Here is a 144179-nt window from a genome sequence, read left to right on the forward strand (position 1 = left end):
CTGTTTAACCCCAAAGAGAAACACAGAGGTCTCCATAAGATTATAAACTAATTGGCTCATTAGCTCGGGCTTCTTATTAGCTCTTGTAGCTTATATTAACCCATTATTCTTATCTATGTTAGCCACATGGCTCAGTACCTTTTTCAGTGGGGCAGGTCACATCCTGCTTCTTCGGTGTCTGGACAGGACTGCAGAGGAAGCGTCCTTCTTCCCAGAATACTCCTGTTTTCTTTGCTCCGCCTCTACTTCCTGTCTGGTTGTCCCGCCTATACTTCCTTCCTGGCTACTGGCCAATTAGCATTTAATTAAAACATAATTGACAGAATACAATTGTCCCGCACCACTAGGAGACCAAAATACAGAATGCTCACGTCCGTTTATGTAAGGTGGTGTGGTCTTTGCGCAAAACCTGTCACATCTTCCCACATACTTTAGAGATGTATTTGTGTGAGTGTGCATGTCTCATTGGTGTGGATGCTGATGAGGCCAGGAAATCCCCTGGAGCTGGAGTTAGAAGCAGTTGTTAGGCCCCCTGACATGGGTGCTGGGAACTGAACTCGACCTCTGGAAGAGCAGCATGAGCCCTTAACTGTTAAGCCATCTTATCAGCCCTGCCGTAGACTCAGTCACCTTCAGGTGACTTTAGAGTGCCAGAGCAATGTAAATGCTGTGTAAATCATTGTTATATTGGGTCGTTCAGAGCCTGTTCAGTAGAGATGGAATTCCCCCCCCCCCGCATGTTTTAGTTCTACAGTTGGTTTAATGTAAGAACGGGAACCAGCACACATGAAGGCCTGACTGTGCAGATGCTGGGATTCCACAGCAGGAAGAAATGTCCTCTTCTGGACAGCATCAGATGCCACAGTTATACCACAGTTCCCTGTGAGAGTGCTTGTGCACGTGTGTGTGCATGTGTGCACTGAGAATGGAACCCTGGACCAGCCACATGCTAAGCAAACCCCCAACCACTGAGCTAACCAGTTTCCTTGAAGATTTCTCAGGATTTATTCCAGCATTCGTGTGCATATTGTGTGTATGTGCATAGTGTGTATATGCATGTGTGTACATGTTGTATGTATGTCTCTGAGTATGTATGTGTATGTATTTGCACATATAATTGAGTGGGTGCCTGCAGAGGCCTGAAGAGGGCACTGGATCCTCAGGGACATGGGTGCTGGGAAGTGAACCTGAGTCCTCTGCAAGAGCAGCAAGTGCCCTTAACTGCTGAGCCCTCTCTCCAGCCCCTCTCCCTGAAATGTTTTATGTGTGTGGTATATATTACTGACCCCTCCTCTCCCCTGCCTCCACCCACCTACAACACAGACAAAACACTTCTCCTTGGGTGGCGAGATGCGCCAAGTGGTTGACGATATTCAAAGGTTAGGACCAGAAGTAACTTCAGGGGTGTCTATTATTCCTGTATAGTAATAGATACATATTGTAAAAATGTTTAAATATATTTTAAAAGAAACAGCAGAGTTTTAAGAATGGCAATGTGGCCATTTTGAACTACAACTAAGTTTTAAAGTTCTGGCTTCTCGCTTAAAATCTGCGATTACAGAAGCTCAGCATCTATCTCCAGGGGGCCGAAGGTTTCCGGGTCCCAGAACAAGGACTTAGACAGAAACACATGGAGAAAAGCAAGCACGCCGAGGGAGTCTGCTGAGAGGGACCTATATTCCCAAGGGAGGAAGTCGGCAGGACAAAGGAAAGAGCAGAGCTCAGACGTGCATTTCTCTGCTGGCTGAGAACGTTGAACACTTTTCAAGGTAGCTGTGGTTGTTCATATCTCTTCCTTTGAAAACCACCTGCCAGTTTCATTGGCCCATTTATTGACTGGCAGTTCTGTTGTTGAAAATGTGAAATTCTTTATATAGTCTAGACACTAACCTAATGCTCTCTCCCGTATGTGGATCCTAGTTTCTAACTGCTATGTGTATGTGTTTAGGCGGAAGTTAGTGTGGATGGAAGCTGGGAAACTGGGTCCTGAAACAGAAAAAACTAGACTGTGGGAGGAGAAACGTGGAGGTAACGGACCATCTCCGAGGGAACTTCAACTGTAGGAGCTTGTTTGCTGCCGCTTGGAGGTAGCCGCAGCTGCTCTGACTGAGATGGAAATGGCGCGTATTCCCCAGGCTGGCGTTCCGTAACACCTGAGAGCTTTATTTTCCTATGCAGCGCTTTATATAAAACAGGCACCTACTCTGCTATAGTTGATTAGGGAGCCCTCTGCTTTAACAAAACCATACGAGTGTGGGTTCTGCATGCAAGGAGGCAGCTACAGGGATTGTCTTCAAGCCATTCCTGAACCGTGAAGGCGTCGGGGCGTCCCTACGAAAATGAGTAAATCGCAGAGTGGAGGGAGGTGAGTCCTCATTCTCTGATGTCCCCAGGACAGCTCTGCTGTCCAGTGCTGTGTGCCAGGAGCCCATGGAAGACTGACATGAAGGGGGAGGTGTCCTCATGAAGCATAATTTGAAACCACATGATTTTTAATGCTGTATAGTGTTTCATTCTGTCTATAAGTGATGATTTATTGATAACCAAGTCCCTGTTTGGACGTTTGGGTTGTATACGGGTCAGGAGTGGTGTTTAGCTACAAAGATAAAGTTCCTAAAAGACAGAGACTTAAATAAAGGAAGATTTTTCCTTCTCTAATGTGTGTGGAAGGATACAGGGCTGACGGGGGCTGAAGAGATGCTGGGCAGAGTCTCCCCTGAAGTGCTTTCCTGTGTGGTCTCCCTGTTGCTTTTAGGGGCGCGTTCCTTTGCTCATTCCCAACTGCCAAGAATCCTGAAAGCAGGCTTAGCCAAGGGCTTTATCCTCTCCCACTGCAAACCCAAGAATCTGTAGTAAGAGGGGAAAGACTAGAAAGCACTCCCTGGTTTCCCCAAAGCTTCTCCCCTCCTAAGCTTCCTCCAACATCCGGTCATGGGGAGGCGACTGAACCTTTCGAGAGCCAGTGTCCTAAGATTTCTCATGCGAGTGTCCCTTCAGAAATGCGTTCATTTGTGCTCTCACCCGCAGCGACCGATGCAAAGGGACCTGCTAACACATGCATTGCCACAGTGGCTTCTTGATTTTAGGCTTTGCTGATTGAAAAAGCAGACTTTTCATGGTTTTCTTTAATGGTTTAAAAATACTCGATTCTCCACAGTGTGATGTGTGCCCTGAGCCTTGCTAAGAGGCCACTAAAATACAGGTTCCGGGCGGCAGTCACCTGAGAAGGTCTCAGCTGACGCAGGCGCAGGCCCACATGTTGAGTGGGGTAGTTTCTGGGCGCCCATCACCAGCACACTCCCTTTATGTCATAGGCACAGGTCAGAGTCCAGATTTCTCGGATTCTGTGTCCCAGGATGAAGGGGCGTGGTTGATCGGCAGTTATGATTAACTGGACTAGCTTTAATGGATAATATTCAGCTTTAATAAAGGAAAGAAAAGGGAACTTACAAATCCAAGGTTCCAGCGAGGAGCTCAGGAAAACAAAGAGAGGGCGGGCCACACACCCGCAAGATTTTATAAATAAATATTAGCCTAAGGGGGACACGCCTTACAAACAAGGTGATTGGCTGGGCTTTCCCTTCACCAGGACAAAAAGAAATTGGGCCAGGGATAGTGATAGAAATAGAGATGTTTATCAAGAAAGAAAAAGACACCCTGAGAGTGGAAGTCGGCGGGAGACCTGGGGTTACCACAGCTCCAGGATGCTGGCTATGAGCGTCCTGCTTCTTGATAGGAATTTTCACAGTGCCTTCGAGACTGGGGTTGTTCTTTTTGTGTGTTCTTGTTTTGCTACCTGTAACCCAAGCTGGATTGCTCTCTGGTCTCCCTTTTCCCAGGTTCCTTTTACGCTTCTCTTGACGACTGTGGAACCTCTATCGTCACCCCATTCTGTGACCTCAGTTACACAGCAGACTTCGTCAAGACAACCAAGTGTGCCCTGATCTCCCTGCCCATAGAGGATTTCAGGGGGCATGCAGAGAGCTGGTCCCAGGTATAATGCTGTGGTTTAAATGTGTTCCCACCACTTATGGGTTGGAAGCTTCATCCCCCGTACAAGTGTTGAGACTTCTTGGAGATGACAGGTCACGAGGACTCTGGCCCATAACTAGACAGACTGCAGGCATCACAGGGGAGCATGGCTGGGGTAGCCCCTCTTCCCTCTGCAGGCATCACAGGGGAGCATGGCTTGGGTAGCCCCTCTTCCCTCTTCTCAGGCAGATCGCCTGCTCTCACCAGACACAGGCTCACAACCACAAACTCCCCGGCCTCCAGGTCTGCAAGAAAGAAATCTCTATTTCTACAATATAAGTTATTCAGCCTTGAGTATTCTCTTGGAGCAACAGGAAAAGACTGAGACACACTCTATCCAGATTTCTTGCCTGAGACTCCTGACCCCAGGAACACAGCCTAGCCCAGGATCTAGTTCCAAGGGCTGGGGCGAGGAGGGTTGTTTCCTTGCCTTGAGATGTGAAAACACATGAAGAAATGACATTGAGATTTTTTAAAGGAATTAGGGGTGGTCTGAGGAGGGGGGGTTTCTTCAGAATCCAGCTGCTTCTGAGGACAGTGGACTTGGTCATCTTCACCCTGGGGGCAGCACCTAGAGTGGACATTAGCATTGTGCCAGGGACCCCACATGTGTCTCCAAGGCTGCTGGACCCTTGTCGTATGCACATTCATATTCATTCATTCATTCATTCATTCATTCATTCATTCATTCATTCATTATGTGTGGATGTGAACGTGCACACACATGTCAATGTGTGTATGCATGTAAATGTATTCATGTGGGCACACACATCAGCATGTGTGCATGTGAGCATATTTGTGTGAGCACACACATGTGTGTGTATGTACATATTTGTGTGAATACACACATGTCAGCATGTGGGGGTACATGTGAACATATTTGTGTGGGTACACACATGTCAGCATGTGTGTGCATGTGAACATATTCATGTGGATACACAAATCAGTATGTGTGTGTATGTGTGTGTGTGTGAACATGTTCATGTGGGTACCAGGATGCACATGTGAACATGAGGCAAGGCTAGCAGTTGATGCAGGATACTCCCTCTGTTGATTTCAATCTTCAATCTGAAACTGGAGCTCACCACCTCTGAGGGCAGCAGCTCATGGATCCCTGTATCCCCATCCCTAACACTGGGGTCCTAGTCATGGGCCAGGATTTGTGAGAGTGCCAGGATTTCAGACTCCAGTCTCCAACCTCAAGGATATGCATATTCTGTGTGTCTGTGTGTGTGTGCGTGTGTATGTGTGTGCATGTGTATGTATGGTTGTTCACATAGGCATGTGGAGGTCAGAGGATAAAATCTTCTGTCATTCCTCAGGGACAATCTGCTTCTTGTTTGTTTTGTATTGAGACAGACTCTCACTGGCCTGGATCTCACCTGTTAGGATACACTAGCTAGACCAGTGAGCCCGGGTCTGCCTGGATCTCACCTGTTAGGATACACTAGCTAGACCAGTGAGCCCGGGTCTGCCTGGATCTCACCTGTCAGGATACACTAGCTAGACCAGTGAGCCAGGGTCTGCCTGGATCTCACCTGTTAGGATACACTAGCTAGACCCGTGAGCCGGGGGTCTGCCTGGATCTCACCTGTCAGGATACACTTGCTAGACCCGTGAGCCAGGGGTCTGCCATTCCCTAGCGTTGGAATTACAGCGTAAGCCACCACATCCAGTTCTATTTACACAGGCTCTGGGATTGAACTCAGGTCCTCATGCTAATAGGGTATGGAAGTTTGAATAAGAATGACCCCCTAGGTTCATATGTTTGCATCATCAGGGAGTGGCGCCACCTCCTAGGAATTAGGAATAAGGCCTTGTTGAAGTAAGGGTGACCTTGTTGGAGGAAGTGTGTCACTGGGGGTGGCCATTCAATTTCTTTTTTCTTTTTCAAGTGAGCTCCCTGAGCCTACAAAACTTCCACCCCAACCCACAACCCTATACCAGTTATAATCAACCCCTAACTGATGACCTTAACCCTGAAGACAAACTTCACTGGGAGAAGGACTTAGACAAATGGGGAAAGTGATGGGGAACAGCCTTCAGCAAATGACCTTTGAGAGTCTGGACCAGGTTGGGCGTGGCTTTGGGTACCAAAAGGTACACGCCCACCATTCTCTTGCTCTCTCTCCCTGCTCTCACACCTGGATGCTGGATTCTGTTCCTGTTCCCCGTTGTGATCTGTAAGTCCTCTCTTAAATAAAGAACTCCATATTAAACCCTATTGGGAGCTAGTGTGGGATTACTTTATTCACGTTCCCCTTCAGGATGAGGCAACCCCGCTAATCCTGGGCAGAAACAAGGGAGACTCAACCTCAAAACTGGAAGGAGCAACCAATTCTCCAAAAGTTTCCTTGATTTCCACAGTGCTATAGCATGTTTGCCTCCACCTACAACCATATACGTATACACACATGGGCACACATAATAACAATAACAACAACAATAACAATAAAGAAACCACACCCTTGTCCTTTTGTAATGGGCCACATTTTCCTTTGGTTGAAGAAGGATGTGTCATTTATTGGGTTTAGAAGGGACCCAAGCTTCATAGAACGGAAGGGTTTTTAATATCCGTGAGTAAATTAAATACTTGAAAAAAATGGTAAGTCTTGTAAATGTTAAGTTGCCAGATTCATCCCAAATTTAGAGGCCTCCTGCCTCAGCCTCCAGAGCTGCTGGAGTGACGTTTGTGACGCTGCACCTTTTCATTCTTTTACCTGATGGGAAGCAGATGTGGTGGTGAAGAACCAGGCAGATTGAAAGATGAGGTCATCCAGAAACTACTTCAGCAACTACATCCCCACAGGCCCAACCAGGTAGTCAGTGTGCGGGGCTTTCAGCGCAGAAGACAGGAGTGTGTGTGTGTGTGTGTGTGTGTGTGTGTGTGTATGTATGTTTAGCTTATGTTGACTGTACCCTAATGAAAGAGCCAGTAACAATGACCTCCCATCTCCCAGGGCGGAATCAGTAAGGTGTAGATCTTTGTTCACACCTGCAAATGTCACAGAGTCAACCACAGTGAAAGAGACCCCAAAGTCTCTGCAAACATAGCCAGAGAATAGTTTTCATTTTTCCAGTTCACTGGCTCCAACCCTGGCTGTGTCGTGGAAGCACCTACCGGGGAAGATCTCTAGGATGCTGTGTAAAACCCCATGTCCCCTGGTGATTCCAGGCCATCAAAAGCGCCTGGCCCCTAAGGGCTGGCATCCAACAATGTTGATCCTGAGGCCTCGGGAGGGAGAAACCTCAGTTACAAAGCACGAAACAGGAGCCCTGCTTGCCCCTCAGCAAGTAATTAAGCCTAAGCTGCCGTGATACTGATACCCATCCCAGAGGCCAGAGGGAATGAATGGGATTCTAGGCTCGGTTTCTCTCCCAAGAGCAAATGTCTCTTTAAACTCCATTTTCTTCCTCAACCCCAAGTCCATTGTCCAGCAGCATGTATGAGTCAATCTGGCCTGTAAGTGGGTAGGATAAAGATAAAGCCATTTCTTGTTCAGCCCTGCTTGCAAAAGCTCACCCGGCCAACAGCAACAAAAGAGAGAGGCTTTCGTGTGCAGCCATTAGAGAGGGAACAGCTCCTGGCTTCAGGCAGATGGTGCCGAGACCCGCTTTTAAAAGGGAAAATGATATTTTCTTTGTGCTTGCTAACAAGTGAGTAGTTCACGATGTGAAGCCATGAAACTAACCCTTTGAAAATGATATTGTTCTGAGATTAAGGGGTTGGAAAAGGTAGGGGTTTGCCTTCCAAGGACAAGGGCTATGCTAAATACCTAAACCTGATCATTAGACAATGTGAACAAGAGTGGAAGTGTCACTGTACCCCGTAAGTGTGTGCAATCACGAGAGATCAGCTAGTAACAGTCTTACAGGACAAGCACATTTTCAGTTCTCTGGCCAAGCTGAATCCTGTCCACCGTCAGGAGCCTCGTTCTCAATTCTGTCTCTTGTTACATATCATTCATTTAAACCAAGGACCTGCATGCGGACGCCACACCCCACCTGCCGCCCCATCCACCTTTGTAGCATCAGTCCCAGTGACGTGGGAGTCCCCTCTGTGTGCTGTGATTACCATTAATGAATAAAGAAGCTGCTTTGGACCTATAGCAGGGCAGACTTAGGTGGCAGGGGAAGCTAGGCTGAAAGCTGAGAGAAAGGAGGTGGAGTCAGAGAGAAGCCATGGAGCCTCCACCTGAGACAGATGCTGGAAACATTACCCGATAAGCCACAGCCATGTGGCGATACACAGATTAATAGAAATGGGTTAAATTAATATAAAAGTTAGCCACTAAGAAGCTAGAGCTAATGGGCCAAGCAGTGATTTAATTAATACAGTTTCTGTGTGATTATTTTCAGGTCTAAGCTACCAGGCAACCGGGAAACAAGTGGTCTTCCCTCCAACAGCCCAGCCTTCCTCTGCCACTACCAATTTGTTGGCTCCCGAGAAACAGAGGGAAGGTTGCATGCCTCAAAAGGAAACTCTGCCACATGCAAACATACCATCTCTGTGCACCGCTGCCACAGGTATCTCAACACACATGTCCCACGTGGGAGGGTGGAGAACGGAGGAAGACTGGATGATTACACATCAATTACACATCACAGATTACACATCTGTGGCTGAAGCTCACAGAGAATGTTCTCCCTCGTAAGCAGCAGCAAAAGGCTCTACAGCTTCCTTGCAGGTCTCTAACCAGTTGGTAAGCACAGGAGACACACAAACATGATTTCACCAGCCTTCCATTCACCACCAAGGAACACGCCTGTTTCATCATAATCAGGATATGTTGTGAATGCAAACAGATCATTTTGTCCCTGGCCTGCCAGAGTGGTGTGTGTGCCTGTGTGTGTATGTGTGTGTGGTATGTATAGGTGTATGTATATGAAAGTGTGTGTATGTGTGAAGTGTGAATAGGCATATATGTGTGAAGTGTGTGCATGTGTATGGTATGTATAGGTGTATGTATGTGGAGGGTATATGTATGTGGTGTGTATAGGTGCATTTGTGTGGATGGGTACATGTGTGTGTGGTGGGTTTAGGTATATGTGTGTGTGGTGTATGTGTGTATATGTGTGGTGTGTATAGGCGTGTGTGTGTGTGGTGTGTGCATGCATATGTGTGTGGTGGGTTTAGGTGTATGTGGGGTGTGTGTGGTGTGTGTGTATGTGGTGTGTATAGGCCTATTTGTGGGGTGTGGGGTGTGTGTGTGTGTTTGAACTGTTTCCAAGCCCTAAGCCAGGACTGGCCTTGCAATGCTGACTTGGAAGTAAATGGGTTGAACTTCTGCCCGGAGCAACTTGGGCAAGAGTCTTAAGACACTGTGTGGCCTTGGACTTTACCTCAGCCACAAACACAGCGAGATTTTCTACAGACGCGTAAAGGTAAAGAGCTGTGTGATAAGGGATGGACTGCCTCATAAACCATCGAGGCTGAGCAATCCAAGAGTGCAGGGTGATGTCACGGTGAACATGGGGTCCAGCAGGTACCTGGTAGCATTTCCAGGCTCTTCTATCTCAAAGCAAAAAAAAAAAAAAGAGGCAGAGAAACGCGATAGCAGAGAGAGTCATTTATGAAGAAATAAAAACTTCTAGACAGTGGCCAGAGCAGCGAGGAGGCTAGGACTCAACGGCACCATGCCCAGAGGGTGGTGACCTTTATAGGTGACTTGTGTAGTGTCTCCATTCCCTGGTATTTGCACACCATGGGCTGTTCCTGCACGTCCTACCTGCTACCTGCTGGCCTCTTCCGGTACTCTCTCTGCCAGCTGGAAACTTTCATATGTTAATGTCCCAGTCTCTCTTGCAAAATGTTTCTGGATCTCACAGGCCACCCTGCTCTCTTGCCATGTGGGTCCCTCTTCCAAGCCTGTTGCAGCGTATGGGCGGCAAGAACACTGGCTTTCTGGTGGCTAAAGTGGACCTGAAGAATGACACATGGCTACGGAAAGTTCTGGATGGCACAGTAAGAGAGGCAGTGGCTGGGCTATTAGACCACACTGCGGAGACAACACAGCATCTCTCCGAGTACCAGATACTTGGGGTTTGGCAAATCCTAAAATGCTGGCTGCCAAATCCCACTGCCCCGCTCTCTCTCTGCCCTCCCCCTACCCCGTGCATTTTGAAGAAATTACACCCATATGTTTCCAATTTGCCGACATATAAAGATCTTCCAAAAGTGCTTTTTCAAGACTGGTTTGGACAGAAGGAAGCTACAGGATCCTTAATTATTGCTATTTTTCATTTTGAAATAGACCTGTGCACTTATATAATACGTGCTATGCCTGCAAAATCAGAGCCCAGTTTTTTTTTTTGTTGTTGTTGTTTTGTTTTTCGAGACAGGGTTTCCCTGTAGTTTCTAGAGCCTGTCCTGGAACTAGCTCTTGTAGACCAGGCTGGCCTCGAACTCAGAGATCCGCCTGCCTCTGCCTCCCGAGTGCTGGGATTAAAGGCGTGCGCCACCACCGCCCGTCCAGAGCCCAGTTTTATCTCACCGAAATGCTTTGTCCTGGGTTCACCAGACACAGATATCTGACGTCCACAGAGGCCAGCTGGAGAAGGGAAACCGTGAGGTCAGTACCCAACCGAGAAATCCACCTTGGGAACTCCCACCCTTTCCTCTGTTCTGCGCTAGAAACCAGCCAGAGCTGATACCTAAAGGTAGATCTGTGTGGATTGGGGTGTAACTCATGACCTCTTCATGCCCCGTCGCATAGAAACTCTTGGCCACAGAGACTGGATCAAGAATGCTCCCTGTAGTGAGGGGCTGCGGGCGGTTTCCCACCGCCCTGCTCTCGGCCACCGGCTAGCTTAAAACCCGAAATAACAACACACAAATTGTATTCTTTTAAACACTGCCTGGCCCATTATTTTCAGCCTCTTACTCACATCTTGATTAACCCATATCTAATAATCTGTGTAGCACCATGAAGTGGTGCCTTACCGTTTAGTTTCTAGCATACGTCCATCTTGGGCTGGAGCTTCATCGCATCTGGCTTCTCTCTGAGGAGAGGCGCGGTGGTCTGTCTAACTTAGGAGAGGCGTAGCATCTTACTGATCCTTCTACCTCACTTCCTCTTCCTGTTCTGTCTACTCCGCCCACCTAAAGGCTGGCCAATCAAATGGGCCAGGCAGTTTCTTTATTAGCCAATGGGAGTCCTCCATCAGCTCCCTTCTGAGCTAGGGCTTCACGTTTTTGGTTTTTCCTACCCTGCTCTCTCCCTTCTAGGGCAACACACATAGGTTTTTCTTTGGATTCCCCTCCTAGAAGCCTCTGTTACCTTGAGCTCCTCCTGTCAGAAGTGACAGCTTTGCTCTAGGATGACTGGACCCTCATGTCCCTGTTCTAGACCCTGACTAAGTGATGGCTTTGGTCTATGGTAACTGGACTCTATGCCCCTGCTCTCAACACTGACTCTTATTCAGAGGTTCTCTGGCCGGTTTCACTACCCTTGCCTCAGGTCTGATGTGTGGTTTGCAGGCACTAGTCTTTCGATGGTTGAGGCCATGAAGCAGGAGATCGTAAAACCCTACAGTCTGTACAGCTGTCTCTTCTACTCCTGCAGCTGGGTGACTCCAAGGGAAGCCAGGTTCCCAGCCCCTCTTGCTCTGGTACCAACACAGGTCTTTCTTTTTCTCGTCTGTCTCTCAAAATCCAGGTAGACCTTGCTGAGATGGCCCTCCTGGGGAAGCTGTAACCTCTCAGCCCAGCTCAGGTGTAATTCTCCTGAGGGTGGGGGAGGGGGACACGGAGCCATCTGCATCATTAGGGACTCCAAGGCCACCCGTACAACCCACCCTTCCACCAGGCTGCTGGCACCTTGAGATGCCTACATTACCCTTTCTCCAGAGCCCAGCACCACGAAAGGGACACAATCCTATCTAACTGCTGGTCAGCTTCTTCCCCAGCCGAATGTCAATCACCAATCAGCCCTCGTCACCAGGGTGGCCCTGTACAGTCAAGGAACAAACTGACAGTAATTAGCACGTTATCAGACACTGTGAAACCGGACCCACCTGGATATGTTTGCAAAGGCTGTCACAAAGTACCCTGGACAGGGAGGCTTAAACAATGGGTATTTTAGTTTCAGCCCCATAGGTCAGAAGTTGAGATCAAGGTGACAACATAGTTGGACCAGAGGGACAACCTGCTCCAGGCCCCTCCCCTGCATCCTGGTGGTTTGCTGGTGTTCTAACATAGTTGGACCAGAGGGACAACCTGCTCCAGGCCCCTCCCCTGCATCCTGGTGGTTTGCTGGTGTTCTAACATAGTTGGACCAGAGGGACAACCTGCTCCAGGCCCCTCCCCTGCATCCTGGTGGTTTGCTGGTGTTCTAACATAGTTGGACCAGAGGGACAACCTGCTCCAGGCCCCTCCCCCGGATCCTGGTGGTTTGCTGGTGTTCTAACATAGTTGGACCAGAGAGACAACCTGCTCCAGGCCCCTCCCCCGGATCCTGGTGGTTTGCTGGTGTTCTTTGGGTCTTCAAATTATCGCCATTGTCAGTCTTCAAGTTGCCATGGTGGTTTCCCTTACGTCTCTTGAGTTCCTATTTCCTCAGGTCGTATTGGATTCAGGCCTCATCCTAAATGGGTCATCTACAAAGACCCTATTTCCAATTAAAATCTGTAATCAATTGTTTTAACTGTCAGCTTGACACAATCTAGAATCACTAGGAAGTACAGCCTGACTCCAATGAGTCTGGATCAGGGTTGTCTGTGGACATGCCTGTGAGGAACTGTCTTGTATTAACGGATGTGGAAGATTCAACCCACTGTGGGCGGCGCCGTCACCAGGTTTGGATCTTGGTCTGTAGGAGAGCTGAGGAAGTGAGTTCAGGAGCATGCGCACATGCGTGCATTCTTTATCTCAGTATGCACGCGTGCATTCTTTATCTCAGTATGCACGCGTGCATTCTTTATCTCAGTATGCACGCGTGCATTCTTTATCTCAGTATGCACGCGTGCATTCTTTATCTCAGTATGCACGCGTGCATTCTTTATCTCAGTATGCACGCATACGTGCACTCACTCTCTCTGTACTCTCAACTGCAGCTGTTCCCGCTGAAAGGCTTCTGTACCCTGGTAACAGGTTTCTCCACCGACACAGTAAGCCATAGCAAGCCAAATTAAGAGTAAAAGACCAAGTTCGTTGGGCAGAGTACTCGTGGGTGATCTTCCAGCCCCCAGATAGGGGAGGGGGGTGGCAGGAGAGAAATCGCATGGCCCGTCTAGAGGAAGGGGCTTAACTACCCTGTAGGCGTGGGACGATGGCGAGTCCTCAACAAACTGGGTTTGTGCCCAATTATAAGCTTGGGGTGGGGATTGGGGAGCTGGCAACTTCAGGAGAGGAACCACCACTGCTCTTGGTGGTTCTTCTGAGAAGGTGGGGTTTAGCGAGACCGGAGTGGGGCCAAGCTGGAGATTCCAGCCAAACACCTACCACGACCTCCCCACAATCACGGCTGACGACTGGAATTATGAGGTAAAATAAACTCCGTATTTTCTAAGTTGCCCTTGGTTAGGGTGTCTAAACAGAGGAACAGGAATGAAATGAGAAAAGCGCCATTCACAGATGCCAGGGATTGAGCCTGTGACACCACTCTTCTGGTAAAGAAAGAGAAACGCCTAAAACTGGGCTAGAATATCTGTTCAATGTATGCACACATCGGGGTGCTTTGTGAGAGCAGAAGGAACCCCTATTGGCAGTTCCGTTAGTCCACAGACCTAAGCCAGGACTGTCCCAGACCTTGGGCCGCCATCTGTAGCTGCGGTGGCTCCCTCCCCGCCTTTCCCAGGCAAGGATCTATTTCTCCCATTGCTGCAAACCCCTCTTTGTTTGTGTTCTCCAGGCGAGCAGTGTGTTTTACCCACAGTCACCGACCAGCTAGGGATTAGCCGCATCCGGCTGGAGTTAATTCTGTTTCCAGTTACCAAACACAAGTCCAATTGGAGCAATTAATTTGGCCGGATCAAGCCGGGGCCTCTTCACACCTGCTCCCTGTTAATTGGCTCCTTTTCTCCCAGGGACAGCCAGAGCCCCGATGTCCATTTCCTAAGACATGGATCAGGCGAGCCTCTGTGCACACCACATTTATCACACCCAGGCTACTGCCCGAGACAACCTCAGCCCTTCCAGCAGCAGGAAGGCTTCTTCCTGCCTTTAGACATCCCTTCATCTCTTCCCCAAGAGAAGGCCGTGTCCCCAGGGGTTTTTTTTTTTTTTTCTGAGCCTGGACGGGAGTTGGACGCTTTAAGTGTCCTTCTAATTAGCAGAGTCTGCTATGATTTCCCAGGATAATGAGGTAGGAAACAAAAACAGCACTCACACACACTCACACACACACATTCACACATTTCCTGATAGTTTTGGCCTATTTTCTTCCCTTTGGAAGATGACCCAGTGTTAATGAGAAACAAGTCACTTATTGTTGAGATACAAATAGAAAGATAAATGACATCAGTAATTAAGTCACAGGCCCCCTTGGGTATAATGGAGCCATTTGTTGGGCAATATCATTCAGTTAATAAATTCTATTAAGGCTACCTTGCTTCTCCGGGTGCAGCCGCTCCAGCTGTCAGTTCTTATAATTTATATTATACAAAACCAGAAAAGGCCGAATCAATGTGTCACAAAGGCATGGGAGTGTGCACACTGCCCCAGGAAACACAGCCAGCAGACTCTTGTTTGTGTGACATACTCAGGGGCCATCTCCAAGCCTTCCCAGGCCCATATGTTACGAGCTTGGTCATCAGCCTGTCACGTTACTGGAAGGTGATGGGACCTTTAAAAACTAAAGCCTGCTGTAAGGAAGTTAGTTTTCTGAAAGTGTACGCTTGCAGGGCGTGTTGGAAGGCCAGCCTCCCTTCTTGTTTTCTCCCAGTTCCTTGCACCATACTGTTTTGGCTGTCACATGCCCCACACAACAGGGCCAAGTGATCATGAATGAAAACCTCTGAAACCATGAACGAAGTCAACCTGTTCCTTCAATGACTTATCCCAGGCATTTTGTTACAGTAACGGAAAGCCTACTCCCGCATCATCAGAAAGCCAAGTCACACATCATTTCCCTCTTGGCTTGAAAAATGCTTTGAGTGTTCTTCAAATCTGCTCTCTAGGAAGGAAGAGAGCGCGGGTTCAGCTCATCTCATTACACCATCCCAGGTCACAAGCAAGGCCTCTGGTCATATCACCTCTAGTTGGTGATTATCCAGTTTCCTTCTATGCTTCCGCTGATATCAGGGGAATTCTGAACCCGCTTAACCTTTCAAATTCCTTCTCCCTCCCCCCATGCTCATAATATAGACAGATGCTCTCACTTCTCTTGAGTTCCCTCACTCTTTGTGGGATGACTCTCTGGATGCTGTGAATGTTTTATTACCATTGGTTAATAAAGAAGCTGCTTTGGCCTATGGCAGGGCAGAATAGAGCTAAGCCGGAAAACTAAACTGAATGCAGAGAGAAAGAATGTGAAGTCAGGCAAATGCCATGTAGCCACCCAAGAAGCAAGATGTGAGGTAACAAACCATGAGCCTCATGGTAAAATATAAAATAAGAGACATGGGTTAATTTAAGATGTAAGAGCTAGGTAGGAATACACCTGAGCCATTGACTATATGGAACTGTAATGAATATAGTGTTTGTGTGCTCATTTGGGTCTGGGTGGCCAGGAAATGAAAACACAGTCTCCACATACACTTGCCAACGTGTCTCAGGATGCTTTGCCCACTAGTGGTGGGAAATTTGCCCTCAGAGAAAAAGGTGGCAGTCCAGGTCCATTCTTAATGCTTACAGAAGCCGAAACCAGAATCACGACACTTGAAGACAGTGACTGCAGACTCCAGAATCTCAGGACTTCCCACATCCCAGCTCATCCTTTTGTTTGATCCACCTCCTTTCCTGCTCTGACTGGTCAATAGCTCTCCCAGAGCACGGTGGCCTGTCCCTTTTCACTGTGACACTGCAGTATTTCAGCTACACTCAGGGTTCAACGTGCCTTGCCACTCGTAGGAAAAGGACACCCACTCCAGCCCTGCGCACGTCCAAGGTCCAAGGAACAGCAAACCAAGCGGCTGCCTACACCGCTCCTGTTTCTTTAGTTCTCACCTCCAGCTCACATGGTCTTTGGTTTCTTGGGCTTGGTCTGTGGATGAGACTATGAATCAGCAGCAAAGGTCCGGAAGCTCGTGAACCAGGTGCGAAAGAAAGCAGCAAAGACTGAGTTCTCAACACAGACCATCTTCAGAACAGCCCAGGAGGCTTGTTCACACAGACCTGGGGATCTGAAGTGGACCCAGCAATGGACATTACTGGATGTCCCGCCTACTGGAAAAGTTACGTGTAGAAAAAGATCGTCCGGTCAGGTGAGACCCGCGGGGATGGCTCATACAGTGCAGAACATTCCGAATCCTCAATAGTCACACACTAACCCTCACCGGTCTAACCCACCTTCCAGAGGAGAGGTCATGATGGAGAAATAGCAGCCACCCTGCTCAGCTCTGCCTTTATCTCCAGGCAGACACCAGGCCTTAAGAGCATGGCTCACACTTTCCCTGGAACAGCCCAGCATCACTGGCAGTGAATTTATACTTAGGTCAAGAAGTAGTGTTGATGTCTTTTATCAGTTGGGGAGTAATTGTGAAAATGTTTTCTTTGGTTTTGTTCTCAGTGTCTCCCCCAAGTCTCACCTGTCCAAAGATGTTCTTGACAATGCTTAGGGATCCTCTATGGTTTCCATGAGAGATTCGGACACTTGTGGACCAGTTAGAACTAGCTGGAGACCTGATGGCTGTAAAACACGTACACTGATACCTATGGTCACCCATTTCGGCATTTTTCAAATTTATTTTGAATCTGGTTCATAGAGAGGGAATCCAAGAGCCATTGTTGCACCCAGGTCTTAGCTCAGCTTCCACCTGGAAATCCCGAGACAAGGACTTTCACACAGGGTGGATTTCGGAGAGAGGCCCAAAAGACAGGAGTCTGGTACTAAAGGGAACAAAGCAGGGCAGGAAGAAAAGGGGGAGAGGGACCCCTCTCACCAAGGAAGCCATGAGAAATGCACCTCCCTGAACCTCCGGCCTCGGGACAAGAAAAAAGACTCCTTTAGCCTTAATCCCTCAGCCATGCATTGCCTGGTGGGGTGTTTATTCCCTCGTATTTCAGGGTTGTGCACTTGAATGTTCAGCTGTTGTCTCAGAGAGACCCCAGGGAGGAAGGGAGGCGTGTGGTAGAGCTCCAGCAAGGGGCCATCTGGTGCCACCTGCATACAGCTGGCCTCTCCAGCAACGGCGGACATCTGAGGCAGACCAGGCAGTGAGGAATATACAGAGAAGCTTGCTCCAGCAGGGTGCATTATAAAAAAGCCGTTGTATCAATGTATATTATGAACTTCAGGCATGTTAACATCCTTAAACCAATATGTTTAGAATTATAATCAAACATAAAGGCTGAAATCAAGTGCCAGGACTGTCTAAAATCCTTAAGCCTTACAGTATGGCTATACACCTCATTTCTAGAAAGTTCTACTTTTTATTTTAGCATCTAGGAAACACTGCCTAAACAAATTTCATGGCAACCAGTCCAAGGCCACTAGATACAGGAAGGAAGCCAAAGAAAGTTATCTTTGCCACAGTTCTTGAACAATCAGATTAATTGGGATCGACCAGAAGAAGTTGAACACCAAAGACCACTCTCACGACCTTGGGTCTGAAATTCTTGTATGCTGGGCTTAAGCTATCAACTGCTATTTGTATCCATTTGTTCCCTATAAATAAAAACCAAAATTAAGTGAAATTGTCACTATTCTTTCTGTTACATTGGGTTTCTGATGCCCAAAGTCATTGTCCCCTGAGGGGCACACTTTGATGAGAGAAAGGCCATCTTCAGAGAAAGTGCGGACAGTCTTGGGGCCATTTGCTGACTTGGGAAGATGAGTTCCACCATGGCACCCGTATTTTCAGTGTTTTATAAGTGGTCCATTCTGCACATGGACTCAAGGGCACCTGCTGAGAATGAAGGCTGCTGGAAACCACAGCGGTGGTTAGAGTTCTGGTGCTCAGATCACAGATTAACAACCACCAGGTCCGAGCAAGCTCAATTGAACAGCCTCTCCTGGTTTGCACCTACCCAGAGCCTCTGTACACGCTGAAGGAAATCTATTCAAACACTCTCTCATCATTCTTAAACACTGAAAGTCTCAGAAATATACAGAAGTGCAGAAAACACAGTGAGTCTTCAAATGCATCACCCAACGCAAGCATCTGGATGGTCGGTCTTAGAGGCTTAGTTTTTCAGAGTTTGAAGAGGTAAATTCTTTGCTCCTACAGACAGGAAACCCAGGAAGGTTTTCAAGCCTCTCTGAGGGCTTGTGACCCACTGGCTCTTTGGTTCACTGCCCTCACTCAAGCCTCTCTTTATACGAGGGAATGCTATCTTCTATCCCTCTGGCTACCTCTCAGGCTTGCAGCAGATGAAGTGCACTCTATGGTTCAGCCACGGTGACACATAATCCCAGTGTTAAAGGATGGAAATTTCCAATGTGAGAAGCTGCAGAAGCTCAAAGGAATGTTGCCATGAGCAGAGACTCCTCAGCACAGAACCTCCAGCCGTGTAACAAAGCCACCCAGCGTCTGCACGAAAACTGAGGAAAATAAATCTGACAATGGAGTGATTGTTCCTTCCCTTCCAGCAACAGCTATGGCTTACCCCTTGGTGGGCTGTGCTGGCAAGCAACAAGCAGACATTGCCCAGGCCTCCCTACACTGGCCAGCAAGCCCAGAGGGCTTGTTGCTTCCCAAAAGACCATGGTCAGACAACATGACTGTGGTCACTTCATTATTTCACAAGACAGAGAGAGGTGTGCGAGCCACCCACCCACCTTGGCTCATCCGTTCACCGAGGATCCAGAGTCAGTGGTGTGGCTCAGCTTTCTGGCTGTCTTGCCAACCATTGCCTCCTGCACTAGAAAAACAGCAGAGATCGGCCAAGAATCTGCAGTTCCCTAAACCTTAAAATAACGACCAGCCTATGCAGCATGTCCATCCAAGGAATTGTTGGTTCCTACACAAAAAAACCCTCAGGGGGGAGACCGGAGAGTCCAAGAAATGCATGTGGTTATTTTTTGCCACTTACTGGCCCTTGTCCACGCTCTGGAAAGAAAGGAAATCTATTTTAAACACCAGCTATTCAGCGCTCAAGTCACATCGGCCTATAAAGCATGTCTAATTGAAATATTGATTCTAAATTTTACATAACTTTAAGATTCTTGAGTCTTCTTTCCCCTGCTATACACACACACACACACACACACACACACACAGAGAGAGAGAGAGAGAGAGAGAGAGAGAGAGAGAGAGAGAGAGAGAGAGAGAGAGAGATATTCATCCACCATCTAGTTCCTCAGCACAGGTGAACTTAAGCTATAAGACAGGTTAAGGATTTAAGCCTGAATTTTCATGTAACAGCTTCCATCTTTTTTTGAAAAGGAAGGAAGGAAGGAAGGAAGGAAGGAAGGAAGGAAGGAAGGAAGGAAGGAAGGAAGAGGAAATAAATCATGTTGACAAGACACAGCTCTAACTCCAAAGGGAATAAGAAACTATCCTGAGTCAAATATGAGTGGTCATGGCTCGGGAACACAGATTCAGATCATCCGGAATGGCATGCTCTCCATGGCTACATGAACGCCTAGCATCATGGAACAAGAGATGGTCAGAAACCAAAGCATTCTCTACCGTGGTGGGGGACGTCAGGCAGGTGGCTCGCAGGAAAGCAGGGACGTCCTCTGCTGTAGGTTGCAGATGCCATCAGATGGCATGCTTAGCTTTGGGGATGGCAGGAGGTAGTGGTCTGCTGAATTCTCCATTCCAAACTGAGATGGAAGTTCAAAGGCTCCATCACACTGAAGGCCTCTGAGAGAAAGCTGCTCTTTCTGGTCGAGAGGATGGGATTTCTGGCCTGGGTTGGTAACCTCCCATTTCAGCTGGGCAGGTCAATCACCTGGGAAAAGGATCACAGCTTGGGAAGGTGATTCCTGTCCCAGAAAGACAGACCCACCTTGGCCATGCCACAAAGCCAGGAGGAATAAGTATTCCGTTTTTGTTTTTGTTCCTGTTTGTTTTGGTTTTTTTGGAGACAGGGTTTCTCTGTAGCTTCGGTGCCTATTCTGGAACTAGCTCTTGTAGAGAGGCTGGCCTCGAACTCACAGAGATCGCCTGCCTTTACCTCCCGAGTGCTGGGATTAAACGTGTGCACCACCAGGCTATGAGCATACCTTTAATGAGACAATCGTTTTCCTCCTAGAATCTACATTCCACGAGCAGCTGCTTTCCGGGCCACAACCACGCAGCTCCGCACACCTGCCCACATTTCTGAATTACTCACCTTCCCCTTATCTCTTTCTAAGCAAACTTAACCTAACATTCATGCTTTTGGGTTTTCTCTAATGACCCCCCTCCCATCACATGACTGTTTGTTCATGACCTCTGTGTCAGCTTTAACCCAGGAGCATGGTTGTTTTCTATTTCCGTCTCCATCTTCCTCCTCCAGGCAGCTGCTGGGATTTGCAGTTTGCTGCCCTGGGGTGTTCTTTCACGCTCTATTAAAGCTGCTCTCAAGCTTTCTTTGGGGTCCATTATAAAATTACTGCTTTGAACAAGATAACCCTAAATGGGGAGCCCAATCTCCCTGGTAACATTCGGTGGCACTGGTGGGATTCACCACAACTTCTGGTAAGGAAAAGGCTGTTGGGTCAGGTGCAGAGCGAGGAAGCAAAAACCCAAGAGAATTTGTCTCTGGGGTGCAATCCCAGCTCTCGGCCGTTGTAGTGTGAAAGCGGCGGGGCTGCGTCCCACCACCCGGCCACCGGCTAGCTTTACACCCGAAATAATTACACGGAAACTGTATTCTTTTAAAACACTGCCTGGCCCATAGTTTCAGCCTCTTATTGGTTAATTCTCACATCTTCCTTTAACCCATATTTAATAATCTGGGTAGCACCACGAGGTGTGGCTTACCAGGAGAGATCTTAACCTGCGTCCATCTCGGAGAGGAGCAGCATGGAGTCTCCCTATCGCGCCTGCCTGAAGCGTCTCCCCAACTCTGCTTCCTTGTTCCCACAATTCTGTTCTGTCTACTCCGCCTACCTAATTTTCTGTTCTCTTAAAGGGCCAAGGCAGTTTTCTTTATTAGTAATGAAAGTAACACATAGACACTCCTCCATCAGGCCGTCACCAGAGCTCCAGTCAGTCTGCATGGTCCTCAGCATAACCTTCACGGAACCCCAGTGCACACTGGGAATGAGCAGGATTAAGTTCTGAGGAAGGAGACGATGGTAGAGAGTTTGGTCTACAGGGAGAACCAGAAGGCTACCAAGTTAGCATATGACGAAGCCGACTAGCAAAGAGGAAGGCTGGGAAATATCCTAGCCTGGGCCCACTGAGTCCTGCGGGTACAGAACAGAGGTTCTCCAGAGTGTCTGATGGTGACCCACACTCATTACATACTGACACACTGCTGGATGGAGGGCTAAGATGATAGCAAGACAAACAATGCATGAAGCTCTATGTAAAGCTACGTGTAACAGATCATGAAGGAGAAAGCCACGCAATTGACCTCAAAAGCCTGTACTGGGTGACATCAAATCAGAAATCTTCATGTGCATGAGCACGTGGAGGCCGTAGAGGCCGGACACTGACACCCATGGCATCCTCTATTATCCCCTGTCCTATTTCTCTCTATTCTTTTTAAAGATTTAGTTTCTAATGGTGCGTGTGTGTGTGTGTATGAATGTGTGTGTGTGTGTGTGTATGTGTGTGTGCGTGCACACATGCTCAGAGAGGCCAGAGAGGGTACTGAATTCTGTGGAGTTGGAGTCACAGGCACCTGTGAGCCTTCCATCCAGGGGATGGGAACCAAACTCAGATCCTCTGAAAGAACAGAATGCACTCTTAATCACAGAGCCCTCTTCAGCCCCCTCCACTTTCATTTTGAGATGGGGGGGTCCTCTCACCTAACCTGGAGCTCACCAATTAGCTAGTCTAATTAGCCAGCAAGCCTCAGGGATCCTCCCGCCTGTGTTACCAGACTCGGACTGAGACTGCAGGTGCAGACAGCCACATCTGGCTGTGTGTGTGTGTGTGTGTGTGTGTGTGTGTGTCTGTGTGTGTGTGTGTGTGTGAATGTATGTGTGTCTGAATGTGTGTGTCTGTGTATGTGTGTATGCATATCTGTGTGTCTGTCTGAGTGTGTGTATCTCTGTGTGTGTGAGCCTATCAGTGTATTTGTCTGTATGTATGTTTATGTGTATGTCTGAGTGTATGTGTGTATCTATGTGTGTGTCTGAGTGTGTGTTCATGTGTGTGTGTGAATGTGTGTATGTGAATATGTGAGTGTGTGAGTGTATCTCTGTGTGTGTCTGAGTGTGTGTTTATCTGTGTGTGTCTGAGTGTATGTGTGTGTATCTGTGTGTGTCTGAGTGTGTGAGTGTATCTCTGTGTGTCTGAGTATGTGAGTGTATCTCTGTGTGTGTCTGAGTGTGTGAGTGTATCTGTGTGTGTGTTCTGAGTGTATGTGTGTGTATGTTCTGGGGGTCAGGTTTCTGATGGTTGAATTGTCTCCCCAGCTCCTAACCCCACCCTTAGCACAGCAAGGTACCTGAGCAGCTGCATTCTGCTCCATGCTGCTTACTCATGGACATGAACTATCACTCAGTACAAATTTACTCTCCTGGTTCCTTTCTCTGAGACTCAAGGACCTGGAAACCCTCTACAGGTGCCCAATACACCAGTATTCGCATAATTGTTCAATCCACATAGCAATGCTGCTAAGATTGGCTATGGTATTCAACATGGCTCATCTTCACATGAAGATTGCTGTGCTCCTGAGATAGGAGAAGGCGGTGAGACTACAGGGTTAATTAGAGAAGGGCTCACGGCGCAGCAGAAGGTGTGTGCATCGGTGCGCATCACCTGGTCCTGATGCAGGGATCACATGCAAAGCTCAGAACTTCACGGAGGCCTTGCGGAAGCACATTAACCTAGCGCTGGACAGATTACACCGCACAAAGGCCATTGCATGAGAACTTGCTGGACAGTTCACGCATTTACTTCCCACTCTACCGAAGGGAAAGCGATCGTGGTTCCATGGGCACTCGAGATTGTGCCCTCCATTGACAGCCGGGCCTGAAGAATGATGAAAATTAATTGCTGGATGAAGAAGCTACTATGACAGGGTCATCGGGGTCTGACGAGGAGCATGGCTTGCTGCCTTGGCCAGCATTCTGAGAGGAACAGCCTGCAGGCCATTAGCCCCAGAAAAGAGCAAATTCAAACTCTGGAGTGTGCTTTATCCTGAGCGGACATCACTTCTACATCCTAAGGGGCCCGGGGTGTCACTCAGTAATGGAACTCTCCCCTAGGATGTGTGAAGCCCAGGATCCCACCTCTACCATCTCACCTGCAACTCTCCACTCCCCCACCTCACCTCTCCACTGTCCCACATCTCACCTCACCCCTCCACATCCCCCACCTCACCTCTCCACTCCCCTCCCTCACGTCTCTACCCCTCTCACTTCACCCCTCCACAACCCCCACCTCACCTCTCCACTCCCCTACCTCACTGCTCCTGTGTCCACCACCTCACCCCTCCACATCCCCCACCTCACCTCTCCACTCCCCTCCCTCACGTCTCTACCCCTCTCACTTCACCCCTCCACATCCCCCACCTCACCTCTCCACTCCCCTACCTCACGTCTCTACCCCTCTCACTTCACCCCTCCACAACCCCACCTCACCTCTCCACTGCCCCACCTCACCTCTCCACTCCCCTACCTCACGTCTCTGCCCCTCCCACCTCACCCCTCCACATCCCCCACCTCACCTCTCCACTCCCCCACATTTCTCTACTGCCCCACAACTCACCAATATGTGTGTATGTATGCGTGTGTATGTATATGTATGTATATATGTGTATATGTATATATGTATATTCAAGGGGCTGTGGTGATGGCTCAGAGGATCAGGTGCTTCTGCCCAGGCATGAAGATCTGAGTTCAGCCCCCAGAGCCCCTGTAAAACCCAGGTGCGGTGATGTTCAGCTGTAGCCCAGCTCCGGAACAGATGTGTGGAAACACACGTCAGTGTGTGGAGTCAGATGCTGTGAGCGTGGGCGTCGCTGCAGCCCATCAAGAATGGTGATGGGGTGGGCAGTGACAGAGGGCTCTCCCGCCATCAGCCTCTGGTCTCTGCGTTCACACAAACGGGTGAGCATACCTACACGCAAACACAGTTTTTAAAAATGTATTTCTAACACAGACAGAGGCCTTTGCCCCCAGAGCTCAGCTCAGCTTTAGTTAAAGGACAAAAAGGGTTCGCCATTTCCCTGAAGTGATTATGCACATGACAGGAGGGAGTTGGTTTTGCCTTTAATTCATTTCAAAGGCACAGAAAATTACCCTTCAGAGCCTTTGGCTGGTATGGCTCATCCGAAGGAAAACAAAATCGCAGCAAGCAGGCTCCCCTGCCTTCTTCATCTGTGCTTCACCCAGCACCTACCTCCTCCAGCCGGAACCTCAGCAGACAACTATGCAGTCTGCCGCTGCGCTCGGGTCTCTCCCCGCCGCTCTCCACAAAGCTCCCAAAGGACCTGAAGCAGGAGCTTAATTGTCCAGTGATTGGATACGTTTAGTGCCATGCAGTTTTAGCCCTGTCTCTTTAATTAGCCTGTTTATGAAAACAGGAGAGATAGGAGCACAAGAAAATCACAAGCACAGCTGTAGAGACAGTCACAAAGAAGCTAAGCTCTCCCAGAGGTGGGCAGCAGCGCCAGGAAGCGTGGGACCGCCTGTTCTGTTACAGAAATGCCCTGGCCCCCCAGCAGCCTTGAGACAGTAAACAACCTTGCTAGCTCTCCAGGACTCTCAGACTGTGATTTGATTGGCAACTTGAGGGGATTTAGAATCTCCATGGAAACAAACCCCTGGGAGTATGAATGGGGGTCCCATGTGGGCGGCACCATCCCATGGGTCGCTGTCCTGAATGAAAAGAGAGTGAGCGGAATACCATGTCTCCTTCCTGTAGGTGCAGACTCAATGGTGCCCCAAGTACCTGCTGCTTGGGCCTCCCCATCATGATGGACTACACCCCAACTCTACTCTCCATTAGCTTTTTAAAATTTAATTTAATTTTTAAAATAAACTGATTTTACATATCAATCCCAGTTCCCTCTCCCTCCTGTCCTCTGACTCCCCCACCTTTTCCCCACCCCACTCCTCAGAGAGGGTGAGGCCTCCCATAGGGAGTCAGCAAAGTCTGTCACATCACTTGAGGCAGGACCAACGCCCTCCCCACTATATCTAGGCTGAGCAAGGTATCCCTGCATAGGGAATGGGTTCCAAAAAGCCAGTTCATGCACTAGGGATAAATATTGGTTGTGGTGGCGCATGCCGGTAGGATCTGTTGAAGGAGGTGGAGGCAGGAGGATCACGAGTTTGAGGCCACCCTGGGAGGTGGAGGCAGGAGGATCACGAGTTTGAGGCCACCCTGGCCTCCATGAGCTTTTGTGGTTGTCTCAGCCATAAGAAATGGAACTGATACAGAAATCCAAATCTAGAGGTTGACGGAGTTGGAAATCATCAGGATCTGAGAGGGTTCACACCACCCCAGTCTGCTTCTTGTTCCCCTTCTTCACTGAACTGGAAGAGCAGGATCCAGAGCAGAATCCGATGGCTGCTGTTGCTGCTTCCACAGTCTTTTCTCTTGGTATGAGTCTTATGTAGGCAGGGGAGCCACCAGCCTGTTTCCCAGCAAGCAGGATGCTCCAGAGACACACCCTGAGCATGGGCCTCCCTCCCAGGCTGCTGAGTCAGGCAGAAGCACCATGTCCTGCTGATACGAAGAGGCCTCCCTCAGTCACCTCTGACATCTGGGTGCACTGTAATACAGATGTCAGCCACCTTCCAGTCAGGACACTGCAGCCTTGGATTCTTAAGCGCGTCCCCTTGGCCAGAGCTGTTCCCATAGTCCTCTCTTCAACAGAGATGTGTGTCCCTTGAGCTGAATGTAAGAGCTAGACCACCACTGAGAAATGTCTTCAGGTTCAGCGATGGGCAGACTAGTTTGTACTGAGAGAGGGGCCGAAACCAGCAAGATGGTGCATGGCACCGCTGGAGAGTATCTGCCAACAGAAGGACTGGCGTGAGTCCACATCCTCTTGCAAAAGAACAGCCAAGTGTAACAGAAATCCTAGAAAAGAAGGTTCCCGTGAGCCGAGCGCGCTCTTACTTCCTGTTTCTGAGAGATGCGTCTTGCTGCCAAAGCCCTCAGAAGAAAGGAAGATGTTTCCAAAGGCCCCTGATGTGAAGGATTCAGATGGGCTTTAAGCCCACCGCGACGTCCCCAGGAGTCTGTGGGAAGTGGTTTCTTCTTTACCGGTGAATAAAATAACAGTCTAGCTGCCCATCAAGGGCGTCTTAGAAAGCACTGATCTCACCCAATCTTCTGTTTATTTCTGTCACAGCCTTCCCAGAGGTCATCCAAAAAGATTGCCCGCACATGGTAGAGCCAGTAAAGAACAGAAATGCAGTCTCTAGCGTTTTTCCAGAACCCTCTGCCAACCTAGTTCTGTACTGCTCCTCACTCCTGGCTTGGGATTGAGAAAGCCTTCTAGTGCTGGGTGCAACTTTGTTTTCAGGTCACTGTAACACCGCCCATCCCCCGGCCTCAGTTTTCTTTCTATGGACTATGTTGGTTGCACTTGGCCGGTTCATTCCTTCACCACAGACTCCTGACTTAGCCTAAATGATTCTTATTAAGTCCTACCCCAAATCCCCAATCCTGATTCCAGTGTGAACTTGGCTGACAGTTACCTTCCGCCTCTGGTGAAGACAGCCACATGCCTGTGGAGAAAGGACTTGTGTATGTAGGTACGTCCCCGCTACAGGTCGGAAGCTAGAGAGAAGCTCAGAAGTGGTATAGGTGTGGCTGTAATTTTGAAGACAAAATCCCAGAGCCCCATCAGGTGAGGCTCAGCCACCTGTCCACTATATGCTACTAAAAGAGATTAGCCTGGTGAAGAGCCAAGGAAGTGGATTTATCCAGTGTGGTCTGCCCTGGGCACAGGCACAGGGGACAGGGAAGACCCCGAGTCCATCATCAGGGTGCTGGCATGAACCTTACATTTAAGTAGAGAAAGAACCATGGCAGCACAAGTGAACATAATTAAGTAGTTCTGGTTCAGGTGTGGCCTGGTCCATCACTGCCTCATTCTGGTTCTACAGGGGGTGGGGGTGAAGGAGTCTTTTTCTTTCTCATCATTGGTCAAGGGGGAAGAATCTGGTTTCTACAAGATGATCACTTCTGCTCCAGAGTAAGGCCATTGTGAAGAACTGTCTTCACCGGGGGAGGGGGAGTGCAGCAGGAGAGGGATGTCTGTCCTCTGACGTTTTGTCCATCCTGGATCCAAAGCCAAGTCACCTTCAGCCTGGATGAGCAGAGGACACAGATGAGACCAACCGAGGCTCCTTGAGTGATTAACATTCCAACCTACAGAGTTAATCAGGTGACCCAAGAGAAGGAGACACAGTCAGGGGTAGAGATGCCAGGCTTTTATCCTCCTTTTAATGATCTTGTGCACCCAAGAGAGGAGTCAATGCTTTTCAGCAACTGTGGTCTCTGAACCCATGATTCACAGGTGCCACAACCCAACCACAAAACGCGGTAGTGGGCCGAAAAAAAAAGTACAGCTAGCGAATCCTGGGCAAGCATTCTGTTCTAATTGCCACTCCCGGGAGAGCGTTCAGTCCTAATTACCGGCACTACAGGTTGGGTGAAGCAAAGCATCCATCTGTCTTGGGGGCTCCCAAGTCATTGTTGTAGCTTGAATTGTTGCCTGTTTCGTTCATTCTTTCATTCACCGAGTAACTGGATCCCACCAGCTGCAGTCCCGTGTACTGGGTTTGGGGGTTAAAGGTGGGAAACACAGTTCCCACACAGCATGTAGCAGAGGGCAGTGCTTTTAATCCAGGGCCAAAACACCCTTCCCCAAGTGGTTAGTAATTCGAACTCAGAGGCCCACGAACAGGAGTGCAGAGACACACCAACAGCCTTTATTAACCTCCACTGATTTGCTCTGACACTGTTTTCATCTTTTAGACAAACACATAATAGAATACATATAAATACATATACATAGAAATAGAACAATACAAATACATATAAATGGAACTTTGGAGTTGGGTTTCTCCACTCTCGGAGATTCATCCGGTAACGCACATGTGACAGTGGTTTGTCCCTCCTTACTGCTAATCGCAGAATGCTCCATGGTTTACTTGCTATTAACTCACGGAAGGGCATTTAGGTTGTCTCCTGTTATTGATCATTTTAAGCAGAGTCACTGTAGCCGCCCACACACAGATTCTTATGTGAACACAGTAAGTTCCCTGGGATGGCGAGGTCAGCAGTAAGTGTGTGGTAAGCCTCGCAAGGAGCTTCCAGGAGCTTCTGCCGAAAGGGTGTGTGATTTTTGTCACCCCACTGGCAATACACCAGGATTCCAATCGCATTGTTGGCAGCTTTTATTCCACCATTCTAAGAGATCTTAATGACGCTGCATCAGGACTTCAATGCATTTCATGCTTTCACGTTGCCGCATAGCCCAGGCTGTCCCAGCCTGAGTGCTGGGAGGTTAGGTCATATTACCGTTCTGTGACTATGCACGGACGCTCAATCTTGGACATCTCCATTCCACCACTGAGCCCATCGGTGAGAGTCTTATTTCTGTTAAATTAGCTCTTATGTCTAAAATCTGCTTCTGGGTCTTCCTCGTGTCTTTCTTTCTTTTCTTTCCTAAGCCTTCTCATCCTTTCATTCATTTTGAGGACGTGTACTTCCGTATATTGCGATATCGTTACAATCACGGTTTTAAATTTTGTGTCATCCCAGCAATGACACCTTTTCCTGAACACAGTGAATCTTTGCTTCCTTGTGAAACTTACAAACCAGGTCCTCTGCACTGCTTTCAGTGACCTTATCTTCCAAGCTCCCACAGAACATCCCACTGGGCTCTCAACATGCAATGGCTTTTCTATCCCAAATTTCCAAAGTCCTTCCACAACCCTCCCAGAAACTAGGCCAGGCCGGTCACATCCACACCCGGCTACCCTGGGACCAATTCCTGTCTTAGTTAGGGTTGTTATGGCTGTGGTGAGACACTGTGACCAAAAGCAAATTGGGCAATAAAGGGTTTGCTTGGTTTACACTGCCACATCTGTTCATCATTGGAGGAGGTCAGGACAGGAACTCACGCAGGGCAGGAACCATAGGCTCTTCAGTCTTCAGGCAGCGGGCTCTTGCTTAGATTCTGTATGAGTTTCATGGCCGCGTTTAGGGGAGAGCAAGAAATACGCTGTGCATCTTGTGAGATACCACGCCCAAGGTGTTGCATCTCCTGCATTTGGAACCATGATTCCAGTATAGACCCAGCAGCTGCCAAACAGGTCCATGGTGCAAAAAAACATCCTTGGTTGAGAGTGGGGAGCAGACATATCCACATTCGGTTGAGAACCAGTAATGTACATGCTTCAGGGGAGAGCACTAGGCTGGTTTGGACTCGGGAAAGGTTTCCGGCAAGCGTGGGAAAGTGTTTTGGCAAGTGGAAAGGCGTGCTTGTGAGTCAGACGAGAGGGTTGTGGGCACATATACCATTGGGTAGTCATTTAAAATTGTGATTTCAGGGGCCAGGAGCATGGTTCTGGGGGTAAAAGCACTGGCCACCAAGTTTGATGACCTGGTCTGAACCCCGGGGCCCCACATGGTGGAGAGAGAATTGACTTCCATGTGTTATCCTCTGACCTCCACCCATTCAGGGTTGCACGAGCTTTCAAACATGTGCACAGAGGCATGCATCCACATGTCCATGCTTGCACATACACACACACACACACTCATACATACAAACACACACAAATAAACTTGATATGAACCTTTAAATTATGATTTTATAGATCAAAACTTCAATGAGAAGTTGAAAGCAAAACACAGAAATGAAGAATTCAGAGGAATAAGCTAACCAAGGGCGGATCAATAATATCCTTCATTATTGAAAACCAAAAGAACAATAACCAGTGTGTGTGGAACAGCACTCCGTGCCTCCATAAACATTCAAACACGTCTGAACTAAGTGGAGCACAGAAACAAACCCAATGAGATGAGGTCAAGGGGCTCAGAAAGAAAGGCAGCGCAGCATAGGAGGGTAAACACAGCAGGCGGTGGTGTGAGTCCCCACACTCAGACTCAGGCAGGCCAATCATGAAAAGTCCGGGCCTCTGCCAGGGATGCAACCTCAGGCCCAGAACTCCTCACGGGCCACAGAAGGAAACCTGGTGTGTGCGGGGTGGGGGGCACACACACAAACCACTATAGAGTTGTTTACAATACATATGAATGGCAAGGAACAAACTGAATGATAAAGATTTCATTTAATTTATCTTAAGGATAAACTGGTGCCATTGTAAGTGATACCACTTTCCTGAGAATCAAATTGGCAAAAGGAATGAGACAGGGACCTGCACTCAGGCATCTTAACTGAGTGTCTATCGTTGCCCAAGCGCTAAGCTCTGGGGTGAGCTATGGACAGAATTATGCGCCTTTTTGTTTCTGAACATGCTCACCTGATCTTTAGATTGTATTTCTCTGCTCTACTCACACTAAGACACACTTGAAATTTCACAACAGCCTGTACCGCAGCTCTGGCCCCCAGTACCTCACCACACAGCTGTGCTGGCTATATTTGGAGACAGGACTCTAGAGGCTATGAGGTCCTTGCTGTCCACCCTGATCCAATTTGGTGTCCTATGAGAAGAGGGATCTTGGGCACAGAAAAAGCGATCTGGGAATGTATGCACAGGGAAAAGATCATGAGAGGACACAGGAAAATGGGCACGGAAAATGGGCCTCAGAGGAAGTGAAAACTGCCTAGCGCCTTCATCTTTGACCACAAGAAAATAAGCTTCAACTGTCTAAACCCCCAGACCCTGGTGACTCGTCATAGGTGCCCAAGCACACCCAAACCGTGTACTGTGTTTCTCACGACAATGAGAAAATGCCTGACTAGAACACTTAAAGGAGGCAGGTGGCTCCGTGGCTCCGTGGCTCCGTGGCAGTGGGAGCTCGGGGCTGGCTCCGCTTTTCTCATCACATCTTGGTAGACCAAGAAGCACCCAGTCAGGTCTGAAGCAGGGTTGAGTCATAACTCTGCAGGTTCATCCCTCTGCCTCCTGCTCTTCCAGCTAGGTCCCACCCCTAAAGGTCAGCAACATCCCCAAACAGTGCCACCTACTGAGAAAAAAGTATGCAAACATATGAGTCTAGGGGGGACCTTCACTTCCAAATCTTAATATTCCGCCCCTGGGCCCTGTAAGCACATGGCCTTCTCATAATGCAAAATAGCTCCAGTCTGACTTTAAAAGCCCTCATATTCTTCAAAGCTTCAACAATGTTCAGAAGCCAAAGTCCAAAGTCTTATCTGAGACTTAGGGGGAAAAAGAATCAGTCTAGACAGGAAGTCATTGAATAGAATTCTTAAAAGCTGTGATAGGGATCCTGAGGTGTAGCTCTTCACAGTCGATGGCTTCTGCAGGGGTGGGGAAGGACTGGGTTTTCTTTAAGGGCTGCCACTGGGACTTTGACCAGGCTCCAGTGAGTGTATGGGCAACACAAATTAGACTTGAGATATCTTTCTCTTTTTTCTTTTTCTTTCCATCTTTTTTCCTTTGGGGGGTCACAAGGGTGGAGGGGTTGGGCTTGGGAGACTGGGACATGAGTCTAATGGGGTGAATTACATGCAACTCCCAAAGAATCAATAAAAATATTATGTTGGAAAAAAGAAACTCTTAATTGTTCTCTCTCTCTCTCTCTCTCTCTCTCTCTCTGTGTGTGTGTGTGTGAGAGAGAGAGAGACAGAGAGAGAGAGAGAGAGAGAGAGAGAGAGAGAGAGAGAGAGAGAGAGAGAGAGAGAGAGAGAGAGAGAGAGAGAGAGGTTATATCTTTCCAACAGCAAATGGCACAAAGGAAACATTCCCATTCAACAGAGCGACCAGGAACACAGCAGCCAAGAGAGCAGACTGCGGACTCTGAAGACTTAGGACCAGGGAAGCCCCGGACTTCTCCATCTGGTACTCGGGGTGCATGTGGCGTCATCTGGGTTCCTTCAGGCCTGGAAGGGAATCTCCACCTCCCCAGCCCTGCCACGTATCACACGTGGTCATTCTCTTAGGCTGGCTCCTCTGGATGCCTGCAGCTTTCTTCAGTGGACGCTCCCTGGCCCTGTAATTCCAGCATCTTGAGGTCTCTACGACAACTTACCTTCCTGGCCTCAGCGGCTCTCTGGAACCTCGATGCAAGTCTTCCTGACCGCCTCACTCTTGCATCTTTTAGGCCTACAAAGCCAGCACCATGAGGATAACACCACGGTTTGTGGCCAGCTCTGTGCATATCTGCCCCCCGGAACCGACCATAGCTGCAGTGGTCTCTGTGTGCTTTCTGGGCTGAATGTAAAGCATGTCCCCAGATTTGAATAGGGTGCCCACGGGGCTGTCTTTGTTTGGAAACTCTTTTCAGAGGAGTTGGTCTTCATTCAAAGCACCATTCCTGTCCTTGCAGTACAAAGTGCAGAGATTCTCTTTAATGGCACTCATGTCTTTAACAATCACAGCTTCCTCGTCTGCCCTGCCCACAGCTTTAATATTATTCATGACCCCTTTCCTGGTTCTGTCCTTCTGTCTTGACTTTTCACTTAATATTAATTACAAATGCTTGGCCGATAGCTCAGGCTTGTTACCAGCTAACTCTTCCACTTAATCAACCCATATTTCTTATCTATGCTTCACCCTGTGGCTTAGCGGCTTGCTACCTCATTTTCTGCACATCCTGATTCTCAGCAGCTGGCTGGGGTCTCTCCTGAGTCCACCCTCCCTCCTCCCAGAGTTTTCTGTGTCTGGCTGTCTCACCCATCCTTCCTGCTGGGCGCCAGTCTGTTAGCTTTTTATTAACCAGTGAGAGTAACACTGTTCTCAGTGTACAGACGGATTATTATTCCACAGCAGCCATTCTCAATCCAGTCAGGTCGGTCTTCAAAGTCACCATCTACAGGTGCTCAGTGAAGGTAGAGAGCAGATATAAAAACGTTAACTCGGGGTGACCTGCAAACAGAACGCAGAGGGAGGAGAAGTGACTCTGGGAATAACACTCAGGAAGGGCAGAGGATAAACAACACTTCAAGCCCATCAACGCACCCTTTAGAAACTGTATTCGCTGCAGCATGGGTCAGACTGAAGACGACACCAGGAGGCAGCCTGCGGTCGAAGCAACGCCCTTACCCAGCTAGTCTCCTCAGCAGTGGGGTTTAGATCTGGTTGGTTTGTGGGTAAACTGTCCACAGTTAGCACAAGTCACAAGTGCCACTAATTGATACCCATCCCCCACCCTGAGGCAGCAGGAGGTAAGTCCATCTAAAGGATCAAAACTAGAACACGGCTGTCGTGCACTGTCTCCTCCAAATGGAAACCACTCTCCTGGGTGCGGGGTGGGGAGTGGTATTGTTATCCCATATTTGGGTATAGACAGGGTCATCATCTGGCTAGGTCGCTAGGTAACTGCATCCGCTCATCAGCCGAGGGGCATTTGGGTTGTCTCTCCTTGCGGCTGTTAATGAACGTGCTGCAGGACCTTCTGCGGACAGGCTTCTGGGTGGGTGTTTCCGATTCTTCCGGGATTGAAGCTGTTGGGTGGCACACTCACGTGTGGCACACTCACGTGTGGCAATTTTCGGGACCCTCCAGACCACTCTGAGCAGCTGTGGTATCATTCTGCACGCCCACCAGCAGTGTACTTAGGCTTCTGGCTTCTCTACCCTGGTAGTGTGCTTTCTAAAGCCACTGAAGAGCAGAGGACCGTGGGAAAATATGAGGGATGCTGAGCATGCACCCCCTTCCCGGAGAGCGCAGGAATCAGAAGGACCAGCTTCCCGTCCAGAGGCGACACAGCTGGATCAAAGCTTGCACTTCAGGTAAGGGCTGTGTCCTCTTCTGTGATTCCAGCCTCTCTCCCAGAAACAAAGGCAGAAGCATATGCCCATCTTTAAGTCCAGCTACACATAACATTTAGCCAGTGAGAGATGGCACACATGAGACCGGTCCTGTGAGATTAGTTATCCTGTGACTCCGTAGCCTTCTTGGTTTGTGTAAGTCCATCCTATGACATTCACACAACACCGAAACGCCTAGAAAAGCATCCTGCAGAACACATTCTATCAGCTGACATTGTACAAAACACATTTAAAAAAAAACAGTTCAAACCTAAGGACTTAGGGCGTGACAGTAAGCCATGGGTATTAGCGGCCTCATTTGCTAGCCTATTGGAGCAATGAAGGGACCCATTTGATTCCAAAGGGGGAGGTTTCTTTTGTTCTCTTTCTAGACCTGAGAAAGTAGGGAAATGCAGGAGCAGCCTGGGTGGCCATGACCAAAGCCTTCACCAAATCCCTGGAGCCAGGAAGTCTTTGCCAGTCTGCAGAGAAAAGAAAAACAAAATGGACCGTAAACACAACCTTCTCTCAGAAGTCTAAGCAAGCATGCCCGCTCCTTAGAGTGCAGCCCGGGGAGAGCTGTCTACGTGACAGAAGACAAGGATCTACGATATGCCAAGGCTGGCTCTACTTTGCCCCACCCCCAACATGTATGTACGTGTGTGCGCGCGCATGTTACATGTCTTAAGCTACTTCCCCCCACTCCCAACTAACTACACAGAAGCAGCATGTACAGTGTGTAGGTGCATGTGTGAGTGTGTGTGTGTGTGTGTGTGTGTGTGTTTTACAGGCCTTCATTGGAGCCTTACCGTTTCTTCAGAACAGACTGGAAGTCGGGGCCTACATGGCAGCGTACTGCATCAGCAGGGTTCACACAGTGAGCAATAGCTTGGGAAGGAGTAGTGTTTAATCATCGGGGGTGGAATGGGCCCGCAGGCTTCAGGCAGTGTAAGGTTTTCTATGGCTTGAGGTGCGGTCATCTTGTCTCCTCCCACTGTGACCTGTTACCTTGGAGCTCCAGAGCTGTGTGACGGATGATCTGCCACATGAGCAAGTGTCCGTACCTCTGTTCCTTCTGGAGGAAAACCATGTTCTCACCCCGACCCAGGTCCTCTGGTCATGTCAGTCAAGCCAGTTTTTACAATTGCTTGGGCATCTCTTGGGTGTCTTTGCACATTTATGTTTCTTTCTTTTCTTTTTGGTTTTTTTTTTTTTTTTTTTGAAGACAGGGTTTCTCTGTGTAGCGTTGGCTATTCTGGAACTGGCTCCATAGACCAAGGCTGGCCTGGAACTCACAGAGATCCGCCTGCCTCTGCCTTCCAAGTGCTGGGATTAAAGGTGTGCACCGCCACTGTCCGCTTTTTTGGCTTCTTTGTTTGTTCCACTTATGTTTCCTATCACAGCAGTCACTGGGTCAGACCTAAACGTCAGCTCCTGTGCTCACCCTCTCTCCTCCCTCCCCTTCGGCAGACCCTCCGCTTCACCCCAGCTCTCCTCCCTCCCCTTCGGCAGACCCTCTGCTTCACCCCAGCTCTTCTTTGACTTCCAGTTCAGGCCATGCTGTGGCCAGCTCTCCTTCAAGCTCCCTCCTCCCCACAGCCCTCTCAGGGCCAAGCGTGCCTGTTGCCACCTCCAGGGCACGTCACCACCAGGGAGCAGTTCAGCGTCTCCACAGACAGCTGCTGTGGCTCCCAAACACCCTCTGCCTTACCTCTCTCCATCCACTTCATACCCGCCTGGGCAGCTTCCCCTACAGTTGTACGAGAACTTTCTCTTCCTTTGTATTTCTCTGCCTCCAAAACATCTTCCTTCAGTTTGACACGCGAATCCACCAGGGATCTTGGTTCAGAGTCCTAATCATAACAACAGCCCTTAGAGACCTCCTCCTCCACCCTGGCGGCCTTGCTGTGCCCACTCTTCTTCAGACCTTGGTCTTAGCTAATTGTTATGATTGGGAACATGCCACTGATAACCTCTCTCGCTAAGCAGCTGTCCAGCAGCCACCACTTTCTCAGTACCTGATGTATCTTCCTCCAAGAATGGCATGGACTTGTCCCATGCTGTACCATGAGAACCTATCCATGCTCTCAGAGCTCTGGCTGTTTCCTCCCTTCTTCTCTATGGGAGAAGGCAATGTTATCTGCATTAAGGAAGCAGTGCAGTGTAGACAATTCAAAGAGCATTCACGGAATTTTACAGGCATTCACAATGCAATGTTGGAATGATTGCCAGGTCACAGAGAAAGCTGGATAACACCCTACAAAGGAATGAACCATAACCTTCTTGGTTGTCTTTTTGAAAAGACAGAAATCAACAAAGCAGCATGAATATTTACTGTACCTATGCTTATCAACACATAAAAAGCAAAGTCAAGGAGGTATATTCTCCGGAATGAAGTTATTCTTAGCTGAGCTTACCAATGTCCCAGTAGCTCATTGAGATGATATAGCACTTTGTCTCATTTCTAAATTTCATCTAAGTCTTCTTTGCTGTTTTGGGTTTTTCGGACTCAAAATATGTGTAGCCTCATGTAGGTCTCATGCAGCCAGGTCTCAAGCTTGCTATGCAGCTAAGGATTACTTTGAACTCCAGACTCTGCCACCTCTACCTCCCGTGTTCTCGGTGTGCAGGCCTGTACCACTGTGCCAATTTATGCAGCACTAGGGACTGAATCTTGGACCAAATACAGGCTAAGCAAATGCTCTAAGTCATCTCGCAAGCTGTGGGTAAGTTTTCTCAATGATTTTTCAAGAGAAAATTCTATACTAGTTATCTAAAACACCTCCAGTCCTGTTTGAGAGATAGATCAGACAGACTCAGGAAGGAATTATTTATGATATATATGTCCACATTGAAACTCTGGATTGAATGCCTCTGAGTAGGTAAAGAGTGTGAGATGAAGACATTGATCAGTTGGGGTGGGAGAACCATGAGAGTCTCACACCCCACTGGGCTCAAGATGACCAAAGCTGAGTGTCACTTGGCAGGATTTCACACAGCATGACACAGCAACAAGAGTTCTGGCTGCGCTCCCACACAGATGGCCACCAGCCCCCAGGCCAGTACTGGCTGAGAACACAGACAGCCTGCGTTCCAGGACTGGCTGTTCAGGAATGGATGAGGTGAATTTACACCTTCATCAACATGTCATGGGTTCAGCCCTTCAAGGAACCATCTGGCCAGTTGGTTTGGGGGCCTTCCCTATATCAGCTGGGACCAATGGCATTTTCCTCTGTGCAGCCTCCTGTGTGGACGAGCAGCCCCTATCTACCCATGCGCGTCCTCTCAGTCTCCTGGTTCTTCATCAGCACAGGGCTGTTCCTTCTCACGCTGTACTCTGGAAATAACACACCTGATCACTGTCTTCATCTAAACGGCTTTACTTGCTCAGAAATGTTTAAGCCATAATTTCTGTTAGACTAAATAATCCAAACTGCCATCACCTTAATTTTATTATCGTTTCTGCTTTGCTGAGAACCTCCTGGGACTCCATTAAGCCCAGAAAGAACATAATAAGGGCCCGGGAAAGATGACCTCACAAGCAGACCTACTATCTTTCTAACCACATCAGCACTCTCTAAATCAAAGCTGGTGCTGTTCATGGGTTTGCAACTCAGGGCAGTTTGCTGGGCTGGCCCTCATTGTCTTCACTGTTACCAAACACTTCCCTAAAGGGACATTCAGCATGTGGTCATCGTTTTTCCAGTCAGAAACTGTTAACAAAAGAAGAAAAAAATATCCAGCATCATCTTCCTCAGAAACAGTGTTCATGGACGGCAGCACTCAGCATTTTGAACTTCTGATTTTATTTCTTAAAGATCTTTGATTCTTGAAGATTTATTTGTGTAAGTCCCTGCTCCACAAACACACGAAACCTGAATGGACGACCAGCATCCCAAATTCCCCAGCTCCGAGAAGCCGTACCCTTCATCCCAGTCACCACTGCCATGAACAAATTCACCACCACAACGGTCCTCAAAACCAGCCCTTGAAGCAGTTCAGGCAGGTTGGAGAGGTGAACTACAAGGGCCCCTCCCATACCGCAGGTGCCTGCCAAGCGAAGCCGGCTTAGGCGGCAAAGAACAACCACAGCAGCAGACCCTCCTGGGTGCGCCAAGGTCCTTTGCTCCGGTGGGCCCAGGACTTTGATTGCTGCAAGACTCGCTGTAGTCTACGCAAAGGAAGATGCAGATGGACCCTGGTAGTGACAGTGGAGGTGGCCAGTGGTTAAATTCTGGCTGTTTGGAAGGTGAGACAACAGGTTTTAGTCAAAGAGGTAGAAGGTGGATGTGAAGGGAACACGAAATCCAGGATGACCTCTAAGACTTTGGCTAGAGACAATGGGAGGCAGGAAGCCTCCTGGAGAAGTGGGAAGGAACTTGAACGGTGGACATGGGAGTTTAGGATGCCTGGTAGGATTTAAAGGGATTATGCAGGTAGAGTGTTGGCGAGGTTATGGGAAGCCCAGAGAGAACCCCGAGTAATATGAGGTTGGGTGGGGAATTCAAAGAGTGAGGAGACAAAGGTGGAACCTAGGGCGCCCCAACACAAAGAGAAAGAAATCAGGTCGAATCAGCCAAGAAGCCCACGACGGATCCCAGGGCCAGCAAGCAACTTATCAGAAAGAAGAGGGTAAATCACAGGCCTGCGGAATCCTGCCCATGCTCCCCACAACCTTACCCCACCCACCACACCAGGTTCGAGTCCCCCGATGGATAACCCTCAGCAAGGTAGGCAGGGATGGACTCCAAAGGGCTCCCATTTCCCACATGAGGACATGAAGCTGGGAGACGGTAAGAAACTGCTATGGTCGAGTGGAGGGTGGGGCAGGTCTCCAAGCAAAAGTTCTACGCTCATCTCACTGCTGAGTAGTCTTTCAAAGTGACCAAGCATCCTAGAGAGTTGCCATGGAAACAAGAGCCCTTCTTCTCCCCGGTGCAGAAGACAGGAGAGCAGCTGAGCAGCCTCCACAGATGTAGTAAAGCTTTTGGTTAGTCTCCTAGCACCAAGGGCCAGAACCCACACCACACAAAGAGGGAATGTCTTGTCCTTCTCAAACGCTCCGACACAGGCTTCAAGGGATACTCTGTTTGGCTGGGGGTCACTGAGCAAGCATTTCTACTTTCTGGTAGGCCCCACTACCTCCTGCGAATACCAGACAATCTCATCTCAGCCTTCATCCCTACCCCTGGGGACTCTGCACTTCCCAGCCTCCTCTCCAGTGACAGCCCTCGGCTCTGATACTATCAGGTCCATCTCTCATGCCACGCTCACCTGTTCTGGGAGCTCCCAAAAACACATGGCGACACTACTGCCTCCCCATCCACTGATCAGTGCTCCACCTGTGCTGGCTGTCCCTGTGCCAAGTGAAATGCCAGCTCGGTTAGCACACTTCCTGGGCCCACCCCCCATTTACACGGTGCTCGGTTTGCATCCCAATTATTGTTTTATTCCGGCCTGTGACTAACAGAGCTGTTTCCACTTCCTCCCCTACCTGTGGGTGCCTGGAGGTCGGCGGCACTGCCCAGTGCATCTCTGTATCCTGCACAGTGCTGTGCGCGCTATAGATACACCCCTGGGGCAGTGTGCAGAGAAGACAGCTTCGTGGGAACTTAAGAGTGCCAAGAAGCACGCAAAAAGGAGGCCCGGGCTCCAGGAAGTCCATCTGCTCTCCTCTGAAGACCTGCAATGAAAAAATACTCCAGGGAGGCTCAGCTCCACTCCCACAGTGAGGGAGACTGAGGCCTGAGTCTGGCTGTGGGACAGGAAGGGCCCAGGAGAGGAGGTCACCCACACAGGAGACTGGGCTGCAGGCCAGCAGGGTCTGCCTCCTGAAGGGTACCAAGCCAGAAATGACCTTGGGAACGAGGCAGACAGGCTCCCAACCTTACTTCTCCCCTGAGGCTTTAGATGAGTGTATTCTCTCTGAACCTCATGCCTTATAGGCAGGGCTTGAAGACTGGATACATTGCTATAAAGAGGGCAAAAACACATCACTCATACTGAGCTCCAGCTGGCCACGCGGACCTCAAGTGGGCGGGACCAACACCTAACTCCTAAGTCAGCTAGACCCAGAAGCGGGGAAACACAGCGGAGGGTTTTAAATACTCACGCCTTCTCCGTCATTGAGAATGATGGTCCATGGTCTGGGATCCCCCATGACCTGACCGAGGGCTTTCTGGAACAGCGGCCAACCTGCAGATGTGTTGAGGACGTCTTCCCAAGGGCTTACCTCAAACGCTTCTTGGTCCTCAGCTTCCATCTGTCTCCCACTTCTGTAGGAACACTTCCTGCCCTGGCTTCTCCACAGGACCGAACCAGTCGGAACCCACAGGCCACTGAGAAAGCAGCACTATTACAAAGACTCGAGAAGATGGTGGGAGAAAGCAGAAGAGGAACTTTGGACCCTGGAAAGTTGGGAGTGTTGTGAGGAAAAGCACCACTTAGCCAGTATAGTTCTAGATCTGTTTTTCAAGGGTATACTTTATTAAAAGGCATTATTATTAATTATTATTATTATTATTATTATTATTAGGAGCCTCACATCACGTGCCTCATTGCACTCGCCTCCCAGTCTTTCATATCCCCCCCTTCCTCATGACCTCCCCACACACATAAAGAAAAAAATGTCCATTTTGTGTTGTCCATACATTCACTGAGTGTTGTTAAGAGGCTGCTTGTTCGTTTCTCAGCCGCCCAGACCCGAAATAACCACACAGAAACTAAATTAATTAAATCACTACTTGGCTATTAGTTCTTCTTATTGGCTAGCTCTTTTCCATATTAATTTAACCCATTTCTATTCATCTGTATCACCACGTGGCTGTGGCTCACCAGGTAAAGTTCCAACACCTGTCTTCTCTGGCGGCTCCATGGCTTCTGACTCTGCCCTTCTTTCTCCCAGCATTCAGTTTAGTTCCCATTCCCCCTCCCCCCCCCCCCCGCCTAGCTCTGCTCTACCCTATCACAGGCCCCAAACAGCTTCTTTATTCATTAACCAATAAAAGCAACACATATATAGAAGGACTTCCTATATCGGAGTGTGATCAATTCCTTGAGGCTAGCCCAAGTCAGGATGAGTCTTCCTCCACTACATCCATCCACACCTGAAGCCATCAATTGAGGAGAGCCATGCATTGGCCAGAGCAGGGCGGAGTTAGCGCTCCCATTCTTAACCCACCACCTGCACAGCAGTGCTGTGGGCTGGCATGGGCTGGGCCAGCTCTCCTGTGCCCAGGGACACTAACTTGGCTTCAGGTGGCGGCCCTGATCGTAGACATCGGCTTAGACTTTGGTGGTGGTGACACAGGCCACAGACATCAATCCCCCCCCCCCTTGGTCATATCAAGATCATTGACCCACTCATGTTCTTCCATGGCTGCACAGACCATGAGCCCCTGACATAGGCTCAGATGGTTACACATGCCACTCACAGCAGCATGGCTTTCTAGGCAGTAAAACCCGATGACATCACCAAGGCACTGGGCAGAGGCACAGGCTGTGTACATCCACTTGGATCTCAGGCTTCATCATGGCCTGTGGCAGCAGCATGGACTATTGTCACCAACATGGCCTCTGGTGTCATCATGGAACCATGGAGATCTAATCCAGAACACCAACCTTCTCCCATCTCAGGCCTCTGTTGTTGCTCAGAGCTGTAGATGAGTGAGATAAAATGGTCCCAGACTAGCTCGGAATAAAGTATAATAAAGGGTTCTTTATTTAGGGGTAGACTCACAGATCTATAATCTTCTGCATGAGCAGGAAACAGGAACCAAATCCGGCAGGAGAGAGAGAAAGAGAAAGAGAGGAGAGCACATTTCTAGTACCCAAGGCCACACCCAAACTGGACCAACCAACCAAAGGCCATTGGCTGAAGGAGTTCCCACAGCACAGAGCCAGGGGGATCCCCAGGCCAGGCAGCAGGCTCAGGGGCTGAGTCTGTGGCAGCATAAGCTCCAGGCTGGTGTGCATCATCCTGCCGACCCTTCTGGGCAATGGCAGCATGCAGACCTCAGCCCTCTCCATCACCTGCCACCGCCATCACGTTTCCAGTTCTGCCTCTCTCCCTAGTACACACACTTCTCTATTACATATTTGTTCATTGTGGTAGCACCCACTTGGGGGGCTTCTGCCTGCCCTGGGCAGTTGGATTAAGGCAAGAGTATCAGTTAAGATGACCCTGTCGTAGGTAGACCAGACAGTCAAGATTACAAACCTAAGATGCCCTTTGGAAGGATGTGAATTCACAAGGGAAGGGAGCTTTGGCCCTAAGGCCCAAGCTCGCAGGCTTCTTGTAGTTCAGGTCCCTATCTCTTCAAGTTTAATTAGAATGAGACAGAAGTTTCTGTCCCAGCCGGTCCTGCCTGCAGCCATTCAGTCCCAAAGAAACACACAGAGGCTTATATTAACTATAAACCATTTGATTATTAGCTCAGGCTTATTAAGTAGCTCTTATAACTTAAATTAACCCATAATTCTTGTCTATGTTTAGCCACGTGGCTTGGTACCTTTTCTCAGTAAGGCATTCTCATCTTGCGTCCTCTGCTTCTGGATGATTGCGTGTCTGCCTTTCCTCTTCCCAGAATTCTTAGTCTGGTTGTCCCATCTATACTTCCTTCCTGGCTACTGGCCAATCAGCATTTTATTAAACTAATATGAGTGACAAATCTTTACAGTGTACGTTATCCCACAACAAGTTGATCTCTCAGAATTCTCCAGACTTCCAGATCTAGCCCCTTGGTGTCTTCTCATGCCCACATCAATCCTCCATTCTCCCATTTGGGGCCTTGGGTATCTCTGCTGGTGCCCTTACTTTCAGGGCCCCCTTTCTCACACCCTCTGTAGCTGTCACTGGTGGAACTTGCTCATTTGGTACATTCTGTATCCTAACCCGCTAATTACCAGCTTTCTTGCTTGCTAGGCTCAAGCTTTTCGTGTGTCCTCATTCATAAAAGAAGCAGAGAACTGTAACAGCTCCTCAGACTGCCACCAGCCAGGAAGATTGGACACTTGCCTCGGACAAAAAGCACACATCCTGGAAATCACTGGCATGTGCTCAAATACCAGACATGCATGGGCAGAAGCTGCAACAAGCTGCTGAGGTCCACTGTATCACTCAGGACAGAGGGACAGTGACTTCAGCATTAAGCATCCACAAGGGAAGTAGCACACTGCACAGCTGTCCTACTTAGCCACCTCCTTCCTCCCTAACACTCAAACTGTGCCCAGGGCTTTGGACACATGTGTGACCTGGAATGCCCAACGATGCTAACCATCTTCTCAGGGTAAGTGCCACACCTGGGCTATGAGAACAGAGGGTAAAGCCCTCAGCAACAATGTCCCCCAGACACTGTGAAGCGGACATTGTTAACTTCAGAGGCAATGTCAACATCAACACCGCAAGCAGGCAAGAACCAAGGAATGTCGGAGTCCCCAGCTCGAGATCCCAGCTGTCATGTGGTAAATGGGTTTAAGGTCAAGTCCATGTCAAGCCTCTTCATCCAAAAGCGTGGGTAACAGTGCTCCCTCAAAGGGCTGGAAAGATTGAGTTAGTGGAGAACACATGGCATGCGACACGGACGTCGTCAATTGAGGAAGGCAGTGGCACCAGAGGACACACACATGGAATGTAAGCTGTCTCGCAGATGAGCCGGCCAACAACCGGCAGCTATAGGAAATGCCTAATGAACAGGAAGCAGCCATTTTCCCCAGATAATCTCTACCCATTTCTACTCTAACCCTTTTATTCCTAGTCTCAAATTCTGAACCTCTTAATTGATCTATGGGGTTTTTTGTTTTGCTTTGTTTTTCAAGACAGGGTTTCTCTGTGTAACAGCCCTGGCTGTCCTGGAACTTGCTCTGTAGACCAAGCTGGCCTTGAACTCAGAGATCTGCTTGCCTGTGTCTCCTGAGTGCTGGGATTAAAGGCACATGCCACCACAGTTTAACCTATTGTTTTTTTTTTATTTAAAAGATTTATTTATTAATTATGTATAGTGTTCTGTCTGCATGACAGAAGGGGGCACCAGATCTTATCACAGATGGTTGTGGGCTTCCATGTGGGGGCTGGGAATTGAATCTGGCTCCTCTGGAGGAGCAGACAACGCTCTTAACCTCAGAGCTGTCTCTCTGGCCCTGATCTGTGGCTTCTCAGGAAAATGCTGTCTAACTTTCGCTCCGAAGGGGCTGAAGCAGCAGCTACCTGGGTTCTCGGGTCAGGAGCAGTGACAAACTAGCAGGCAGTGCAGAGACAGGCAGCCTGGCAGAGGGGCCCTGTGGGTCTCGAGGTGTCCCTCCCTCCCTCCTCCTTCTCTTCCTGTTGGAAGACAACCTGATGCTGCAACTCAACCCGGCAGCCACCCAGGTGACGGGAACTTCCCGCTTCCTGCCAATAGCAGCTGTCACCTGCAGTGACAGCAGACCCTAGGCAGGGACCACCTGAGAAGGCACCAGCTCCAGAGAGCCAAGGGTGAGATCCTAGAGACTATTATTCCAGGGAAAAGTCTGTGTGCCTAATGGACACCATCCCTCTGCCTTCTTCAAAAGGGCCTTCTAGGGCTAAGGGACAGTGGAGGAGGCGGAAGCCAGTGGCGAAGAAATGCTAGGAAGCAACACCGAGGCCCAGCTGCTCCCAAACACTTGTCCCTCCTCAGAGACCAGCGCTATGTGGACAGAGAAAAAGCACTAATTCTGCAGACTGTCTGGTATCCCAACTTCAGAGTGCTCCTAACACTATGGACCATCACAGTACAACGGGAGCAGCCAGCTTTGGGGGTACACTTTGCTGGGGCAGGGGAGAGGCAACACACAAGTCAGACTGGTAGTCACATTTATTACTCTGTGCTCTGTTTTCCATATAGTTTTGCAAGACAACCAAGTGTGAATGACAATCAATTTGCTCTCCCAATGCTGCAGAGGTTAAGGTGAGCCCTCCCTGGCGATCACACAGCTGGCAAAACCGAGACTGGTCTGTAGGCGCCAGAGATGACAGGGCAGGTCTCAGTCAGCAGTTCCCACCTCCTACAGCAGAAGGATCATGGGCTAGAGCATCCTAGAAAATAAGCAATCAGCAGCCACAGAGTACTTGGGATTAGGTGTGTGGCCGAGATCTGGAACATCTTCTTACTTCTTTCTCCTCTTCGTTGAATACAGTTTCTCTTCCAGCGGGACTGGGACTATGCCGCCACACTCTGTTACTTCCTGGGTCAGAGGGTGTTTCACAACATTCGGTCTCACCACATCAATGTCTCGAGTCAAGTGATCCAATATGCCATCCACAGCACTGGTTGGGGCATAAAAATCCACCAGAAAATACCTGCAACAAGACAGAAGGGTGAGCTCCTGTATCGGGGGGCTGTCACGCTCTGCTGCTTTGGTCGACAGAGCTCACTGCTGAGACACTACTACTCACGCGCACTCAACAGTGCCAGGGGCACACCCAGTCTCCTTCCAGACTGCATCACATATTACGTCCTGTGGAAGCAATCCTAAACCACCTTTACGGCAGTAAAAAGGCATTGTGACGTCAGCCACAGCAGGGAATAATACAATAATTGTGAAATTATACACTCAGAATTTTCTAACCTATCAACGAGAATGGAATTCTAAATCATCTGATGCTTTTTATGAAAACATTAGGAAGTCTTCTAGTTTTTCAAAGGACTTTACTAGTGACTCCGTCCCTAAGAGGAACAGACGTCAGTCAGACATTAGTCAGTCAGCTGTGTCCCACAGGAAGGAGACAGACCTACCCAGAACTGCTCTGAAGGAACAAGATCTAACAAGGAACACAGTGCAGATGGCATATGTCCTTCAGTAAGACAATGGACATAACATTAATTATTCATGTCAGACTGCTGCTAAATGCCATTAGAGATAGCTATGGTCCAAAACTTTATTAGTACCTGACAGACAACTGTCCCCAGACCATCATTGCTGTCCACACTCACAAGCAGTCGAATGTAGTGGTGCACATCTGTAAGACCAGCATTCGAGATGCAAAGGCAGCGGGATTGCTTCAAGTTCAAAGTCAGCGGCTCTTTATAGTGCATTTAGGCCAGTTAGGGAGCTCAAAGCCTCCAAAGGGCAAGGGCAGGGCCGTGTGATTTGGATGGCATGGCTAGGGACAGTCGGCAGAGTGCTCTGAAGATCTGGCAATGTTCTGGCCACGTGACATATCTCTCTCTCCAGCCATGCCTTCTCCGAACTCTCGAAGCACAATCTTATCTGAGGGTCTGTCCTCAATGTTCCTCTTGCCCAAATTCCACAGGGCTCCGCCCACTTCTCAGGTCTGTCCAAATGTCTTCTTGGAGGCCCTCTGACCACTCCCACAGAGCAGCCTCACCCCACACCCACGCCTTCACCGTCTCCCTCACTGCCTTGCTCCTCCTTTGATCAAGGTGTACTACTGCTAGCTTGGGAGAGATCTGTTTACTGTCCATCCGGGCAGGAAGTGTGCTCCCGCCAGCCCTTGAGTGCAAGGCAGGAAGGTGCTGCATAGGTAAATGAGTCTTGGGGCAGCACACAGATGAATAGAAATGGATTAATTTTACTTAAAAGAAAAATTAGCTAGAAACAAGCCTAAGCCAGGGCTCAGCATTCACAATAATAAGTCTCAAGTAGTGATTTGGTCCAAGAAAGCCTGCTACTAGATACTTTCTGTTGCTGAATAAAACACCATGACGAATGGGAACTTAAGGAAGGGTCTGTTTGGTGTAAAGCTCCCGAGGGCTAGATGCCCATGACGGCAGAAACGCACACACGCACGGTGGCCAGAGCAGGAGGCCAAGAGAGCACTTCTGAGCTGTACAGAAGACGCACAGAGTGAACTGGAAACAGGGTGTAGCTATAAATCCTCAAAGCCCACCCACAGACAAAGGCTTCCTCCAGCAATGCTGCACTTCCTAAAGGGTCCATACCTCTCCAAACAGCAGCGCCAATAGAAACACAGCGTTCAAATACAGGCGCCTATAGGGGACATTTCTCATTTAAACCACCACACCACTAGAATGGCTCCTTGGGGCAGTAACTTGTCTATTTATTCACTAGATAATCACTTGTGATGACTATGGGAACTAAACACCAACCTCCTCACACGTTCCAAGGCTTAATTTCACTTATTTGTAGTCCATACACACACGCGCGCACACACACACACGTACACACCCCACAAAAAAAAAAAAAAAACCTCAAGGGTTTCAACCACCCAATTTATGAATTGCTCATTTGTTCGACACTAAATCATGATTACGTACCCTACACGAGCGAGGAAGCAGGGCCTAAAATGTTAAGTGGAGTGACCTCAAACCACCCCCTCCATGCTGAGCACCAGCCTCTTTTCCTGGCACACCCATTTCATTTGGCTACTCGGCGGCAGGTGGAACGCTTCAATCCAGCGCGCGCCCCAGAGCTTCTTTCTTCCAGTGTCCATTACTCTCTTACTTGGTATTAATCAAAACGTCCCTCCAGACTACCACGAGCAGCTCTGGCTGCTGCGGGCCCTGTGAGACACACCAGCACCAGGGCCTGCCCTATGATGCCTTCCCCCTGTAAGATCTCAGTTCTACCCTTCCTACACACCAGCCTGAGACCACCGCGGCTCTCCCTACAGTGCTGTCAACATCAAGCACTGCTCTGTTCTACGTTCAACTGCCGCACATCTGAAGGCAGAAAGGTCTAATATTCTAGAGAAAGTATGTTTACAGGCACCAAGCATCAATTCAAACCTCTTCCCCTCAATGGTACACTTCACGGGCCTCCTAATCATTGCTTACCAAACCATCCTTAACCACATACCATCAGAGCCTTTAAACATCACTTCATGATTAAGAGCAAAAAGAATCCCCAAGGGTGGAAGGAAGCAGAGCCCGGTGTACCAGATCCCTCCTAGCTCAGATCTTGAAAACAAGGGTCTGAGGATCTCAATTTCCAAAGTAACCTCACCTCTCTTCAACACCTTCTGAGGAAAGGATGGCGGGCAGGAGAAACCCCGCGTGTGTCAGGTGAGGAAATGGAAGGAGACCGAGGTTGAGCACTGGTCTGGGTCCAGCACCGTTTTCCAGAGTATGGTTTCCTACACATCACCTCCTTCCAGGCCCACCCTCTAACATGAAGAAGAACAGACTCTGGAAGCTTCTATCTACAGCCTCAGTTCACCCTGCTGTGTGTGGCCAGTGAGGACTCAGACAGATCAGGTCTTCTGTAAGTGATAGCCAGGAAAATGGAGCCCAGTGCCTTCAACTGGGGAAATAACAAGCAGGAAGAGAACTGGTCTACCTGGTGCAGTCCCTGGATAGACCTCATTTCTCACAACATATTACTGGCACTCTGGAGGCTTCTCAAGGATAAAACAAAGGCTTGGAGGTCTTCAGACTGGGCCAGGGTTTGGCTTCTAAGAGCCCTCACTGCTACCAAACCCTGTGGCCTTTGCCCTTTGATCCTCCTCCTCCAGTTTTCCAGTCCTTTGGCAACCAAACCCAAACCCAAAAAAAGAGCTCTGGCCAAACTGCAAGTGGGTTTGTGCCCACAACCACAGCGTGTGACTGTCATTTCAGGCTTATCACTCTATGGATCTGTGCCTGGGGCTGATGTGGGCAAAGACTGTTTCTGCTCCCCTGGCTCCCCATAATACCATGGAAATTTCCATGAACAGGAAACACCCTACAGAGGAGGGGTAAGTAGCTCAGAGATGGGCAGATATACTGTATCCACCTCTCCTTGAAAGCCGAACCTCTTCCGTCTCCTCAGAAGCCAAGCTACCCTAAACCTAAGCTACCAGGGCATACTCTACCTGTGTGCCTCAGTATCCCAGTTTATCTGCATGGCTGCTCACACACACAAAAAAGTTGTTGCTTCTAGCCAGTATTCTTTTTCTCTTAAAAAGTTTTAAACCCTGTCTCGAAAAACAAAAAAAAAAAAAAAAGTTTTTCTTAAGAATTATCTAAGCAAACATAGGTGAACGTGTCTTGCAGACAAACCTCAGTCCTTTGGCCAGTTGATATTAAGAAAAAAATCACCAAGGTTTTGTGCCAGAAGAAATTCAGGCTTCTACAACTTCCATGAGACTCCCACTCCGTCCAGGCTGCAGCAATCCACACCACTGTGCGCACAGACAACAGAGCACCGAGAAAGACCTCCCACCACAGCTGTGCCACCTACATGGTGCTGGGGACGGCAGCTTCTGAGGCCAGATACTGCCTGCCTCCTGACGGCCTAGGCCTACAAACGACATAAGCAAGCCCCATGCAGAGAGGGCAGCTCTGAGAAGAACCCTACCCCATGGCATGCTCTACAGCTGGACACAGAGAAGGGGAGTTGGAGGAGGCTGGAGAAAGGCTCAGAGCCTTGGACAATGCCACAACAGGTCAACTGTGCATGCTTCTTGTGTTCACCAAGGGGTTGGGCTATACTGTCCTACCTATCTGCTACAACTGCTAATTCTGTAACTTTTTGGGTCCCAAAGCCGTCAGTGGCTTTATGTGTCTTGGAGTCACAAGGCACAAACAAAACCCTAAAGTCTTAGCATGTGGATTCTCTTATCTCCGTCCAGCTCACTGAAGGTAGATGAGTTAGAGCCAAGACCCCTCTGCAACTACCTTGACAGGCTTCAAATAGAACATTCTAATAAAATAATAATAATGAAATACTCTAGTTAGTTAGCTTGCATTTTCTGCTTTTATTTTAATCAGTAATTGAACCACTGAGTGGACAAATCACTTTGGAAAACATCAATGCAGTAATCTAAAATCTAATTACACTACACATCTCAGCACTTTTCAGTCCCATTCTACACACACAGAAGAACACACACAACGCACACCAGGTAGCCAGGAGGTGGAAGCATCCCTTGAACACAGAGCCCAGCAGTGCGTGGTTATTCCTGTGTGTGGCTCTAATCATGGACAGAGCTGACATCTGCTCTCCCAAGCATCTCCCTCCTGCACAGAGCTGCGCACCAACCCTGCAGAAGCGGACTTGAGGAGTTCACTGCTGCTGAGCAGGGAGAGGCAGGGCCAAGACAGATCCGGTCCACTAAAGCACGGCTCACTACAGATGCCATGTTCAAGGCCGGAGAGTGGCGACCTGCTTCGCACAAACTGTCTGAGGGTGACAATGTACAACGTACCCTCCTGTGAATGTAGGTCACTTTAACATCACAAAACTCTCCACAAGGACCAGGGCTCAGAGATCTGAGAAGATCCTGAGACATGTTTTGGCAGGGCAGGCCATGCCCAATACTGGGAACAAGGCTCCGAAGCTGGCTCCCTGCACAGCAGTGTTACCCCAGGAACCGCCAGCTCCTGCCACTCCTCCAGAAGCTAAGCCTGCCCTTCAGCACTTCAAGGTCAGCAGCTGACACACGGCTGTCACTGCCTGCTGGGGACTGAGCCCCCAGCTCCACTGCTAGAGATGCTGGGGAGGAAATGTTTCCTGGAAGTGCTCTTAGCTATAAAGGCTGCATTCTTTCCCATTCTATTTGTCGGGAGCCCACAAAAAGAGCTTGCTCAGACTGGAGTTCTTTGTCACTGTCCCTCTCAGGCACCCTCCCCTTCCCAACCCAGGCGGTGGAATTTTCCACTGAAGGGCTCACTGGCTCCCAGTGGGTGCAGAGCTGGAGTGGGGGGCTCTGCAGCCCCGGGCATCTTGGAACCTGTTGGAAGACAAGAGGCGAACTGTGTGATGCCGGTTCCTACACTGCCTTGGTTAAACCTTTCTGATCTCAGACTTCACAGAGGCAACGAGTTATTCACTTTCTACAAACAAACCCATTTCCTTTCCTATCTGTTGGATCTTGTGCATTTTAAGAAGCAATACTTCTACAAATCTTGGGGAAATGCCACTTAAAAAAAACCTTCAAGGACACAGCATTCCTGCTCCCAAACAAGCTGCAGAGTACGTCCACACAGAGGGGCCAGGACACTGCAGGACTTGATGCTGGCAGGGAAATGTGCACACAGATATGTTAACTAATAGGAAAACTACAGAGGAGAATCAACCTCCTCTAGAGAGGGTGCCAGGGCTGTCAGAGTAAGCAAGCTGCAGACACATTTGGGAAACAAGTCAGTAAAATTCCACTGATTCACCACAGAGCCGGCTATGCTGATCATTCTGCTCAGCTGGAAATAGAAGAGTACTCTGCATGCAGCTAAGAGCTTTCCCATGAGCACTTACCAAACTCCTTCTACACCTAAAGAGTCTTAAGGACATGAGGTCAGTCCAGCCCCCCACCCCAGCTGTTATATTATAGACTTGGTAAGTCACAGGCCACCTGAGAGACACAGCTCAGCACCAGAGGTCATTGGTCCTCCCGCTCTAGAAACCACACTCCATCCAGCCCCATCTAGTGGAAAGAGCTTCAGAGGGTGTGCAGCGGGGTAGGACTGGCTGCTGTGCCTGCAGCAGGACATGAGCGGCCCACACGAGAAAGGGTGGATAGAGCGTCTGCTCCCGCGGCTCCCTCTGCAGGGTAAGGTAGCAAGGGTTCCTCTAAAGGGACCTTCTCCACCAGACAGACAGGCCTCAAGGTGATCACAAGAGGTCATCCAGAGGCTTGCAAGGGGCTGCACAAATTGAGAGCAAAGACTGTCTGAGCCCAGCAGCCCCAGGCTGTACACTAGTGGTTTTCAGGCACTGCCCAGGGACAACAGGTGGGAACTGAAGCCAGAGCTTCCATCTGCAAAGCTGACCCAGGAGTCCCAAGTTCCCAGCCTCCCCCACTGGGCCCAAGCAGCACCGGGACCTTCTCAACTCTGCTCTGTTCCCAAGATCATGACCTGGCGGCCAAATGACTCAGGACATGGCTGCCCTCAGGAACGTGGAAAATGGTACACACACAAGGTACAGGTGTCTGAGCCCTTCTCTGTCTCTGATAAAGGTGAGCAGAATAGGCTCCTGCAGCCAGGTGGAACACACAAGAACAGGGTTTAAAAAGTTCAAAATGGTCTTCAGCTCAGCATAAACAAGCCACCCAATTCCACACACCTTGAGACAGTGAATAAGTAACTGTCTATGCACGGGTCTAGAAACTTAACCACCAAGTTGTTCCAGTGAGCCAACAAGTTCCCAGTAACAGGGATTTGCAGACCAGTCTCTGGAATACAACCTGCTTCTCATGTAGGGTCTGACCAAACTAGTATTTGGAATAATGGCATAATCTGGGGCCAGTTTGGGGACGTACATGCAAGAATGGCAGTGGCACTGATCCAGCATGCTAAGAGGGAACTGTGGGGCAAGGACTGTCTGTCAGCCCTGTGGGGCACTACTGCCGTTAAGGGCACCTCTACTCGTCCTCCCCTGCTGCTGCTACCTAGGTCAGCACACATACCGAGACTTCCAATAGACTGAAAACTCTAGAACACCAGCAACCACAACAAGCCCAAGAATCATCCTGAGAATTGTGGATGCCACTGAAATACGCTGTTATCCCCTAGAACAGATGGTCATCACACCACATGAAACGTGGGATCCTGAAGGACATGCAGGCCCATTTAATCAGCCAGCTAAACACATACAGACTCATGCACACAGCATGGAAACTTCCATCAGTGCCTTGACCAAACCGCAAGTACAGGTCAAACCTTCAGAGTACTGAAACGAACCAAACCTTTAAATGCTAAATGTATAAATCAACAACCCTATGCTACTTCTTAACCATCTGCACACAGTGCACTTTCTGGGACATGTCATGTGTGCAACACTTTCTTGGTTATGCACAAGGCACACAAGCAATGTGTCAAGTGAAGAAAATGCCCACTACAAGGAGGGCGAGGCTTAGTGCCCAGCTGACCTCAGCCCCTACGACAGGCATTAGAAACCTTTACTCAGGCAGTTCTAAATGTACTGCCCTGAAATGCACATTTACCAATGTCACCATGGAGAACAGTCAGAATATATAAAAATAAAGCCACCATGGGCCAGCAAGATGGCTCAGGGGGTGGAAGAGCTTGTATGTAATCTTGACCACCTGCATTCATCCCTTAAATCCCACAAGCTGGCAAGAGAAGCAACTTTCAAGAGCTGTCTTCTGACTTCCACTCACACACTGTGGCATGCACAGGCCTGCCCTGCACACACACACACGCCATGTTCACATGACACTAACCAGCACCACGACCACTGAAGGACTCCCCACCATGTGTCTGGAAAGACAGGTCACGCCGGGCTCCCCACACTGCACTGACATCACACACCTAATCTTGGCTTCAGCATCTCTGTAAATTAGCATTCGGATACAGCATTTTGAAAATAGGACCTTTTAAATGTAGGCAGTGGCTTTTCTCAGCAGCACAGGTATAGATCCTGAGCCTCCTCCTGGACATGAGACACTCCACTGGCTTGCACACAGTACACACGTGCAGTGTACTGCAAAAACGGTGCCCTCCTGCACTAGATCTTCCAATGCCAATGGCTAAGTGACTGAAACAGGATCCCTGGTGAGGAGCACACACCTGGTCAGCACCTGGAAGCATTTGCTCCACCCACGAAGAGCAGCAGCACCCCCACCACGCATGCTCCAGCACTGTACACAGAGGCCTGAAGCTAGCAGAGTCAATACAGCAGCTCTCTGTGGGCCCAGGCAGCTGGCTGGAGTACAAACGCTAGTTAAAGAAATGCCAGGGGGAAACAACTCACGTTGACAGGAAAGGGACACTCCAAATGGATTCCCCCAAAATCACCACATGGATGAGGACACTGACTTCTTGCCTTCTACATGAGAATAGCTAATCGTCCTTGGACAGACCACATGCATTCCTTTTAAACAGAAAAGCAAAGACACCCACAGTCCTGTGGTAAAGCCACACCAATTTGTGACTAAGTTTTAAAAAAAAGTGAAGAAAGGATGTGTATCCTGCCACGCACAGGCACACACGCCCTGCCATACCCTGCCACGCACAGGTACACATGCCCTGCCACGCACAGGCACACACGCCCTGCCATGCACACACGCTCCATCCCTCATTGTCATGACAGCTGTGGAAGAGGCCCAGCCACTGTGCGCTGCCTGTTTCCTAGCAACACTCAGCAGAAAACACGGTGAGGCAGTGAAGACCTCTGCAGCATGCGCCTCATCCCAAAAGCGGTCTGAATGCAGTACAACCTGGGGCCATCGCCCACACCCTGAAACCAGGAACAAAGCAGTTCACCGACCAGCATGCAGTTGCACATTCTCTCTCCATTCCCAAGACAACCGAGTGTGAGACTTGAAGTCAGTGCCCACAGATGACCAGAGAAGCTTGCAGAAGGCACAAAGTTCTGAGTGCCAGAGAGTAGCAGCACCCTGAACAGAACACACGCAGGTAGAAAACCGCACGTTGTCTAGAATAAGTCGGATCTTTCCACGCTGGTGCAGCTGGCCCTGGCTGGAAGCCAAGGAAGCCTACTTTGCTGTGTGTATCTGCAAGCCGAGGCTTTCTGAAGGCAAGGGTTAAACGTCAAGAAAAAGAAGTCTGAGTTTGAAAGCAATCCCCCAGAGGGAGCCTACAAGTCCCTTGCTCTACCCATAGCTTCTGTTCGGACCTGCCTACTAAAGCCAGTTTAACATCTGTATCCCTGGTGGTTTGGATGGAAATGGTCCTCAGAGGAGGTGTGGCCTTGTTGGAGTAGGTGTGGCTTTGTTGGAGGAGGTTGGCTTTGAGGCCTCAGAAGCTTAAGCCAGGCCCAGTGGCTTATACACTGCTGAGCTGCTGATCCGGATGGAGAACTCTTAACTCCCTCTCCAGCACAGCACTCCCACCACCACGATGGACCTCAGCCAGCCCCAGTTAAATGTTCTCCTTTACAAGAGCAATAAACCCTAACTAAGACAGCATCTACAATACGGCATTGCTTTCCTACTGATGCCCGAGGGACAGCTGCACAACAGGGACTGATGGTGGCCTTGTGACCGTTTCTAAGATGGCTCGGTATTCTCTCCTAAGCCCGTGAAGCCATTTCCAGAAACACTTACCCGCCTCTGCTGTGCTGCTGGCCGTGGCTGGAGATACGGTATGGAAGTGTGCGCTCACCAAGGCTCTCCAGGTTCCTCACGATGGCTCCTCGGTCCATCAGGGATTCTAGTGTACGTTTCAAAGCAGCAGCTGTCTCTGGCTAGGTTTGTTTAGTTTTGTTTTTTTAAAGAGAAGAAAGAAAAAGTCACAATCAATATGAAAATGAGAATGATTAGTTAAGGCCATACTGTAGACATCTCCAGGTCAAAGCACCTGAAACTGGTTTTCACTAAACTTAAGTAAAGAAAACGAAGCAAAGGCTTTTATGATACACGATGGTTCGCAAGAACAGAGCTCAGTGCAGCAAAGCTCCATGGGTCTGGGAGACGGGAACTCTCAAGAGCCTCAGCCAGAATCAGGGGGGCCAATCACCATCCATTCTTCTACATAATGGCTCAGAATAGAAATTCCAGATTGGCCTGTTGTCAGGGCACCCGAGTCGTGTACCAACCACGGCCAAGTGGGAAAGGGGTTGGATCTCACTGGGGGATCACAACATGCCGCCTCATGGAGTACACAGTCTAATGTTAAACTTAACATAGACACCTGGAAGGGGCAGACGGAAGAAAGGACAGTGACATAGACACAGACGTGTGCACATGTGTGCGGCTACGTGTGCAAATGTGTAAGAGGGTGGAGATACCAGGGCTCACTGGCTAACCAGGCAAATCAAACTATGAGAACAGGCTTCCTGAGAGACCACACCTCAAAAATGAACATGGTAGATGATCTCAACCCCCCCCCCCCACACACACATACAGGTAAAGAGACACACACACGCATACACACACACAGGTGAAGACACACACACATACACACACAGGTAAAGACACACACACATACATGCACACACACCCCACGTGTATACACCAAGTGTATACCCTACCCCATATGCACACACTATACAAACACAAAGAGATGCTCTTTTTAAAAGGGGGTTTTATCGTGTCTGTTTAAAAAAGGAACAGCTACCTACCAGGAAGGCAGCTTAAGAAAACAGAACACATTCTTTCACTTTGTGTCAAAGTCAAGGCGGGGGACTGCAGCAATGGACACACTCATTTCATTGGGATATCAAAGGAGAGGCTGGGGGCTGGGGAGATGGCTCAGTGGCTGAAGGCCTGAGGTCAATCTCCGGCACCTATGTGGTGGTGGGTAGAAAGAACACTCACGCAAGTTACTCTCTGACCTCCAAACGCACACGGTGGAAAGAGAGCCCCCCCATAAACGCAATTTCTTTAAAAAAAAAAAAGAGAGTAAAGAGCAATAAAAGATTTATGGTTATTAAGGTTGTTCAGTATACCTTTTTTCATATACCTTACCTCGAAATAAAGCAGATTCCCAAAGACAGAGCCCTCAAACTTTTGTTTTTGAAATTAGGTTTTATGGGAACACAGCCAACTCATGCATCTGAAGTGTTTATGGCTGGTTCTCCTTAAAGCAGATTTGTAGTTACAACAGAGACCAGATGGCCCCAACCTGATCAGTTCTATGTAGCCAACCTCGTTTCTACACTGCAAAAGGTGGAGGGAGCCAGTGGGGCCGCAGTCACAGATCAGTGAGGAGATGGGTTTCAGTAGGCTGATTTCTACTCATGGCAGTAGTCTGTCTACGGCTCCAGTTTCTTCACCACTTACCTACAACACTTGTAAAATATAAGCCTTCTGTAAAGCATTGCATAAAATGTGTAAGGTTAAGATCACTAAATAGCTTACTCTAAACAACCTATCATATCCACATGCGAGAATCTAACTATACAGACGATTATGACAAAGTTTACAACATAGGTCACTAAGTGAAACTGGCTGCCTATTAATAGCAGATGGGCTCAATGAATTATTTTCACTGACTCTGAACAAGTAAGGTGCTTTTTACGTAAGCATTAAAACCATGCTATTGATCTTCACTGGCCGGTATGTTTCACCCATTTGCTCACTCAGTGTTGTGCATACACGCACAGGCATGTGCAAGTCACAGGACACACCCAGGGGTCACAAGAGAAACTTCGGGAGCTGGTTCCTTCTTTCCATCGACCACCTCATCAGCCAATAAAACGTATTAACAATAAATATACATTTAATAAAAACACACACGTATGTTCTATGTGCACACACAGGAAGAGTATGAAAAACAACAGACATGCTAACAGATGAGAGGATCGACATTTGTTTACTTTATCATCATGCTTTATTAACTGATTTGTTTTATAATAATCAATGGAAAGTTGTTACAGAAACATTTCAAAACCAATGGACACATAACAGTACATATGTATGGATCAACATATTTCAATAGGTGCATACAACCTGCAGCTCTCAGATCAGACTGTCTTATCCATGCCTAGACACCTGCCATTTCTTTGTCTTGGGAACATGAAACCCATTCCCCTAGCTATTTTGGAATGTTAATTTCTTAGTTACACTCTGCTGCAAAACAATGGAGCTTCCCTCCTGCTGCAATGTAGGAAGTCCTTCTGTATATGTGTTGCTCTTATTGGTTAATGCGTAAAGCTTCTTCAGCCTATGGCACAGCAGAATATAGTCAGGCTTGAAGAGATATATATAGAGAGTAGGCAGAGTCAAGGAGATGCCATGTAGCTACCAAAGGAGTAACATGCTGACACAGCCTAGTGGCAATGCACAGATTAATAAAAATGGGTTAATTTAAGATGTAAGAGCTAGCTAGGAATATGCTTGAGTTATTGGCCAAGCAGTTTGTAATTAATATTGTCTCTGTAGGATTATTCGGGTCTGGATGGCCAGGAAACAAATGAGCAGTCTCCGCTTACAAAATGGCACCCAAACGTTCCGCAATGTACATCTACATAAGACCTAAAAATGCTTAAGGGGGGGTTCTAGACCCAAAAAAAACAGGAAGCAAGTGCATCTTCTTGGTACTGCATTTTTCTTCAGATAGGCGCTAATTGCTGGCGGCAAGCAGAAGCATGGTTCCTTTAAGAAAAGGCTTCCTGACTCAGCATGAGCAGCAAGAACTGCACAGCTTCTTTAAGAGAAGGCTTCCTGGTTCAGGCTGCAGCACAAACTCTGGCTTTTCCGCGAGCTCTTGCACTTAAATGGGGTTTGTAAGCAGTGTGCTACAAGTTGCTTAATGGCAAAACAGACTCGCTGCATCCCTAGAGCTGGGACAGTGAGCATGGCCCACAGAGCTGGCAGTGAACATATCTCTGACATGTTGGCCTGAACAGAACCAAAAGGCCAACAAAAAAAAAAAAAAAAAAAAAAAAGCCTTATTCCTAGTCACACTGCTTAGCATTTTAAGAAGTGTTCCTGCTTAGAAAATGATTACAGATATGCAACAAAGACAGATTCGGATGAAAAAGACCTCTAAATGAGTCACAATGTCGGATAAATGCACATGGGCTTGAGAGAGAGAAAGGAGTACAAACAGTCATAGATTAAAGGAGTAAAGATAATAAAATAAATATTAAAAAGTAATAGTGAAAAAGCCACATAAAGATGGAAAATATACAGAGTCTGGATTATATAAACTAATGTGTTTTCTTTAAAAGTTTTGACTGTGAATGAGCTAACTACAGAGAGACATTTCATTGTACAGACTGCTAAGCTAAAATGTTTATTGACTTCAAAATCTGAGTCTACGGATATGTTTCTTTGGAAAAGAGGTTCTGCTTTTGTTTCCACAGAAGATGAGAACCTGTGGATTCCTTCCAGGCTAATGTGGTTTGATGGAACAAGACCCTCCCAAAGGTCTCTGTGAACCCTAAAAATACTGTACCCAACAAACAGCAGGAAAGATTTTGGAGAAAACTATACCCAAATTCCCAAAATGATTGTTTATAAATATTTTTTATTTTAAAAGGGTTGGTTAAAAATGATTAATAGTCAAAGTCAATTTCTAAAAAGGGGGTATATGATATAGAGATAAATACTTTACGTTGGCATGGACTTTGGTCTATTGATACAAATTTAAGGTTAATTTTGTTACACTGTATATATGTATTTCTACTTTTAAGGTATTATGTTTGTGCAGCTCATTTAAAAACTGTATAATTAAAATTACAGATTAATAGCCATTTATAATAATCAAACTTTTATTTACATCAGTTAGGTTTTCTATATATACAGAGATATAGTTCAGTTAGACAGATAAATTCCAACACTTCAAAGACCTACAGAATAAGGTATTTGAAAAGTTTTAAAAATTTAGACTTTTCTTAATAGTGAGACATGTTTGCTTCTGGCAGCATCAATTACTTCAAGAGGATGATGGGCACTGAAAAGGCTCCTTGGAGTTTGTTAGCCATTTAAACAAAAAAATCCTCTTGCCTGGACTGTTTAATGGAATGCTGTATGAACTACACATGCAGGACCCACAGAAAAATGACTGCTGAACTTGCCAAAAGAGGTGAGACCATCCTTCAGGGTTCCTGCTTCATGAAAGAGTCTGCCAGACATTCTGCAGGTCACAGAAGAAAGTGACTGACAAACTGCCAATAAAGGCAAAAGTTTTTCAAATTTCCTGCTTCATGTAAAAGTCTGCTAGATACTATGGGCCTGTAGGCTGAAGACGGATGCCCCAACAACACAGAAGAACTTTGGGTGACTGTACAGGCAGCAAGATGTCTGTCATTTCTAGAGTTTTGGAAGTTGCTTACAATGCACTTCTTGTTTACTTAGGTAATATTATAGCCTTCTCAGGTCTTCGATGGAGTTGAAGACAAATAGTTATAGTTTCCCTTATTTATGATAAAAGATAAATTAGAAATGAAGCTTTAGAAACACAATAACAAAATAGACGATAGAATATTTTCTTTACTTTTGCCAGATACGAACAGATTAAATATTGTAACTGTAATTCTTGCTTGATACCTGTTTTGTATATGTAATTTTACTATGTTAAAGTTAAAACCTTCCTTTTTATTTAGACAGAAAAGGGGAGATGATGTGGGATGTCCTTCTGTATGTGTTGCTCTTACTGGTTAATGAATAAAGCTGTTTCGGCCTATGGCAGGGCAGAATATAGCCAGGCTGGATGAGATATATAGAGAGAGTAGGCAGAGTCATGGAAGTGCCATATTGCCGCCAAAGGAGTAACATGTCAGCACCAGTAAGCCACAGCCTAGTGGTAATACACAGATGAATAGAAATAGGTTAATTTAAGATATTAGGAACTAGCTAGGAACATACCTATGTTACTGGCCAAGCAGTGCTGTAATTAATATTATCTCTGTGTGATTATTTGGGTCTGGGCAGTCGGGAAAAGATTAAGCAGTATCCACTTACACTGCTGTTTGTACCTCTTACTAACTTTGTCTCTATTCAGTTTCTGGAAATCATCTGCTCTTTACCTCTGTAGGGCCAACGTACTTAGCTTCTTTAAAAGTAAGCACTTATATCTGTGTTCCGTGCCTGCTTGTGACCCTTAATTCACCCTTCAGAGTCCTACTCTTTGGTGTAACTGACACAAGCTCACTCCTTTTATAGCAGAGAATTTCACTACATATGTGCACATTTTCTCTATGGCCAAGGACCTCGCTGTGTGTGTGTGTGTCCTGCATTTTCTCTGTGACCGAGGACCTCGCTGTGTGTGTGTGTGTGTGTGTGTGTGCTGCATTTTCTCTGTGACCGAGGACCTCACTGTGTGTGTGTGTGTGCTGCATTTTCTCTGTGACCAAGGACCTCGCTGTGTGTGTGTGTGCTGCATTTTCTGTGGCCGAGGACCTCGCTGTGTGTGTGCTGCATTTTCTCTGTGGCCAAGGACCTCGCTCTGTGTGTGTGCAGCGTTTTCTCTATGGACGAAGACCTCACTGTGTGTGCTGCATTTTTCTCTGTCACCCACTCAGCACTGAGGGGCACACAGAAGATCCCGTGTCCTATCTATAGTGGATATTGCCGGAACACATGGGGACGAGTTTCTCTTAAATACACTGATTCTTCTTCCACAGTTGGTTCCAGAAGGAGGGTTGCTGCATCACATGGCAGTTCTGCTTATGTTCAGAAGCCTAGATCCTGTGGAGATCCTGTGTTATTTAGTGGACACATTAGAACCAAACTTCTTTGGGGATGGGGGGGGGGACATGGGGGAGTGATAAGCACATAGCTTAAGAATTCTGTGAACCCTAGATCTATCCCTGAAAATGTATATGTTGCTGATTCCATATTCACACAGGTTTAGCATGCAGACAGTTTCCAGGTTACTCAGAGCCAATGGCTGTTACGAGTGATCACCATCTCTTGGGGAAGCAGAGCAAAACTAAACTCTGGAGGAACTGGGGACTGCCAGCCTAGAATCAGCTCAGAACAGACAGATGTGCCCATGATACCAGAGGTCACTGGGCAGGACATGCTTCACCCTGCCAATGGCCATCAGATAACTGTGAAGTCACTTCAGCAACAAGACAGGCAGAAGCCCGTTAAACAGAAACAAGACAGCTATCCAGGAGGCCAGGAGCTGGCCCATGCTGGCCCATGAGGGACGATCCAAGATACAAATGGACAGTCTTAGAGTGACCCACGTATGCACAGGCTCACACTATTTGACTCATATGGAATGATTCGTAATTCAACTGTGATGGGTTCAGTCCTTAGTCGACTTTTCCGGAGTCTCAAGTCAGAGGGCCTCATTCAGATCTATTTTAAGAACGACTCTGCAGGCTTGCCTGAGTAGAATCTAACATTCCCTTTACTACGTGAGCCATCACAGGGAGAAGGCGATCAGCATGGCACCCCTCAGCACATACTGCAACCAACTCAGCTCCAAAATAAAGACACTCAGTCTAGCAAGGGACAACACATCTGTAACCCCGGCACAGTGGAAGAGGGAACAAGAGGTCATCTTTTGACCACACAGTGAGTTTAAGACTAGCCTGGGCTAGGAAGGCCCTGTCTGGAGTAAAGAAAAAAGACGCTTCCATCTCTACCACATGTGTCAATTCAAACTTCAACTGACTTTGAGAACAAAAGTCTTAGCCCTGAAATGTTCCGCTCTCCCCAGGTGCAAAGGTGAGATGGGCAGTATTCTGTGAACCTCGCTCCTCGGCACGTAAACAAGGCTCTAAGCCTTCCTCCTCTTCCTCATTATTATCCTGTGTGTGTGTGTGTGTGTGTGTGTGTGTGTGCACATGCACCTTTGTCCGCTTATCCACCACACAATGATAAAACCATTAAAAATTTTAGCTAGAGAAACAATTAGCGTCACGGTCTCTGTCACGACTCAAGCCTTTTTACTTGTGTTCTGTCCTTCCTTAGCACCTGCTACCTCCTTGGTTACCTTCCGACATGTTAACCGGTACCTACAGTCCCCTTGTTCTCCTTTCTACACTATACTGTGCCCACACACACGGCTGTTTATGTATATGTATGTATGCACATGTATACATCATAGACTGGGAGCTGCACGAGGGAGAACATAGATCTTTCTTTTGGGGTCCAAGTGGCCTCACATGGACACCGAGACCTTTTCTAAGGCCTTTAAGGTGGTAATAATCTTTCTCGTGGTGATACTACAGTCCTCTCTGAAAGCAAAGTGGAGAATGCAGTCCCAGCAGGCAGCTACTTGGGGTTCCTACTTCATCAGGAAAAAAAAAAAAAAAAAAAAAAAAAAAACTCAGATGCCCATGGTTACTATTCTAAGAACATTCCCAAAGCCAGGATCCTCTAGCTGGGTCCATTTATATCTTCCCCACCCCTTTCCAGATGAATAAAGGATGGGAGACAGCAAGACAGGCAGGAGTCCTGGTTACTATGACAGCAAGTAAATGAAAAGCTGCAGCTCATGAAATGGACGGGGAAAGCAGGGGTCAGGTAGAGATCACCAAGGCTGTCTTGCTGATTGCTGCCTCTGCACCATCTAGTCCCTGTATTCACCGCCTACTTCAACATCTTCACACAGAGGACAGCACTTGAGCGTCAGGGATGCCTTGGGAGGTTTAAAACAACAAAGGGTTTTGACAGCAAAGACAAAAGATTCATAGGGAAATTCTAGTTAGGTCCTGTGAATATTTTAAATGCCAAGGCCACGTTTAGGAAAATACTAATGAGAAGACTGCATTGAGAGTATTTCTTCTAGCATGGAAAGCAGGGCAGACAGACACAGAACATAAAAATACCAGAATTACATGATAAAGTTGATCACTGGGATTCAGCTACTTCCGAAGCTAGAAGAGTACCTTTCCTCAGTGACCCCATGAGCATTCTACTAGTATAGCCATGAGGGAGTGTCTTCCTGAACTAAACCTTAGTTCACACCTTACCCTCACGCCCCTGGAGAGGAACAGGAGCTGGCACAGTGTGTGTTCAGCATGTCTGATGGATATGTAAGTCAGAGAAGTAAAAGCTCTTACTATGTCAACCAGTTGGGAGGAGGAGGGGACAAAACAATCAGAAGACAGAAGAAATAAGATCTCCACTGCAAAGAAGAAACAAGTCCCACTTTCTGAAAGGCAGAAACGCAAAGCAAAGCAAACGCGCACCCTTACTTAAACCAGAGCTAGAAGTCACCAACGAGGAGCCAGGACGGCAGAGAAAGTGAGTGAGTTACCGTGTCTTCACTTTCCAGGGCTACTTGGGGTGGAACAGAACAAACCAACCTCACTATCACTCAGTATCAGGAGATGCTCAAATCCTAAAGCGTGCACTGAAAGATTCTGAAAAGCAATGAAAACAGAGTTAGCAAACCCTGAGTGCACAACACAGCCACAGGGAGCCTGCCACAGGACGCGACACTGGAATTGGAAAGAACAGTGGTCCTCATGTCTGTACCTACTTGTCGTAGTGTGTGTGTGTGTGTGTGTGTGTGTGTGTGTGTGTCTGTCTGTCTGTCTGGGACGTGTGTGTTCCAAGTATACAGGTACATGTGCTGTACCTTTCTAATTAGTGCCAGCTAAATATTAGCAGTATCTGATCTGAAGTACAAAACCCGTCAGAGATCTGTGAAAAATGAGCGGCATCCACCTAGATGTCTAGACAGCAAGGAAGAAGGTGGTAAGGGACCTTCACAGGGTACGTGGCCATGTCTGCAATCCAGAACTCAAACAGAAAGAGTCTGAGTTCCCTGGCAGTTTGCACTACTCACTCCCCAGGCCCTATCCACAAAGACTGACTACGACAGTAAGGGATCTGGAATTCGTGTCCTGAGCTGCACACCTGCTAAGGACAGATGTGTCCCCCAACTTGCATGTGTAGGAAACACTGTCCCAATATTTATGCTGAAGGTATCTGGAGCAGGATCACCGGGAGACGACGGGCACACTCACGCTAGCGGCTTACCACACGAGTGACTCTGCTGTACCCTCACTCCTTTACGGTCCCACGTCCTGTAGAACTCAACAAGGTCCTCCGCATGCTGAAATCGGAGGTGGCGGTGAGAGACGCTAGCACTATGCTCTTGGACTTCCCAGTTACCACGGCATGAGTCAAAGGAAGCTCTCTCTGTCGTAAATTAGTTTCTGCTGTTCTGTTGCAGTGGCAGAAAGCAAATGAAGACAAAGACCCAGAGGATGGAGCACATTACACCAAATTCTAAAACTTAGAAGTGCACTGATTTCAATGGAGGATGGAAAAACTACTTCAGAGTGAAAACCAGAGCTATGGGGTCATTAGATGACCTCCCTAACAGGGCCTTGGTGAGCGTGGAAGGAATACTAGGGCGGGAGACTGGCGGTGTGCTATTGCCAGATGGGTGCTGTCTGCTTGTCAATGCAAGTCAGTTATTTAGAAAATGTGTTTGCAACCCCAAATCCTTACTTGTAGACCTGCACTTAGGCAAGGTGCTGAAAAATAAGGTCACTAGCCTGCTGCACACATGCCCAGTTGAAACAGAACAAGGCAACGCCGCACCCTGTTTTGGCTCTCCTGCCATAAACACGTGTCCTTTTTGTGGTCTATTTGGTGCTGGTGGGGGGGAGGGAGGCTTTGTTGTTCATTTTTTGAATGTGTATGATTTCATTGCTGATATTACTGTTTAAAAAATCAAAACAAAACAACAACAACAAAACCCTAAGTGTAATAATGAAGTACTACTTAGCGCACAGGCAGCTTGGGCCTTTAGGAAAACGTTAGATGCACATCACAGGCGCGTGGGTGTGAGCTGTGGTGCTGCTGGACTCGAGATGAGTGTAACGCACCCACCATTTACTACATGTGGCATCTTAAGCAGACACAGATAAAATAAAGATTATCAGTTGACAAAAATGGGTTCACAGGAACTTGACCGGAGGGAATTTGTATTTGTCAAATCAATGTCAAAAAGAAATGTATAGAATCCAGTGAAAACTGCTGATCACCACACTCCATCTGTGTGGCTCTGTGTGGCTCTGTGCACTATGGACGTCAAGCGCCACAGTAAAAGGCTTGGCTGGGTGAGAGACATCAGTCTTCACAGTTGGGTACTCTAGAGGACAGACAGACTTGTACACCCCAGCTTTGCTTTAGTGGTCAGCATTCTTCCAGAGAAGAATTCAAAGCTTCAAAGGCTGAATTCACCAAGACACCCTGGCTTTATTGCAGCATGCATGACCACACACACACACACACACACACACACACACAGTATACAACAGGATACACTGATACACATTCTAGGGGAACGCCTTGGGTGGGGGGATGGGAGAGGAAAGAGACAGGCAGAGGGAGGAGGCAGGAAACCTACATCAGGGAAGATCAGTCATACACAAAGACCTCAGCCCTGGGCCTCTGGAACTGAGGGACAAGTCAGAGAGGAAGGCATGGAGTTGGTAGATCCCAAGATGCGCATGCAGGAGTCTCTGGGGGTTCCATAAGAGGGTAGCCTATGGGCAGGAGGCACAAGCACTGTGCTGAGCAGGGCTGTCATACCAACAAGACGAAAACAGCAGGTAGTGAATTCTGAAACCCTGTGCTCTGACGGCAGAGCTCAGGGCCTCACACTAGGGAAGCACTTTACTCAGAGCTACGTCTCCAGCCACAGCTCTCAGTTTATGAAGCTGGCAAAGCCAGGCAGACAGCACTGCCTTTGCTACTGTTCACTGTATCAGACAGCAGGACAGCCTGGGACCTGCGCACACTGAGAAAGACCAGCACAGGCAGAGAGAAGCTGTCTGGAAGTGACACAGAGGCCAGAGTGCCAGTGCTCAGCCGACAAGAAGCCACACACAGGAAACAGGACAGGTGTCACAGGACTGAGGCACAGGGAGCTCTTAAAATGAAAAGCTGACAGAGGCTGCTTAAATTTGTTCACAAAAAAGCTAGAAGATACAGTTTAGAAATTCCTATGAGAAAGAGGCAAAGACCTAAAAAGACTGAGGAAATTAAGTGTAGCATTCCAAGGACTAAACAAAGAGGCCCCCCCCCACACACACACACACATACCCCAGGACTGTGCTGCCACACTCGAAGAGCCCACCTGGGGCCAGCAACTTCCAGCAAAACTTCTAATTATGAAGTTTTATAACATAAAACATACAAGCTAGAAAAAAAATCTTATTAGGCTTCCAAATTTTCACTATTTTTCTAGCTTCTAGTGTTCTGAAAGTTTCCCAACTTATAATTTTATATTCAGCCAAACACTAAATAAGCAAATAAAAAGCCATCTAATTCTACCGAGTTGAGAGTAAATGTGACAAGTGGGTCAGTATTATCAACTTTTCGAGTTCGGATTCCCAGAACACATGTAAAAGCTGGGCAGACGTTGTGGCCACCTGCAATGCCAGCATTGAACCAGCAGGGACGGGGATGCTGGACAAGCCAGCTAACTACAGTTAGTAAGCACAGGCTCAGGAGGGACTCAGCCTCGTAGACAACCGAGGAGCACAGCCAATGTCAAGGCCAGGCTTCCACAAGCATGTGCGCACACACACCAAATAGATAAATTAAAAAGAACTGGAGCCAGCAGACAATGCCCTATACATCAAAGGGTAAAATGGTGCAATTCTCTCAGCGTGAGCACACTTAGACTACTTCCTGCCAGATGCATGACCCAACTAGGACAGAGAAAGAGCAAGATGAGCCAAGAAAGTTCTGTTATACTAAAAAGAGGTTCTTCAAACACTGATGGAACCATGTCAAAAAGAACACAAAAACTTCTATGATGGTCCCATTCGCTAAATCTGGACACACATAAACAAAAAACTATCAGTAGTGGCCGATGACTTACTGCATAACTAATTAATATTCCATACTGACAAGCCATTCTGTGCTGTCAGCTACAACTCAAGAAAAATTTCCAAATGGATGCTCAAACGAGGGGTCCAGTTCGACAGAGACCAGTCAGTGCTCTCGGAGCCTCAGACTACCTCCCAAAACTACTTACTATCACCAGGGAACACAGCTGGGCAGTGGAGCTACTGGACAGCACCGTGACCAAGCGCCCACAATGGGACATCACGGCAGTGTGGTGACCTGCGTGCTGAGACACACTACCCTCGCTATGGTGTGCTCCTGCCCCATGCTGTGGACAACACGACCGGGCACTAATCTAGGTGCTGAGACACACTACCGTTCACACCATGCTGTGTTCCTGCCCTGATGCCGTCTTGTTCTGATCATGAGGAAACATTATGATCCCAAGCTGTGGGGCATTCACGGCACCACAGACCTCAGCCATGGGGCTGGGGACAAGGATTTGTCCCAGATCAAGGGAAACAAGAGGCACAAAGCTAAAGGCAGCATCCAACCTCTAAATGACTTCTCGTTAATGTTGCTAACCAGCAACATCTGAGGCCTCTGGACTAAACACTCACTGTTACTTCCTAGACTGCTACTTCCTAGACTGCTGCCCTTGCCTTAAGAATGCGCCCAAGAACTCTAAAGGGAGTAATGTGGGCACACAGCTCTCGGGAAGATCAAGATGCATCTGCAAAGCAAACATGGCAATGGGAACTCTGGTCACCCGGAGTGAAGACAACTCCTACATGCCTTTGTCTTAGGGTAACTTCCCTGTAACCTGAAGTGATTTTGAAACCATTAGGAAAAACCCACGTACATTCTTATTTATTCCGTGTTTCACATGTAAGAACCCATGGGTCGGGGCTGACACACGACAGCTGAAGTGGTAACAATACTAGCATGTGGGCATTCGGGAAGCATGCAGAGCCAAGCCGGCAGGCTCGGGTGGAGTGAGACACGGAGTCTGGGGACAGACATTTGCACTGAAAGAGTCACAGAAGGGTAAAGTTCTCACTTTATTCAAAGTTTGTACAGAAGTGCTAACATTTCCATAAAATAATTACTACACTTCAGCTACCGGACAAAATACCACAGAAAGGAACGGACTTTGCAAGAAATGTATTCATCTTAAGTTTTCAAATACTTCTGAAGGCTAATGCAGCAGCTGGCAAAATAACACGAGTACACAAAGAACAGAGAGCTTGCAGTCAGCAACCAAGACTGACGGCTCTTTAGCAGATTGGTTTTTTTTTTTTTTTGCCATTTTTAAACAACAGTAACACAACACAGTAAACCAAGATCATACAAGTCTACAATTGTAAAAATCAGTCGTACACAGTGTAGGCAAGTTACAACTGTCACAAGTAGCTAACAGCTTTAAATTTACAGTTTAACGGTTTTCTTTTCAAGATGGAAGAAAATTCTGATTTCTCTAAAACTAAAGCCTTACACAATGAAACGGACTTTATTGGTCAAACTTGAAAACAAAAGAGGCTGAGAACGACAGAGAGTAAACTGGAAATAATTAAAAGCTAACCAATAACAAATTAATGTTCACAAATTCCATTATAGCCATATCTGGTCTACAATGCCAGATGAAATGATCCACATACATAATACACAGCCCAGTGTACTGACGGGTCTGGTCTCTGAGCCCAGAGTGTGGACAAAGCTTCCAGGCAGTACACGGGAAAACATTTCTCAAAGCAGACATCTTTTTAAATGCATTAATACTTACATATCAAAATTCTTTAGATAAAAGCAGCAGTGTTCCGCTGGCGTTTGGCTTAGAAATAAAGGAATGAATGAAGCAATTTCACAGGATATTATCAGAAAAAGGATTGCTCTTCTTGAAGAAGACTACTAACTTTTGCACAGCAACTATTTTTGATACCCATTTTGTCAAAAAAGAAAAGCAAAGCGGAAAAGTCTACCGGTTCATATGTGATCACCAACAGGTCCAGACAAAGAGCGGCGTCCACACAGGGACAGACAAGCCCTGCTGGGTCTGAACTTGGCAGGTGCTTACGGACTGAAGCAAGGATGGCGAGGGCAGCAGAAGAACGGCCATGCCGTCCTCAGACACTAATGCAGTATGCCGCTATTTAAAAATAATAATAACAATAATAAAGCTTTTACATCTTAATAACCCCACAGAGCAGTCCATGAGCAAAAGACTTGGTGATCTGTTTGCCACTCAACGGTCTGAGTTCTCACAGTGAAATCAGGAAATTATACATATTTACACCATGACTACTTTTCTTTCCATGAAATTATAAATGAAAATCATTTGTGTCAAAGAAATTTTAAAAAGCATTTCAAAAAGTTGTATTAAACTCTCTTAAAGGTATAGAATACATAGGTCAAAGGTTAACTGCTCTACGTAGTCACATATTGCTAGTCAAGGACATTCCTCACAGCTTCTCCCTCAGCTTCCCACCCCCACCGCCCCTGTAACCTCCAGGTTACCTGTTGTAAAATGCCACTGTAGGTGCACACATGGGAGAAATCTCACCATCCAAGTTCATGTGAACTCTTCTAAGATATACCATATACCAAGACTTTGTCTTTTTTTTTTTTTTTTTTTAGGTCACATTAGTCTATGTCATCTACAATCTTTGTTATAAGGTTTCCCTAGGAAGAAAAATACCCAAACAGAGGAGGCACTCTCTTTCCTCAGAGCTGTGTCTGAAGATGTAGCCATAACTTAGACGGCTCATTTTCATTCTTGGTAACCATGGGACTGTTTGGAGGTAAAGCAAAGCAGGGGAAAGGGCAGTGCTGAGTGGGAGGAAATACATCTTGGCTTCTGCACGCACACCCACAGCTTCCACTCATCTAGTCTTGAGGAGCGAACAGAACACATTAGAAAATTCCCAGTACTATTAGGAAAAGCAATGTCATATAGAGTCTGTCCAGAAATAGTTTGATGTTCGGAACACAGAGATCCAACTCTCTACTAAAAAGTACAGCTAAGCACATAAAGACCACAAAGCTAACGCCACCTCATGCAAACCTATGCAAGATCAATATAGTATCTGCACTACTGAGTGTGAATTTTTCATGGCTTGTAGAGCACTGTTGAAAACTAGTAATACTTCTAGACAACATTTTAGCATTCCAATGACTATGACTTACAAAGCTGTCACCTGCCGGCCCACCAGAAACCCCACTGTCCCAGTTGAGTTTCAGATTATGGGTCTGTGTCCACAGATCTCATTTCCCTAAAACCCCCATATATAAGCAGCTGAGAGCTCTCCCCTTCAGAGCAGCACAAGCAGGGAGAACACAAGACTCATCTCTCAGGCCGGCTGGACAGCAGTTTCCCTGTCCAGCTTTTCGGCACTGTGGTCGTCCTGACAACCCCGGGACACGGCGGCTTGGTGGGCTTATGACTTGTACTTGTGGGTTAGTGGGAATGCTATTAGGTTTGTGCTTTTTACAAATGGAGACACACACGTGAACAGTGTTGTGCTTTCTATGGACCTTTAGCCTCTCCTTACACATGGAAATACAAGTGCTCAGATGTCCTTAAACTGTACAGGGTCATTCTAAAAATATACTCAGAATTATAATGTAACTTTAAAGTTTTAATTATAGATGTAAAAGCAAATTACGATGAATAAATAACATTAAGCGACAATATATATACTTAAAACTGCCTTGTTTCTGTGAACCAAAAACTACATATAAAAGCGTGTAAATGTGTACTTTCTACTAGCTTTCTTCATTAGTTACAATAAAACCTAAAAGCATAGGAAGCTTACAGCTAAGAAAGGGACAAGGTGTAAACTAGCAGATCAACACTGGCAAGCAGAAAGTTACCTACAACCTAAACACAAACCTCAAAATTTGCTTATACCTGTGGAAAACCTTGTACACTAACAACTGCCATTCCAAGATTTCAGTATGCCCCATCTGTTTCCAATTACACACACAGACATGCACATACAAGATACTAATGACATTCTGCTTTCACACTAATAAACTGAACATTAAATTTGTGTGTGTGTTATTTACATATAAATTTATAAAGCTAGCAGCCCTAGGAAAATAGGGCAAATACATCTAATTATGCTGTGGGTATATACTGTCAACTTGTGCTGTCCAGAAAATCCCTAGCAGAGTCTTTAGACATATGCTACCTGGGGGTGGGGGGGGGGGAAGGAGCAGGAGGGCAGCATGCCAGACAGAACTCCTCGGCCTTCCTGGGCATACTTAGAGGAATGAGGCCATCCACAGAGCCTGCAGATGCATGCTCCTCCAAAGAGTAAAGTGCATGAGATGAGGAATGACACACACTACATCTTTTTCTTCGTTTCTCAGCAAAGGCTACAGGGCAACAGCTACTGGTTGCTAGGAAAAGGGGTGGCTTACACGCAAACTGAGCCTTGCCTGTTATAAAGGAGTGTAGACAGAAGCATAAATGGCATCGATTTCACAACATTGTTAAAAGATCAGTCAGTAGTGAGAACTTTAAATGAAAACACATGACTAAGTATGGGACTTGGCACTAACAATTCTCTTACACAGAACCTCAGATCACAAGCGGGGCAGCTACGGTGTTCAAGACAGTGTGACAGGTGATCTTCACGAGAAGGGTCTCGGTCCTGAGTCGTCATTTCTGCACCAGCCTCGGACATAACAGCCCCAGCATTTCTCTCTGTACCAGCTAATTTCCAACTTTACCACCTTGACCCATCATCGCAAAGGGGCTCCTGCGAGAACTCACTACTGTCTCCCGACTTGAGGGACACTCAAACACTGGTGCCTTCACCACTTCTTAGAAAACTGCAACAGGCCGCGCAGCCACGTGGCTTAGGAGGAATGAAGTCTCGTGCACACCTAGGGAACGGTGAACTGTCACTAACAAACACCTATGTGGCCTCCTTCCAATCATACCTCCCATGAAGGTGTGATATGAGGGAATGAAGCAATCTTAGTACTATAGTACCAGTCAGACAAGAAGACGCAAGACCTAATCTCTCAATGGGTTAACGACAAGGCTGATTTATATGGTGGAGAAGACGTATCCATAGATTACACTAAATGACATTCAAAGAGATGAGAAGATCAAGCATTTGCGACAGAGAAAGAGTCCCAGTGTAGGAATTTAAGGATTCAGAACCACCCCAGACAAGGCTTTTAACCCCATGCTCAGAGAACCAATTAACTCAGAGATCCATTCTTAACTGGGAGTTTCACAAAGTGAAGGGTCTCTGCTAATTTCTTATGGTGACATCTCTAAGAGGTAAGGACACACAGCCCTGGTCAGCCTCCCTCTCTGTGCAAGATAATGATAGATCCTTGGAGCCAGTGGAAAGGAAGCCCTGGAAATGAGGCCCACTGGATCTGAGCCAAGGACAGGAGTTATTACTTGATGCTCTTCTAAAAAGAAAAGCAATCACTTCCTAGAAAGACCGGCTGGAGGAGAGATGGGCAGGACACAGTCTGCAGAAATGAAAGAGACCTGAAGTCCCACAGCAGAGTCAGCAATCACTCTCCTGGCCACTGTCAGAAGCCCTCTGCTCTAGACCCAGACACAAACTGCCTGGGAAGACAAAACATCGAGAAGTTGGGCCCCCACACCAAGGATAACTATTTCTCACCTGCGTTTGTGGACCAACAGCCCCACCTATGTTTTTACTCTTAGCCACATTTTAGTCAGTGTCAATCTTGGTCAAGTCAGAACCTTAGCTTGCACAAGCACAGAAATGCATGTGTAAAATGCATGTCTGAATATATCCACGCCATCTTTTAGGACTCTTATATCCATGGGAAGGATGGACACTTTGCTAGCCTGAAATAACCATCTATCATTCCAAGGTCATTCCGACACTCTACAGACTGGAATGAAGCTGCCTTCCCCAGGGCACACCTTCTTCAGTCACAGCGTCCACGCGGGAGGCAGTAAGGAAGACAAGCGGTGGGACTTCAGAGTCAGCACAGCGATGCTCACACTGGTAAGCATGAACACCTCATGGATATGTTAAGTCGTTTCTTATTTATAGATACAGAACTCTAAACCTGACCTACTGCTATTTACACAGACACATGTATGTATGTATCTTACTATAAGACAACAAAAAGAGGTAAGAAGATCTAACATTCCAAATTATTAGGACTCAACACTAAACAAAGGGGAGAAATCCACATAAACACCTATTCTCTTATGCTGTAAATACGAGGATTAGGAAGGCCACTCAGCCAACATGTTAATTCTTGCTAAGTGCACAGGGATGTGTTCAAAGGAAATACTAACTCCTACAACTTGATACAAATTCAGGCAACCCAAGATCCTATGAATGTTTTTCATAGCCTAAAAGGTTATCTCAAACGGAAAATTCTTTAAGAGAAGACTGTCACAAACCACAAACAAACCATTCATTCAAATACATGTGGGCAAACTCTGAATCCAGATCTGGAGAACTGCTTTCTCATCTTTCCACAAGGTCCCGTGACCTTGGACGCGTCACAGCCTCAACCTCCACTCAAGACAAGGAAGCCCTATCTACTTGGTCCCTCGGTTATAAACCTCAAAATAGAAATTGAGAGAAAAATTGTACAAGGCACTCTTAAGTTCTTCAGAAATACATGCTAATTCGTACATAAATCACTTTTTCCACCTGCAGGCTGAGTCCATCAGAAACCCTCCTGAAGACAGGAAGACTGTATGTACCCAGTGAGCCCTAAAGTCAGTGTTGGGCTCAAGTCCATCATCTGCAAACAAATTGATGCATTACCAAAAAAAAAAAAAAAAAAGTTATCAGGATTGAGCTTTGATTCAAAATCTACAAAATGATCTATAAAAGTAATAACTGCCCTTGAGTACAAGGCTTAATAAATTTATTATATAATTTAAAAAGTTATTAGCTTAAAGAAAGTAGGTATTAGTTAGTTTTCTCCATCTCTCATGGAGAACAGGCAGTGTTGAAGACACAGGACTACAGACATCCGTAAGAGTTCTTCTCTTAACTCCTTCTGTGCCATCCTCACTAGGGAGAAACAGCCTACAACAAAGATCTGCTGCCCTTGGATGCTGTGATTGGATAAAGGTAAAGGTCTGTACAGAATCTTGTGATGTCCTCCCCAAGAGCGCATGACCACGCTAGGCATCCACAGAAACCTTATGCTGATCAACAGCAAGGGTGAGGAGAGTTCTGTGGCGGGTGGCCAGTTTGTAACGACGCGTGTGTGTGCTGACACTCGCAGCACATCTTCAGGAAAGGCAAACACCAGGAAAAGAGCGTATAGAGAATGCAGTACGAGTCAGGATTTGATTTTCCCTCTAAACACAACATCAGTGTATCACAGGTGGTCAAGGGCCACAACTCAGCACACAAAAGCTGTGCCCACTTCTGTGGTGACACTTAACGTTTCTCACAACTGGACCCATGGGGGAAGGCATCTGGCTGATTAACAAGGAATACTACAAAATAACAAGGAAGCAGCTATGAAACAGGCAGAAGATGATTCATCATCCTCTTAGCAATACGTTTATCAAGCATTGCATGGTAGTTAATTCTCAAACTATATTTTAAAACACCTTTTCTCATCAATAAATGTGGGGATCATCAGCAATCAATACTTACTTCCCCCCCCCCCCCCCGATTAAAAAAAATATATACAGACTTGGTAGTCATTCCGTATGGTTCAGTTTAAGAAAGAAAAACAGAGGGAGGGAACTGAAACAAAGTCTGCCCAAGCCACTAACATTCCACACACAAGGGGTACAAAAATACCTCCAGGAAAACATTCTTCCTTTCTTTTGGCAAGCAGAATCCATGGACTCATGCTAACAAAACCAGCCAAGCAAACAAAGTTGTCCTGAAGTAATCACTATACAACACATTAGACTTTCAGGACATAACTAATCATTCAATCTCTATGAATTCAATTTTTTAATCATAGCAGGGATTAGAGACAAAAACCTTACAAATGAGCAAATCTACTTCAGCACAAGGTCTCTGAGACTTGGCAATGCAGACCAGACACTTTATCATGGTGCTTGAACACAGTTCCGCTCTCAGTGACCTGTAAGAAGAACTGGTCTTTCCTCACTTTGGTATGGAAAACTCTAAAACCACATTTTTTTTTGCACAATTCATTCTGTTTTGTTTCATTTAAGTTGAAGATTTATTTCATCCATCTCTAGGAAAATAGTCTTGCAAATAGATGATTTTCTGCTAAGTAAAATTTGGCTAAAACCTTCAGCGTAAACAATGCCTGAGAGATGCAACAGTCACATTTTTGTTTTCAAAGACCAGTATTTTCTTAAGTGCCTCACCATGTTCTTAAGTTCATAAGGAGAAATAAACAAACATGAAAATTCCAAGCGAACACACAGCAAAAAGTCCAATATTTAACACAACTTTTACTTGTGGAGACTCTTCTAACATCTGCGAGCAAACGGCCTCCTCGTCCATCAAGTCTCTGAGACTTCTCTTGCTAAGGCTTTTACTCTTAAAGCCACAAAACCAGTCTATGAACTTCCAATACCGGCTTCGGCTTTCTGTTTCCTTCTCTCTCTCTTTCTCACCCATGAGAGCTGCTTGCCCATTGGAATAAGCATCTACTGGTGTTTCTGCCTCTGAATGACCCACGGAAGCGACTGGATTGCCCTCTTCTCTGCACGTCACCAACAGATTAACATCTTCAGGCTGAAGCTCCTTGATGCTGTCTTCAGACTTCCCGTTGGGGATGGCGTGGTTGACAGCCTCACTGTTATCAGTGCTCCGCAGAAAGCTCTTCTCTTGCATTTTGTATGGCTCCTCTTTCTGACAGCAGCTCTCCTCTGTTACCAGGGTCTTCTTTGACCAAAAGGTGGTAGTACGAATCTGGTCCTTGGTGGGAGGCGGTGTGAGAAGACTTACAATTACAGTTATGAGTCCTGTGATCCAAAACAATGCTGTAGCCACATACATATAATGGATGTCTTTGATGAAGCCTGGCCTGTTATCAGGTTGGTCACATTCAGGAGCACGGTAGGTAAAAGCCAGTATCAAACGGACAGCTCCCAGAACAAAGCCTGCCATTCCACCATAGAAAGCCCCTTGCTCATTGCAACGTTTCCAGAAAATTGCCAGAAGGAAGAGAGCTGCCACTGGAGGGGTCAGATAATCTGCCACCTCCTGGATATAAAGGTACATCTGGCCTCCTTGCATCTCCACAATAATTGGCACCCATGCTATGCTGATGACAACCATAAAAGCCACAAATATCCTGCCCACTATCATTAGTTCCCGGGAGCTTGCGCTCTTGCGGATAAGCTTGTACACATCGAGGGTGAATATGGTACTGGCACTGTTAAAGATGGAGTCCAAGTCGCTCATCAGAGCCGCAATCATCACGGCCATCATCAAGCCCCGAAGGCCCACAGGAACCAACTTCATCACCAGGCGTGGGTAGGCAATATTGGAGCACCCAGCTCTGCTTCCACACACTTGCATGCAGTGCTCTGGGTTGATGCAAGCTATGTCATCAACAAACAGTATCCTAGAAATCATTCCTGGGACAACTATGATAAACATTGGTAGAAGCTTCAAGAAGCCAGCCATTAGAGTAGAGCCTTTGGCATGAGCAATGTTTTTGGCTGCTAGAACCCTCTGCACAATGACTTGGTCAGCACACCAGTACCATACCGAGGCTGGGGTCTGCCCAAGAATGAATCCAGGCCATGGAACATCTTCATCTGTTGGATCTCGCAGCATTTTTAGGGCATCCTCCTTAGGGTGGACGTTACATGAATTTGTGTTGGAAAGGTTGTATGTCAACAAAATGGAAGCAACATTGGGTGAGGCCAACATGTACCTTCTCTTAACTTCCTCAAACCCTCCAATCTTCATCATGCTAATAACCATAAGAGTGAGTGCCCCAATAATCATGAGCAGAGCCTGGAGGGTGTCTGTGTAGATCACTGCAACAAGGCCTCCGGTGACAGTCAGCAGAGCGGTCATGCCAATGAGCAGGATGACAGACACATAAAGGTTCCAACCCAAGGACTCCTGGATAAAGAGGGCACCTGAATACAGATCCACCGAGAGCTTGGTGAAGATATACAGAAGCAGAGACAAGGCCGCAAAATAGACCTGAATCCTATGGCCACCGAATCTCTTGGACAAGTATTCAGGCATAGTGTATACCCCTGACCGGATGTAAATAGGGATGAAAACCCATCCCAGAAGTTGCAAGAGCAGTAAGGCATTGAATTCCCATGCGCCTACTGCAAATCCACTCGCTGCTCCAGATCCTGCCAGCCCAATGAAGTGCTCACTCCCAATATTGCTCACAAACAGAGAGGCACCAATTGCCACCCAGGTCATAGAGCGCCCGGCCAGGAAGTATCCACTCACAGTGCTTCTATTAGATTTCCACATGGCAAAAAAACCAATGCACATGACCAGGACAAAATACAGGGCCACTATGGCAATGTCTGCCGTCTCCAGCACAGCCCTCATTCTGGTAACTTGTGAATAGAATGTCCGAATGAAAGAAGTGTCCAACTTCTTATTTACTTATTAGTAACCCAGCCAAGTCTGTAAAGCACACGTGAATAGGACTACACAGAGCAACACAGCGGTTCAAAGTCTTTGTCCTTTGTTTGCTGTCTTGATGGTGGTGGTTGTGGTAAGCTTGGAAGGAGACAGTTTTAAATTTCCTCCGCTTCTCAATTGGGATTGAGAATTTAGCTCGCACTCTTAGTCCACAAGACCATCAGCATTTACTCAGGTGCTGGAGGAGAAACTCTGAGCTGCAGCTAAGTCTAGTGGAGCCTACTGTACCAACCCTGCAAGGCAGCAAAGACAAAAGACAAAGAGTGAATTAGAGGAGGGGCGCATCAAGCGGTGAGGAAACTTTCAATCGAGCAAACACGGCGCGACATTTGTTATAAAAAAACACTCTTACAATACACTTTAGTAACTGCAGCAAAGCACAAACTATTGTCACAGAGGATAGTGACAGCAGCCGGATTCTGAGCTAAAAACAAAAGGATCATCAGTCGCCTCAGGTCTCAAGGAGCACCTGCCCATCGAGTCACAAAACTGCTGCTTGTCTTGCTACAGACACTTTGTCTTGCAGTTGCACCTCAAAACAAGAATCAAGACGTTAAAGTGCCCTAAGGGAGAAAGCGAACCCGAGATTCCCTTAACAAAGCAAAGCAGATCTTCAAATCCTTGCAGTGACGGGGAGAGGAGCTACCATTATGGCCGGCCAAGTCCTAGATGCAACAGCGGGCACCTGAGGCGGAAAAAGTCCCGCTGTAATGTACAGTCACGGGAACCTAGGATTATACACAGCTGATGAGAAAGAGGAACCCTACACAAACAGCACACAGCTTTCCGGACTCCAGCTGCCCTTGCGCGCGCTCTGCTAGGGAGAAAAGAACCCTTCAGCGGGAACAACTTCTTTCCCTTCCTTCTGCAGGCAATAATCCCCCATACCCCCGCCAAAAAACCCTAAGAAGACAAAAACATTCCACTCATGGTTTGATTTTATAGAATATTTTTAGTACTGTAGTATGTCTAATTCTTTCTTCCTGTATGAAAAGCAAAAGGAGATTTTTCTGGAAGGATGAATAATTTGATTTCTCTGTCTTCAAAGCCCGAACAAAACAGTTTACCATTAAATCATCTTCAATAAATCCATCTGACATTTTTCAGCTATGAATTAAGATTATTCTGTAAAACACACATTTAAAAATGACTAAAATTAAATGAATAAATCCGATGGTTCTCCTCTTACTAAAGAAATCCTCAGTCTTCAGTTAATTATAAAAGAAGCTGACAGATCAATAATGTTGTTATTATTCAAAATAATACTGCCACACATTAGCGTCTAAGTGCTTCTGCTTATTAGTGAGGAAACTTCAAAATAAGTGGTTTTCCATGCTTTAAAAAAACTGTTGTTTCTGATAAATCTAGGCATTTTCTTTAAACAAACAAACAAAAAAACACAGTAAACGTAGAAGCCATGGAGCCATAAATAAAAATAAGGACAGTTTTCTCAAAGCTGCGTGAACTAAACTGCAGTGTTGGAGACTTGATGACTCTCAGAAGGACAGTCAGCGAGTCATTCCCTAAACAGACCCACTGCACTCCAGCAAGCTGGACCCATTCTGTTCCCTAGAGAATGCCAGTTCTATCATTTCCAGCTCTCTTCTAAGTCAAAACACACAATAATTACACCTAACATAAAAAATGAAAATAAAAGCACATTAAAATCCTACCTCCTGAAAATCATGTCAGTAACAAGATACTGCCAAAAGCAAATCAAAACAACAAAAAACTCAAGTACAAATTTACATCATTACTTCATACCCGCCCAATCTTGAAGTTGACCATTTTATGACTGCTTTCCTAATCCTCCATGTCTTTCAAGTTTAACAACCCCCCCCCCAAAAAAAAAACCCTCCAAAATTTGAGTAGGCTCTCCAGATGTCTCAGTCAATGACAGTGGGAAGAGGCTGGTCATGAGGTCCTGTCTTCAGTGGGGACTCCTCCGGCCCAGCCAGAGCAGGCGTATCGCCGCCACTACACTCGTCCACTACACAGGAGGAAGAGCCTTGCTGGTTCAGGGTCTTCAGATAAAGTCTTCTTGGTGGAAGCTTAGCATGTTTCAGAGCCTCGTCTATAGGGGGGAGGGTTCAGCTTCTGACCCCTGCTGAGGTAGCAGCTTCTGTGCTCAAGAGTCAAAGCAGACATGTCCTGTCCACCGCTAGAAATCAATCTAGGACAAGTGTCGGTGTTAAATGTGACTTACGGCATCAACTAAGCTGTTTTCTGCTTCCAGAGGAGGGTTCACCTGGCTGAAAGTCCCACACAAAGCCTGAGTCCTCATTTCCTTAGGCATGCCTTCATAGCAAATAGCAGATTGGCCAAATTTGAGCTCAGAGCTGTCCAGGGCTGGGCACGATGACACACACCTGTAATCCCAGCACTCAGGACACTGTGGCAAAGGACTGCTTCAGCCCCAGGTCAGCCTGGCTACTGTGAGACTGTCTCAAGAGCCAGTGTGTGACTAACTGTCTTCCCTCTTCATGTCCTTCCAGACCCTGCGCTGGCCTGCAGGATGTTTTTAGTTTTTCAATTTAAAATGCATACAGGGATTGATGCTTCCTACAGAACAGAAGGAAAATAATCACAACAGGTCCATTCAGACTACAGAAAGGTATGAATGTCACGGTAGAATGAGAGTGAGCTCCACATGTCTGTCACAGTTATCAGAGCGTGGATTCCAGCCTTCCTGCAGGAGACGGAGTTCACGCTTCTTTAAGAGGGGAGGAAATCCCAACAGAATACACGTGAGTTTTGTATATTTCCATGTTTAAAGAGTGAACATTTCTTCACCAATAGCATCAAGAACAACAACAGGGCCAGAGTTCCTTTATTTTAGAAAGAATACACATGGAAACACCTCCAACTAACACGCAACTTCTTAGACTGTGTTCTATATCCGTAAGCTTTCGTTCTTAATTAACATGTTTTCTTGACAAGACATTTTTGAAAAAGAAAAACAATGATTCCCACAACAAGGTATTTAGAGCACAGAAATGGTCCCCAGGAAAGAGGAACTAACTCCGGCTAAAATCAAACACAGAGGGGTTTTGAAATAGGGCTTTCCCCACTAAAATCGCTGATAATTGTTTCACACCAAATCAGAATGCAGATGTGATGGTCATGCATTTAAATGCACTAAAGCAGAACGAGAAGGGAAATGCACATGGCGCCACATCTGGCCAACTAGAGAGAAGACATGAGCCCCAACTGAGACCAACTCCTAAGTCTTCCACTGACAAACACAGAACTAGTCAGACAACCAAATATCATTTCTACAGTCTAGGGGGAGCATTTTATTTATCTGCCAAACTAGGGAAAAATTCTGCACCAATCTATAATCCAGGATACAGATCTCTAAAAAGAAAAGTCACCCGACATAGAATCCCAACAAGGAACTAGGAAAAGAGTCATGGAGCTCAGTGGGGACTCCTCTCACAACTCCAAGCTAGATGTGAGCTAACAAAGCACAGATCCGCAGTTCTCAACCTGTCAGTGGTGATCTTTGGAGGGGTTGAATGACCCTTTCACGGGGGTCACATATCAGCTATCCTGCATGCCAGATATTTACATTACAATTCATAACAGTAGCAAAATTACAGTTATGAAATAGCAACAAAAATAATTTTATGGCTGGAGGTCACCACAACATGAGAAACTGTATCAAAGGGCATTAGGAAGGTTGAGAACCACTGACATAGATTATGTTGACCCTAAAAGTAACCAACTGCATTGTTCTTACCTTGGGCTAAATTCACAAACACTCAAGAGATAAGCTGTGCAGGACCTCAGCACTGTCCCTGGGAGGCCTGGCTAGTTAAACCCATACAATGACAGAGTGAGAAGTACCACTACCACCTAGGGTCACACAAGAACTCTGAAGGTCTGCTGTATCATGGAACTGTCACACGAGCACACCCAAAGCTTCCTTTGTCTCCATCACAAAGCAACAAACAAGTTAAGCCCACATGGCATGCATCAGGAGAGGGTGTGTGGTGTAGGTGAGCAGGACAGAGATGCAGGTACTGTACACAGCACAGCAGGAAAACAGTGGCTCTCCGAAGAGCAGCTGGAAAATCTCAGGTTCTGATTGCAACAATATATCCATGTGAATATGCAGCCACTCCTTCGCTCCTAGGGGCACAACAAAGATGGAGAAAGTTCCCAACACTGCACACTACCACAGGCTGGTGGCTCAGCTCAATTTATTCTCTCCAACCTGAATGAATGGACAGGGAATGATGACACCGCCTTTTCAAATTTAACTGTCAACTGTGTGCAAGGGCGGTTAGGATCTTCACAAATGTTATTCACACATAGAATGAAAGGGTAAAAGTAAACAATGTATTGAACATGTAACATCCACTCCCAAATGTCTTAAAGCGGTTCCCAGCCATCCACCAACTGTCAGTCCCAAGCATGCATTACATCACTCACTGGAGGAGAATAGCAGCCCTTCCCTCGACTTCAAGCCGCTACAAGGAAGTGCGTAGAACGGCAGGCCAGCCTACCAGAGCAAGGAAACCCTCTGTTGAGATGCGGACTCCAGCAGGTCCTGAGCACTGGACACCCATGTCTAGAGGCAGCAGCAGCTCCAGCCCCAGTCCACAGCTCCTTCACACTGCTACCTCCATTTCGGAACAGTTTCCACACTGCACTGCTGCTTGTGCTGCTGTCTTTGTGTTTGTTCTTCTCTGACGATTGCTCCCACACATTCCCTAAGCTCACGCTATACAAAATACAAGCCCAAGCTTCCTGCGGAAGGCAACGAATTACGAAGAACTTTTATTTTCTTCACTCCTCCCCAAGAGATCTATGACAATCAGTGTGGGACACATCCCTGAGCCTCCCACACGCTAACTGAATTACACCCCAGATAAAAACGGTTCCTACACCAGCACTGACCACCACCACACAGCACCGTTATAGTTCATGGAGAAGCTCCTCCACACTCACAGACTCAATCACCCCAGTTTACAGGTAAGATGCCTTAAAGAGCTGGAGTGCAGCTCAGGGTGTAGCACTTGCCTGGCATGTGCAGGCCTCTGGGATTTGAGTCCCAGTGATACTAAAACGAACAAAAACTGAGGAGGGGTCTCTAGGATCACTGAAGGACAGGACCACTGTCTCTGGAGTAGATGTAGCACTCTTCGGGAAGATACACACAGAGATAAAGCAGAAATATACACACATGAGGAAAAAAGAAGAAAAAAAGGAAATGATAATCCCCACAGCCACCCTGCACAATTATGCCCCTGCAGCAATGAGTCCCTGCTAAGACTCTTGAGGAAGCTGACGGTGAACTTTAAAGTGGATGCTGCCTGCATTCACTGATGGTCAGTCTCTCTACAAGACAGTCATCATCAAACCTTGGAAATACTCGGCAAACGCAACCTCAGCTACTCATTTTCTTGTTGTTGTCGTTTTGTTTTTGTTTTTCAAGCCAGGGTTTCTCTGTGTAACATTGGGTTTTCCTGGAACTCACTCTGTAGACGAGGCTGGCCTTGAACTCAGAGATCCACCTCCTGAGTGCTGGGATTAAAAGCATGTGCCACCATGGCCTGGCTAGGTACTCAAATCTCTCCCACCAGCTTCCAGAAAATATTCAAACTCACAAAACACTGTGCAGAGGATGGCTGCTCTCATTAACAGCATGGTGAGGCCAGAGCAATATGAATTGTTTGAATTCATATTGGAAGAAACAATTGTAAAGAGACATCACCGAACGCTGAGGTAGCATGAAGCTGCAGTAGCTGTTTCTGAAGAGAAACATGACAATAGTAAAGTCCTCCAGCAGCAATTGATCCAAATACGAAAGCCAGTGGATAACGGCTAAGAACAAGATGTCCAGTTCCAAGTCTGTTACTCCATCACCACTTATTAGAAGAGAAAAAGAGCTACCATTCACCATGAAGTAATCTAATGCATGTCACCTTAACCTGATAACTACCTACTCTCCCCAACAAAGCACTCAGGCACACCCCAACACAAGGTACTGTCACGACACCCATTAATATATCGAATCTTCCTCTAATCACAGAGAGGACCACAGAAGACCCCGAAATAATGGAGTCTGCAATGCACACTGTCATTCCTGGAAAGGGCTGTAGACTGCCCAAGGAAACCAAACAATAAAAGCAAGACCCTTGATTTAACAGACACATTTCAGTATAAACCGAACGCTATAACGGTTTCAAGTGCAGTGCTTGTACTGCACTGGAGAGGCCGTCACTCCTAACAGCACCATCAAGGTATGCGCCACTCGGTGCTGGGTTAAAACAGAGAAGGATGATTTCTAACAATTGGTGATGAATTAAAAACTACGCAACAGACTATCAAATGGACTTCTTGTAACAGTCTGAAATTATAAGGACTAAAGGAAATATAAAATACACTTCAGAAAAGGTAATAATAGTAGAAATACCCTAAGACTAGTGTTGATGGACCTGTCAGAGCTAGTGTTGTAGCTAATGTACACCCAAACCACCTCACACCTACAAACTACGGGAACACACCTCAAGGCAACATCAGACAGATTATCAATTTAAAAACTGTGCAGACGATGAGGACCCAGCTAAGCCGGAAGCATGCGGGTAGCCCTGGCCAATCCCCAACACCCTAACACCTGAGATATGAAAGCAGTGGACAATTCTATGCCCTGCCAACTCTCCCAATGAAGGCTTTCCTAAGAAGCTGGACGTAGCAGCATAAGCGGTGGTCACCGTTTAACTGCGTATGCATTAACACAACCTCATCAAGACCTAGTCCTGCTGCAGCTAATGGCCTCAGAACATCTCAGAGTTTCCATCCTGCCTGAACATCCTAACTGTAGTGGACCTTGGCACACTCTGGTCTTTCTCCTGACTAGTTTCCTTACAGCATTAGCTAGTGTGTCTCCTGCCAGAACTCCATCAGCACTGAATCTCCACTGCATTAGCCTCTGCATTCCTGAACTGCACGCTGGCACTGGACACCTTCCTCGACACACGGACTGTAACTACAGTGTAACTATAAGGTACACTATTTATTGGATGCAGTCATCAAGGCATGACGCCCCACTTCAGACTACCAGCGTGCTAGCCTGGCTAAGCCGTGTGACACTGGACACTCCTTTTCTCTGCCTGTGTGGTGTAAATCACACTCATCTTCAAAATGTTGATGAACCCCAAGTGAAGGAAAAGCACACACAGCATCTGCTTCAGAATCACTAAGACTAGGCAGTACTACGGCTAAAACCCATATGGCTTAAAGCAGTAAAACTCAGCCAAGTCAGTGTTATAGTTCACCTTCATGGTGTGTGTGTGGGTGCGCGCACGCACGCACAAGAGAGAGAGAGAGAGAGAGAGAGAGAGAGAGAGAGAGAGAGAGAGAGAGAGAGAGAGAGAGAGAGAAGGGGTGGAGAGACAAAGAGTCCAACCTCCTTGGTTCCTGCTCATGTCCCTAGAGAACCTGTACCTAGAGCACATACACATGGCTTCTCTGCTCACATGATCAGACAGGTGCTCCTGCACCAGTCTCCAGCTCTCCTAAGCCTGTGCCTCCTCTGAAAGACACTTTAGCTGTGTCCTAATTTCCCCTAAAGGGCAGAGAACTCTTTTTCAAGAAAGAAAACTAAGGGCAGAAAGAGAACAACTGAAGAGTATCTGAAAGGAACCCGAGCCAGCACAACAGGAGCATAGGCCACGACGAAGGTAGGCGCAGCAGGGCTTTCCTCTTCTACGTCAGCTAAGACAAAAGAAGGGGCTAAAAGTTAGAGAACATTTCAGAACTGCTTTCCTGTGGATATCAGAAGACACGAGATCTTGGAAACTCTAGAAAAAACTTCCAGTGATTTCATCCTAATCAGATAAAAGTTAAAAACAACAACAACAAAAGATATTAGGAGAAATTCTCAAGTTTTCTTCACTCTTTTTTCTCACACCGACTAAATCTGAAAGGAAAAAAAAAAACTTTTTATGTGTATAAAGTGGAATTCTTGTGAGACCAGAAGTGTTCCAAGACCTCAGGCTTGGGTTGTCCCCATCAGAACTTGGATGACTTACGGTTTTGGAACCACAAACTCCATACAGGTGCTTTCTCAAGACAGCTAACAAAACAGAAGGCAGGCAGTATACCAGCCAAAGAAACACAAACCTATACTGACCGTTTACTTAACAAGGTCTAGTAATTTGAAGGGCAAACAGAAGCAGAATTTGTCTGTGCCAGGCAAACAGCCCACAGTTAGCTTCTCACTTGCCGTCTGTCTGAAACTCACCTTAAAACAGAACCAAGATCCCAGTACCCAGTGGATGTTTCATATCTGCAATGTGTATATCAGAGACGAAACCATCTCTGTACTCCTCTGCAGTCACTGCATGGTACTGCAGAGAACCTGTTCCCAGCCACTGACAACGCTCGGGTCTGCAATCCTCACGGGGATCACGTTCTCACACTGGGCTACACAAACAGTAATCTAGATCCCAAAGCTGTATCTGACAAAAATCAAAGAATTTGATGGCCAGAATAGGTGTCAAGAAGAACATTTTTTTTTCAAGTGAAATCTAAACAAAGCCAAAAACAGGAGTTGTTGGTTACAGGGGAAAGCAACCAAGTACCAGTTCCTGCAGGCTGAGGACTCCAGTTTCTCACCCAGGTACCAATCTCTGGGTATCCAGAGCGGGTAGAGATACCCTTAACAGAGACGCTGTAACCACAGAAGAAATCGTTAGGGAAAAGGAGCCAAGCGTGTCAACTGAACCATAGGCCAAAAGATACGCTCAAAAACCTGGGCCTCAGGTTTCAAATTTGCAATCTGACGTCAGGTATCTGGAGGAGAAGTAAAGAAGGGACAAAGACAAGAAGAGAAAATTAGTTGTGGTACCAACTTGGTTTCTACTCTACAGAAATAAGAAGCCTAGTCACAAATAAAAACTGAATTCTCAAGTCCTCACTGTGTGTCCTAACGCTCTACTCTAGGGTCACAGGTTAACTACTGCCATCCTCCTTGCGCACCCGGACCCTGTGTCACTCTCCACACACAGCAACACCGTACAAGCCCCTAAGAAACTAATAAAATGGGTGCAAATCGAATAGACCTGATGAGCATGCAACACCAGTCCATGGGAGGCTGAGGCAGAAGCAGGGCCACGAACCGAGGCCAGCCTGGGCTATGGAAGGAGCTCTATGCCAGCCTGGTTAGCAGTTGAAACTCTACCTGGAGAGAAGGGGAGAAGGGAGACAAAGGAAAAACAAAAAGAACTAAGTATGCTTAAAATAATCCAAGAATCAAAACCGAGCTAAGCGCAGGGCCATTTCTCACAACTCACGCTGTCAGACCATCCTATGTTACCTGGAACTCGGAAGCCTCTGCTGGACACTTCAGCCTGAACGGTCACATGCTCTAGCAAACTGAAACTGGGGTGCCACTGGTTTTTAAGAACTGAACATGCTTGGTGTTTGCTGAGTAGTTATTGGTCCTATTGTTCCTACTATAAACCAATGACAGACTAACAAGGTGGGCTTTGTCTACATAAATGCTCCAAAAGGCTCAAACCAGTCACTTAAATCCAATATCTAAATCAGAAATTACAAAATGAGAGCTCTAACTGATCCAGGTACACCTCAATCGGCCCACAGGGCAACACTTGAAAAATCTGATTTCCTACATAAGCTGGGTTTCTGTAAGGAAGCAAGAGAGAAAGGAGCTGATGCGCCGACTCACAAGTGGAGTGCCAGACTGGAGTGGGCAGCAACAACATCTCTACTCCAGACACTGCCTGAGAAGAGGGCGTCTCAGCCTTGGTGTCGACACAATAAGCATCATCAGTTTACCTTACAAAGCATCACCAGTAAATGGAACGGCAGACGAGGTACTGAGTCCAGGGAGCTCCTCTGGAGGCACACTGGACACCTACTTCCCACTCCACCTTCAAAGGCCTTCCAAAAAAGGTCACTCTCACCGAGATGAGAAAGTGGGGGTCTGAAGTGGTTGAACACCCTAGAAGTGTGAGCTAGGATCTAAAACAAGTTCCATCTACCTTTAAAGGACCTTACAAGTCTCCCCACTGCCAGTTCTTACTGATTCTACCACAGCAACCATATCTTTACTTGGGACCTTCCGCTCTTCCGTTCATTTAGAAAACAAACCTTGGTTTTGCACATATTGAGGCAGAGCTCCTCTCATATCCAGTCACCTCATCTGATCATAAGCCGTCCCCACAGCCCTACAATGCTTTAGTGCATGAACTATGTGCATCTGTCAACCTAATGTGGGACCAGAGCCCTTGGAGAATGGTGCTGATGATCCGGTTCCCCTGCGACAGTCTCTCTGTGCCAGCTATGCCACGTCTACAAGGTACCTCCAGCTTCATTATAGCAATCTATGCACAGGCGAGGAGACCACGTCACTCTTTCTCCTGGGCTTAGTTACTGGAGCACTCCTTCTCCTATAGCCAGGATTTTAGCCACTCACCTTGTATCAAGACATTCCAGAGATCCCAACTTGGTTTTCAGAGTTAAGTTTACCTTCATTTGGTTAATTTATATGATAAGCAAATTACTATAAAAAGGAGGTTTTCTGCCATAAAATCATCTTGGGAACCAGTGGAACTTCTGGACAGCATACACCTCCTGCAGTCCCAGGAAAGCTCCTGGCACAGGGGTCACCATGCTATCGTCTCTCAAAACTACAGACAGCAATGACCCTGGAAGGCAGCTGGCGAGCCTGTGATGCGCACAGCACAGGACCACGGTGACAACACAGCTGGCCACAGAGAGCTGCAATCTAGCACAGGAGGGAAGGCTCATTCACCAGCTCGCTGTGTGAGAAGGAAGCACACCATGGGGAGTGCTCACAATGGGAACGCTGCTGTCTGTCTACATTATTAACAGTGGAAGGAAGGCCTTGATACCTGCTTAGGTAGCAAGCGAGCTGAAAAGATCTTGGCGCTTTCATGGAGGCGGCGTGGTTTTATGGAAAGGGAAGGACCTCCCGACAGAGAGGTAATGAGTTGCATGCACCAAGGAAACAAAAGGCAGCTGCAGATCCAGGGATCCACAGCTCTGCCACTCAGCATCTGGAATGGAGAACACAGGCAGTGAGGACATTAGGAAAGAGTAGGCTGGAATTATACCAGAGCCCCCATGACGTCACACGGTGACATCTCTGTCTTCTGAGAAGAGTGTGCCCTGACTCAGCAAGCGTTCACAGTATCAACTGGTGTGAAAACCAAACACCCAATGCCACACAATGTTATTTCCTTATTAAAATTCATCTCAGGTTTGTAAAGTGTTCCGAGAACAAATACCCTTGCACTTGCACTCCAACAGTGTATTTCACGTACTAACTCATCTCCTCAGTGATGCGTGAGAAGGAGCCACCAACAAACTTCAAGAATCCCAGGGCGTTCATCTGAGGCTGCAAGCAGACACAACTGAGACTACAGAAGGGAAGGTTCAGTCCCAGGCCACAGAACAGAGAAGTTATAAAGCAACTAACAGGCGATTCTGGGAACCACAATCCACTAAGTTTGAACCACACCGAGTTTGAAATACCAAGGTGATATCTAAGCATCTATGACAAGCAGAGGGAAAGCCAGTTGGGGGCTTGATTCAAAAACCACACATCACCTAAATGATCAAAGGCGTAATTATGTAAATGAGGGAGAATGAAAGAAGAAAAGTCAGAAAACAGCACCACAGAAAGCCAAGAAAACTGGATGACAAACCCCACAGGGTCATACTTCAATACAAGCTCACTGACAGACTGTGATATCTGGACTCTTCTCAATCCCATAGACCCAATAAACTATAGCTCATTTTTTCAACTGTTAAATGTAAAACCCTTTCTTAGAACACTGCCCATAAAAAGGGTTTTAGTGGGGTAAACAGTTTGCCAGTCTCTACTTTTAGAGTAACATAAGAGGGACAGATTAATTGTCCAGAAGTTTCTCTTTTATGCAAACTGACAACTTATCAGGCATTTATTTAATTCCTTAAGTTTGATTTTCCTAAACAAAAACAATTACATGTGTTGACAACAAATCTGATAGTTTCACAATATGGCCTTCTTAGCTGAAATATTACAAGGAAGTTCCCTTTTCTCTTGCATATATAAACTCATGAGAATACATAAACAAATTCTACTAGAAAACCAGTGACTAAGTCAACTAGGAAAATCTGACCATTAAACCAACTGCCAAAGCCTTTAGCCATATGAATAATCATGACAGACATTCTCCCCCTCCACTGCCACGTTCAGCCAACCTTCTGTATCCCAAACCAGATAGACCAACTAAATCTGAGAAGCACGGCAACAGTACTACATGGAAGGTGTTCTTCACACATCGTCCCTCACTGTGTGACACTGTAAGGAGATTCTCCAGTGATAAGAGTTAGTAGAAGATCTCCAGTGAGCATTGGTGTGAGTGCGGGAGTCCAGTGGGGTAGAACGTGAGCATCTGACAGGACTGTCAGATGTACAAACCATGTCTGATATGGAAGGACTCCTCACCACGGCTCAGCGCACAGGAGGCCTCCTCCTTCTGTCCCCTGTGGCTGCAGACAACTGGAACCCAAGAATGTAAACGCCAAATCCAAGCAGAGCACTGCTCACAAGGCTGTTTGAAAATGTACAGCTTCTAGCACAGCGCCAAGACAGGGTTAATATTAGAGACCCGAGCTAAGCTGGTATGGCTGGGCCCAAAAGACAAAGAAATGACTCACATGCTCACCTCTGCATCGACTAACAACAAAAACCTTGCCGTGTCCTGACAGCAAATGCTGTCAGGCCAGCCAGGCTACGGTGGCCAAGCCAGCCAGCCAACCTGTGAGTTCTGAAAGGCCCCTAGGAGGCTACTGATTCTAGCACTCCTTCCCAAATATCCTAACTTAGTCACAGCTCCGGAACTCCACAAAACTTTGGCCAGGCTGTCTTACCAAAAAGGCCCAGGTGAAAGAAAACTGTCAGAACCTCTTCCGCTCCTAACTTAGGAAATCAGTGCCCTCTGCATCTTAAAGAGTTCACTCCCGACAGTCTTCTGTGTCTAACGCCACAGGGTACCCGGAACCACAACCAACACACTACTTAAGTGAGTTACTGAAAACAGAATCTGCTTGTCCCTGAAGTTAGCATCAGGGAGCATGAACATGATGTCTTCATGAGATAAGTACCTATTTTACCCCCGTGTAGTATGTCTGCTGCGTCTCTGAAGCAGTTCCTTATGCATTCCAAGCAGGCCTCCCACTCACTACGCAGGCTCCTGTCTCCACTACCCAAGTGTTGCAATGACAGACATGTACCACCGCACCATTCAATCCCTATTTCTAAAAATCTGTATATATAGAAGAACACATAAGTGCTGTTTTATTGTACATCCATTCATCTAGTAATTCAACTAGTCATTATTTAAATATTCATATGGTTTAAACTCACCTAACAATTCTTGAGTAATGATGGTATGGTTACCAGAAAAGCATTTCCCCAGGGCTGTCACAAATCTACCCCCACTGTGACCCATCTTCTGACCTAACAACGTGTTTCTGAACCATGTGACCAAAGAATATCTACATACCACACAGATTTTTCTTCTAAAAATTGCCTCTTCTATATCCATTCCAGGTTTAAAAAACATAAAGCCCTACAAAGAACTTCAGGGCTGGAATGTGGCTTTGTCAGCTGGTATACACAACTATCTTTCACCTACCTGAAAGAATTACGAAGTGAAGGTGAGCGGCTCTCTTCCCAGACAACACACACACACCAAAGCTTGGCCCCCACCCGAATCCACCTCGGTCCTCTGCAGGTGGAGAGCAGAACACCCGCTGCCACATAGGTGATCCTTTTGAGCCGCAAAGCTGGGATCTGTAGCTTGTTCCCTCTGCAGCTACGTCCTTCCAGAAGCTCCAGGAAGCCTGGGGTAGGAGGGCTTCCCAAGCCCACGGCAGGTCTCTTCTATGGAGACCATCCAAGGCTGTTCTAAACAACTACTACTCAGATGGCCTGGTCAGCACCTCCAATCACCTGTCACTGTGCTACATTCAGATGGGAGCCACATTTTTACCTTGTTTTTAGGCTACAGAATACAGAAATCACAACTTTTTACTACACTAAAATCCAAGCCCAACAATCTTGAGGATGGTGATCTGCACACAGAAACACACAAACTTGGAAATGCAACAAACACAGGGGCTCATAATAATCAGCCCCAACTACGAAGTGAGGTGATGGCCCCAGAATGTCTACCTGAGAATTCACACAGGCAGCCCACTGCAGAGGCACTGTGGGGGTCAGCATGTATCTTCTAACTCTGAAAGTGCAGCTGCAGAACAGCCTCAAAGGGAAGAGAAATTACAACTGTTTTGTAGGCAAAGAAGAAACAAAAGCACAACTCTGGGAGACAAAGGCTGGAAACTAGTCTCTAACTCCCTTTCCTGTTGCCAGGCTTAAACCCTCTCCGGTCAAAGAACACAAACTGCTTGGAGGACAGAAGGGAGGGAATCCAGTGTGCAGTTCAGAACTAAGGGCTCAGGGCTCCTGCTGCAGAAGCAACTGCCCAAGGTTGGAACCGTGGCTCCCCAATGCCTGCTCTTACTGTGAGAGCCAGCGTGGCACTGGCATTACATATTAAACAAGCGCTTTCTCCTTTATACCCCCAATATCAGCTTCCTAAAACTGAGAACAAACAAAACTGTCTAAAACCTACACATCTTTGTTAATTGTTTACAAAGTCAGAATAAAAAACTGAGGTTTGTTTGTTTATCTGGGCTAGGGATCTCAACACTGCTGGGTTTAAGAACTGTTGCTGGTGCCTTCTCTATCCCATGGCTAGTGTTTGAACACCTACTTTCTAAGCAAAGATTTTTGAGCAGGTCATTTTAATCAAATTACACACAACTTCTGACCTAGAGCGAAAACACATATCTATATGGTAAAATACATTTAGCTGGCAACCACGCTAAGCAAGGGTATATGCTTTCACTCAAAGGATTACAAAATTACGTTTCTACCCTACCTCTTTAGAGATCCCCTGCTGTGACCTTACCCCCCCCCCTGCCTACGACAAGACAAAAAGGAATTTTGGTGGTCACATTCTTCAGTCTCTGACACCATCTAAAAAGTGTGAAAGGTGGCCGGAACTATCTCTGCTTAATCAGACACGGTCCCTTCTAACACTCTGTACCCAATACCACCCACCCCCGTTATTCCCATCCTCTTAAAGCTGTACAATACAAAGGGGAAGGAGGGTAGAAAAAGTGTACTAAGTGTACCAAGAGGTGAAACAACACAAAATTCTCCCAGAGCTGGGGAGCAAGGCAGCTTGGGGACACCATGCATCAGGACCATCAGGTGGCTGGAGTGTCCCTTCCCAGGCAACCTTGTGTAAGGCATGCCCAACATCTCTTCACGCTATATGGCAATGAAGTCGTTAGAGCTGTAGCTCAGGATCCCTGGATTAGCATATGCAAACTGAAGTGACTACTTGAAATTGACCCAAAGCCCACAGGCCCAGTGCTGTAGAAGGCTGCTTCCAAAGTACAGGCAAGGCACAACGATGCTTTTGTTTGTTTTAAATTATACCTGCTGGGGAAGGAGAGAGCATAAAAGCACACTACGTTACCGAATTCTCTCAGCAGAATGGGGGTGTCAGCGACGACTGAGGAGAGCCTGACTCAGAACAGAGGACCAGAGGACGAAGATAGCTGCCTCCGCCGACCCCAGTCCCTCCGCCGCCGACCCCAGTCCGTGACCCGGCTCCTGGTGGCTTATCATCCCTCCAGACCTGAAAGTCCCTACCTCAAGATCAATCAAAAAGCTGGGGGTGGGGGGTTGGGGGAGAACATGTCTTCGGAAGGCGCAAGCAAGGCCACCACTGGATGAATGAAACTGGGCTAAGGGTACCAGGAGCAGGATTTTCGCTGAAGTCAGAAAAAGAGAAGTCAAAAGGATTTTTTTCCCCCAAGCATGTGGGGTACACAGCCGGCACCGACAGGCTTTGGAGGAAGGTTGTATTGATCACTGACGCTGAGAACAGGCGGTCGGGACGAGCGGCCGGCGGGGACCACGAGCAGCTTCTCGACGCGTGGGAGTAGAGCGGGGCCGGCCTGGGCTCTCTCGCGTGTCCTCCCGCGGTCCTTCCACCAGACTCCGGAGGGCCGGGGTCCGAGGCCAGCCTCGGCCCCTGCGTGCATGGCACACCCCCCTCCCGCGACCGCGCACACGCGCGGGCACACACCCCCCTCCCCCGCCTCCTGCGCGCACCCGGCCGCGCCGAGCGCCCGACCCATGCGCACCCCCTCTGCGCACCCGGCCTCCCAGGGACAGATCGCGCGAGGGGGCCCGCCCGGTGTCCAGACGGCCGGGGACGCGGGGCTGGGAGGCCTAGAGGCGGCGGGGCGAGCCCGCGCGGGAACCGGTCTGAGGGAAGGTCACTTACCCGCCGCATGGCTTTCAGAATCAAAGCCAACTCGTAGCGGGGCATGGCCCAGGATCGCGGCGCCGAGTCGAGGCGAGCCGGGGTGGCGGGACTCCGAGAGCGGGGACGCGGGGCGCAAAGCGGCGGGGGCGAGGGGGGGGGCAGGAGGAAAGACTGGCCAGTCAGCTCCCGAGCGGCGAAAGCACCGAGCGACAGCGCGAGCCGGGCTTAAAGACTCTGGCAGCTGCGCAGACGAATAGCTCCGCCCACCAGGAGCCCCGCCCACCAGGCCAGGCCCCGCCCCGCCCCTTCGGGCGCCCGCGGCTGCGCCTCCGCGGTTCCTGCCGGCGCTCCCGGACCGTCTCTCTCTCTGTGCCCTATCCTGCGGACCGCGGATACGGTCTGGAGCAACCCGTGGGAGGTCGCATCCTCGCTCGACACGCACCCGTTCCCCGCCGCCTCCGCGCCTACCAACCTTGGTCTCTGGAACCCCGTGGAACTTTCCAGGCCTTCCTCCGCTGGGCGCTAGGCGAGCGTGTGCGCGTGCGCCGCGGTGCGGTCTGGCTGGGTGGTGTGCGCCCCTCGCCCGCGTTCTCAGGGAGCAAGGCGGGGTGCTAATGAGTGCCTGATGCACCAAGCGGCAAAGAAACAAGCCTGGAACCGAAGGACTAATATGGGCTTTTGCTCTGTGCGCCTGGCCTGACCCAAAAGCATTCGACTCTAGTCAATTATTCTTTAAAGGTTACCCCTGCTTTCACGTAAAGGATCTGAGAGTTCCCTATAGAGTACCAGAGTGAGGAGGGGCATCGTAGAGGGTTCCAGGTCCAGCACTCCCCAACACACACACTGCACACGCACACACCAGAGAGCTCAGGACTCCCCTCCCTTCTGCCGCTAGAGTGAGGTGCTGTTTTCTCAGCTCTGCTCCAAGGGCGCTGCTCCGGCTGCAGATCCTGTCCTCTGGTCCCAGCTTACCCCGCTGAAAGGGTCCCTAACTGAAATGTTCTCGTAAGTTTAAAGTGCTCTAACAACTGGTAGTAATTTATTGCGTGCTTAAGGTCTGTATCAGGCACAACACTAAGGCTGTTGCAAGAGTCATTCTCACGAGCTCTGTGAAGCAAATCGTATTCAACCTATTTTAGGTATTAGCAAATATAAACATGCAAGGATAATTTAATTAGTCCAAGGTCATATGCACGCAGAGACACAATTTGGGGCCCAACTCTCTGAAAAGTAGGTTCATTGCCTACACTTCTGGACCTCCCCCGAGGCCATGATGTTGGTCCTAGTCAGTGGCATTCGACAGCTTTGTAAAGCACAGAGACTATCTTTGCCACCTCCTCCACAGACCATTTAGTTTCCTGCCACCAAACATGAAGGTTGTGAATACAATCCGTGAGCCTGAGTTCTTAACATTTTCATTTCTCAGATCTGTCCATAGTACTCTTCTAAACAGAAACCACACATCTGCAAGTCACCTACTTAGCTTCCACCACGCTCCTGTTGGGGTTTTTTTGGGGGGAGGGGTATTTTATTTTATTTTATTTGGTTTGTTTGTTTGTTTAAGACAGCATATTGAAAGAACAGAAGGAAGACAGAATTTCTGGCCTTTCAGAAGTGAATTCCAGATCTGTCTAACATCCTACTTCAACGGCTCTTCCTGTTACCAATTCCATGACCCAGTTAAGGAGTGAGAAGATAGGAGGCCCACATTCCCAAGCCAAGCAAAACACTAAACAACTCTGCTGAGCTGACCAGCCTGGAGCATCCCCTCTTGAAAGCACCACAGGTCCTGGTTGTGTAGCCTGGCAAGGGAGGTGAGAAAATCAGCCCCATAACACAGTGTCTCAGGGGGAAGGCGGCACCCCCTAACCCTCTCAAGTTCTTAGCCTCCACAGAATCATCCTGTTTCTTAAATGGAAAAATAAATTAGCTATCATAATTTCCCCCTCCCATTTCAATTTTTTTAATAAGTGGTTGTGATTTGTTAACTTTTTTCTTAAAATTATGAGAGATGATGATTCAAATTCAGCATCTTCCAACTAAAACGTCAAGTTGAAGTTTTATCAGGATAATTTTAAATTGTATATATACTCTATGTATACATAGATTCTATGTAGAATCATAAGCTATTCCTAAATTATTTAGTTAGGATCTTGAAAAATATTTAATGTGGTCGATAACATAAGAGTTTCTTAAGCAAAGATTTTGGTTAATTTTCAAGTAAATTCTTTTGAGGAGTAATAGGGAGAGAGAATTTAAAACAAAAGTTGAAATCAAATATGCCTTGGGTCGGTTTAATCACAGTCGCCTTCTCATTTTCTGTTACAGTGTGAGAGATTTGGCCTTGAGCTCTCTGTCATAACACTCAAAGACAGCTGAAGTATTTTATTATTATTACCAGGCCTAATATTTCGAGCATTCGCTGTGAACCAGGAAGCACTGTAAGTGCTTTGCATTTGATATTCATTTCTGACCATAAAGATAGGTATTAGCACCCCTGCCACATACACGGGAAGAAAGTGAGACTTAATAGATCTTCCATCACTTGCCCTGAATCAGACAGAATTCTGGACTTGCACACTTAACCCTAATACTGCACAGCCTCTCAGGGCCCCCTAGCCAATTTGCAGCTATTGGTCCACTAACAGTACCCCACGTGACTGCCGCCTCCCCCTCCAGCACTGGTGCCAAACTCTCCCCTAAGGCTTCGTCCTCCTCCCCTCAAGTCACTGCGGGTCTGTTTTCATTTTTCTTAGCCCTGTGGCCCTCTCAACTTCTCTTTCTATTCAACCACATTTCCTGAGGGGTCTCCAAACCTACTCTGCCCTTTCCAGACTTTGTAGGTCTGTGTCTGCCCTGGCTATCCCTCCAGAGTCTCCGGGTCTCCTCTCCAGGGGCTGTTTCCCAGGCATCTGTACCAGGATCCTAGCTGCCATCTTGATAATCCCTTTGAGACCCTTTTCCCCTCCCTGTCGCTGAATGTAGCTGATCTCCAACAGAGGCAGCGTCCTGGTAGCTAGGATTAAAGGCACAAGGGGGCCATTACCCAAGTTCCCTTAATTCAAGTGCTCAGGAATTTGCCTGGGAAGGAATTTGAGTTGATCCCTGCCAGGATCCCAGTCTACTGTGGCGATGCAGGTCTATAAAAGTGATGAGTTCTTGGTCTGTAGATAGGGAATCTGATAAGGAAGCAAGGTAAATTATTTATCCTGAGTCACACAGCCCTGGGCTGGCACAGCTCAAAGGAGCTTACCAGCTTCTTCTTGCCATCTGTGGGCTCAAGCCTTTGATTCTGCTGTTGTCAGTGGATTAATCTAAAGGGTTCAGGATTGTTACTGGGGAGAGGTAAGTCACATACAAATCGTTCTGCTTGTGATCCCTGCTGTACCTAAATATACCCTCCAGAAAGTGAAGAAATGTGGGCGGGGAGCTCACTGATCAGTTACAAATGTTTACTGCTGTCCCACAAGACACAAATTTGATTTCCAGCATCCACATCACAACGACCTGTTACTTCAGTTTCAGGGGATCTGGTGCCCTCTTCTGGACACTGAGAGCCCCTGTGTGAGTGTGGTGTGTGTGTGTGTGTGTGTGTGTGTGTGTGTGTGTGTGTGTGTGGCAGGCGGATCTCTGAGTTTGAGGCCAGCCTGGTCTACAAGAGCTAGTTCCAGGACAGGCTCTAGAAACTACAGGGAAACCCTGTCTCGAAAAACCAAAAAAAAAAAAAAAAAAAAGTAAGTGGAGAAATATGTACGTTTTCTGTTAACAAATGATCATGTGTAGAACGAAACCATGGTCTAATCTGTTAACCACGGCGGCCCTTCACCCCCCTGTCATCTTCTCCCTCATGAAAAGGAGCTTGCGTTAAAGGCACAGCGCATGTATTTCCTGAACGTCATCTCAGTTGGGACTGGGATTGCTCCACAGCCCTATGCTCCCATGACCTACACCTGTAAGGCCTGGCATGCCCCTGCTGTGCCTGCCTGGTGGCTCAGTATGCATTTGTGTTTGCCAGCCAGTGGACCAATTTAGGCCACAACATTTCAAACTTATTTTAAGTGTTTTACCTGTGACTCTCCTCTCTCCTCTGGTCTTTTCTAAACCTCTGCATGCAACCTTCATGGACCCTTCCCTGTCCTTTGGTCATACCCACTTATCTCAGATTCCCTTTCTTCTCAGTAAACGTGGACTGACCATTGACTAGATCAGTTTGTGTGTGCTATCTATCAGTGACCCTGAGAGCAGAACAGATTGCTGTATGGAACATTTTTTAAGGCAGGAATTTGAAGAATTCTTTAAACATTTTCTCACTTTTCATTTGCCAATTTCCAAATTATTTTTAAAATTTTTGATGAAGTAAATTTTGAGGGAGAAGGGTTTCAAACTGGGACTCTGCTACAACAACAACAGAAAGGAAGAGCTGAGGTCTTCGTGGCATAAGTCCTCTTACCTCACCCTCTGCTGTTAAAAAGAAAAGCTGGGGCTGGGGAGATGGCTCAGCTGTTCAAATATATACAGCTCTAGCAGGGGACCTAGAGAGGTTCCCAGTATGTATGTGTGTCAAGGTGTGGCTCACCCCAGGGGAATCCAACACCTCTAACCTCTGTGTGCATAAAACACATACCACAAAAGTGATAAAAATAATTTTTTTTCCTGAGAAAAGTTATGGGCTGTCTATGAGAGATGCTCTTACTACATTTTCTAGTAAAGAGATACTTAATAGATTTTTTTTAAACGATGGTTTTAAAAGGCAAAATACTCACTTCCACTTGCCAAGCTGGTTTTTCTTTGCTAACAGTGTCGTGAAGTGCCCCCTACTAGCTTGTCATAGGCCCACAAGGGTCCTTGATGTTCAGTGTCAATAATGTTGGAGGGACAAAGCAGCTTTCTCGCCACCAGAGCAAATCCATAAGAATTCTCTAGAAGCACTTTTCAGATTTAGCAAAAAGAAGAAAGGCCAGCAGCTGGGGGATCCTGAGAGGAGACAAACACCATCTGCCCAGGGGTTCCAGCGTCAGGGTTTCTGAGGGGGGCTCCTCCAAGTGAGGCTGGGCATGCTGTGGTGCGGCCAGCTGGCCGGCTCTGCACAAGGAGCTCTGAGATTGCAGGTGATGGTAACGGAAGCTGGAGCAGGAGGGGACCAAAGGGGACGAGGGCAGAGCACAACACCAAGGCTACCGTAGCAGGCAAAGGGGGTGCTCCTCAGTTCCTGAAGGTTGAAGACATGTTGGGACACCCAAACTTTAGCGCTCAGGACTGGTAGGATGTCTCCTCCTGAGCCAGTTTCATTTGGTTCAGGTCACACCTGTCTTGGGGACGTCCTCAGCTCTTAATTCATAAGACTTATTTCTAAGTTCAATTCATGAATTCTCCCTCATGAAATACGACTTTCAGATCTGCTACAGTGGCACCTTTCATTGCTCTGGCCTCAACAGTCAAGGAGGGCAGTCACAGAGCAGGCCACCCGGAGCCTGCCTTTAAACAATCCTGCCACCTTGAGAATGCTGATAGACAGCGTCATGACCACCAGTCAACACTTCCTGGTAAGGTCAGTGTCCAAGAATCTCCCGTCGGCGAAGAGCATCCCACCCTCGGCTTGCAGGCTCGGTCTGGAGGTGGCTCCAGCGTGAACAGGAGAACACTGTGTTCAGACTGGACTGAGCAGAGGATTAGTCACGGGAGTCAGTCTTACAGGCACCAAATTATGCTCAATAGTTATTCAGCACACGTTGGTTCAGGATGAAGGTTGTCTGAATAAATAGTTCCAGGCTGAATCTGAACTGTTTTGAGCTTCCTTTTTATTATGGAACAAGACAGACAGATTCGTTGAAAAGGAAAAGAGAGAAATGGGGATTGAAAAGATGGCTCAGTGGTTGAGAACACTTCCTGCTCTTCCAAGGGGTCTGCATTCATTTCCCAGCACTCACGTGGGACATTTCCCACCCCCTGTAACTCCAGCTCCAGGGGAGCCGATGCCCTCTTCCAGCCTCTGCAGGAGCATGCACTCATATGCCTGCATGTACACACACACACACACACACACACACACACACACACACACACACTTCAAAATAATAAAAATAAATCTTGTTTTTGATATGTGTATGAGGCAAAGGGAATTACAACAAAGAACATGAGAAATAAATAATCTTTTGCAGTGGAGAAGATATCTCATAGCAAGCTAAACGCTTCATAAGCAGATATGGTATGGGAGATCCTTCTGTCTCTGTGTTGCTTTTATTGGTTAATGAATAAAAAAAACTGCTTGGAGCCTATAGCAGAGCAGAGCTAGCTGGAGAAAACTGGACTGAATTCTGGGAAAAAGAAGGTGGAGTCAGGGAGAAACCACATAGCCCCGCTGGATACAGATACCAAAACTTTACTCCGTAAGCCATAGCCTCATGGCGATACACAGATTAATGGAGATGGGTTAAATTAAGATGTAAGAGGTAGCCAATAAGAAGTTAGAGCTAATAGACCAAGCAGTGATCTAATTAATAAAGCATCTATGTGGTTATTTCGGGAGTCTGGGCAGCCGAGAAACAAACAAGCAGCCTCCCACAACAAGGGAAATTTCTTGATTTTGAATTTAGAATTATTGTTGATCTATACTATTTCAATATATAATGTGTATGTGTGTGCGTGTGTGTGTGTGTTTAGGTTGCTTTATTTTAAAAAATAAATCTAGTGGCAACAATATCAGTGGCTATGTATGCTACCTAGGGGTAAATCCCTCAGATATAATTAAAATTACAAGACAGTTGGGAACTTTGAGGTGGTTCTTTTCAGTATCCTTCATCCTCAACTGAGAACCTAAGAGTGTGTGTAGAATCTATCTAGGGAACTTGAACAGAGGAGCCCCCAAGTCTGAGAAGACCTTTCCCGGGACAGAGGCTCTGTTATTATTGCAGATGGAGCAAGTCATTTTAGCGACAAGCTGAACATCGTTTGTGGTACTTGGTATTATTACATTATTAGTTTATCACATGGCTCCTACACAGGGTTAACTCCCAGCAGTCCACTCTTTTCAGACCAGAATCCTTTATTGTCTTTTCTCCTTTGCTCTAAAATATCCAAAATCTAAATGAGATGGTGTCCAGGATCAGGGATGACACTTCCTCTTCAATCACATACTAACCTGGATGACGTTAAAGAGCAACAAGACAGGAGGATCTGCCCCTGCCCCTGTCCTTAACAATTCTGTGATTAGGAAGTGACAAGATCTCAGATTCAGCCACCGCATCATCAGCAACTAGCAGAGCCATTGGTCCAGGGGCTCCGGGAGCAGGGCTACTGAACTGGATTCCATGTGGGCACACAGCCTCTGGGATGCAGGCAGGGCTCTGGGTGACGCCACCTGAAGTAGCAACACCCTTAGGACTCAAACCCTCCACTCCCACTCACCTGGGTACCATGAGGCACATCCTCTGAGGTGTGGTCAAAGGCTTCTTCAGAGACACTGCAGAAGACGAGGTCTGATTGCGTCTCTCCTCAGTCTTTATACAGCAGTGGCTCCCCACCGCCCCCAGAATGAAGTCCAGATTCCTCCCTCTGTAGGGGGCCCTGCCAGCGTCCATTCCTTTGGCCGCTCCTCGCCACGCCATTTCATCATCCCCCATCATTCCTGGCGTCACGCCTACCTCTGCAGGCCTATTCCCTGCTGACTTTTGCCCTCTGCCTGGCAGGCGCATCTTTCCCTTCATTCGGCTTATTCCTACTTTTCCCCTCTTTTTATTATGAACTATATCTCATAAGCAGAAATTGCACCAAGCACACGGAATCTAAAAGAGCGTCAGCCAATGACCCTTTCCACACCTCCGTAGAAATACCGCCGCTCCTCTGACCCTTTCCTTGCTTTTCTTCAAGGTCTTTATCTTTTGTATACACGTTGCTAAGCGATGGCGCGTTCCTGCTTGTCTCGAATGTTGTGTGTCTTGTTCTCCTCCCCAACATTAGATTGATGAGATTCATCCAGTCACTGAACACTGCTCATTTCCTCTGCAGATACAGCATTGTACAACCAAACCTCCATGCCTGCATTCTACCACCGATGAAGATGGGCTGGTTGTCGGGTGGACGGTTATTACCGACAGAGCCGGTAGAAACATTCTTGCCCTTGTAGACTCATATCTAGACGTGCATGTGTGAGCGCTTGCTAAGACCGGGACCTTGGAATGGAATGTGCCTTCCTGGTATGCAAAACAGCTTTTCCAGCTAATTGCAAAGGTTTTCCGAAACAGTGACCCACCCAGCACTTTCATCTGCAGTGTGTATGGTTTTGCTAACTTCCGTTCTGTATTTTGATCCGGCTGTAGGCAAGCCTGTAGAGCATTTTCTTAGTAACTGATGGTGGAGGGCCCAGCCCGTGGTGGGTGGTGCCATCCCTGGACTGGTTAGTTCTGGGTTCTATAAGAAAGCAGGCTGAACAAGCCATGGGGAGCAAGGCAGTAAGCAGCTTCCCTTCCCTGGCCTCCACATCAACTCCCACCTCCAGGTTTCTGCCCTGTGTGAGTTCCTGCCCTCACTGCTCTTGATGAAGAACTGGTATATGGAACTGTAAGTCCCCAGCTTGCTTTTGACTAGGGTGTTTCCCACAATAGTGACCCTCACTAAGACAGTCAGGGACCCCTGCCTATGGGGTCTCCACCTGTGCTTCCTCTATCACCACGCTAGCATACCTTATTGGATGTGGAAAACTGTTGGCCAGATCCCCGCTGCTGTCCCTCCATTTCTCTGCTCCATTTAGGCTAAAATCACATAGTCCTCAGGTTGCTTCTCACCGTCAGTGACCGATGTTTGAGGAAGAACCGTTCCCCATAGGTAAACACCCGGTCCCCATTGGTGTTTGGGGGAGGATATGAAACCTTTAGGAGATAGGGCCTTGCTGAAGGAAGTGCGTTGCTGGGCGCAGGTTTTGAAAGCTTACAGCCTCACCCCACTTCCAGTTACCTCTTGCAGCTTCCTTTTTATAGTTGAGGATGTGGTCTCTCAGTTCCTGCTCTAGCAATCAGTGGTCAGTCAAGCCTCCCTCCCCCACCGTTTACAGACTCTCCCTCTGGAGCCCTAAGCCAAAAGAAAGTCTTTCTTCCATAAGTCCTTGTTGGTCACAGTGTTTATCACAGCAACCAAAAAGTCACCCATAGCATGGCTGAACATCATGGCAGTGTGTAGTTGGACTGGTGTCTGAAATACCGGGACTGTCCTGATGGAGGTCGTCACATCTGATTGACATTATTACACCTAGAGTACACAGAGGAAGTCAAAGTTCAACTAGAGGAACACAGCCTAGTCTCTTAAATAGGATACAGTGCCCGAGAGGAAGACAACGGACCCGGTCGTCAGTGGCATGTAATAATCTGAAAAGGTGTTTGTAGTAGTACCTTCTTGTCAGGACCACCAGCCCACACATAATGACATGGAGCCTTTTATGAATTATGAAAGCTCAACCTTAGCTTAGACTCGTTCCTAACGAGTTCTTATAACGTTTTCCCACATGGCTCATTACCCCATCTGCCTACTGCCCATCCTGCTTCCTCCACCTTTCTTCTTCCCAAAGTTCGCTCCCTGCCAGAAGCCCCACTCTCCTGCACAGCTATTGGCTGCTCAGCTTTTCCTTACAGCAATCCTAGCGATACGTCTCGGCACGGCGTACTAGTATCCCACAGCAGGTGTTCGACATTATCACTTCCAAGCAGGTGCAAGTTAAAACTAAGGTGTGCTATCACTGCATGCCTTTTAGAGGAGAGGAAATTCAAAGGACCGGAAAGACCACGTGGAGGAGACAGAGCCGCTGAAACACTCAGTGGGGATGAAAACGGAGAATTCATTCTGGCACCTTCTTAAAAACGTCTTATCCAGAGATCACGTGACTCAAACACTCTATTCTTACTTCCACACGATGAAGAAGGGCGCGGAACCACAATAACTGTTCGCAAGATTAAAACCGGAAACAATTCAAATGGCCGTCAAGAGGTAAGTGGCCGAGCGAGCTGCTACATATCCACAGGATAAAATGCTGCTCAGCAGTAAAAAGGAATGAATTACTGGTATGGTTAGCAGCACGGATGCCTCTCAGTGAAGCTGGTTTGGAAAAAATAGATCTTAAAAAGTACATATTGAATGTATTCACTTGTATAAATTTTTTTTAAATGAAAAATGTCAGTGACATAATTGTCACTCTGAGTTGGAGTAGAGATTACAGGGGCACAAGGAAACCTTGTTATCTTGGTTATCTTGATTAGTGAATGTGTGCTCATATCAGATACTACCAAGCAGCCATCTCTGCTTGTTTGTTTTGCAGCGCCAGGATTGAACCCACAGCCTGTACGTGCTAGGCAAGTGCTCCACCTCTCAGCTTCGTTCCCATCCTTTTGTTATTTTTATTTTTATTTTTGAAACAGGGTCTTGTTAAGTTACCTGGCGTGTAGCCGGGCGGTGGTGGCGCACGCCTTTAATCCCAGCACTCGGGAGGCAGAGGCAGGCAGATCTCTGTGAGTTCGAGACCAGCCTGGTCTACAAGAGCTAGCTCCAGGACAGGCTCTAAAGCTGCAGAGAAACCCTGTGTCGAAAAACAAAAACAAAAACAACAACAAAAAAAGTTACCTGGCGTGGTCTTGAATTCTCTGCTTAGCTCAGGTAAACCTCAAACTTGCAATCCCCGTGCCTCAGTCTCCTAAGTAGGTGTGATTACAGGCATGCACTACCATGCCTGGTTAATTATGTACTGATTGTTAGAAGACAATTATACTTCAAAAACTGTGAAAACGTTCATAACATTATTATTCCCTGAGGAATGAATGTAATTTTAGATCACAGTTTGATGACTCTATCACAGTCCCTGTTTCCCCTTTTTCAATTTCCTAGAAAAAGGTAAAGGTCTGGAATTCAAGTTAATCAAGTTAAAATTAATTGTGAATATTGGATGAATTTACTAATCTCTATAGACAAAATAAATATATGCAACAGGCAGCCCGTGTCCTCAAGAAATTATAATCTAGCAAGAGAAGACCTAAATGTGTTTTAAGTTAAACAACCTCACAAGATTTAAGTATCAATTCTAAAGAAACAGAAAACATTAAAAAAGAACAGAGAACAATTGACTGCCTATAAAAGGTAGGGGCAAAAGAAAATCCAAAGTGGGGAGCTGGCAAGATGTCTCAGCAGTTAAGAGCACTTACTGCTCTTCCAGGGGACCCAAGTTCCCAGCACCCACGTTGGGTGGCTCACAGCGTCTATAACTCCGATTCCAGGGAATCTAATACACTACTTAGTACTGTCTCTGTGGTTCCATGACTTCGAGAGGAAATGGTGACCATAACTTCAGCTGGAGAGGGCTGGGGAGCTAACGACACCATGTGTCGGAGACCACATGGTGGGACTTGGATGGCTTCCTACGGTTACCCCCATGTGGCCACACAGTTACTCCAGTGTGGCCACGCAGTTACCCTTGTGTGACCACACAGTTACCCCCGTGTGGCCACGCAGTTACCCCCGTGTGACCACGCAGTTATCCCAGTGTGACCACGCAGTTATCCCCATGTGGCCACGCAGTTACCCCCGTGTGGCCACGCAGTTACCATTATTGATCAGCTATAGCTTTCTCATACTCAGTTGTCCTGGGCATCTGTAAGGGATTATCAGAGTAAGATTACTAAAAGAGTTAGGCTTTAGTTACATTTGATTTTACCGACTTTCCAGGGCCCATAATGGTGGAGGAGGGTCATCTGTCTCTGTGTTACTTTCGTTGGTTAATAAAGAAACTGCCTTGGCCCTTTAGTAGGACAGAAAATTAAGTAGGCGGAGTAGACTGAACAGAATTGTAGGAGAAAGAAAGCAGAGTCAGGCAGACGCTTCAGGCAGACGCCATAGCTCTCCTCTCCGAGAGAGATGCAGGTTAAGATCTCTCCTGGTAAGACACCACCTCGTGGTGCTACACAGATTACTAAATATGGGTTAAGGCAAGATATGAGAATTAGCCAATAAGAGGCTGAAACTAATAGGTCAGGCAGTGTTTAACAGAATACAATTTGCATGTAATTATTTCGGGTAAAGCTAGCCGGGTGGCGGGAAGCAGCCCGCCGCTCCCATCACAACACCATAATTCAGAGATCAATTTTCCACTGGGATCTTCTACTTTCTGAAAACATAACACACAAGTTCGCGTCAAACAATGAGTTTAATGTATTTTCATGAATGTCAGGTTTATTAGGCTACAAACAACAACAGCAGCTGTAGCTCGTCTTTGAGGGAAGGGCGGACTTTAACTGTGACTCAAGGCAACGTGCAGCTGATCCGGTCTTTGGAACGGACTAGAGAGAGATGTTCTCCGTCTTCTGCTTGCTTCTCTTCCCCATCAGCTTAGTTAAGAAACCATTTTCTGTGCCTCCATCTGCACAACAGAAGAAAGCCATTCTGGGCTCCTTGGTCTACACTGTATATAATCCCCCTAACTGCCTAGACAGAGCTGGGGACACTCTTCGCTTTGTTCATGGTTAGCCTAGCTTGGCCAGAGACCCTCCACTTGGCCACTCAGCCTAATCACATCACCATGGCTGCCAAGAGCTACCTCTGAAACAGTTAACGTGGACGCTACAGTTAGGGGAAGCACCAGATGGCACAGGGGAGATGAGATGGTCTGCTGCACAGGCAGCACCTCCACAACACAGTGCTGGAGCTGTCCTAACTTGAAGAAACATATATGCAACATTGTTTCTCATGTGTGGGATTCGGAGGTTTTTTTTTTTTAAAAAAAAAAAAGTAGAAAGGGGACTATTAGGAAAGAGGCAGAGGATTATGGGATGGAAGAAAGGGAGAATAAGAGCGAGTAACAAAGACTGTTATAGCCGTGGGTGAAAACGTCACAGTGGAACCCATTATTCTGTACGGGGAAAGTAAGCTAACTTTACAAACATAAATACAAGGCCTGCACTGCTGGACAAAAACATGAGGTAGAGCCAAGTGTGCTGACGCCTACCCCAGAATTCAGGAGGCAGGCAGAGGGATTGTGACTTTGAGAACAACCTGGTCCATGGAGCAGGTGTAAGGACACATTGCATCACCAGAGAGCTGGGGGCAGGGGTATGGACAGATCAAAGCCACCTTCAGCTACATCGTGAATCTAAAGCTGCCCTGGATCATCCCAGACCCTGTCTCAAAACAAGAGAAAGAAGGAGGAGAGGTCTCAGGAAGTATTGACCAGGTTTCTCTGGCCGTAGCGGCAACCAAACCATGAGCCCTGATGTGGTCTAAAAGTGTCCTCCATAAAATGTAGATGGCGTCTTGAAGACGGAATTAGGTCACAAAGGCTCCTTATAGGATTAGTTGGTTTTATTTTCTTCTGTTTTGTGATTCTTTTGGTTGTTTTGTACTATTTTTTGAGACAAGGTCACATGTAGCCCAGGCTAGCCTTGAACCAAAAGTAAACTTGACATCCTCTCAGGTGCTGAAGTTACAGCAACAGCACATGTGTTTAGACGGTGCTGGGGTGGAACTCGGGACCCTTGCACGCTAGGCAAGCACACAACCAACTGAGCTACATCCTCAGCCGCCCTTAAAAAGTGGCTTCATCTTAGACAACAGCAAATCTTTCCCTCCCAAGGATGCTGTTTTCAAGATGTCATCTTAGAAGCAGAGACATCCTCTCCCAGGTGACCAGTCTTCCTGGCTTCTTTACTTTGGACTTCCAAATCTCCAAAACAGTGGGAAAAAAAATAACTGTTTTGTATGAGCTATCCAGCCTCAGGTGGCCTGTTACAGCAGTACACAGCAAGCTGACACAGACCCCAACATGTGTCCCGTAGGACTGCAGCATCTAAGGAAGGTTTCCTTGATGCAGGTGACTGCTTACATTTACTTGTTTTGATTAATTATTCAAAATGCTGCAGTCAAGTGTTTATGACCTAAGTTCTTCTAAACCTTTGCATTTCTCTCAGACTTTTTATTTTTTTAACGTAGTCAAGACATTGAAATTTGCTGTTTCCAAGGCTGGCCCATGCCAACAGTTCTGTCTCAGCTTCCTAAGGGACAGGATCACAGTCATGCCCCACCACACAACCATAGCTTGTTGGGATCTAGTGATTTCTGTATAAAAAGAAGATTCATCAGCTTCATTTTCTCTTTAATATTGAAATGACTGAAATTTGTCATCATAAATTCCCTTAAATATCTAATTTTATAAAGTGATTAATTTCCTAAAACATTCTGGGTACACTAGAGCTAATCTTCGAAAACATAACAGGGCAAACCTATGCCCCTGAAATGACTGGAAATCTAGTGAAAAACAGTGAGTAGCTGCCAACTGCTTCTGATCATGAATTCCCACCCTTTTGACTTTTCCATAACACTGATGAGTTTTGATTCCCAAGCACAGACTATATTTTACGACTCCCTTGCAGCTATATGTGATGATGTGACTGAGTCTGAGCCAATGAGAAGTGAGAAAATATGATAGGCAGCACAGTGAGCCAATGAGAAGTGAAGAAAAATGATAGGCGGTACAGCGGACCACTTTCTGTCTGACTTACCAAATAAGAGAGAAATAAACATCGCTCTATATTGACCAATAGGTTAGGCTATAGTTCTGTAAAACACCCTTCAAAGTCAACTCATAAACTTAGTTAATTATAGTCTCTTAAATGGTTCAAAATTTTAATTCCCTGCACCACAAAAAGTTTCAAATTAAAATTTTAAAACCAATATGGCAGTTTCCTTACTCTCTCAGATCATTGGTAGTTTCTCAAGCTCCCCTCGTGACCATGACACACTCCTGCCCTCACACAGGTGCCATCGCGGTCTGTGCTGTGCTGCAGAATACTACACACTCGGGAAATTCTAAACTTAATCTGTTTCTCACAGCCCTGGAGGCTGGGGCTCCAAGATCAGGGACGACATGCTCCGTACTCTCACTGAAGAAGGGTAAGGGTAGAGCATTAAAGGCTGGGGAAAGTGTAAGCTCATGAGAGAGCTGGACTTGTGTGGGAGAGGTGTGTGTGTGTGTGTGTGTGTGTGTGTGTGTGTGTGTGATCCCACACTAGCAAAGTTTGCTTTTTGTAGTCCTGATAACACCACAACCCTGTCTGAGGCATGTGTGTGGAGGGGTGGGGGTTACCTGGGTACATATGTATGTGCTGACAATACCTGTACATGTGGATTTGTGCATGTGGAGATCATAGGACAACTTTGCGTGTCATCTCCAGGCACCACCCACTTATTTTGGACCCAGAGTCTCTCGCTGGCCTGTGGTTGGTGAACAGGCTGACTGTCCAGTGAGCCTAGAGATCTACCTATCTCCACTTGTCCCTAGTGCCGGGGTTACAAGCGTGTGCCACCTCGTCGCTGGGGTTACAGGCGTGTGCCACCACGTCGCCAGGGTTACAGGCGTGTGCCACCTCGTCGCTGGGGTTACAAGCGTGTGCCACCACGACGCCAGGGTTACAGGCGTGTGCCACCACGTCGCCGGGGTTACAGGCGTGTGCCACCTCGTCGCTGGGGTTACAAGCGTGTGCCACCACGTCGCCAGGGTTACAGGCGTGTGCCACCTCGTCACCAGGGTTACAGGCGTGTGCCACCGCACCCAGCAGTTCTCACACAGGTACGGGGACTGAGGTCCTCATGCTCACAAGGCAAGAATGTTCCTGACTGAGCTCTCTCCGGCCCCACCTGTCTGACTCTTCGTCTCCTAACCGTGGCCTCTTTCCACTGCCATATTCCAGGGATCGGGAGGGCAGAAACGAAACAAGCAGACGAGATTCAAGGGCTCTATTTCGGCAGCTTGGATTGAGTATCCAGGTATCCTTGTGCTGGCCAGGGCTTGCCCTTCAGGGTCACCTCTGATAAACAACTTCTGGTCCTTTCCTAAGAGGACAAGTGCACAGGAGCACGAGGAAACTGTATCCAGGAGGAGTCGGGCCCCTTCTTTACTGTCTTCTCCATCCTCCGGGAAGGGTTTGGTGGGAGTTCTTATTTCTCTCATGGGGAAACAACGAGAGCTGGGATTTGGAAACATGTCGGTGTTTTGTTCCCAAACCACCCAGCTGGCCAGAAATGGAGGAAACCTCACACCCACGTGTCTGATTCCGAGGTTCCAAGTTCCTGAAGACCACTCCTACATTGTTCCTGAGGCAAAGGTATTTCTTCACCCATGCATGCAAAGGATCATTCCAGAAAGAGTAAACTGCCCGCCGGCCTCTGTGCAGGGATGTGGGGCAGGGGTCCCGGCCTGTGAGAAGCTCTGCCTTCTACCTGTGCAGACAAGAAAACAGAACAACTTGTAGGAACCTGTTCCCACCTCAAGAACCAGATCTATTTCTTTATTTTAGTTAATCTCCTAAATTAGACCATCTGGCCTATCAGAATTTAATTTACCTTGGCCCCCGTGGCATTGCTTTCTTGTGGCCTGCAGGTCCCAAAATGACCACACACCCCAAAAATCCTCAGGAGCGCATTGTGGGAAACAGGCTTCCAGTGCTTCCGGGGAGCTTCCTATTCTCTCACTGAGCGGAAAGCCATAAAGTCTTGATTTAAATGTTTCCTTATATTTTAAGAGCCAATATCCCAAGTTGAGGCCTGTGTGCCCCACACCAGGGAGCAGGGCCTGGTTCCCAGAGTGGCCCTGCCCTAAGCCTCCCCAGGTGTGGACTGATGGGCCCCAGGAGTGAAAGGGAATAAGACAAAGACTGCGGGCAGGCAAGGGCCAGGCTTGAGCTCAGAGATCCCAGAAAAGACCCGGACAGTTCAACTAGACTTTTACATTTTAAATTATTATTTTATTATGTACATTCTTCAACAGAATAATAATAATAATAAGATGCATAGGCACATCAAAGAAAGTTAACAAAATGATGAACTAACATGCCACAATCTGAGTATAACCAGTGTTGGCATTCTAGACCTTTCTTCCAGACTTAACCATGGATACATTTATTTATATCCTTGTAATCATACTGCACGTATTTTTCTAACTCCATGTTTTCCTTTGTTAGCTAATTATAAGAATGTCTATGTTCTTTTCTGTTTAGAGACATTTTTATTTTGTTCATCATAAGATCTATGGGTGCCCTCAGAGGCCAGAAGAATTGTGGGTGGTTGCAAGCTGCCCTGCATGGGTGCTGGGGACTGACCTGCAACCCACTGGGGGAGTACCCAGCACTCCCGTTCTGAGCATGTTCCCTGTCCCACCTCCCGAACTTGCTCCCCGGCCCGATGTTTATGTCCTTAATTAACCTCCGTAGCTATGTTTTTAACCACTGTGAAAAAAAATACTACTGATTTTCCCCTTAATTTTGGAAATTTAGGGTCATACCTTTTCCATCCTCCCGTTTATAGCTAATGAATATCCTCCGACCTGTGGTGACACTCCTGGCCCCTCCCCCGAAAGGGAGAGTGGAGAGTAGGTCTAAGAACTGGGTGAGGCTGAGGCCTGAACAGCGAGGACCCTAACTTTCTCAGTATCTAAAACATAGCAATAAAAGATCTCTGGGGCTAGGTAAAAGGTCAAAAGATACAGGAAGAGGAAGCAGAGATGACTGGCACTGCCTGCCTGTGTGTGGGGCCCTGTGCCAAAAGAGTGAGTCATGAGTCCACACGGGCACTTGCCCTTGGGCAAAGAAGGGGCTGCTGAGCGGTTCCACACCACACGGCTGGCTGCCACAGTGCCTGGCAGAAGGTTCCAGCTCGGGAGGGGAAGGGGACTGCAGGCAAGGGCAGGTGAAGGCCGGGATCCTGGAGGTACAATATGCAGAGAGGCTGAGAGGCGGCATGGAAAGTTACTCAAACGTGGACCTGGAGTTGCCCCATCCTGGACCTGGAAGCTACTTCACCCTGCCCCACGCTGGGCACCACTCCCTGCTGGATCTAATATGTACTCCTGCCTTGTTCTAATCTAGTGTCTTTTCCACAGAATACCCCCTCCTTGGTTGCTCTTTCACCCCACAAGGTGAAATAAAGGTCCTTTTGTATCTGAGAGCGGCTCCCTCAAACCATAACGGCAGTCCTGAGACCACTGATGACTGCTGGGCACTTCCACTTGTCCCCACGACCACCTCAGGACCTGTGTTGGAGTCTCCTTCCCTGAGCTCTGTTCTCTCTGGTTTGCATCACTACCTGGATCCAGAGCCATTCTTCTCCCAAGCCCTGCTCCCTGCCTTGGTCCCGGCACACTGTGATTGACCATTAGCTGTCCCTACCAGGATGTTCCTCATACAGCACAGTCTGAGCAGTCCCAGGATCCCAGTGTCTCCCTGTAAACTGATCCACTGCTTCCAGTGTGTGAGTGACACCGCCGAGCACCTGGTCCTCACACTAGCTGTGTGCAAAACTGCTAGACTTGAGCACCCTCAGGACCCAGCCCCTCCTCCCAGCCGCCTCACTCCAGAGCCACACAGGTGTTCCTACAGTCTTGACGCGACTGCCGTCCTGGGGCTTCCCTCTCCTGCTCTGTGGCTCCTTCAGAAGTGCGGTATGCTCAGACTGTCTTCCCGTTTCAAATCCTAGAACAAGGGGTGCTGGAGCGTCCTATTCCAGACCCAGACAGGCTTTCATGTATGCAGCCCCTGTTTACAGCGGGGACAGAGCAGATATGGAGAACTCTCCAAAGATGCTTGAGGCAACATAGGAGCCACTCTTTCATGGCTAAGCACTCAGCCTCTCCTTGTAGCCCACTGGGTCACACTCACGTGAGCTTTATTGCCTTTGGCCAGTCCCTTCCTCCACCTTGAGTATACTTCTGTGTCCTTCCTGTGGGTGCTGTTTGTTCTTCCCTGCTTCACCAACTGCTAACGCCTTCCCTCAGCGCCTTTGAATCCCCCCTCCTCCTCCGTGATGCAGGCACCTGTGTTTACCTGTGGAACTGTATTTACTGCACAGTGTGGTGACATTCTTTGCACATCTGCATTCCCTTCGACCCCCTACCTCCCATGCTTTACATAGAAGGCTTTGAAAGGTTCTTCTTTGACAGTCTGTCAAAGATAGATTAACACCATATCTTCCATCAATACACCTATAAATACTTGCAGAAAGGGCTCTGCTGAAACTTTTGGGCTATAATTTTCTTGAAAAGAAAGTTTTAAATAATCTGTCTGAGTTCTCTACCAATTCAGGTAATCTGTTTTCCTCAAGTCCACTCTGTTGCTGCTTGGTTGCTCCCTCCCGAAACTATCTATTCTCTAGGATTAAAGAAAAAAATAGACATTTCTAAATTTGCCATATATATAAATACTTAAGTAAAAAATTCAAGACTCAGACATTGAGTAATGCTATAGTAAGTGTAAATTCAATGTTACTGCAATGTCATAAAAGAGAATGTAAAAAAGACTTTTATTAATTTATTTTTATTTTAATTAAAATATAATTACATTCTCCCTTCCCTCGGTTCCATCCAGCTCCTCCTATGCCCCCTTTCTCTCAAGTTCATGACCTCTTTTTCTCTAATGATAGTTTATATATGTGAATAGATGCATAAATACAACCTGTTACATCCATTTAGTGTTGTTTGTATGTATATATTTTTAGTGCTGACCACTAGTGGATAACCATTTAAGGGGCTGCTTAACTGTCTTAGTTCATGCAGAAGTGGGGCCCCGTGAGATTTCTCCCATCCACATTGACATGTGTTCCTTATCAAAGAAGTTTCTTTTTGCAACAAAAAAGAGAGCATTGTAGAAAGAGAGCCACAACTGGTCAAAATGCAGAGAACAAGGGACCGCCCCAGCTGACGCATCTACAGCATAACCCTACACCTCAGACTCAGGGAGCATCAACCCTAGGGTGCCCAGCCCCAGCTGATGCATCTACAGCATAACCCTACACCTCAGACTCAGGGAGCATCGACCCTAGGGTGCCCAGCCCCAGCTGATGCATCTACAGCATAACCCTACACCTCAGACTCAGGGAGCATCAACCCTAGGGTGCCCAGCCCCAGCTGATGCATCTACAGCATAACCCTACACCTCAGACTCAGGGAGCATCGACCCTAGGATGCTCAGCCTAAGCTGACACCTCAGGCTCAGAGGACATAATGAGAGAGGGAGCAGAAAGACTAAAAATCCAGAGGACTAGGAAGTCCACTGAGATGGTGTCTTCTAGATGTGACAGGGAAGCTACACCCAGGAAATCTCAACAATATGGCTGCCTAAAGAAGAGCCAAACAATGACAGCACCAGTTGATGTGAACAAGGCTGTTTAATAAAGTAAAGAAAGGGCGTGCTGAGAGCAGCGCCAAGGGCTCGCCTGAAAACACGCATGTGTAAAACCCTGCACAAAACATGCATGTGTAAAACCCTGCACGTAGAGAGCAGCGCCTTTCCCCTAGCGAGCCCCACTGCACTCCCCTGTTATAAAAATGAGGGTGGGAATTTACTGTGTTTACACAGTGGAAGTAAAACTGTGAGGCCGTAATCAGCTAAAAATAAGCACAATGGAATGAAAATATGCATAAAGACCACTTCTCACTGGGACTATGAAGGCTCGCAGCGTTTTATCACAAATGATAAATCCTGCCCAGGCACAACACAGTGTATACTAAGTTAAAAGACAATCCCAGGAGTCCCATCTAGTCCACAGTGCACATACTGGTGTGACTCAGGAGGTTAACCAAGAGGAGAGTCAGAGGGGTGGTAAGACATAAGACTTCAAGAAAGCTGCTAAAACCATTCAGGAACTTAAAATATTTTAGTTTTCATCCTCCTCATTCTAGGGGAAGATTTTACACTCAGAAGCAAGCTGTCAACATGAAGACAGTATCTTGAATTTTTTTAAAGTATATCAAAATAACTTCTCAACAGGAGCCTTGAAAAACCAAATGAGGAACTTGGAAACTCAGTATATAAGTAACTAAAAAAGCCAAAATCTCCAAAAATGAAAACCAAAGAAATGGGCATCTCAAAACTCAACTATGAGACAGGAGGAGAGACCCATGAGTCAGCCACTTGACTGAGTTACAATAGACCAGCGGTTCTCAACCTTCCTGACATGCGACCCTTTAACACAGTTCCTCTGTTGTGGCGACCCCCAACCAGAAAGTTAGTTCACTGCACCTTCATAATTGTAATTTTTATGTCACAAATCATAATGTAAATATCTGATATGAATGATAGCTGATATGTGCCCCCTCCAAGGGTCACAACCCACAGGTTGAGAACCACAATAGCCCATAATCCACTAGAGGGGAAGGCATACTCCAATAAGTAGACATTTCTCACGCTAAAGAAACACTTGATTAGCATCAATGGACCCTTCTAAGAGGAGGCAACACCAAAGATGGCCCCTAGAATATGCCAACCTGCTGACCCTAAGGCTGAGGAGAATCCTTCCCACTTGCAGACCAGAAGAAAAGACTCTAAGTTGAGGAGAGATGTGGAAATACTCATCAAACTGGAAGACTGAAACCTTGTCCTGAAAGATCCTAGAACCCTGTTCCTAGCCAAGCTGTGAGTTGAGTGTGGTCAGAAAAGAGAAACAAGTCTGGTTGGGCCAAGAGTCAGATTGCATACATCCTACATCCTTTCCAAAGAAGTTATTTCAAGAGTAAATCCCGTGAAGATGAGCCTGAACTAAAATAAGAAGAAAGGGAAAATTTTGCAAGTACTAAATATAATAATTTACATGCCCTGGATGTTCACTAGGGATCAAACGTGAATATCAAAGGAAAAAATAGGGGGTGCTGGCAAGAAGAATGAGTCGCTCGTCTTCTCTCTCTGAGAATATCACCCAAGGATATAGTCTAACCAAGTGAAAAAAGAATCAGAATTAAAGCATCAAATGTCTACATAACAGTGATAATAACAGCCAACATTTATTGAGGGCTGACTCTGATATACACAATATTTCAAACAACACAATGTATCTGATTTAAACTTTCTGATACCACCATGGTGAGATACTCTCAGCTCCACTATGCAGATAAAGAAGCTGATGGGAATGGGGAAGACAAGAGGACAAAGTAGAAGCAGGGAATGCTGGGAACAAAGGGAAACAGTACATGTGGGACAGGGAGATGCTGCAGAAACAGGGAGAACTAACCAAAATGAACTATGTGGGAAACTCACCCTGTGAGCTATTTTAAAAAATCAAAATTGCTCAGCAGTTGAGAGTGATCTCCATTCTCCCAGTGGACCTGAGTTCAGTTCCCAGCACCCACATCAGGTAGCTCCCAACTGTCTGGAACCCACGTTGGCTCTCTAACTTCTGTCTTCTTTTGCAGGGTTATTTTAGCTAGTGTGGGTCCCCTGCGCCTTAGCTCATGTGTGGGTCCATATGTGCTGTGAGATCCACCACCTTGTCAGTTTCTGAACACCATCAGTGTCTCCCCAATTTTTTTGTTTGGTTTTGGTTTTTGTTGTTGTTGTTGGCCAGACCCTTTAATTCCAGATTGTCCTCAGCACGACAGCCTCTCACTTATTTTGTTATGTTCATCTCTCAGGTGGTCTGGGAAGCCATTGCAAATGGAACTGTTTTTCATGGTCTCTTGTTGGCATCGTTCATCACCAGCATGGAGATAGCAACAGATTTTTATGTATCAATCTTCTATATTTTTTGTGGGTGCCTGAGAATTTTCTACAAACAAGGTTTCTTTTCCCTCTTTATTTTTTTAGCCTTGGTTTCCGTTTAAAACTTCTCTTTAGTGCATGTTTATGTGTGTGGTTTGTGCACATATATACCCGTGCAATAAAACATTGAAGTGCAGCTTCAAGTGTTGCCCCCAAGAATGCCATCTACCTCCTTTGAGACGAGTCGTCTCTCTCTAGTCCGAAGTTCATCAGGTAGGTCAGACTGGCTACACAGAGAGCTCCAGGATAGAGCTCCCCCCCCCCCCGCCCCTGCTTCCCCACACTGGAATTCCAAGTGAGCATACCGTGACTGACTGTTCATGTCATGTGCATACTGGGAATTGAACTCAGAGCCTCATACATGCAAGGCAAGCTCTTTACTGACTGAGCCATGCCCCCATCATCTCCTTTAGATTCCTTTAAGAAACTAATGTTGAATACGGCTTACTGAAGTCAGTGTGCTAAGGTCTGTGGAACATCTCTGCCTGCCCCAAACCCTTCCTTGCTATGTGATCTCTCTCACACTTTTGCCATGATGCTGTCTGTCAAGAGGTCCCCTAGAGACACCCCATTTTGCTGCCAAAGGCCTCCCCACTAAGCTATTCATCCACAGACACACAATTTTGGATTTTCAGTCTCCAAAGCTCTAAGTCAAATAAAGCTGTTTTCTCTGTACATAGCCCAGCCTCGGTTGGGTTTGATATAACAAAGAAAACCAACAACCTTTCTCAGCTTGACCTCCACTGTGTCCTCAGACCCTACAACTAGACAACAACCCCAGGCATGTCTAATATCAAAGAGAAAGAAGCTACCCTTGTTGACCTGCTACAGGGCCAGATGACCTCTGTCTTACTATACAGCTTCATCTTTTCTAAAGCCATGTATCTGTTGACTTTATTGGGTTGAATTGTTCTTGGGACCAAGAAGACTGCAAATATTACTTGGATCTTGGTGTCATTCCAATAGATTTCTTCTCTAAACCTGGTTTTCTTAGTCACTCAAACATGGCAGTTAAGGATGACTTCGTCCTGAAAGAATGGGGGGGGGGCGCATTTCCAGATAGAGGAAGGCACAGCACCCACCCCACAAATTGAAATCATGACTCTTTACCAGTAAATGTGACAATAGCTACTGACCAATCAGGTAGCACATAGGCCCTCAGAGAGGCTGAGAAGTGTCTGTACAATGGCTACATGCCAACCCATGAGACAGTAGTATGGTATTTCAACAGGTTGAAATGTGCCTTCCAGAGAACGGCCCCAACCACAGACAAAAATGTGAGTACATGGCGGGGCAGGGATGGGTCAGTGAGGATCAACGGAGAATGAACAGATCCAGATCCAAACTGGCTCCCGGGCCATCTGTACGAGCACGGGCACAGCGACTGCTGAAGAAAGCACAGCAGCTCCTATTCTACCACAACTTGTCCACTTCTTTCTCGCCATGTCTCCCAAGTAGCCAGGAGCTGTGGTTGACCAGAACCCCCGACTGGTACAGAGGGAGGTGCAGGAAACAGAGGCAGGGCTATCTTCCTTGATGGAAAGGCCATGTGTGCCCTGCAGTCTTCCAAACACGGGGGTGGGAGGCAGGAAGAGGATGGCAGGGTTTTATTACCCTCCAGCATGTGACGGGACATGTGGGGAATTGAAACATTGTCTTCAGGAATTAAAGGTATTTCCAACAGGGAAATATGAGAACAGTTTGATCCAGAACTGTTGTCTTGAATTTTAACCAGTGTTCCTTGGCAGAAATCGAAAACCCATGTGGACAAACGGATACTCTGAAAGTCCTAACCGTGGGCAGGGGACTGAAGGCTTGGGGCATCCTGCTGCTTTTTTATTTAAATGTGAAGGACTGTGCAATTTGGCTCTTTGTTTCTAATTTGATTTCTGCTGTCAGGCCTTCACAACCCAAGTCAGGTGGTGAGCCTCTGCAAGGCCCATATGCCCACTAGGTACCACCTTTTCCGTGGGTACTAACCTCTCCTGTGATTACCATCTCTTTCCAGGGTACTAATGTTTCCCTGAGCATAACTTTCTGGCTAAGTAGTCCTTCTACTGTGTAGCTTCCCCACTGGGTGTTTCCCCAAATGAGTGTGAGCAGGTTAGATTTTTGCCAGCCTGGAGTCATCTGGGAGGAGGGAACCTCAACTGAGAGAATGCCTTCGACGAACTGGCCTACGGGCTAGTCTGTGGGGCATGTTCTCAACTAATGACTGATACGGGAAGGCACAGCCCACCGAGGGTAGTGCCACCCCTGGGCAGGGGGTGCTGGGTTGTATGAGAAATCAAGCTGAACAAGCCATGGAGAGCAAGCCAGTAAGCAGCACCCCTCCATGGTACCTCCCTCTGCTCAGCTTGAGTCCCTGCCCTGACTCCCCTCTGCGAAGAACTGTGATGAGGATGTGGTAAAGCAAACTCTCTCCTCCCCAAGCAGCTTTTGGTCACGATGTTTATCACAGCAAGAGAAAGCAAGCTGGGAGGGAACTTCACCACTAGGTACAACTTTCCCACCACGTGAAACCTTCCACTTCTTCAGTAAACGCATGGCCCCATTGTGCACCTCTCTCCTGGGGAGCCAGCCCCACCTTGCTCCCCACAGGGTGCCATTTTATGTCAATCACCTGTACTCATAGAGTCCTTGACAGAGAACAAGACACCTCCTTTACCCTACCAGGCCCCCTTTACCTTCATCAGAGCCCAGGGAAGCAGCAAGTAGCATCTTCCACCTTCCAGATGATAGAGACAGATTTTAGGAAGGGAAGATGCTCTCTTTTTTACCCTTATCTCCCTTTCAAATAAATACTGCCTCTTCTTCTTCTTCTCCTCCTCCTCCTTCTCCTTCCTCTTCTTTTCTTTTCCTTCCCCTCCTCCTCCTTCTTTTCACAACGCTCTGGCACACCGTGGCTCCGGCACACCGTGGCTCCGGCACACCGTGGTTTCCACAGGGTGTTTGTTGACTTCTGTGCTGACTCAGTTGAAGAACATGCCCACAACCCACACTGCACTCACATTTCCATGCCCAGTTTGAAAAAAAAAGGGCAAAGGTGGCTGGAAGAAGCTGCCCCACCCTTTCCCCCTCCTCCCCTTCCAGGTGTCATGAGAAGATAAAGGCATGACAAAGGCAAGCCTATGTCACTGTGCTTGGCACCACAAATGGCTGGGGTTGGTATGAGTCCAACACAGAAGAATACGCAAAGAAAAAAAGATCATCTGTACCCTGGGGTGGCACTTTCATGCCAGGTTCCCACACATTTTCCATTTCTCCCTTGGCATAAGCTGGGGGCTTGTTCAAGTTACTTTCTCTGCCTGGCAATGCACTGGCCCTCCATGGGGACCCCACATATTGGAGAGCTTGCTCTAAGCATTCGGAGTACCAGCATGTACCCATTCACGTGTAAGCTCTCATTCAAGAACAATCCATGTACAGAACAAGCAGAAGGACATGTGCATTGCATGCAGAGGGCTTTCAAGACAGCATCCACACAGGCTCACCAGGGGATCCTGTGTGGTCACTGCCATCATAACTGATGCCAAGCTAGGACTCACCAAAGGGATGGGTAAGCCCTGCAGGTGTGTCAAAGGACACTTCTCCTTGGTGCTAGGGAGTTCAAGTGACAATGGTGGCCTTCCATTCTCAGTGTTCTGAGCGTACCCCACAGGCCACACAAGCGTCCCACATGGGGTGCCAGACGGCAGCAGACTCTGTGCCAGGACGTAGACTTGGGAGCTTACTATTATATAGGTTCCATGAATGGCAAGAGATGGGAGACATTTTCTTAGTTTCGTGTGTGGTGTTTTGTCTACATGCATGCCTGTGTACCACATGCATGCCTGGTGTCCATGGAAGTCAGAAGAGGGCATCCCCTTCTGGATTAAGGATCCACGACCCGAATAAATCTAAGATTCTTGGATGAATCACCTGCTTCTCAAATCCCAAATCCCATTTCAGGATTCAAAACTTACCATCTCGAGATTATATCCAGAAAACAGCCACCTCTTTGTTCTTTAGCTTCACCCTGAAAAGCTCTGGAATTCGGGATGAGAATCAGAAGTGACAAATTTTCTTTAGGTCAAAAAGCAAAAGACAAATAGGGGCAGGGAGATGGCTCATTCTGGGCAGCGTTTGCTGCTCAACAGGACCGGGGCTGTGTTCCTAGACCTCATTTTTGTTTAATGCTGTTCTCAGAGCCATGACTCTGTGGGTAAGAGCACTTACTGATCTTGCAGAGGACCAGGGTTTGGGTCTCAGCACCCACGTGGCAGCTCCCACACTGCATGTTCTGGGGGCCCTGATGCCCTCTTGTGATTTTGCTGGCTCCTGCATACATATGGTGTGCATACATACACTCAAGCACACACTTAAATAGAAGTATCTAATGCCAGACGACATGGGCCCCAGCCTGTAGCTTCAGTCTCAGGAGGCGGAGACAGGAGAACTCCGTGGCATTCTGGGCAGCCGGTTGAGCTGAATCAGCAACTTCTGGGTTCAGAAAGAGATCCTCAAAAACTAAGGTGGAGGACATTGAAGGAGGTACCTAATGTTGACGTCCAGATGCATGCTGCACACAAAAGCAAGATTAACAAGATAGTTCCTTGGTCCCCCAAGAAACTCGGAGCCTTGGGACCCGCTTCTCTCCTACATCCTTTCGCTGAGTGTTTTCTCGACTACTGTGGTGAGGGAGGCATCTGGGCTCCAGGTGCTTTTCTACTTAGAGGGACGAGAAAATTCCATTTACTGCAGAAAAACACAGTTGACTGACCCCCAGGGAGAGTCACTCAGCATGCGGAGTCCTTGTTCCCCCATGTCCCTGTTAGGACCCTGAGGTCTAGACTCCCTGTCTCCTGACTCCTGGGTTGTCCGGGTCACCAAGACTGCGGCACCCACCCACATGGCACAGGGTGTCCTCATAGACAGCACAGGGCCAGAGAGAAGTGAGAGAACGAGAGGGGGCTTTGTTCAAGAAGAAGAGAAAAGCATCCAAGCGTGAACATGTACTGGGGTTCATGCCGAGGACTCTGGAAGTTCACTCATCGTCTGGTAGAAGGGAGTAGGAATTGATCCCCACAATCCTTCCTGTTTGGGGTGAATGACCCCAGTCTCCCTGTTAATTTTTCTAAAGAGAGTCAGGTCTCAGTTTGGGGTATGAAATTGTACAGTGAATTGGGACACCTGGATCGTGCTGCCATAGTTCTGTTCCTAGGTGCGTTCATCTAAGAGAAATGAAGACATTTCCACAAGAGGACTGGTGTTAAGTCTCCCCAGCAGGACTGGGGATGTGGCTCAGCGGGTAAAGTGCCTGCCCAGCATGCGTGAAGCACCAGGTTCCATCCTAGCACTACATAAACCAGGTATGATGGAGCAGACCTGTAAAGCCAGCATTAGTGTGAGGGAGGCAGGAGTAACAAGAGTTCAAGGTCACCCTCGGCTACACAGAGAGTTAAGATCCAAACAAACAAACCCACGAAGAATCCCCCCACCAACCTTATCTGCAAGAGCCCCAAAGAGCACCCAAGGTTATCAAGAAGAGAACAGAGAGACAATTTAAAGCGTCTCCACACATGGAATCATAGTCCCCCTCGTGCTGTCGCTGGGATACACTGCCACAGACCTACAGTTTAAAACAGCAGGCATGTATTCTCTTGTGGGTCTAGAGAGAAGTCTGGACCAAATTTCACTCAGCCACAGCCAAGGCATTGTCAAAGCTGAGTCCTCTGAAGGGTCTGGAAGAGAAGCCCTTCCCTTGCCTTTCCAGCTGCTCATGGCCTCCTGAAGCCGGTCTCTTCCACCTGCCTACTGTCATTCCCCAGTCAAGTCTCCCTCTGCCCCACTTACGTGGGGTTGTGTTTAATATTCCTGTGATTAAGCCAAGCCAACCTTCCCTCCTGTAGGCAGAGACTGTGCTTCGTTACCGGCTCTGAGACCTGAATAATCTCACAGAAACTATATTAATTACAACACTGTTTGGCCTATTAGCTCAGGCTTCTTCTTAAGGAACTCTTATATCTTAAATTAACCCATTTCTATTAATCTATGTATCACCACAAAGGCTGTGACCTACCAGAAAGGTTCTAGAATCTGTCTCCTTCTGCAGCTACATGGTGTCTCCTTGACTCTGCCTACTCTTTCTCTATATCTCTGTTCAGATTTCCCATCTGGTTTTATTCTGTCCTGTCATAGCCCGAAGCAACTTCTTTATTAACTAATGGTAATAAAACTTATTCATAGCATGCAGAGGTGAATCCCACATTATATCTCCTCTTTTCTGTCTAAATAAAAAGGAAGGTTTTAACTTTTACACAGTAAAATTACATATAACAAAACAGGCATCAAGCAGGAATTACAGTTACAATATTTAGTCTATTTGTATCTAAAAAGTTTCATATCTAGTTTATCTTTTATCATAACTAAGGAAAACTATAGCTATCTGTCTTCAACTCCATCAAAGACCTCAGAAGAATATATTATCTAAGTAAACAGGAAGTGCATTTAAAGCAACTTCCAAAACTCTAGAATTGACAGAGACATCTGGCTGCCTGGACAGTCACCCAAAGTTCTTCTGTAACATTGCACACCCCCATCTTAAGCTTACAGGCCCGTTATATCCAGCAGATTTTTCAGTGAAGCAGGAAATTTGAAGATCTGTTCTCCCTTGTACTGGCAAAGTTCATCAGTTACTTTCTTCTGTGTCCTGCAGAATGTCTGGCAGACTCTTTCATGAAGCAGAAACCCTGAAGGACTGTCTCACCTTCGTTAGGCAAGTTTGGCAGTCATTTTTTATGGGTCCTGCATGTCCATTTCATACAGCATTCCATCAAGCAATCTAGGCAAAAGCAGTTTCTTTCTTTCCCAAATGGCTAACCTTGTCACACGGAAGGCAAATTCCATAACAAGTTTCTTCAATGCCCATCAACCTCTCTGAAGTAATTGGTGCTGCCAGAAGCAGACATATCTCACTGTCAAGAAAAGTTCAAGTTATTAAAACCTTTTAAATCCCTCCCAAGTCCCTCAATGTAACTATGTCTGCAAAGCTCCTCGACAAAGCACATTTGCAAGTTGTGGGGTTAAAACCTGGACATCTTTGGAGTCACCAGCTGACCTCAGGAGTATGCAACCTAGGAATAAACAGCATTAGGCTACTGATGCCCTACAACAACACAGGTGACCCTAAAGAGTATGTTGACCTAAAGAAGTCTCTTTCCTCTCTCATTCTCTCTCTCTCTCTCTCTCTCTCTCTGTCTCTCTCTCTCTCTCTCTCTCACGTGTGTGAATGTTTGAAACAAACCTGGGCTAAATTGGTAGATCCTGTTTTAAAAAAACAAAACACACAGAGAGAAAACCCCAATGCATATCTGTGTGGTTCCATTTATATGAAGATCTGGAATGGGTGAGACCAATCTATGTTGGTAGACTTCACAGTTGGTGTTGCTTGGGACCAAGCAATTGGCCAGAAAGAGACAAGAAGAGTTCTCTGGAGGTGTAGAAATAGTCTGTCTTGATTCCCTTGGTCGTAGGGTTGATTGCAATGTTGCACACATTCGTCAAAATTGGAAAGTATATATGACAGCTGTGCATTCCATCGAGTGTAAATTGAGGCAAACGTAAATAATGAAGACAGAGAGAGAGATAGAGACAAGAGAAAAGAAGGAGACAAGAGGAAGAGGGAGAGAGGAGGCAGAGAAAGAGAAAGAGGAGGAGGAACAAGGGGAGGTGGTCAAGGGGGAAAGCCAGTCCAGTGTAGCTGGACAGCTCATTCATTTCCCACCCTGTCCAGAGGTGGCGTGAAAGCAGAGCAGAGGGGCTTAGGACCCAGCCTGCTAGAGAGTCAGTTCTCCCCACTCTTTCCCAGCACTCCCAGCCCTCAAAGTCATCAGCCTACCTTAGATAATTTACAAAATGAAGCACCTAATGAGAAACCCAGGATATACAGAATACTTGTCCCCAGAAGTAAGAAAATATCCATGTGTTTTCATATCAACTATTTCCACTTTTAGTCATCCCTTCTAAATTTTTACATGTTCCTTTATATTTTTTGGATAGATATGATCATAGTAAAAAAAAAGATCCTTTATCTTCTGCCTTTTTCATTGAGAACACAGGTTCCATTCATAAACATCCCCTTGATTTCTGAATAGTATTTTACTGAGGTGACTGATTTACCACAATTTCCTTAGCTGCCTCCTTCTCTTTGAACATTAGTCTGTTTAAGCCCTCCAGCATGAGTTCTAGTTTGGGTTCTGTTGCTACACTGTGATGAAACATTCTTACCAAAAGCAACTTGGGAAATAAAGGATTTATTCGGTTTGCACTTCCAGATCACAGTCCCTCATTGAGGGAAGTTAAGCAGAAACTCAAAGAGGAACTTGACAGCAGGCTTGTTAGCTAGCTGGCTCTCCCCCAGGCTCAGGTTTACCCAACTTTCTTATGCTCAGAACCACCTGCCTAGGGAATGGTACCACCCACAGTGGGTTGAACCTCCTACATCAATTAACAATCAAGGCAACCACAACAACAGACATACCCGCAGGCAAACCTGATCTGGGCATTCTCTAATTAAGACTCCCTTCTCAGATGATGCTAGTCTATGTCAAGTTGACAGAGCTAGGACACCATGGAAAAGTAATAGAATACTAACCATATCCTGCCTTTGCTCTTTCTTGAATGACTTAAGAAGCAAACATTGCAGCCGGGCAGTGGTACACACCTTTAATCCCAGCACTTGGGAGGCAAAGGCAGGTGAATCTCTTAATTTTAGGCCAGTTTGGTCTACAGAGAAAGTTCCAGGACAGCCAGGGCTACACAGAGAAACCCTGTCTTTAAAAAAGGTGGGGGATTACAATAAGAAATCACCAAAAATTCCATAGCATGGAATTCAGAGCTCAAGACATCCCCAGAACCTCTGGTCTACAGCCCTATTTGTATAAAAGAGGAACCTGAGGCCAGGGCATGTTTGACGTGGCAGCAAGTCCCAACCCTGAGAATCAGACTCAGGACTTCCCCTGAGAACAACAGTCCTTATGCCCAACAGAAGGAGCACCACCCAAGCCCTGTTTTCACAGGAACACATTTGTCCTGTGTCACCTTGACAGGAAATTCAATCTCCCAGGTTAACCATAAGAGAGATAACCTAGCAGGGCAGGCAGTGGTGGCACACGCCTTTAATCCCAGTACTCGAGAGGTAGGTGGATCTTTGTGAGTTCAAGCTCACCCTGGTCCACAAAGTGAGTTCCAGGGCTTTTATAAAGAGAAACTTTGTCTCAGAAGAGAGAGAGAGAGAGAGAGAGAGAGAGAGAGAGAGAGAGAGAGAGAGAGAGAGAGAGAAAGAGAGAGAGAGAGAGAGAGAGAGAGAGCAGAAAGAACAGTTGGCCATGACAAGACTGGAGTATTAGCATAAGGTTAAGTTTCAAGCTTCCTCCAGTATAATTGGAAAGAAAATTACTTCATCTGCAAAATTGAAGAATATTCCTTTCTTGGCATCCATGGGTCTGTGTGCTTCGAGGGTATGAAGGTTACCATGAGCAAGTATTGGTTCTGATCTCTCTACATTAACAGAAGGAGTCCCTCTCACAGATCATGCCAAACAGACTAATCTAAAAATAGTTTACAGGTGCATCGCACAATGTCCTGGCAATGGATTCACCTTGCTAAGTGTACTGACCTTAAGACTCGAGAATTTAAATGTTCATCAATTGGAATGTAGGGTGTGGCTTGGTCTGTACATAGTATATGTAGAAAGGAAAGGGCAGGAGTCCCACAACTTACCATGGACCTGTATAGGCAGGAATAAACCAACCATTTGTTTAGGCATTTTGTTATTGTTTTTTATTTTTGTTTTGTTTTAAAACATGGTCCTGTGTAGCCCAGGCCCACCTCAAAACTTGCTGTGTTGTCAAGGATAGCTTTGAACTTCTGTCTTGCTTTTACCTTCCCAGTGCTGGGAAGGCATTCCTTGGTGTCCCGTCTGTGTATCAAATCTAGCTTGGTAGATAATGAGGATAAAGACAAATAGGACAGCCATCTCCCACTGCTCCTCAGTAGAATACAAAAGCTACCATGGAGGACACCAGCTCATAGGTGAAGGCTTTGCATAAGCATTAATCAGTTCAGGCTGCACAGTTTTGTGTAAGTATTGATCAATTCAGGAATGAAGCTTCCTGAGCTATTAAGCCCGTTAGGACTGTGGTCAGAAATGACAGACTGTTTGGTGTGTCAATCAGCACAGAGTTATTGTGAGCTGTTGCTTACAGAAGGTAAATTTCATGCAAATGTTTAGCCTCACCCAAGCTCTGGGACAAAATGTAGCTTGATTCCTATCTTAGCCTCATTTCTGTTGCTATGACAAATACCCAGAAGGGAAAAAAAAAAAAAACCCAACAACATGATAAGAAAGGATTTATTCGGCCTAATTCCAAACTATATTCTATCATTTCAGAGAAATCGAGTCTGTCATATCAATCCACTGTTGAGAGCTTGCTGCCTTCAGCGAGCTTCCTCCTCTCTTATACTGTTCAGGGATGCTGTTTAGGGCATGGTGCTGCCTACCGTGAGGTATTTCCCTACATCAATGAACAGTCAAAACATGCCCACAGGCTAACTCAAGCTAGACAGCTTCTCCTTAAGACTCTCTTCCAGGCTTGCTCTACTTGTGTCAAGTTGGCAGTGACACGAACCAGCACAATTACAATTTCCCAGGACAGACAGAGGTCAAACATGGTGAATTTTCCGAGGCTCCGGCAAGAAACTAGAAATTTTTATATCTTTCTACCTAAAATAAAAGTTGAAGAGAAATAAGTTGTTGAAAGAATATGTTAAACTTGTGGTTTCTGAATGAGTAGGAAGTCATCCAAGAATCAAGATGGAGCTACTGTGTGATCCAGAAATCCCAAATTCCTGGGCATGTATTCAAGAGAAATGATATCACGATATCACTACACAAAGGATAGCTGTGCTCCCTTGTTCTCTGTGACATTGTCTGCTACAGCCAACCTGTGAAATTAACCCAAGTGTCTATGGTCACCAACGTGACAAGCTCGAGATTTACTTGGGAGACAAACCTGGGACTGTCTGGGAGGCTTTATGAAGATGAGGTTAACCAGGCAGGAAGAAGGCTAACCAGCCACATCTTAAATGTGGGCAGCACCGCTCCACCAGCTGGGGTCAGGAACAGAACCAGAAGGAGAAAGTCAGCTGGCAGAACATCCCTTGCTCTCTGCTCCTGACTGCCCATGTAGTGTGACTGGCTGCTTCTAGCCCCTGCAGCGTGACTGGCTGCTTCTAGCCCCTGCAGCCGTGACTTCCCTGGCATGATGAGCTAGCTGTACCCTCAGCCACGAACAAAACAAACCTTCCCTTCCTTAAGCTGCTTTTTTTGTAAGAGTATTTTGCCATAGCAACAGGGAAAAAAAAAACTAATATAACATCTACCGACAGATAAATAAATAAAGACGGCATCGTATGCCTGTGTGGGGGCATGCGTACATGGCTATGTGTCTGCAGAACAAAGAAGGAATCCCGACATTTCAAACAACATGGATGAACCTGGAGGTGCACTGGTCCTAAGTGACTAAGCCAGCACTTAGAAGTAAACGGATGATCTCACTTAGGTGTTCAGTCTGGCTGGACTCAGAAGCAGAAAGTGGAACAGCGGTTCCTAGAATCTAGGGCAGGGGGGAAGATGGTGATGGAAAACACTGGTCAGTGGGCGTGGCTTTTCAGCTCGACTCGATAAACGGGTTCTGGAGCACACAGCATGGCGGCCGGCTAATGAAGCTGTGTTACCAACGCGCGGAAATCTGCTAACAGAGTTGATCTCAGTGTTCTCACCAGCCACACACACACACACAAACATAACCGCATGAGGTGAGGAACGTGTTAATTAGCTTTTTAAAATAAATCTCACCCACTTGGCAAGCTCTGAATCTTCTCTTGCTTAAGAGAGCCGCCTGAACTCAGTCTCCTTTTCCGTCATTAGCCTTGCTGCCCCTCTTCTGCCTGGGGCTGCCTTGCTGTGAATTGAAGCTCCATTCAACAGACCTCTTGTGACTTCCTTGTTGCAAAATCTGTGGGCACTTTCCCTTCCTGGATTAGTTTCCTGGGGCTATTATGATAAATAGCCCCAAGCAGGTTGCTGAAAACAGTCAAAATTTGTTCTTGCACGGGTGTGAAGGATGCAGCTCCCTCCATGGTTCTAGATTAGGACCTTCTGTTTGTGGACAACCTCTCTGGCAGTCCGTGCTCACAGCTAGAATCCCAGTCTCGGCCTCTCTTCACAGGGCCTTCTACTTATTTTAATATCCTATTTTAATAAATATCGTGTATAAATGTATTAGTATTAAATATATCATATATGAAATATGAGCAGGACCCCATGTACCTGAGGATGACTTTGAACTAGTGATTCTCTCAAATCTCTACCTCCTAAATGCTGGGATTATAGGTAGATGCCATCAAAGTTGGGTTTTGCAGTACCTGGGATTGAAGTCAGAGCTTCACACATGTCAGGTAACCACCTTTCCAACTGAGGCACATTCCCAGCCTGTGGTGTGAATATATATATATATATATCTTTATTTGTTATATATTATATATATATAATAGTAATATATACGGTAATGACCCTTTTCCAGTTAAGGCCACACTCACAGATAACCAGAACTAGTACCTAGAACTATCCTTTGGGGCGACAGCTTGAACCCACAGTCATTTCACATTGAACTTGACCTGGCAAGCCCCTCTCTGCTTGCTACCCTGCCCTTCCTCAGGAGCTCTAACACTTGCCCATCCCCCCCTCCTCTCCCTCTGCCTATCCTTCTGTCAGCAGCTTCTGAGAGGCTTTCCCTAGGCATGCCATCTTCTCAATTATCTGAAAAATTCCAAACCACCCTATTGTGGTTAGGGTATCTCCCAAGAGGACATCCATGGTGATTAGAAGCCTTGTCCCAGGGGGCCCTAGTGAGTGGTGGCAGACATTTAGGATGTCCTTGGGCTATTGTGGAGTACTCTCAACAGGAAGTTCTCCTGTGGCTCCTTTCCTTCTGCAAGAACATTGTTCTAAAAGAAGTGAGCCCCGCCCCCTGTGGCTCACCCTGCTTCCTGGTGCCCTCTGTGATCCAGCTCTGCTTAGGCTCCAACCAGCTGCCATATGCCATGAGGTCCTCACCAGAACTGAGTCCACACAGGCACCATGCCTTCCAACTGCCAGGAAAGTCAGCCAAATACACCTCTCCTCTTTATACAACATGGGTGTAGGGAAGCAGTGGAGTTTTCTGGAAAGCTACATGCCTCTGTGGCTTTGATTTCCTCTTATAGGCTGCCTCACCTGTAGAGTATATTTGCTCACCAAACATTTAGTTGTGTGACAGTTTATTTTGATTGGCAAGCTGATAGGATTTAATCACCATAGAAACAAGTCTCTGGGCACATTTGTGAGAGGTTATCTAGACTAGACCAACGGAGGTGGGAGACTTACCTTAATTAGGGCAGTGCCGTTCAGTGGACTGGGGTCCTAGCTTGAACCAACAGAAGTGCCCATGCCTTTTGTCTTCTGATTATGGATGAAATCTTATAAGCAGCCTCACACCTGCTGCCATGTCTTCCCTGCCATTCACACCTGCTACCATGTCTTCCCTGCCATTCACACCTGCTTCCATGTCTTCCCTGACATTCACACCTGCTGCCATGTCTTCCCTGCCATTCACACCTGCTTCCATGTCTCCCCTGCCATTCACACCTGCTGCCATGTCTTCCCTGCTGTTCCAACCTGCTGCCATGTCTTCCCTTCTGTTTACACCTGCTGCCATGTCTTCCCTGCTGTTCCAACCTGCTGCCATGTCTTCCCTGCCATTCACACCTGCTACCATGTCTTCCCTGCTGTTCACACCTGCTGCCATGTCTTCCCTGCCATTCACACCTGCTTCCATGTCTTCCCTGCTATTCACACCTGCTGCCATATCTTCCCTGCCATTCACACCTGCTGCCATGTCTTCCCTGCCATTCACACCTGCTGCCATGTCTTCCCTGCTGTTCCAACCTGCTGCCATGTCTTCCCTTCTGTTTACACCTGCTGCCATGTCTTCTCTGCCATGGTGGACTTTCCTCCAGTTATGAGCTGAGGCAATCCTTCCTTCCTCCAGATGTTTAAATTACTACAGGAGAGATGGTCTACCTAAACACTCGACTTTTATCCCAAACCTGCTCTTCCTGGCTTACCTCCTTGACTGGTGCCATCACCCCATGCTCCTCTGATATGCCTCTACTTCTCCCTACAGCCGTCTCTCCACCCTACCACCAATCACTCTCAAGGCCTGCCCGTTCTCCCAGACTATTAACCAGACTTCCCATCTGTGCAGAAGCCAGGAGTCACCATCCCTTCCACAGTGGGCTCCGTGGATGTCCTTATGACCCTCTGAGTAAGAAGCAAGTTCACCAACATGGCCTTTGCGCCCCTTCATGATGCAGTCCTGCCTGCCTCCGTCTCTCCACATCCCACCCACATGTTAACACGCTAATCAAAGCACCCACTTACACTCTGACTCCTGGTCTTTGTGTGTGGTTCTCTCCTTTTAGAGCCTTCTTTCCTGCCCTCCTGTCTGTGATCCAAACTTGCGTTTTACAGCCATTCCCTCAACAGATACGCTGACTGCCTGCTATTCTGTGCCAGGAAATACTACAACCACCGAAAACACAGAAGGAAACAAAACAGAAACGACATCTCTAACCTTCAGTGCTAATATTTTGGTTGGAGGAGGTAAATACAATATTCAAATAAGCCTGTACCAAGTCTCTCTGTCCCGCCAGCCAGCTCCCAAATAACAACATGGAGAATTATTATTAATTATGAAAGCTCATCCTTATCTTAAGCTTGTTCCTAACTAGTTTTTCCCCCTTAGGTTTTTTTGAGCCAGGGTATATATATATATATATATATATATATATATATATATATAGCTTTTGATCCTGTCCTGGAACTAGCTCTTGTAGATCAGGCTGGCCTTGAACTCGCAGAGATCCGCCTGCCTCTGCCTCCCGAGTGCTGGGATTAAAGGCGTGCACCACCACCACCTGGCCTAACTAGTTCTCATATCTTAAATTAACCCATTTCTATTCATCTCCGACCTATCACATACTGCCCATCCTTCTTCCTCCATGTTTCCTGGCATCTTTCAAGGACCTAGCTTCCTCCCTCTCTGTCCTCTGTCCCCAGAAGTGCTTACTAACCTTTTCCTGCCTAGCTATTGGCCATTCAGTTCTTTATTAAACCAACCACAGTGACTCATCCTCACACAGTGTAAAGGAATATTCCACAACACAAGCTGATACATAGAGATACATACTCTAAAGTAAACTAAACTACAAGGGAAGGTAGGCAGCAGAGAAAGGAAGGAATGCAAACTACACAGTGATCTAAATTAGCAGGACAGAGCAAGGGGCTGTGAAAACTTAAGAAGATACGGTTGGAATATCACATCTCCCCAAGAGACCTCCTGGGGCTTTCCCAAGCCCAGGGTCAGTGCAGTCCTCATGAGCTTTCCTGGGAGCTCCTCTCTCCCACTCCGACTAGCACTTAGCATACAAGGGAGTAATTTCCCTGTTTGTAGATAGAAACTGTAAACATCGAGGCTAGGGACTCAGTCTGTTGTTAGATATGTCCTGCTCCTTAGAGGAACTTACTATATGCTTGTTGAACAAACACATGGCAACTTCCGCCATTTGTCATATGAAACTGTATGGTACCTACAGAAATGTGTTAATTACATTCTCCCCTACTGTCTAGTATGAGAAAGCAAGTGTGGTTGACCCTCCCCTCGAATGGGCTTGTCACTGTTAGGCTTTCCACGTCAGCTCTCACATCTCCACAGGCGGTCAACTTCAAAGCAAGCTGCTGCCTTCCCTCCCCATTGTTTACGAACGCGCAAGCCACCACCATTCCCTGCTGAGGCGGATTCAACTTTCACCGCTCTGCCCTGTGTCTCACGGATTCATCACCCAGAAAGCTTTTACCAACTGTCAGAGCTAACTCAAAATCCCAAAGGGGAGACTTTCTAGAACATTGACATAGCCACGACACAACCTGCCCACATTTTGACACTTAGTGACCTCCCCCAAGCACACAGTTAGCGGATCCATTCAGATAACCACCGAGCTGAGTTCAACCGAATTACTTCCTTTTCTGGCACCCCGAGCTGACGTTGCCCTCTTCCGTATGTTAATTTTACAATGCGGGGTTCCTAAAAGGTGCAGGCAGGAACTAGTTAGCAATAGTTAAATCTCTATGCACTGCCTGCCCCACGCTTGCCAACTTGTCAGCCCACTGGAACTAAAGAAACCAAATATGGGACCGAGAGTGCAAGAAGACTAACTAAAATAAATGCTGTCTTTTGCGGTGCAGCGCTGGCAGCTGGGGTGAGAGACCCCACCGGGGCGGCCTGGTGCTTCAGGCTTCGGAAGCTTGAGCCCAGCAGCGCTCCGCTCCGCTCTGTCAGTGAGGCAAGGCTAGCAGCAGGAGGATCCGGCCAGAACGTGGTAGCTTTCCACTTCAGGCTCACGGGTTCTTACCCTCTTTGGCTCTTTGTCACCGGACTCCATGAAAACACCCACTGCAAGGAACTAAACGCTTGCTCATGCCGCCCACCAACCGAATGGCATGTGAGGGGGGTTACAAGTTCACATACTCGGCCCCTTTGTTTTCTCCAGGAGCACCTCGGAACAAGCCAAACTGCCACTCTGCGGCTCTCATGCTGATGGCTTCCTTCTGACCTCGACCTCGGGTTCTCAGGCTGGGAGGCAGAGAGTAGGGCGTCCGAGAGAGTAGGGAGTAGTCAACGATCTGGGAGAAGAGCAGTTTTTGAAATGAGCACAGGAAGCAAATGTCGGTCTGGACGCTTCGCACCCCTCATCCTCTCCAAAGCAGAATTGAAGCCACAAAGGACAGATATGCTTGTTTTGGGGGGGCAAATGTTTTCCCGGGGAATTAGGAACTCCTGCATCTCAGTGCTGCTCCCAAGTGCAGCCTGAATTCTACTCCCATCTTACAGGGCCTCTAGAAGCTTTCATTTCTCTCCATTCTTCCAATTCAAAAGATTCAAATGTTCGGGCACCTTTGGAGGGTGGGGCCTTTAACCAATACAATGACTTGCAATACAGAACAGAGAGAAAAGAAAGACATTTTCTGCAGTTGTTGTTCCTTTCCGATTTTGAGAAATGTGAAAATATTTCACTTAGAAATAAAAGCTGTGCAATTGTCTTAAGGTACACGCAACCAAGATGAGAGAGACAAGACACCCTTGAAAGCCAACTACAGAGGGGGAAATGGCACCTTCGTGGCAATCGCTACTGCTCCATTTTAGAAATGTCTCATGGCTGCCCTGAAACTCACTATATACCTGTTCTCAAACTCACAGAGATCCACCTACCTCTGCCTCCCAAGTGCTGGGATTAAAGGCATGCGCCATCAAGGCATTGAATAAAAGCAAAATATTTTAGATTATATATGCTTTTTCCAGAAAGGTGTCCCTTTGCTTGGCCTCAGTTGATATAAGAAGAAAAAAAAAATTCCAGGAACTAACTTGCTTTGTGGAGCTAACCCAGAGGGCTGTGCTGAGCCATCTTCCTCACAGGTGGCGAGCAGGGGGTGTGGTCACAGAACGCCTCTGAGTTAGTATTTGACTCAGATACGAACAGGACCCTCTCCTGGTTCCTTGTGATGTCATCAGTTTCTCTCTCTTGAGTTTCTTCATCTGTAGAATAAGACTATAGCCAGTCCTCCATATTCATGGGACCCAACCAACCTTTGCTTGAGAGATTTTTTTTTTTTTAAGTAGCATTGTGATGGGCTGGAGGATGGCTCAGTCTGTAATAGCATGCAACGCTCTTGCAGAGAGCCAGAGTTTGGTTCCCAGCATCCATGTCTGGTGACTCACAACTTCATCTCACTCCAGCAGCTCCAAGGGATATGACACCTTCTTCTGGTACCTGCACGTGTGCGCATGAGCACGCACACGGACACATGTGAGCTCACACACGCACACACACACACACACACACACACAATCTTTAGAAATCAGCATGGGGTGGAGAGATGGTTCAGTGGCTGAAGAGCTTCTGTGTTGATAATCTGACGTCATGTCCCCAGGACTCAAGATAGGTTGATGCAGGGGACACACGTCTGTCTGTAGTCACTGCACCCATCCTCAGGACCCAAGGAAGGCTGATGCAGGGGACACACGTCTGTCTGTAGTCACTGCACCCGTCCCCAGGACCCAAGGAAGCTGATGCAGAGGACACACGTCTGTCTGTAGTCACTGTACCCGTCCCCAGGACCCAAGGAAGGCTGATGCAGGGGACACAAGTCTGTAGTCATTGCACTCATGCAGGAAGATGGGAGGTGGAGGCAGGAGAAGCTCTGGAATAATCCTGGTTTATGTAGCAGTAAACAGTGACAAACCATTTCTCAGATGAGGTAGCAGTAGAGGACCAGCACCCACATTGTCCTCTGCTGTCCCCACAGGAGTTGTGGCATGTGCACACCCACATTCACACACACAGACCCAGTTAGTGCATATACCCCCAAAAATGCATCTGTATTGGCTATGTGCAAATTTTTCTGGTTCTTTTCCTTTAAACCATGTGGTATGGTGACCCACACAGCATTTACATCATTTTAGATGTTGAAACGAATGTAAAGACAATTTAGGATCCACAGGGAAAGGGCGTCAGGTTTCAAGCACATTCATTCCTGGACTTTGACATCTGTGCTGTGGGGACGTTGGGGTGCTGAAACTCAACCTATGTACGTGTTATACCTAGGCTAATACAGTTACAATAATACTGCATCCATCGCAAGGCTATGAAGGGTAAAATGGCTAGTGGGTACCTTTTCAGCCAGGTTGAAAGGTGACCACCACGATGACCATATGGGACATCTAGAAAACCAGTTGACCGCTGCACAGCAGTGTTTCCCTAATGGTTCCAAGCCTTGCCAACAAGGATGTACCTTCACTCCGTACTCAAAACCAAAGAGTCACAATATTGACTCTCCTGGTATTGGGTCACGTGGGGGCAGTTCTCAGGCTCAAGAGAAGGTGCTAGAAACTGACTTGCTCACCTGAGGCCAGGGAGAGCTTTACATACACAGCACAGATCAGAAGTCAAAGCAACTTTCTAAATCAGGGGTGTGCCAACTCTTTCTGTAGAAGGCCACACAGGAGCTGTTTTGAGCTTTGTGATTCATACAGTCTCTGCTGTGCTACTCAACTCTGCTGCAAAGTCAGCCTCAGACAGAATATGAACCAGTAAACATAGCTGTGTTCCAATAAAGCTTTATTTCCAATACAAGCAGGGGATCAGATTTGCTCTGTGGGCTGTACTTTGCTGGTTCTTTAAGTATTAGGAAGGGTTTTCCAGAGAAACAGACACCTGTCTGTGTCTGTCCTTCTATCCATTCATCCATCTATCTGTGTGTGTATTTGCAATAAAAGTAAATTTATTATATATCCTTAAATGATAGCCGTTTGATAGTTCCACAGTGGCCATCTGCATGTTGCAGAGTCTGAGACCCCTGCAGCTGCTTCGTGCAGAAGGCTGGATCTTCAGCAGTTCCCATCTGGCACTGGAGGGTTTGGAGCTCCGCGGAAGGTCTCTGGGATTGAGGCCATGCTGGAAGGGTGACAAAGCTGAGGAGCCATGGCAGTAGAGGATGGCGGTGGTGGCGGCGGACTCACTTGGAAGTGAAGGCGGGCAGAGCACATTGCTTTTTCCTCAGACCTTCATATGTCTGGGAAAGCCATTAGAAAGTTCTTCCCATTCTGAGGTGGCATCTTCCCCTGAGGCTGATCGTCTTTGGACATATGTCACAGACATAGCAGGGGTGTGTCTCCTTGGTGATGTTAAAACCTATGAAGCTTCACAACCAACCATCACCCCTGATTTGTTGGATAAGTATAAGCTGGGCTTTTTGTGTGCAGCAGGCAGTATTCTAGCTTCCTGGGGATGTAGCTATAAACACAATAAAGCCCTCATCATCAAAGCTCCCATGCTATTAGGGCGCTTGTCATTGCCCACACTGCTAAAGCTAGTTGAAGATAATTTTAAAGAAAGTAATCTTTTGGGTGGTGTATATCTAGAGTTGGAGTAGGCTACGGACAAAGAGTTAGCTATTGCATGTGGCTACAGGTTGTTGGTGACCTTGGTGAGACTGTTTCTGTGGGACAATAGGGAGCAGGCACTGGCCTGGAGAAAGTCAGTGTGCAAGGGGCAGGGAGGGAGGAACTGGAGATGGGAGACGGAGGGGTCCGAGGCCAGGCCATAGCGTGGAGAGACAGAGGGTGGCTGGTACATGGAGAACAGAAAGAGGTGACTTCCCAGCAGGATGAGAGGACACGGGTTCCAGGGCCCAGCAGAGCCAACCCCCCTCAACAAGGAGCAAGGAAGGAAGACAGATCAAAGGGGTGTGGCTGGGGGAAAATGAAACCATTCTCTAGCGAATGCTTCCACTTCCTCACTAAACCCAGAAATGATGTCATCAAATGGGAATGAGGAGGGGAAGAAGTTCCAAGGAAAAGTGGGGACTTTTGAAATGGCCATCTTGGGAACCAGGAAAGTTTCTTGGCCTGGCCAGTCTAGAGAGGGATTCTCAGATGAGATTCTGCCTCAGGAGCATCAGTGGGGCAGGGCACCTCAGAGACATGAATCAAAAGATCCCCGCTCACTCAGTTTCCCCTTCCCCCATCACCATCTATCTGCCCAATGACCTAGTTTTCCTACAACAAGTACAGGCATCTGCCTCTGATAAGAGTCTGGCCATCTGAAGCTGGCCCTGTGCAAGTCCACTTGACTTTGGGTGGCCTTAAACTTTTCATTGACACAGAAGTTTGATTTCTACAATAGTCAGTGTCTAAGACAGCAGTTTCCAGCTCCTGAACATGCCTGTGTACTGAACATGCCTGCATGCTGAACATGCCTGTGTGCTGAACATGCCTGCGTGCTGAACATGCCTACGTGCTGAACATGCCTGCGTGCTGAACATGCCTGTGTGCTGAACATGCCTGCGTAATGAACATGCCCGTGTGCTGAACATGCCTGCGTAATGAACATGCCCGTGTGCTGAACATGCCTGTGTGCTGAACATGCCTGTGTGCTGAACATGCCTGCGTGCTGAACATGCCTGTGTGCTGAACATGCCTGTGTACTGAACATGCCTGTGTGCTGAACATGCCTGCGTACTGAACATGCCCGTGTGCTGAACATGCCTGCGTACTGAACATGCCTGAGTGCTGAACATGCCTATATACTAAACACATACCCCCAACACACACTCCCAACATACACTCCCCTCTCCTTTTTTAAGGAGCTTTCCTGGAAACCACATTTAGCAACACCTGCTTGAGTCTCATTGGCCAGAACTGCAGAGTCACCTCTGACTGTAAGGAAGATCAGAAACAGCTTCGTAACTACCCTATAGAATGTGACACACTGTCACACATCTACCGTGTTTAAGGCAATCCCTTAGAGTCATCGCTGAAGTAATTGGCATGTTTTAAGATAGAAGAGCCGCTGGCTACCCACAGAGCTTAGGGGTAACCCTCACCTGACATGCACTAGGCCCTGAGTTCGGCCCTTAGGATTACAAAATAAACTAATAATAAGGAGGAGGAGAAGGAGGAGGGGAGGGAATGGGAACAGGAAGGCTGGGAGACATCATTAGAATATTCATGGGGGCGGGAGTATGGTGAGTGGAGCTCCCTTTGACTTCTGAAGGAAACACCTGGCCTCTTTAGAATGACCCAGTCACCCCATGGAGAGCAATGCTCTGTACAAGGCCTCATCCTGCAGAGGCCTGAAGCACTCCCCAGGAGCCTGAGATTCACCCATCTGTCAGGACACGGAGCTCCACCTCCAGGGCCAAGGCTGTTCATTTTGAATTAAGAAAAACTGAGGTACTAGTGGGAACAATGCTGGGTGCATCTCTGAGGCTATTTTCAGTCAGGATTTACTGAGGATGGGAGACTCAGGTCATCCCAGTGGTCTGGAGGCCAAGACAGCACAAAAGAGGAACCGGACAAAGCCAGATGAGTGAGTGCCTGTCTCCTTGTCTCTCTCTGCTCCTTCATCTGCCCAGATGCGTGCAATGCCGTGCCCACGGATTTGCACTGGACTCCTAACCATAAGACGAAATACAGTCTTCTTCCCTCAGGCTTCCTACCAGGCGTGCTGTCACGGCGGTGAGAAAAGTAAACACTGCAGCTTCTATTGGAACAAGATGCTCTCAGCCGTCGCCCACACAAGCCCAGGAAGCCACCTAGTGTGCTCCGGCGAAGACTCCATGGGAAGAAGGAGTACAGAACTTCAAGAGTATCCAGGTCTGCTCTTTCCCCAGGAATGGGGTTCTTCTAGACTGCCTTTCCTTTGGTTAGTCATCCATGCCCAGACAGCTACCATTCATCAGGGGTCAACGACCTTAACTACTCCCATATTTTTGTGAGCTACTTGTTTAGAGCAATTTTAGGTTTGCAGGAACCTCCCCATCTGCTCTGCTGTGACTGCTCTCATTAGTCCCCTCCACCATTAACCCTCTGCAAGGGTGAAGAGCCTGTGTTAGCATCAAGGAGCCAGCATTTAGGTTTGCAGGAAGTCTAGAACCTCCCCATCTGCTCTGCTGTGACTGCTCCCATTAGTCCCCTCCACCGTTAACCCTCTGCAAGGTGTAGAGCCTGTGTTAGCATCAAGGATCAGGCACTGATATTTTATCATGAACTGAAGTCTACCGTTTACATCAGGGCTCACACTTGTGTTATGTTTCCTGGGGTCTTGGACAAATGTACAATGACGTGTCCACTCTAGTGGCATCCAAGTGTCACATTCTCTGCACCTGCCTCTCCATCACAACCTCTCTTATCCCAAAACTCTGGCAACCACTGATTTTCTAAAATTGCTTTTAGATTAATTTATTTGACTGTCTTATGTGTATAAATGTTTCCTCTCTCTGACAGGTTGAGTAGATAAATTAACTGTACATGTGCCTGGAGAGGTCAGAAGAGGATGCTGGAACCTCCGGATCTGGAGTTACCTGTAGTTCGGAGTCACTGTGTGTGCTGGGAACCAAACCCAGGTAAACTCTCCAGCCCCCATGGATCTTTCTCTCTCCAGGACGTCCCACAGTGTGTAGCTCTTTCTTCCTGGCTTCTTCCGCTTAGCAACGTACACCCATGGTTCCTCCGTGACCTTCTGTAACTTGGTCATGTTTGTTGTTCATCATTGAATGTTGTTACATGTACATTTACATGTACATGTTCATTTACCCGCTCACCTGCTAGAGAGCACTCGAGAAGTTAGGAACAACGTATGAATGTACATCTTTGGTTCATTTGGGTAAACACAAAGGTGCATGTTGTTGGGTTCTGCGGTATGTTTTATAAAAAGCTGTTCCGTGTTCCAGTTGCTTTGCCTGTTGTGGGTTTTTCATAATGTCAGTTTTTTTGGGGGGGGGGGCAGGGTTAGTCGCTTTAGTATATTTTAAAATTCTTTTAGTCAACAAACATTTACATCAGACATATAGTATAACAGACCAGAGAGTCCTATAGCGCAAATCATAAAACCCGGGGAGAGATATCGGGGTTCAAGATGAAGATCAGAAAAGCAAAACAGCCAAGCCACTCGAGACCTTACCTCTACCAAGGCTCAGACAAAGGGACCATCCTGTCCGCAGACAGACTGCAGACTGCATGCTCTCCACTGAACCTCAGGCTGCCATGGGCTCTTGACTTCCCCTGCCTTCTATGCCTTTCTCCACCCAGCCGTATCACTCCTGTCTGCACCTCCCTAGTGTGGGATGAAAGGCTGGGAGCACCTTTGTGTGAGTTCTATTTCTCTTTTAGAAAGATTCAATCAACTTCATGTAGCCCAGGGTGGCCTTGAGTCCTGGGATTAAAGGTGTGTGCCACCACTGCCTGGCCTCTAGTGGCTTAGCTCTGCACTCTGATCTTCAGGCAAGCTTCATTTATTAAAACACAAATAAAATATCATCATAGAGTCCATATTGAACTTGTTGGTCATGGAAATCGTGCCCCCTCAGAGGTCACAAGAGACTGTTTATTCTGGAGCCACCTGTGAATGACCATAGCCCAGGGACATGGATTTAGATTTCTCTGAGTACCACATTCCCCACTAAAAATTAAGAAAAAAAAGGACATGAATTCGAGAATGCGCAGACTTGGGGACATGGGAAGGGTTGGGAACAGAAGAAAGAAAAAGGCAGAAATGATGCAATGACATTTTAATTAAAAATTAAAAATTGAGATCTTTTTATGCCACCTTCCAGGCAGTCGGTTGTGCCCAGGTAACACTGAAGGTCTCCTTCACAGCCACCGGCTGTCTGAAAAATCACTGATGTGGGTGATAACCACAAACTTCACACTGTCAGTGAGAAACCATGGCCACAGAAGAGCCTCTAAGGCTCTGGGTGAAGAGCGGAATAGGTTACGTGGTCCCACTCCATGTTGGAAACAGTAATGCTTTCCTGTGAAGTGAGGGGTCTTGACCCGTGGCAGAATGTGCCTGCTGTTGAGTGAGGGGTATGATGTCATAGACCAAGAGCTGGAGAGAGGAAGGGCAAGGCTGCGTGGGGTGCACTGTGGGCGCCCACCCGTGTGTTCTCTGTGAAAAGAGATGAGAAGGAACTCCTGGACTAACAGATCCTACTGTGCCTCGGCCTTAGGACTCCAAAGAGCTGACAGAACCTGAAAACGTTCTGACCTCTTCAAAGATGATGACGTCCTGAAGAACACCCGCACAATGACAACAGCTGTGGACAAGTCAAAGTGAGTGAGGAAAATCTTAGCAGGCGCCACCCTAGGCAAAGGGCTATAGGCAAGGAATGGCTCATTTCTGAGAGATGAAGACCCAGCTTTCTCCAGGGATGGCTCCAATGATAGGTTACCCAGCGCCAAGGAGTCAACCCTAAACACATGTGCACGTGAGCATCACTAAATAGACTCAGCAGCGGGAGTGCATGTGTGTGCAATCCCATGTGTGTATGTGTGCGTGCGTGTGCGTGTGCGTGTGTGTGTGAGGGGGGGGGGTGTAAGAATAATAAAGAAGAGACCCTGAAGTTAAGAGAGAAAAGGGGCACAGGAGGAGTTGGATCCGGAGAGAGAGGAGTAGAAACGATATAAATATAGTACTCATGTATGAAATTCTCAAAAAAGAAATACTGAGTGGTGGTGGCACTCTCCTTTAATCCCAGCACTCGGGAGACAGAGGCAGTGGATCTCTGTGAGTTCAAAGCCAGCTTGGTCTACAGAGTAAGTTCCAGGACAGCCAGGGCTATATAGAGTAACCCTACCTTGAAAAAATTTTCACTTCAACTTAATATAAGCAGTCTGTCCCGGTCAAGTTTACCAGAGAACCATCAATATTCTATTCCCAATGTAACTCTGGCATCAATTTCCTTTCTGCAACCAACATCATTCTAGATGCAAATGTAGAAAAATTCCGAAAACTATGTCCTTTGGGGGCCAGGGACTCAGATCCCCTTAGGCAATGACAAGCTCAGAGAAGTGGGAATGTACACATGTGTACATGTTATAGCGTGAAACTCAAGGAGTGATCTTCCCTACCCTGGTCTCTTCAGGCGGGAACTGGGAAGGAGTCAGGGAGATGGCTCCGTCAGCAAAGTACACATTGGCAACCATGGAGACTTGAATGTAATCCCAAGAACCCATGTGAAAAGGCTAGACGTAAACCCAGCACTGGAGAGGCAGACAGATGGGTCCCTGGGGCTGACTGACCAGCCAGCCGAGTTCCAGGCTAGTAGAGATCTTATCTCAAAAAAAAAAAAAAAAAAAAATAAGGTGGACAGTATCCTAAGGAACAATTCTAGAATTGGAAGTTGACATTTGGCCTACACATGTGCATGCACACACACACACACACGCATGAGTGTGCACACACATGCATGCATGAACACATGCACACACACGCATGAGTGTGCACGCACATGCATGCATGAACACATGCACACACACACGCACACACACTGACTTCAGAGAAATAAGAAAGGATAACAAAATGGCTTTGTTCTTTTTATCAACATGTTGGAATAACTCTCATGAAAGGACAAATTCTTCCCACCAAAGATACACGGAAACAACTTCTTAGGAGTGCTGTTGTCAAGCAAATCTCACATTTCCAAAGGGACAAGATATTCGTATCCAGAGCAAAGGCCCAGCATGGTCCTTATCTTTTGTGGCTCAAGGTTTTCCTAAAATGAGCACACAGCTAAATATATCTCCATGCACACCAGCAAAGAAACCCATCTTAACAAGCACAAGTAGGCTAGTGTGTGTGTGTGTGTGTGTGTGTGTGTGTGTGTGTGTATGTTTGTGGGTGGGTGTGTAAAATAGCTCACAAACAGTGGGGTGCATCCGCGTTTGCTAGATATGATATGATGCACACCATGTATTTGTTAGGAATCTGCAGTGGAAACACATTTCCTCAGCTTCTGGTTGAGAAATGGGAAGTCTCTGAACAATGCCTTGTAAAACGAGACACCACTCAGAAGACACAGCCGAACCCTTGATCAAAAATACATATTTTACCTTAAAGCAAACGTCACGTTTAATGTGATGAGTGTTATCAGTTATACAGTAGAGTACCTGATTGAGAGATCAAGATCAAAGCACTTCTGCCCCGGTCTGTACACAAAGGCCCTTGGTGCCTCTGCTAGGGTGACACTGTAGGGTGACCTGAAACCCCTCAGGGACTTTAACTTTGTACCCTCATCCAAGGAGAGGAGGTCACTGGAAGAGCAAATGCCTCACTCTCCCCAGCCAGGACCCTGAAGAGATCTGGACCCTGAAGAGATCCGTGAAGGGTTTTACAAAGTGGCACCCTGCCTCGGGCCGCAGCCAGAGACATCTTCCTGCTTGGTGCCTGGACGCCGCAGCCAGAGACATCTTCCTGCTTGGTGCCTGGACAAGGTTTGAAAGTCAGGGCCAAGTGTGGAATGGGTTTCTGAAAGCCAATATTGGAAGCCTTGTGATTGAGGTCTGCCAAATCCTGTGTCCGGAATATCTAGTTCCTTCCGCACGCAATGCAGTGGTTGTTTAATGAGAAAACACAGCTCTGAAAAGTGAGATGGCCCAGGCGTTATTCATATTCATGAAAACAGGAATGGATCCCCCAGAAATACAGATGCCTCCTGGCATCAACATCTCACCTTTTTCCTCAAGTTGTTTATCAAAACGTGGAAGCTGCTTCACAAGGGCCTTTCACCTGACTGCATCTCCCTGGCCACTCCCCCCTTTCTTCCAGTCCAGCCTAATGCTAGGCACCAAGGGGGGTAACCATGGGGGAGGCAAATCAAACAAACCCTTTTAAAAACAAGACTCTGGCTTAGACTTTCCCAGGCCATGGAAGTGACTAGGCATTTTATTTTCCTCAATGAAAAGGCTGGTTTGTGTCACTCCTGGATGATACGAC

General features: G+C 47.2%; 2 protein-coding genes across 4 annotated transcripts; both read right to left on the bottom strand.

The window, feature by feature from the left end:
- Nucleotides 1-44925: 44925 nt before the first annotated feature.
- Nucleotides 44926-94378, bottom strand: Mrps6 (mitochondrial ribosomal protein S6). 2 transcript variants are annotated; one of them, XM_042055888.1, is made up of 3 exons: nucleotides 94183-94378; nucleotides 55056-55195; nucleotides 44926-45425 (listed from the first exon to the last, which is right to left on the bottom strand). In XM_042055888.1, exons 1-3 carry the CDS (start codon nucleotides 94225-94227, stop codon nucleotides 45233-45235), a joined length of 378 nt encoding a protein of 125 aa, XP_041911822.1. In that variant the 5' UTR covers nucleotides 94228-94378; the 3' UTR covers nucleotides 44926-45232. The 2 variants fall into 2 exon arrangements, with proteins under 2 accessions (XP_041911822.1, XP_041911821.1); XM_042055887.1 differs by lacking the exon at nucleotides 94183-94378 and adding an exon at nucleotides 88660-89274.
- Slc5a3 (solute carrier family 5 member 3) lies at nucleotides 68216-94294 on the bottom strand. 2 transcript variants are annotated; one of them, XM_038345214.1, is made up of 2 exons: nucleotides 94183-94294; nucleotides 68216-78003 (listed from the first exon to the last, which is right to left on the bottom strand). In XM_038345214.1, the coding sequence occupies exon 2, from the start codon at nucleotides 77672-77674 to the stop codon at nucleotides 75518-75520; it is 2157 nt and encodes a 718-aa protein (XP_038201142.1). In that variant the 5' UTR covers nucleotides 77675-78003; nucleotides 94183-94294; the 3' UTR covers nucleotides 68216-75517. The 2 variants fall into 2 exon arrangements, with proteins under 2 accessions (XP_038201142.1, XP_038201141.1); XM_038345213.2 differs by lacking the exon at nucleotides 94183-94294 and adding an exon at nucleotides 88660-88736.
- Nucleotides 94379-144179: the final 49801 nt, after the last annotated feature.

Source organism: Arvicola amphibius, chromosome 10, assembly GCF_903992535.2.
Source record: "Arvicola amphibius chromosome 10, mArvAmp1.2, whole genome shotgun sequence".
NCBI classification, from domain to species: domain Eukaryota; kingdom Metazoa; phylum Chordata; class Mammalia; order Rodentia; family Cricetidae; genus Arvicola; species Arvicola amphibius.

What these genes read in the sequence shown, in the direction of transcription:
- Mrps6 (XM_042055887.1), bottom strand. Translation starts at nt 88,824, where the DNA reads ATGCTGAGTGGCAGAGCTGTGGATCCCTGGATCTGCAGCTGCCTTTTG. An exon ending in CTCGCTTGCTACCTAAGCAG is followed by an intron (nt 55,196 to 88,659) that starts GTATCAAGGCCT and finishes AAACAAACCTAG; the next exon opens with CCAGAGACAGCTGCTGCTTT. An exon ending in CAGCAGCACAGCAGAGGCGG is followed by an intron (nt 45,426 to 55,055) that starts GTAAGTGTTTCT and finishes GTCTTGTTGCAG; the next exon opens with GTATTTTCTGGTGGATTTTT.
- Slc5a3 (XM_038345214.1), bottom strand. Translation starts at nt 77,674, where the DNA reads ATGAGGGCTGTGCTGGAGACGGCAGACATTGCCATAGTGGCCCTGTAT.